At 40.2% G+C, this 144,179-nt stretch overlaps 1 protein-coding gene and 3 long non-coding RNA genes across 6 annotated transcripts in view; 3 read left to right on the top strand and 1 right to left on the bottom strand.

Moving 5' to 3' along the window:
- The window catches only part of LOC138100191 (uncharacterized), an 18,310-nt gene extending 13,698 nt beyond the window's left edge, over nucleotides 1-4,612 (top strand). For all 3 annotated transcript variants that reach the window (XR_011146797.1, XR_011146798.1, XR_011146799.1), the window contains one exon: nucleotides 871-4,612. This is a non-coding gene — a long non-coding RNA (uncharacterized lncRNA). The remainder of the gene's footprint in view (nucleotides 1-870) is intronic.
- Nucleotides 4,613-60,906: 56,294 nt separating this feature from the next.
- On the top strand, nucleotides 60,907-66,333 carry LOC138100188 (uncharacterized). The gene is made up of 3 exons (XR_011146796.1): nucleotides 60,907-61,041; nucleotides 66,082-66,161; nucleotides 66,249-66,333. It is a non-coding gene; the product is annotated as an uncharacterized lncRNA (long non-coding RNA).
- Nucleotides 66,334-75,881: 9,548 nt separating this feature from the next.
- Nucleotides 75,882-143,925, bottom strand: ANO6 (anoctamin 6). Its single transcript, XM_068997938.1, is given in 21 exon segments — nucleotides 75,882-77,258; nucleotides 77,260-77,391; nucleotides 78,350-78,455; nucleotides 78,903-79,102; nucleotides 83,139-83,344; nucleotides 84,153-84,283; nucleotides 84,921-85,018; nucleotides 85,578-85,747; nucleotides 86,630-86,855; nucleotides 88,320-88,397; nucleotides 89,826-89,971; nucleotides 93,300-93,360; nucleotides 94,573-94,678; nucleotides 95,990-96,124; nucleotides 96,557-96,672; nucleotides 98,538-98,651; nucleotides 98,973-99,251; nucleotides 100,914-100,979; nucleotides 108,878-109,006; nucleotides 117,613-117,689; nucleotides 143,763-143,925. Coding segments are annotated over 21 exon segments (2,733 nt in total). The 5' UTR covers nucleotides 143,845-143,925; the 3' UTR covers nucleotides 75,882-77,183.
- LOC138100202 (uncharacterized) lies at nucleotides 102,018-111,772 on the top strand. Its single transcript, XR_011146800.1, has 3 exons — nucleotides 102,018-102,411; nucleotides 102,800-102,860; nucleotides 111,625-111,772. It is a non-coding gene; the product is annotated as an uncharacterized lncRNA (long non-coding RNA).
- Nucleotides 143,926-144,179: the final 254 nt, after the last annotated feature.

Raw genomic sequence — 144,179 nt, 5'->3', positions numbered from 1 at the left:
GAGAAACACTATATAAAGCACTTGCTGTTACGATAGAATTTCTCTCGCTTTACTGCAGTTTCCGTCTAAACCATGCCCTAGTTCAGCATTTCATGTGAAAAAAAGAACCAGGTGCTTCAGAATTGCCAAGACTGAATTGGGAGGGCAGTATCACAGTTTTTCTTTAACTGTAGCCATTGGTGTCTTACATACAGTTAACATCCATTAAAGTTTTTCATTTCACTTAAGATCCTTTAAATCCTTTTTTATCTTTTCTCCAAATAGTTATTTGAAGTTTTATCTGTTTCAAATGGTATAAAAAAATCAGAAACAGCTAATTATTAAAAATGGAGATACTAAACATGACTCTTCAACTGACACCAAACTCAGTTTTCACACAGAATATTTTCCTGTTTCAAGAGAACTTTCCTGTAACCTAAAAACATAACTGCGTATTTGTGAAATCTTCAGTAACATTATAGGATTATTAATGTATAAAGTTGTGCGTGGAGGTGACTGAAAGAGCTTGACTTAAGAATGTAACTGCTTCTTGACAGAGACTCTGTTACCTTCAGGGGCTACAGTTCCCCATTACTCAAGCTCAGAGACTTTCCCCCTTTTTGTGTAGGATATGATTCAAGGAGCGCCCCACACACCTGTCTCTTAGGGACAGTGCCTTCTACAGTGAGTATCAGACAGGAAGTGTGTTGTTTTCTGTTTGTTAGACATTCAAGATGTGGATGTGCCTCTACAAGTTTTCTCCAAAGGCAACTTTTCACTCAGCATGACTTAATATGTCTGGGTCTTGTCGTCTCCTGTGCAAACCAGGAGCCTTAACTGCCTCAGACGGTCCCGTATTTCTGATAAATGTTCAATTTGTCATTATTTTAGAACAAGAAGAGTTCAGGAGCTTGAACAGCAGAATTACAGACTTGGAAAGTTATGAAGACATCATTAAATTCAGAATTCTATGGCCTCATTAAATAGCAGGAGCTGTGAACTGACAAAACTTTTCTTCATTACTGGGTCAATATGGGACCATTCTAAGAAGTCTTCCTCGAGGAAGCAGCTCTAATCTTCACTATGTCAAGACTTCTTGGACACATGACATTGTAAATGAAGCTCATTAGCAAGTGAAATATGGCAGCAGGGAGTCATATCCAGTACTGTTGCACCTGGTAAAAGCTGACACGAAGTGCCTGCAAACGTGCCAGCCTTGGCACTGGTGAGTCTTGGTGTGCTGTGTTTTCCTTGGACACTGGTGAGTGGACAGAACTCAACATGAGTAGGGCTGTTCTGCTCATCTCCAGAGCTAGCACCAGCAACTTGAGAATGTCCCCTTAGTCTCCTTGTCCACTCCTAGCCTCAGTAGAGGTGATGAAGTTAGCACCTGTCACAAGAGGCCTTGGCACCACGTTTCTGCCTCCTTATCACATTTATCATTGGGATACGTTACTGTCCCTTTGCATCAGAGCCACAGTATTCCTCAGCACTACAGCTGTGCTAAAGGAGCCCTCTCCCCAAGATGCCCTGTGGCAGGTGATAAGGATATTCACTTTTTGAAGGTGAAGTGAGGTTTCTGCTGTCAAAACAGTGAAAGTGCAACTCCTTGTTCTATGGAACACCAGGTTCCAAACATGTCAGCACTTGAGGCATGGATTAAGTGCAGAAAATTCAATGAAAATTTCTTGACATAGGTGATCGGTGAGGCAACTAGAGGAGATGCTCTGACTGAACTTACTACTCATGAACAATCTGTCTGAGAGTATAGAGGTTGAAGGCAGCTTTGGCTGCAACTCTGAGTTTGTACAGTTTAAAATCCTGAGATAAACAAGGGAAGTAATAAAATTGCCAGTTTTGACTGAAGGGCAAATTTCAACTTGTTTTGGAATCTGCTGGGCAGGATCACATGAGAGGCAGTCAGTTGCCCTGGCACAGCTAGTTGACCTTCAAGAACAGCCTTCTCAAAACACAGACTTGGTCCATTCCAAGTCAAGAAAGGTAAGCAAATGTGTGCAAGGCCAGTATGGATGAACAGGACACCCTAGACTGACTGCAAATACGAAATCTAGCCAATGAGTGTTCTGCCCATCAACTTCCTTGTGGTGACTGGCGAGGTCCATGATGGACAGAAGAAAGAGGCCAATGTCATACCCATCTTCAAGAAGACTGAGAAAGAAGATCCAGGGAACTACAAGATAAGCAGTCTAAATTCAGTCTCCTGGAAACTATTTCTGAGCTCATGAACTGCAAGAAGATGATTAAAAATAGGCAGCATGAATTTACCATGGGCAAATTCCCCTTGATGAACCTGACTGATCATTGTAAGGTAGACTGGTTCTATGGACAAGGGAAGAGTAGTGAATGTTGACTTCAGCAGAGCTTTTCCCAAGGTCTTTGATATAGTGAGATATAGACAGGATAAGCAGATTATAAGGTGGATGGAAAACTGGTTGAAATACCAGGCCAGACAGGTTGAGATTGGCAGTACAAAGTCCATCCCACAGCTCATTGCTAGTGGCAGTCCTCTTCAGGAACAGATTCTGGGGTAAAAGCAGTTCGGTGTCTTCACTGCTAATGATCTGATGTAGTGCGAGAGCTTGCACTATCAGCAGATTCATGGATGATACCAGCCTTCAGGGAAGGAGTTGGTATGCCAGAGGGCAGGGCTGTCACTTAGAGGGACTGAGAAAGGCTGGAGGAATGCATTGCCAGGAGTCTCATTAAGCTCAGCAAAGAGGTGAGAAGTCTTGCACATGCTGGAGGTGAACTGACTGAAGAGCAGGTTTGTAGAAAGGGACCTGTGGTACTGGTGGACACAATGAGCACGAGTTGGCAGTTGGGGCAAGCAAGGTCAGCCTCGTCCCAGATTATATTAGCAAGCTGTAAACAGCAGGTCTAGGAAATTAATTGTTCCCTCTCTCTGCCACTTGTGAGACGGCTTCTGTAGTACTGTTTTGCTGCCCAGCACAAGAGACTGACACATGATTTTGAATGCAGCAGTGTCACTAAGATTGCACAGGCTGGGGTACGTGTGTGTGAGCAGAGTGTGATAGGGTGAATACAGGAAAGAGATCCAAACTCTTCTTGGAGTTGTATGGTGACAGGGGAAGAGCTAATGGACACAAGTTGCAATGCAGGAAATTCTGCCTGTAAGGAAAAACATTCTCAATGTAATCAAATGCTGGAATGGACTTTCAGTCAATATTGTGGAATCTCAGTCCTTGAAGATACTCAAAACCTGACTGAGCAAGATGCTTTAGTTGGAGATGCTTTGAATGAGAAGTTGAACTAGCAGACCTCCAGACATCACTTTCAACCTGTCCATCAGAGGAGCAAAGACCAGTAAATGGCAATAATTTACCACTGCAGAGCTGCTCAAACCCTTATTGTCAGAGAGCTCTAGTACCAAAGATGAGGCACTTACACATTTCAACACTGAAAGATGGCAGCTGAGTTTTCATTTGAGAACTGCAAGTTTCAATGAAGAACCTTAAGGTTTTTGAATCTGGTTCTTAACAGTCAACTTAAAAAAGCATGGATCGGTTTTCAAAGAGTGCAGGCTTCTCTCCTTAAGACATGAAAGACCTAAGAGGATGATTGAACAGGATTGCTTTGAGGGACATTTTCTTTCCTGTTGTCCTAAGATGAGATTGGAGGTTGTTGGAAGTGGCAGATGTTTTGGAGTGGCCCTGTTGTTTTCAGGACTTTAAATTGTTGTTTTCCTTTGTGAGTTTCCGATCTGCTAATAGTTGATGCATACTTGTAGCTAGTACATTACTGCATTTGGCACCTTTTTGGAGTTAGATGATAGCTGTCTTCTGACTGGTACTAATTTCCATTTCCAAACATTCCACTTAACTTCAGCATTAGCAAAACTATATGAGAAGATGATGTTGCTGCACTCTGTTGTGCAGGGCTTGAAGTGTAGCTACGCATTACAAGAATAATTGTATGAAATGAAAAGCTAATATACATTAGTATTTTGTTTAAAAGTATGCACATTCTAAACATAGTACTTGGGAAAAAAGTCATTATCTCTTCATGACTGATCAAATTCTATACAGTTTATTAAAAATCTTTTTGTGTCACTAAAAATTAATAAACATGGTATGTACTTTAATGGAATATATGATTTTTTCTTCTTCTAGGGTAATCATTCACAGTTTTGTAGCAGCTTCCACAGGCATAGGTAACAGGACAAATACAAGCAAGTGGATAATCACAATCCTTATATTTAAGAAAAAAATCCTCCTTATTTTTCAATTCTGGTAACTTGAAAATATTTCTTGTATTTTGTTAATGTTAAATGTTAAATACAGCATTTCATCATTAGTTTGACAATGCCTCTCTCTCTATGATAAAACAGTTAGAATATAGACCTTCTTCCTTTCCTCAGTGGTTATGTTAACAAATCCACATGCTGGCTTATATTTTGTTAGAATTATGGGTAAGGAAAAATGGGATTTGCCAATTGGGGAAGGAAAAAATATTTATCAGATTTCAAGCCTTGGATTAAATTATGTCATGCTCTGTAAGAAAAATTATGTGGCTCTTTAGCTTTGTTTTAGAAGAGGTTCTGTGATCCAAAAACCATGCCATATTCAGTGCATATAATAAAAGTATCACTCACATGCTGATCACAAGAATATGGTTCTATAAAAAAAAGTTGTCACTTTTAAGTGTTTTTTCCAGTAGTTAACAAAATAATTTCTATTTGAATAGCTTTGAAATTTCAAGATCAGGATCTTTTTTACAAGCAATAGTTTAAAGCCTATGATATAATCTGAAAACTATCAAGCATATGATCTTCCTAATGTGCCAGGACTTTCATTGCATAAAAATGCTTTGTTGGTTCTTAGTGAATATTCATGAATGGTGTATATATGGTTGGTATGCATATGCACAGTATAAAACAACATTGTAAAAAATACAGCTTTATACTTACAAAAGATTTTAAAAATAAGTCATTCCATTCTACCTCTTTTTTTTTTTCCCCTAATTTTTAATTAATGCCTATTTAATGACTATCTGTATTATCTCAGTATAATTTCTGCTGTGGTGATGTCTCTGTAGAATCATCAATATTTCCTCTAAAATGAGAACTGGAAGACAGTCTGTATTAGCTACTAGTTTACTTGATCATGTCCTGGAATATCCCTAGCCTTCAGTCAAACTCATTGAATTTCTCTCCTGTTTTAGAGTGGGTAGAGGCAGCTGATAGGACTGGAGTCATGGTCAATGGGGATCTAGTCAAAACAGTCAATATTATCCATAAAGTGAGTCAACTCATTTTAAAGCAGGCATCTACTTTTCGTCAGATATATCACTCTCTAAACTTCATTGATGTAGGTATGTCAAGGTGGATGAGATGGATCCCTCACATTCCCTTGATATTTCTCTTCACTTGTTTGAGAGTGAATTAAAGCACTTATAAAGAAGTTTGCAGTGCAGTTTGCATTGCATTTGAAATTGGGACAACAACTCTCAGCCTTACTGAGTTAGCTGTAAGTTACCAGGTTGGCACTGCCAGCTGTGTATGGGGACTCTACTATGTATGAACTGGTCATGGTCAATACATGAGTCAGTGGTGCATTCAGCATTTAAATGCAGTAAGTTCCTTCGGTGTTCTTACTGAAAAATGGCTCTAATGAGAGCCATATTTACACTTTAGCAAGCTTGCTTTTTAAATAGCTCCAGAACTTTTAGATTAAGTTGGGTGACAGATTCTAAAAAATTTTTCAAGTGTTGTACCAAATCCATATCGGGTGCAAATTCTGACTGCATGTCATTATATAATGCATGCTAAGTTCTGTCTTGTGAATTTGTTTACTGGCATGTGAATGGAGGAACAACCTCATCTTCTTGTTCTGGACCTCCTACCAGTATGCCCCTTCTCAGGAATAGAGAGAAACTTGGAAAGATTAGGTTGAAGCTGCAAATACGCATTAGATGGAGAGAAGAAAGATAAGTCTGATGAATCAACATGTATGGGAAAGGGGAAAATGACCCTGAACTTCTAAGTCATGTTGTTTTCTCCAAATATTGTGCTGTTTTCTGTCTCTGTCCCTCATCTCAATTGGGTTGTTTGTCTAATGCCCAATTCCATGTCTTCCTTAGCACGTTGTTGGCAGGTAGGTGAAAATGACAAAAGAGTGGATGGCCCAAAGCAGTGGTGAGCAGTTGTAGGTCCTTCAGGCAACCACTATGTTTTCTCACAGATGCAGTGACCCTTGAAGGCTTTATCTTGCAGATGAAGATTAGAGAATAGGTTAGTAGAGGCATTAAGTGTAAGGAATTGATACCCTGTTTGTTTGGTTGGTTTTTTTAATCATCTCAAGTAGCATGAATTGGGAAGGTAACTACTCTTTTCTCTGTAGTTGTGTCAACAGGCAGGTCATGATAGGAATGCTTCCACCCCCACTTACTCTATGGCTGAAATGCTGGAGACAGGTTATTTCTTCCTCTGCTCTGCATCACACTGCATAATTCTGGATGCCCTTTGCCTGGAGGAAGTCACTGCCCAGCTCAAGGTTCACAGGCTTCCTTAGCAGTGTGGGAGGAGAAGTGGGAGTGGATTTCACAGAAACCTCTGATCAGGAAGCTGCCCAAGCAAGCTAGTGGGGAATGGCTGCATTCCAGGGTAGTTTCCTCCTTGCTGTGCCACTGGGGCACGCTGAGGAGCATATCCTGCTGGCCTGTGCCAACTGCTCTTGTCTTCAGCTGCCTTTTTCCAAGCACTTGATGGAGGGGCTGTGCTTCAGCCTGCAGGTGAGACAGGGAGGGAGCTTCCTGTAGTGGGAATCTCATTCAGGCTTAAGAGGTGAGCTAGCAGGTTTCAAGGGCTGTCTAGATATTAAGGCTAGGATTCCTTGCCTTATGGCAAAAGTTTAGGTTCATAGAAATGTGAGTAACTACCAACAAGTGCCTCACTGGAGGTGGTGAAGCTCTGCAGTACCTTTGAACCTTCCAAGAACTGGTGCCAAGTAACAAAAATGTCTGATATCTCTGCCTTGTTCCAAATTCACAGGTTAAAGCAGGTTTTACACTTGCAGGAATACTTTTTCACTGCATGAATTCAGTAGTCTGGTTTTGCACCTGTAAGGAGCTGGTGTGCTATGTGCCTTTTCCCTGGTCTTTAACCAATTGCAATTTGAAAAACGTTGTTTTACAATGTCCTTAACAGGGGCTTTATAGTAAGTAAACATTACGTCCTGTTTACATGGTCACATCCAGTAAAACCCAAATATTGAAATTTCTGCAAATTCATCCCACATTCTATTTAGTTACATTATATGTATTCAATGTATTTAAAGATTAAACAATGTTAAAACAATTTGTTGCTGTGGTTTAAGCAAAACTTTATGGGTTCTTTGTCCACAACCTTGTCTACTTTAGAAATTTGCCCCATTCCCAGGAAGAGATTTGAAAGCAAGAAAAAAATGGTAGGAAACGTGAGCTTGCGTCTTTACTGTCTGTCTGTAAATATCTTTATGGAATTAATTTTATGAAGACAGACGCTTGCTTACACCAAATAAATAATTTAATGGGTAGAACAGAACTGTTATATGCATAGAAAAAAAAGGCATGCAAAGTACGAGTGTTTCAAAAGTAAAGTCAAACTCAGATAGGAATGATGTGGAAATTTTAAATATTGTATTTAAAAGATGTATCCATCTTCAAATAGGATCTCAAACAAATTATTAGAGTCATTACTGAAAGAGAGTCTGTGGTGTTTGTGTAGATGCGAGACAAAGTAACCTAGCAGCTTTATCTGCCTTTAGAAACTTTATGTCCAGTCAAGACCTATTAAAAGGAAAGAATTCTCATAGTGAACAAGCTCTGTTTTGCTGTGCTGTATGTGGAGACAGCACACTTCTGCTAGCTGGATGTGATGGAATAGCTGATAAGTAAACTACTCTTCTCATGTGGCCAGTTTCAATGGTGATGAAATGCACATTTTCTAACAACAAATCAATCTTGGGGCTGAGATACCTTTTCTACCTTTTCCCACTGCTATATATTTGTCTGCCACAACCTCCCCAGTTTCTGCCAGTCTGCTCTAATACCTCTCCCTGTCCCTGTGTCTTGCTCCGATTCTCCTCAACTAACCAGTCCGAATTTAGATTATGAGGTTGTTCATCTGGGCTTCTGTTTAACATCTTTTTATTTGGTAAAACCTTGACCTAGGAGCTCAAGGCTCCAGTCATTTTGCCAATCGCTTCCAGTTCCTCCAGTAATATCCCAGTCCTTATCTCTGGTGTTACATAGCCAAGACAAGCTGATTTTTTCTCTCTCACTATCATATTTATCTCTTTCTGCCTGCTCCATTCTTCAGCCTGTTGTAGGAGCTTTGTCTCTGGTCGTGCTCTGATTGATTTGTCAGGTCAGTCACTGCTTGCTCTATAGAAAATCTTTTCATGAGATTTTACACCTCTCCCATTTGGTGTCCTGGCTCCCACCCTTCACTGATCACATTATGTACTGTATTTTAAGTGTCTTAGCTCTGGCAAAGAAAAAAGGGAGGCCATGTTAAGTACCTAATGTTGGATAGTTGATGGCAGGAATAACCTCCAAAGTTCCTCTATAATCACTAGGAAAGAAAGTAGAAGCCTTTGAAGAGGTGGATCATAATAGCAAGACAGCTTATTGAAATTAACAGTGTGTGTAATCCTTAATATCAAAGTTATCAGAGTAACTGTAAGCAAATATGGCAATTCCTCAGTAGGCTGAAGCAGCTTCTTAAGGCTGATGTACTGTTCAAATTTTATGGCATTGTTCCTGAAATACCCAGTATTCAATGTAACCTGAAATACCAAACACATTTACAAATAGTGATTATATAAAATGTTGCTACAGAAGTTTTTCAAATTAATGCAAATAGAAATACCACTATCCTCTTACTTATTTATGACCAAAATCCTAGAGTCACAATCATAACTCTTAGCAGTGGAATTGGTATCACCATTGGTGACACAAGTATTCATTCCTTAGTCCTCCAGGAATGAATAAATAGGCTGACCTTTTGTCTCATATAATGAATATCTTATGTAATCCTTGAGTGGCTCCACCTATATACAACAGAATTTATTACGAAAATTACTGTAAGAACAAAATAAATGACAGCATGTTGAATGTCGGGATCCTGCTCTCAAAAGCACGGATATTTTTCTCTTGGGAGAAGAGTAGAGCAATTAAATGAGAGGACAGAAAAGAAGAAAGAAAGGGAATAGATGTTCTGACATGCATGTCTCATTTAAAACTTTAACATGCTTTAATACAACAGGAGATCTAAAACCTATACACAAAGATAGGATGTAATAAGGCATTGTTTATATAGCTTACAACTGTTGCAAGGAAACAATGTAGTCTGAGAAGTAGGGCTTAGGAAATCATGCTGTTGTTCAGAATAGCTGGTGAGGTGGACTCACGGTAGGGGCTGTTTTGTCAGAGTCAACAGAACTAGTTGTAAAATCACAGCCTAATCCTCAATCAGCTATTAAAACCTGCACCACCTTTTTTTGGTCCAGTCGCCGTCACCTCCTGCTCCTTCTTCCCCATCTACTCCAGCTGTCATCCCAGAGTCAGTGGCCAGTGCTCATACCTGGGCAGCTTCCCTGTTTGTGTTTTCATGAATCTGGAAATACCTCTTACAGGCAGATAAACAGCGCTGAGGGAAAGACTTCATAGGAGTTTCACTCCTAGTGAACGCCACAAAGCTCATAGAAATAGTGTGATGCAAACAAACTTGAATAAGAGTTTGTGTTTTCTTAGATGTTTGGTCAGTCAGGCTTAAGACACAAATCCAAAAGGAAAACAAGTTTCCTTACATTGATTTTCACTGAACTGTGCTTTAATTAATCTAACTTTTGACTTTGCTTTCCAGCAGGACAATTTACTAGAATGAGAGCTTTGGTATCCTCGCTTGAGAGATGATTAGCTTCATTATTTAAATAATCAGATGAAATCTGGGACTAACAAATCTTAATTTCATACTGAATTATAATACCATGTCCAGTTTTAGACACCAGACTTGAAGAAAGAAGAGAATCAACTGGAAACAGTCCAAAGGAGAGTGACAAAAAAGACAGAAGTGTAGAAATTACAACCTAAAAGAAAAAAAAAAAGAATAAATTATGTTCGTTTAGTCTGACAGAAAATGTAGAACAAAGACACTATAATACAAGGGGTTGCTCCAAGGAGGAAAAGAACCATCTATTTCCTTTTCCTCTCTTTGATAGAACAAGAAGTAATAGGCTAAATTACAGCAGGGAAGATTTATTTTTAAAATTACAGAAAACTTTAATGGTGAGGATGGGGAATAGATTGCTTGGCAAGCCTTTGGAGTTTCCATCTCAACTGGAGATCTGTAAGATCAGAGTACTTGAATAACTGCTTCCTGAAGGCAAGAGGATATATGAGGTGTCATCTGGAGGTCCCTTCTAGTTCTTCTGTATATTTTATTCTTCTAGTAAAACTGTAGTTTAAACTATAGGATTCATGTACACTTCTTGCACTACCTTCTTTGTGTCTTCAAGCAGTGATAAAATCCTTCTGTAGAAAAGAGAGTAAACAATGCTATTACTTCAGTGATCTTGTAATGAGAAATGGAAATACATTTTGGAACAAAGGACTTTTTGATATACCTTCATTTAGATAATTGCACAGAAGTACTTGGAAAGTTGGCTGTAATAGGGAAAAAACAGATAATTTGATAAAATTCATTTGTTTAAAAAGATTTTTTCAGCACCTGTTACTGTTATACTGAATGATGTCACTGTAGATCACTCATGTGGGAACTTCAGAAATCAATTGAATGAAATTGTCCTAATTGCATTCAGAACTCTAAATATAGTTTTAGATTTTATTTTGTTATTCCTTCTATTTTAAAGATTTCATTTAACTGGAAATATTAGAAGTAGCACTTCAATTCTCAAAAATTGTATGTATCATGTGAAATCCATTAAAAATCTAAAAGGATAAAGTGTAGACATTTCAGAAATAACTTTAAAAGTCCTTATGACCACATTTGCAGTTGAGTCTTCCAGAATAAAATGGTTGGGCTGAGGCAGCTGACTGATGACTTGTAAATCACAATTCTCAAACAAATACTCCTGACACAAAGTTTAGAATCGATTTATTTGTTTAATTCTGGGCATTCTTTATTTTTCACAGTACATTATAACTTGAATGCAGTTTCTTTACATTGCCTGTAATATGACTGGGATATAGCACTTCTACTGCAGAATGTCACAGAAATTTGACTTTACTGTTCTGCTTCTTTCTCCAGCTGCTTAGACCTCAGCAGATCTTGGTCCTGAAGAAGGACACCATCAACCATCAGGGCTGAGCAACAAACTGTGCTTGGTGCCACTGAGCCATGCCCATCTAGGTCTTGGGTCCTGGCTCCTGGGAAGCACTGTCTGTCCTTCCTTGGGTTTTTCAGATGTAGCCCCTGGGAGACCACTGTCCCTCCAGGTTCCAGAGTCATGGACTGAATGTGGCTGGCTGGACTCTTCACCTCACCCAGGCTTATGTCAAACCTCGTTCCTCCCTTCAACTTTCCCATCGGATACAGGGGGAGCAGATATGCACCATTGATACTTTTATTTGTCATTGAAATAGCTATGTTTGGGTCTATTGATACCTAAATTTAGGTGACTTTGCAAGCTGCAGCTGTAGAAATTGATGCACTGAAAAGTTATAGGCACTTAATGAACAGGGAAATGAGACAAAATTTTGGAGGCTTCACTAGAGTGTAAGTGCTAGACTTGGATATCTATGCTCCTGCATATATATATGCCCTGTAGATTTCAGCATGGGGTAGAGGTATCTGAAGTTAGCTTTAAATAAAATTGGTCAGTTATTGGAAGGGATCTGGCCTCAGTAACAGGTCGCTGTCCACAGAAGTTAATGTCAAGATGCTCTGCCTTCTCAAAATCACGTAGCTTCTACTTTTTGGAGTCAATTGCTTAAAGCAAGATCAATAGGACCTTGCTACTGGTATTTTTCAAACTGTGACTCACAGCAAGTTCCTGGAACATGTTACAACATTGAGTGTTAGCAAGGCAAAAGCTCATTATCCATAAGAAAAGATAAACAGTGGCCCAGCCCATTGAAAACTGCACCATTCAGCAACTTGTTGACATACCTACATTTTCCATGGCTGTAGGTCTTGAGAATGTGTTCATATGAAAAACACATTAAAATGAAAATAAGTTTAATAAAAAAATCAAACTATCATTTTCTTAAATTGAGAGGCTTGAAAGGAAATAGATGGTTGCAAGAAGCAAAAATTTTCACAGGTTTTTGTTATATTTTTAAAAGCAGTACCTCTATTCTGGGCATTCATGTTCTCTAATGGAGTTCAGGCACATGTTCAAAGTGGTTTTACTGGTACGTGTCCTTACATTCAATAGACACAATAGATTTTAAACAGTTTCGTAGCAACAGATGGTTCATTATGACCATTAATCTAGATAAGTGAGTATCATTTTGGCTCATCCTTAATGGTCCATAGTGGTCTGTGGTTAAAAAATTCTTTGTCTTCATCTGAGTACCTTCCTGAGAGGTACCTTTTCAATTTTTGTTTTGGCTCTGTTTTTTTTTTCCCTAGACTTTGTCTTACAGAGCAGGTTCATGTGAATTCTTGCATTCAGGAAAAAAATTTGTAGCTGAGAGCTTTGTGATAAGAACATTTACCACAAAAAATATTTGTTTCTCTGAAATATAGTAGCTATAGTATATCCCATCAGGTAATCAGAACTTTTAAAAGTTGATTATATACCTTGACAGCAGCTAAACAGATATTCCTAAATAGAGAGATTTTAAAATGATTGTTGCTGTACCTGTTGGAATTTAGAAAGGCAGTTTCACTTTCTGGTTGTATTATTAGAGCCCTCTATGCCGCTGGGACATGTCATAGCTCTTCTGTGAGACAAAATACTATTAATACCATAGTAGAGGAGTAACTCACTGCAATACCTTATGATGGAGCTGACACAAAGCCTTGGGAAGAGTAGAACCCAAGCATTCTGGGAAGTGCAGAGCTGGGATGTGAGGATCAGTGCTGGGGTGCTGTGTTCCCCAGAGCCATGGAGGTCTTGGCACCAGACCAGTTGTGTTGGCAGAGGCTTCTGATGCAGGCATGGCGCTTGCTGTTGGATGAAGACTGCACATCTTGGAGGAAATGATACCACCTCTCAGAGTGGCTTAAGTTTGGAATAAGTAGCTCCCACCCCTCACTCTCAGAGAGCATTGTGTCAGCACGGTGTTTAATCTAGGGCTCATGATTTACTTACCCTGCATGTTTGCCTTCAGTGATGTAGCTGTGCAGGAAGACTTTTGCAGCACACACACTGGCTTATTTCCATCCCTGAGATTCAGCTAGGGTTTACTATATAGTAACATAAACCCGTGTTGTAAAAATAATGCTTTAATATACTCTGGCACCCTACATAATATTTCAGACTGATTCTATGGGGATGCATATTTGCGTGAACCTTAATGAGACTTACAAAAGTAAGTGACAAATTTTAGAGAAAATTGGGTTAAGTGACTTAATTCTCCATAATCAAGTTTTGAGTTTTGAGACTAGTAGCTCTTAGACTGGACATTTGCATTATCACCCATGTATTTGTATAGCACTGATTACTAGAAGTATGAAACAAATTTCAAAAGCCAGTATTTGCCTTTCCCAAAACTTTGGGTTGTATTTTGTTCTGTGTTGTGGTGGTATCTTTTACTCCTGCAAAGCCAGTGGTCCCTGTGCAGACTTCTGTAAGACACCTGTGATGAACTGTATCGTTGCAGTTCTTCTTCCTGATGATGGGGCAATACAATACTAAACTTAGTCCTGTTTAATGTGTGGGACAGGCAGAAGGATGTTTGATTCTCTATTAACTGCCTGATATGCAGTCTTCACAGAATAAAACATTAAAGGGCGGTTTTGGATTCAGACTTTTGGTCTGCTATTCCCCATGTCTGTGGTCACAATGCCTTCCCACCTCAGTGTTATTCAGAACTTCCTAAATATTACAAAGTTTGTGGATTTCAAATGGTCCTCCAATCTGGGTTTCTTTTCTACATAGTTCTGGGTAATTTGCATTAGACAGAACAGATCATTTATGGGTGGTGGAACTGGTGAGTCCTAGACCCTTTCAGGTAGTTCCAACCAGACTTTGAAGATCTTTCTTATCTCACAGACATTTTGCAGAACGACATAATGGTTGAGGTTGGAAAGGGCCTCTTGAGATCCTCTAGTCCAACCCTCCTTCTAGAGCGGGTTCACCTGGACCAGGTTGCACAGAATTGTGTCTAGGCAGGTTTTGAATATTTCATTGGAAGGAGACTCCTCAACCGCTCTGAGCAGTGTGTTCCATTGCTCTGTCACCCTCAAATAAAGACATTTTTACTCATATTCAGATAGAACTTACTGTGTTTCACTTGGTGCCTGTTGCCCCTTGTCCCATCATTGGGTACCACCGAACTGAGCCTGACCCCATCCTCTTGACATCTGCCCTGAATATAGTTATGTGCATTGATCAGATCCCCTCTCAGTTGTCTCTTCTTCAAGCAGGCCCAACTCTCTCAGCCTATCCTCATAAGAGGATAGCATTGCTCTTGAATAATGCTCCATTCCCCTTGTCATCTTTATAGCCGTCTGCTGGACCCTCTACAGTAGTTCCTTGTTTTCTTGATGTGACATCAAGAATCTTCTTGCACATAGTTTTATCTGCTTGTTTGGGGATGCACATGTGTGTGCGTGTCCGTGTGTGACTGAGGTTAATTCATTTTTTCTCATTTCTACTTGCTGGTCACCATCCATACCTGTTCATACCACACTCCAGGTTTTGATAGTGGCTACCATGTAGCTGAAAATGAGCTGGGCTTTTAAGAAGCTTGCCTGTACTGGACATTTTGTTGGCTGTTGCAGGATGATGAGGGATTGTCTTGGCCTAGCAAAAGGTATTTGTATTTGTTTGATGGAAAAAAACCAGTAAAACCTTCTAAAAGTTAACATGTTGGATTTATGTGACTACAGAGGATCACGAGAACGCTTTGGTCATAAAAGTAAGGAACTTTTAATGAGACATTTTTGAAGTTAGGCAGTTTGGACTACAGTTTTAATATCCTTAGTGAAGTCATCATGGTTTTAAAATAATTTACTAAGTTTATTGTGACCGTAACACATTACTAAAATAGAATTATGTAAAAATAAATGAATGAAATAAGATAATAAATGATGAAATAAGATATTCTAGAAGAGCTGTGGAATATAAGTATATAAGCAAAACAGTTTCACTTTTATAATGCTTAAGAAATAATTCTTCAGACTTTTTCCCAAGATGACACCTTTGCTTTCTGTGGATCAACTTGTCTTGTCAGTGTAAAGATGCTGTGTCTTTAAACTACTATTGATGTCATGGTTTAGGAATGTCATTCCCCAATTTAGTGTTCCCACTGAAACACTGCAAAACATGTGCCACTCACTCATTCCCCTGTCCCCCTCTCTCTCGCCTGTGGCAGGATGGAGAGAAGAATTGGAAGCACAAAAGGTAAACATCGTGGGTTGAGATAAGAACAATTTACTGGAAACAGCAATGAAATTAATAAAAAAACCTACAACGAACTGTAACAATAACCATATCAAACATGAGCACTCACCACACGGAATCCCAACACCCAACCACTCCCTCCACCCCACTGTGTTAGGAACCCAGAAGGGTCCCTTTCCCCCACACCTGGAAATTATATGAGGTGGTACAGAATAACCTCTGGGTCCTGCCCATGCCCCTCCTGGTTACTGCAACAACTAACCCTGTCCTTGCAAGAACCAGGACAAATGGGGATGAGAAACCTCTTGCAGTGCCCAACTTCCAGTCTACTTCTGGAGTTATTTTTAGTGAGCCAGCACACGTGACTACCAAATGTACCAAGTGTCCATTAAACTTCATACAATCTCAGTTGGATCTGGTGGTCAAAAGTCTTTGACATCTCTGTGACTTCCACTGTTGTTCTAGATTTGGTTGAAATTGTCCAAGAGGTTGAAAAATTACCAGGGAAATCGGAGTAATAGTTGAGTGAGTGGATAATGAGCTTGCATAAGCCTCATTTCCTTAGGATATAATACAACAAAATGAAAAATCTGCTGGATGGGAACATCTTCAATATTTAGCAGTAGAGATGTTTTGTTTCAATTGTTAATTTTACTGCTAGTTTGTGGAGAGACGTTAAGTTTGCTTAACAGAAAATACAGCTAATCAGTCTTCATCATGCTTAGCTTTTTCTTTGGAAAACACCTAAGAGTTAAACTGAAAACATTCTATCTCAAGTTATCTGTAGTTAGCATTTCTGATCAGAACATCCAGTTCTTTCTTCTCTCTTTCCTTTTAAAATTATGTTTTTATTTCAACCACTTTCTACCAGCAGGCAAAGCTGCTGTTACACTGTACCCAGCTGTGAAATCAATATGATTTTCATTACAAAGATAACAGAAACTCTCTTAGAAAGACTGTGAATTGCCAAAGGTCAAATAACAGTCAGTGGCACAGCTTAGAATTTAGATGCACTAATTAAAAAATCCTGTGGTATAAATATATTAATGAAATGCACCCTGAGAAATGTTTGCATTTAAGATGGCAACAATTTTAAGGTATTACATTGTTTCTTTAATTACTGTAGTTCATGTAAGTCACATCAAAATGTGATGGATTCTTTCTCTGGTTTATGATAATTTATTATAAAAATAGGTATTAGCTCTTGTTTCTTTTTTTAATTCACAAATATTTGAGCTTGATTAGATTAGAAAGTGTAGCAGGCACAGAAGTCAGAACATATCTAGTAAGATTTCTGTCACATTGAACTCTAAAAATTACACATACACCAAATGAATGGGTGCATCAGTTATTTCTGTGATATATGACTTAATTAGGAGCAAGAGGAAGTACACCATCAAACTGAAAGCAGCACTTGAGTATTTCAGCCAAAGCAGCCAGTTCTATTTAAATTAAAATCAGCATTTTAAAATAAATGTTATTACTCTTCCCAAGATCATCCTTGATCTCTTCTTTTAAACCTCAATTTTCCCAGCAGTTAAGTTACATTTGCCTTATTACAGATGAAAATATCAGGAAATAAATTCTTTTCCTACTTGTATTTTTTTGACATTCCTCTCTCACATCTCTCTATTTTTATTTTAATTCTGCCTTTTCCGTGCCATGTGCTAAAACAGTAAACTCAGATTGCCAGTTATTGTGGGTTTTAATAGAAAAAGTTCCTCACCTTATAGCTGAGGGGTTTTTGCGTTACTGTGCTCCCTCTGCTGGATAGTGCCTGTTAAGTTTTTGTTCCCTGAGCTGTACTAGTATCCATGTTCTATAAACAAGCCATCACACTGCTTTAAAGAAAGAGGTATAAAAAGTGGAAACGTGTCCTTTTGGTCTCAGATAACATGGCAGGTAACATCTGTAGGCTAGGAAAAATCCTGTTGTCTGGCAGCTTCGAAAAGCCTTCAGCAGACATTTGAGGAATAATAATTTACTATCTCTTGAGCAAAACCAGATGGACGCTAAATAACCTTCTTTCACTTGTATGACTTGTATGACTTGGTGGTGTTGGTTCTCATACTTTGGTAAGTACAACAGTATCCTCAGATATCTCTGCAGTGGTATTAGTGTCTCAGTCTTAGTGGCATGGTTCTCATAACTTGCTTCATCCTTTGTTGAATCTTACAGAGTCACTGCTGGGCCGGCGTGTGCGCAGTGGAGAAAGCAAACATGCTCTCATGCTGAATGCCAGCCCCACAGCAAGGTGGTGAGAATACAATCCTTTCCTGTCCCCACTGCAAAAAGGAGGAAGAGCAGTACTCCAGTTTTGTTTCTAGAAGTGATTTTGGTCTTTGTGGCCTTTTGACTTCACAGGGTGTTTTGGGCTTGTTATCCTGCTCACCTTTCTCCCACTGCTGTCAGACAGTGAACCTGGCTTTGTCTGTCCTTCCTTCCTTCCTGCTTTCCTTCCTTCCTGCCTTCCTGCCTGCCTGTCCCCCTCCCTTCCTTTCTTCCTTCCTTCCTAGCAGGATGTGGCTTGGGTGGGTACACCCAACATAACTGATTCAGTGTCACAGTTCTCTCTCAACTGATCCTGGAATCTCCTGACAATCCCCCCAGGGGCCATCCACGCTTCCCATGGGGCACTGCCCAGCTCAGGCAGCCCCTGTGTTCCCCAACCTCCTAGCACTTCTCTCTGTGGTGATTGACCCAGTTGGTCCTATGGAAAGGACATCTGGAAACTCAACATCCACTTCAGTTGCAGGTGACTTTCTCCAACTAAGCTGCTTCCTCCCAGATCTTGAGCCATGGTTTTTCCAAGGAAGCTGGATACCTTTGCAGTTTCCTTCAAATTTAATGTAATGTTATAAATGCCACTGCATATTAGTAACAACAAACTGGGAATATTTTTTTGAACTTGGCATGGCTGCCCTTACAGATTAGTCCACATCTCTCCCATATTTTAAAATAGGTCAGGCTGGTAGCCTATTCTTGAAAATAGATAGAAAATTGCCAGTTTCTAGGGGAAATAATTATTTTGTTTAATTTACCATTTATTTAATTTGCCATTATTATATAATGGTAACTTAAATTAAATATAGTTATTTACCATTAATATTTATTTAATTTAGCATTGTAATATAATGGTAATTACTTGACTCCTGGTTCAGCTAGGAGATATATTTTGGGAAAAGGCATTATGGATGAATTCTAGTTACAAATTTTTTTCTAAGGTCAGTTTTAAATTTCAATATCTGGAGATATAAATTAATGTTCAAGGTCTTTAAATCTCCAAAACAGTCCTATAGTGAAGTAATCAGCATAAATAACTTCTCTGATTCTCACTAATAAATAAAAACAACTTACATCTACATATACACATTATTTTACAAAATAAGGTGCTTTTTAAAACCACTTTTAAAAGAAAAAACTGGTTAGAAGAATAAATCTCCAGTTCCCAAAACCTTCAGTTCTTCCTGTTCAAGAAGAAAAGACAGACGCTTGGGACATTCTTCTTTTGCTAAAATAGTAAAAGCTTTTGCTGTTGAATAAATATTCTTCCTTAATTTAGCAAGGCCTAAATAAAATCAGCATTACCATTTGCAGGACAGCTTGTCCTAGGGTCAATTGATGACAGTTCTGCTGGTGCTGGTGCTGGTGCTGGGGCTGGGCTGAGGAGGCTGGGAAGGACTTCTGCAAAAGAGACCCTCTGTGTAGGAGCTTCCAGGATCAGGTTGGAAATCTTTGACCTCAAATGTCCATTGAATTGTGGCAACTAAAACACTTGACAGTTCTTGTCTGAGCAAGAGCACGCACCATATGCTTTGGGAACATTCCCAAGGAGAATATTATCCTCCTAGTGCCACAGCAAGCTCAATAATACTCCAGTTACCTGTTCAGTGGGACTAATCCAGCATCCCCTGAAGTCAGTGAGGAGAAGTTGTCTTTAGGATGCTTGAATAAAACCTTAGATTAAGTTTGCATAATTTAGCTCACACCACAGGAATTATTTTCCAAAGTTTTAAATGCTTGCTTATTTGCCAGTTTCTTTATTCCAACCTACTTGTTTTCCTCCATTTTATGAGGAGCAGTGGTGTGAACTGGAAAAAAGAATATGTTTTTAAGGACTTTGTGTACATTGCTGCTATTTTCCGAAGTTTTTCCAGAGAAGGACTAGAATAAACTTGCATTGGAATTTCATATGATACAAACTCAAATGCAAATATATATGTTGAACAGTTTTTCTCTCCAAATATGTGACCACTTCATGGGAAGAATTGTGGAAATTTCATAGTTGATGTGGATAAAGTGCCAGTTTAAGCTGTTATAGTTCTCACTCAAGTCCAGTCATTCTTTGTTGCTCTCTGGTCACACAATAAATTTAATAGAAAAATAATCTTTTCCAAAGTATGTTATTATATGTAAGAGAAGAAGAATTGGTATTTGCCAAAAAGAACCCCCCCTCAGGTCCCAATATTTTTCCAGACTATATTTCATCACATTGGAAAATTTTCTTTTCACTCCTGTGCATTTTAACAGGAGTTTTGATTTTTTTGGGGGGGAAAAAAGATAATTGGGTATGTGGGAAGTGAGAAAGAATGAATCTACAAGCTATACAGACAAAAGATAGTATTTCACGTAACTATATTTATGGTAGTGGGAGGGAAACTTAGATCAAACAAGAAGAAAAGACTGGAGAGGCTCTACTCCAGATTCCACTGATGTGGTAACATCTGCTATCACAGTATCCAGCTTTTTGAATTAAATATTGATAGAAATAAGTGAACAAAAGACTGAGTAAACTGAAATGTGTGTCTTGCCTTTGTAAAGTGCTTTTTTTTCAGCATCTGGAGCACCAGAATCAGCACCCTTTTATACAATTAATAGTACTAAATAAAGACATCAGCTGACAGGAAATAAGAAAGTTCCTATGGCAACTAAAAATAAGCACAGGAGGAAAAATGCATCAAATGCTGTCAGCAGACAGCATAAAAGGTGGCTACATGTTGATAATAGAATACAAGCAGAATTAAATCCTACTTGTAAGCATATACATTTTAATTGCTTTTACTGGTACTTTGTTTTGTTTTGTTTTGTTTTCCCCCGCATAGGACTGTGATACCTAGGTTACAGAGTCTATTTACCAATATCTCAGATTGGTTTGCTGGCATAGGATCCTGGTTTTAAAGCCTATGAAACACAGGGACAGAGCCCTGCATCTTCAGGAGAGCAGCTGTATCCCCTCAGATTTGTATGCTGCTTAAGAAAGCCTTTGGGTGCTTCAAGTCTTGTGCATCTCTGGCACTTTCTCTCCATGTTACTCTTTGGTTCCTGCATACAAAATGTTTGAGAAACATTTTGGGTAGAAGTAGAATGTCTGATAGAGCTGTACTTGTGGAAGAAATAGAGCTATACACGTCATGTAGACACTGCTTACATTTGCTTAAAGTTACACTGAGCTTGAGAAGCTGCAGATGATAAAATCCCTGGCGGAGGGGAAACCTGAGTGTGCAGCTGCAATGCTGAGGCTATGTGCAAGCTGATCCTTTCATCTCAGTGGGAGAACTGGTTTTAAGGACAGTTTAACTCTTGAAAATCCTGGGTTATTTGTTTTTCCTTCCTATCTGATCTTCCTACCTTCATCTCTCTCATAAAAACCGAAACCAAACCCCCTCCCACCCCTACCAGACGTGTGCATGGCAGAGAATGTTGCATCTCTTCCCCTTTGCTGTCAGAAGTTGATGTTGCCCTTGCAGACACATCCAGGCTCTGCTTTCTGATGCACAGATGTTGTTTTCATAGTAGAACTCTTCTGCTGAGCAGCACAGGACCCTGCCAGAGTGGCTCTGTTCACCACGGCTGAGGGGGGGAGACAAACCCACTATCAGTTTCTTGACTAGCTCAGGAAACTTGGTTTCTGAGACAGAATGTTCAGCCCTGCAGGTAGCAATGGGATTGTATTTCTTGCCTATTATTTCTATCCTGTTAAGTGATAAAAATGTGAGAGAATGCCAAAGCAAGACCAAAAGTAAGAACTGGGAGAAATGTGGTCAAACTGCCTTAATGCCAATAGAGGGTCTTATATTTACTCAGGACTTCTGTAATTTCTGGTTTTTTCTCTATGTCTCTTTTGATTGCTGGCTCAAATTTTGAATTCAGTACTCAAATTGTAAAAGGAATTCCATTGTTCCTAAGACAACTTTGTTTTCAATTTTAATATTATGCAACTCAGTGGACCTTCTGGGGCAAGCCCACTCCTCACCTATGGTGAGCAGCTATGTCATATAATTGCTTCCATAGAATCAATTTGGACATGTTGCTATATATATATATATTTATACATGCTTCCCAATCCTGTTGTTCCATGCTTATAGGTAGTATATTAGATGTAACCCATCATTATGTGACTCAGGCTGCAAGTCGACACATGTAACCACAGGCATGTGGAGTATGAACAGATACCAGGCACTGATACTATTATAGCTTACTCTGCAGTTTGGGTATGTACAGGCTGTTGTGAACAATACCCAGCCCTCTATGGACTATACTTGCACTGCCTGCAAGTCACCGCATGCACAACTCCAGAGAAATTTAGGAACAGATCATTAGGTAGTCCACAAACAAAACATCAGAAACTGGGTGATAGAGTCACTCAAAGGGAATCACTTTCTCAAACTGGCTGACAAGAACAAGTGTAAACACGTTGTGTTTTGCTATGTTGTAATTAGAGCAGCAAAGAAATTAGCTGTCTTCTGATTGAATAAAGGTGGATACTACATGTAAATACTCCAGCAAACAAAATGCTTCTGAAATTATCTGAACCACAATGTCACTGTAAAGGGAAATTGCACATTATATTAACAGAACAGAAATACAGGGGATGGCAGCTAAGTGTTGGCAATTACCTTTATATTCATAACAAACTCATTGTCATTCATGTCGTGTCTACCAGGGCAGAGCAGCCTGTGTCCACGGGAGCTGCAGGCCTTGTGATAGGAAACATTTGGTCTCTGAGGCACCCGTTCCTGGTAGCACTGTCAGGCAGGTACAGCCTGAAGCGGGAGGCAAGGCACAACCTGTTCTGTCCTTCCCTCCTGTCCATGAGTACTCTGTGCTCTTCCACAGCTAGAGGAACTTATTGGCCACTTCCTGGTGCTGCTACAGAGCTGGGTAATTGCAGTGATTACAGTGATCAGATTACAATGAAGTTTTTCCTACTGTGCTTGTGAAGTGCTGCAGGTCATCCCACCTTTTATTCATGGCAGATGGTAGATTTGCTGAGTGTATGAATGGGTACTGCAGGACTAATCCTCTTTCCTACCCCGCCTCAGCTAGGTTATATTCTTCACCTTGTGTGAACTAGCAGGGCAGTAAAACAGACAGCATGTCTACTTTGTGCAAGTCAGACCTGACATTTAGTTTATGCTCTCATGTTCAACAGCTCTCTGCTGAGTTGAAATAACAGCAACCGATGACGAGCAAAAAGAGCATCAGCAACCTCATAATTTTTGTTCCTTAGTTGAACAGATATTCTTGATTGAAGAAGCTAAAGACAAGTATTAAGAAAGAAATAGAAGAAACTAAACATATAGTCTGAATGTTTGCCCAGCTTTAAAGAATACATTGGGATGTTGGGTTTTGTTTTGTTTTTTTGGGTTTTTAAAATACATTTAAAAAGTAGAAAATGTCAATGTATCCCTTACAAAATTAGTTTAGTTGTAACACAGAATGAACTAAGGTATTGTACTTATACCTGTAAGACTTATGCTAAAGGCTGCTTCTAGTGGCTCAGAACACCATTGTTGAAATGCTGACTGCTCAAAATGCCAAAATTTATGGAGGTTTAGGTCTTAAAAATATCTACAAATCACAAAAACCAGTTTTCATTTGAAAAATGTGCTTTAAACAATTGAAGTGCTAAGAGAATTTCCAAAGTCTTATTTGTGGAAGAGCTAAATGAAATGTCTTTCCTCTCTGCTGTGACATTTTTCATCTTTTGTTCTAATAAAGTCCACCTCCACTGGACCTGGTGAACTTCTTGATAACATAAGTATTTGGCTTACCTACGCTGATGCAAAGATTTCTCTTCTAGCAACAGCAACAGCTCTTTTGGTAAGTTCAGTCAGATTAGTCTGTCCAGCACTGGCCACTGAGTAGACCCAGAAGATGAGAGGGAGCCTGCATTGATTATCACTATTTTAGCAAAGTCCACTGTTGAAACTGTGTGTCTGGTGTAGGACAGGGAAGGCAGAGGCACTCACACACACAGGGTCTGAAGTTCAGATAACTCCTGCTGACCAAGAATGTGAACAAACTCCTAAAAGAGAAACACTTTTCAGCTGGAAAGAAGTGAAAATGGGGGGAAAAAAGGAGAAAACGGGAATGCCTTTCTAATATTAATGTGCAGTGTAATGTAATTTTCTTTTATAGAGTGACTGGTGTTCTGAGAACTTCATAGTAACAGATCTCATTTAGTGGATCACTTGCAGATTATGAATGGCAGTTCTCTTTGTTTCATTGATGAAAATTTCTTTATATATTATAAAAATTGTTTATATAATAAAGTTACTTTAGTTGTTTGCAGATAGTATACTTGGAATAAAACATTTTATAGTGAATTTGTGAGCACTTGGAACAAAAACTTCTGAAATAAAATTGGACAATGTACATACAAGAAGTCAGTCTGTGTTGTTGCAGGAGATTGCTCAGAAAGTGAAGGAAATTCTGAAATTGGTGGGTCAAATGTTCTCTTGGCATAGTCATCCTATTCTGTTGGAATTAACTTTTCTTATTAAAAACAAATGTAAAATTTTGTATGAAACTGTTTTTCAGCTAATTTAGAGAAGGCTCTTTCATGTGCTTGTTCCTAAGGAATGCAAAGCACTTTTGACTACTACTGATATGAAAGTCAAAATTGTTTAGTACCTCACAGGACAGAGCTAAGAGTAATCAGGGGTGATTGCACATTCCTGGCACCTCAGGCATGAAGTAATGTCTTCTACATAGTGACCTGCTATACTCAGTAAATATAGCTGGCTCACAGGAAACTCATTGCATATGTTTAACCTGAGAATAATCAGAAATATTTTATTTTAATTGTAAATTAAAAATATGAATTCATTGCATCTTCAAAATTAAGAGTACTTTTCTTTTTTGAGTACATAGATTTTTTCCTTGCTCAACATGTTTCTGTTTCTTCAGCAAGTGTAATTTGGAAGAGGAGAATAATATGACTGATGCAATAAAATCAATCATGCTAGAAAATGTAATATTCAAAAAGATCTTTGAATATTCTGGAAAAAAATCTGAGCAATGACAAAATGTAGTGCAATGATTAGTACTCATTTGCCATATTGAAGGCAGAAATATGTGGTAGTTTAATTTTACTCATAATTATAAATGGCTCTTGAGTTCACTGGAAAGTCCAGCTCTACCACAGCTTTTGAGATAACCAGGTTATCTTGTACATGCAGCTTAAAACGCATGTGGCAGAAGGGCATGTGACCTGCATAAGTCACTGTCCCGTGCCCTGTGCAGCACATCCCATTTGCATTACACAGAAATATTTATCATTTTATGCTAATATATAGTAAGGAAATTTTTCAAAGAAGTATAGCAGGAGTGTTTGAAATCTTCTTATTGTAAGTCACTGGATTAATTTATTAAGCATGGGCTCTAAATCCCTGTTCCAAGTTCAGGCCCTTTAAGGGTAGGCACACAGGGGTGATGAGTGCCTGGAATCTCCTGGCTACAAAGGACACAGGACAGAGGGGAAGCTGCCAGAAACCTCCATTTTGTTAAAGGCTGTGATGACAAGAAGGATGAAAACCTTTGGGGCTTGTATCTGTAATCAGCTACTGATGGTTTGAGCTGAGGAACAGGGGCTCCAAGGGTACCAGCTTGCCCAGTGAGGAGCATGAACTGGTGGAAAGGAGCTAGGAAGCCCTTAGCCCCTTTTAGCAGTCTGGTCCCTCAGATGGCACAGGCTTCTTGGGCTACCCCTGCACTGCTAAACAAAATGAGACCAGAGAAGATGCTTGACCCTTTGACCACTGGGAATAGGTTGCCCATGTCCACCCTTAGCTCTACATCTCTTCCAGCTGCCCAGTGGCATTCCTATGACCCCAGCTCAGGGCTGCTGTCTGAAGTGATTCTGTTATCTTGCTGTGAGCTGAAGTTGCACCTTGGGTTCCCAGGGCCATGGCATGGTACAGGGAGGGTGGCCAGTCTTCTGGGACAATAGTGGGGGCCATGTCTGGTGGAGGTAGTGCTGGGGGATGCTGGAAACATTAAATAGTATGGGTGATCTCCAGCCTGAAACCTTGGCCCTCTTATTTACCAGGTAAGAGACTCTTAACCAAAGTCTTGGGTAAAGGTTTAGCCTGACTTTTTTTTCAGCTCTCACCTTGTGTTCATGGAAAACCTGCTGTTAAAGAGGACTGCTTTGTGAAATTGCATCAAAGATGGATTTTTACTCTTTGTCATTGGATTGTATTTCAGTGCTAAATCACATCAGCTCCAGAAAGATGTCAGGAAAAAGTGGAAAACATGTCACTGCTGTCATCCCAAGTTTTGTTAGCAGTTCTTTACATTAAAGCTCTGATTTCTGCGGGAATTTTGAGGTTGATCTTGTTCTTGTCTCTTCTAGGTTTCAGGAATGTATTGTTAGGTACTAAATCAGATCTTGGTTTTGCTTGTAGTATGTTTATGTATTGTAAAATCATCTGGTCTAAATGGTGCTCCTAAGGAAGCATATAAGCACTTCAAACGATAAGATTATAATTTTCATTGTAGCCATTTTGCATTTTGTTACTATTTGCATGTGTTAACATTATGGATTTTAAAAAATGTCAAAAGGACACAAAGTTTAAAAAATCAAGCAATAAAACATAATTCAGTTTCTTTCTGGCAGTAATCTGTGTAATTTTAACTAGCTTCCTTTGGGTTTATGCATTGTGATCAATCTTTAATTAAAAGAACACACACTATTTTTTTGTTCTTGTCAATGAACCTCTTCTACTGGGACTCTTAAAGTCAGACACCTGGCATGGAAACACGTTTCATATATATGGTCCATAAATGAACTCAGTATTTGGTTTTATCATTGTCTTCGTGGAGCATCCAATGCTGATTCATTTCACATTGTGCAAGACTGATGTAATGGAGAATTATTTGTTTCCTTACGACCATTTCTTTCATGTTCCTCATTAGTGTACTCAGCTGTTCCGCAAGCAGTAATGAACTTCTTGCCATACTCGTTTGCTGCAATGACGAGTATTATTAATCCCATTTTTCAGATAGTAAGCTGAAGCAGATGAATATGAATACTAACTTTAAGTGCAATTTTTGGACATGGAGTAAAAAAACAATAGACAACTATTCTTCAGACTTTACTAGCTCACAGTACAGCACTCCCCAATGTCAGATGTGGGTATGAGAACCCCACACTTCTGCAAGACCACCATAATCTTCTGCTTAAGCTGATGAACAGCCAAGGGCCTGACGGAATGGCTTTGTGAAATTAGCTAGATAAAAGGTCTAGAAAGGAGACCCATGCCTTTCCCTGACCAACCACAGGGGGTGGTCCCATTAATGCAACCATCTTGTGTAACCTCCACCTTAGTTTTTTGTCTGTCTTCTGGCACAGCACAGCTGGGAAAAGCAATGGTAGAGACTTAGAGTGTAGGCTTAGCCTGTTTTATCCTGGGGTCAGAAAGAAAATAGGCTTAGCATGGACAGAATCCTTGGAAATGCTATTTGTCAACTGCTACTAAGCATATGCAGTTAGATATTTTCTCAATTAATTATAACTTGGCTACATTTGAGCATTATACCCATCCATACATGTAGATGCACAACAAAAGACTTATCCATCACACAAAGACTATTCAATGCCAAATTTCACTTCCTTGCCTCAAGACATCATACTGCCAGAAATTATTGACAAAACTGTCGTAGTAATCACTGGTAAATAGCATGATTGGCAAATAAGATATTTTCTGCTGATTTTATTATTGAAAACAACTGGACAATTTATGCTAACTCTCTTTTGGAAATCAGACATGGAACATTTCAGCCCCAACAGTTAAATTCTGGAAGAGTTTTTAACGACTGAAATGAAGGGTTTCTAATGGGAAGAGTTTGGCAGCATTAACTACAAAGAGCCTTCACCGTTCAGTCTGCAGTTGCTTCTTCCAAATTGTGAGTTGCAAATCACCACCGCCCCTAATTCTTGCCGGAGTTACAGTCCCTGATAAGAGCACCCAGAAGTTTTAATTTATTTTACTTGGATCATGGGGGTAGAGAGGTTGAGTAACTCTAGTGTGTAGTATTTGTATGAATACCCCACTACTAAAAGCATATACAGAGGTATTTGAGGACAAATTAAGAAGCAGGAATTATTTGTATGTACAAGGTACACAATGCCTGTAATGAAATTTTTCTGTTTATTCATCTTTCTGGAATGAGTAGGAATAGTGTTATCTGTTATTTGCATAGCTGATAACTTCCAGCTCTAGAATCAGTGTAAGGTATTTACAGTTTTGGTTTGGTTTGATTTTAGTCATATGAATTTAATGTGAAAAAGATGCAGACTTATGTTAATATGAGTCCTGCCACAATTAAAAAAAAAAAAAACAAACCAGTGTGTACTTGTCAGGGCAAATAAATTATAAAGAGCATGTACAAAGGAGTATGTATGATTGTGGTACAAATGGTTTGGGTTTTTTTTTACTTTGCTCATAGAAATACAAAGTATAACAATGCCATAACTTTTTTACAAAGTTTATCATTCTGGTAGCATGGGCTTAAAAAGAAAGCCAAAGGGCCTCATCTTTGAAGTTTTTCTTTAGCTTCAGGTAAAGACAATGCTTTTTAGAATCCATGCAGGAACTATTTTAACAGTGTGGGATTAAAATGGACTTACTTTTACATCTTTGGGAATTGTCAGTCACTTACTACGTGTTTATTTCACAGTCACATTCCAATTACAACCTGTCCATAAAAGTTGGAAAATACAGCATGAAAGACATTATTATGTATTGAGGCATTCATCAGAATATTTGGTGTGTGTATTTGGGAGGGGGTGAGGAGGCACATCAGCAAGGAAGTGTTTTTCCTTAACACTTGCAAGACATGACCCAGTGAACTTCTTGTGGCTGGGAAGATTACGCCAGCACATTGCATAAAACAGATTTGCACTATGAGCACGGTCATCCCCCAAGTGCAGGTGTCAGGGGACAATAGAAAAGCTAGATTTTTGTGATTGATAATACAGGATTGATTGGATATGCCATAAGAGTTAACATCCTGAGTCATGGTTTACCAGTGTGGTGGTAAAATCATTGATATTTCAGAGTATTGATGTTTGAGAGTTCTGGCTAAGAAGTTTATCCTAAGTAAAAAGAACAGTCCTTTCAAATAGGAGCTTGCAGTCTGTTTGTTTCCCCTCCCCACTGCTAGCTGAATGTAATAGAGGGTATGCCTGATAATACAGGCTCCACGTCCTCGCCTTATTTACTGTGTGAGTCCTTCTTGGACCTATGGCGGCCAGCAAGCTACTGAAGTCTGTCCCTGTTGGAGATGGATACCTGAATTTGTTAACATCAAAATGACTGATTTTTCTCACCTCTTTTATTTTTTTTTTTTTAATTCCCTGACACAGCCTATATTAGAATGATTACAGGCTGCAATCACTTAGGAGAGCATAAGGGAGCAGTGAGTGCAATACTGTCCACATATTCTCTCCCTGTGATCACAGTTAATAAAGCTCCTGTCTGACCTGTTCCAAACTGTACTTGTGTTATTACACACTTGGATTATCCAGATCTCCCACTCCAACCTGTAGCCCCAAACTTTTATGGTAACAAGGGTTTCACTATAGAAAACAAGAAAGTCGCTTGTATATTAAAAAGAAAAATCTTCTTTGTTTTCCCCTTTTCTTCTTCAGTTGTAAGTCTTTTAGAGGTCTTTGCATGGTATTTCAGTAATCTTTATCTTCAAGAATTCAAGCAGCTCTTTTAGCCCAAAGGAACAACTTTTAAAGGTGCCTGTTTTTCTTAGTAAGACCACATCCACTCTGAACAGAAACATATTACTTGGAATTTATAATGTGACATTGTTTCTCTGAGTCATCATAATGAATCCGCATTAGTTTATTATCACTTAGACTCAGCCCCAACATGTTATATAAATGATGTTGGGTAGCTTTGTATCTGAATACTAACATCTACCACACCGCTTCTGTTATTCTGTTCTATGTTGCTTAAGGTAATAATTGCTGCTGCTGCTGGACTAGTGATGTTATCACTATACACCACCTATAACTGCACTACATCATTTACTCAGACAGTATGGAACTGGGTGCATTTCAGATTTGTGGATATTATCATTTATGATTAAAATATTTATAGTCTCGAGGTACAACCCATAAACCTCAGAGTTCATGTTCATTCTTACCAACACGAAAAAGCCATCCTTTTTTCTTTAAGTTGAAAGGTGTTGGTTTAAAATAAGAACACTTTTCTTTTAAAATGCTATTTATATTCGTGGCAATGACAGTCTGTTCTAAGGCCTAATTTTGCTCTTACTATTCTCAGATGTTAATGAATTCAAAAGTGCATTTTGCCTAATAATATGTATTCCATTGAATAAATCTTTGCATTGTATAAGTCTTTCAGAACAGAGGGTTTGTTTGCTGTGTTGTGGTTTGTTGTTTTTTTTTTAATTTTGGAGCTTTTTCAGTTTCTGCTGTACTGTTTGAAGCTTTCCTGAATTACTTCCAGTGGAATTTTTAGTTGTGAGTTGCAAACACAATATTTTCTTCATTCGTGTTATTTCATCTAAAGCTGATAGACTGAGTTAAAAAAGCAGAAAAAGGAGTTCTGTCTTCCAGTTTACAAACAAACTCCGAAATGGACAAGAGAAACATCAGTTGAATCTGAAAATTGAAGAATATATGGACATGTTTGTGACAATGTTCTTGTATGTATGGCTGCTTTTCAGAAGTGTCTCAGCATCTTAATGGCACTGATTTTGATGGGGAAAAAGCAGCTGGCCTACTGCAGTAATTCTGAAATCCCACAAAGTAATGAACTGCTTTATTAGGCAGCAGATACCTTTAGAAGTGAGGCCCATGATGACCAGAAGCAATATGTTACTTCACTAACTATGATTAAAATTTCCTTTTCATAATAATGCAGTTTTAAACACAAAACATAGTTTAAAAGCTTCGTTTTTGTGAAACAGCAATAAAGGGTCATTTATTTTACCTGTACAAGCAATTTTAACAGGCTCCTCTTGTGTATTGTTAAAATTTTAGTTCCATCTTTCATCTGAATACTGCTTATAAAAATCATAAAACTAAAATAATCACCAGGAAGTGTGTCCACTGCTATTATCTGGCATAAATATATATATATATATCTGTACAACTAACCATCTGAAAAAATGTACATGGGACAGATGAAAAAAATATGAACAGGTTAAAAGCACCAAGTTCAATATAACTATAACGAAAATTGAAAATGATCATGCCAATCGATGAAAATTAAGCTTTGTGGTCTGCTGTGACGGTGCCCATAATTAGAGCTGCTGTAGAATGCAGCCCAAGCAGGGTTGGAGCCCAGCTGTGCAGCCAGTGAGCCAGGACACTGCCAGTTGCATCCCCTTGGGCACAGGGAGCACAACCAGTCATGGGGAACGGTCTGGGTGGTCTGCAGTATACACAGGCCTGTTGAAAACCAGACCAATTTTCACTTTTTAGCTTCAAAAGAGTCTTCCTTTTTAGTAAATCAGAGTTATTTTTAATATTTTATACTTACTGACATCTTTTTGGGGGCACAGAAAGGTAAAAATCAAGAGACATTTACTATTTATACAAATAATCCATGCTTATTGCTCATAAGGAGCAATTTAAAATGATAAATCATTATTCTATAAATCAGAGATAGACAGACAACTTACTGGACTCCTTCCAACATACACTGAGACATGCACCAAAATATCAGAGTGTAATTACTTTCATTATGTATTCCAATTAATCTGAAAACAACTGAGTCTGTAAAGATCGCATCCTGCTAATTTTTACTCACATAAATCCCAATATTATTTATAGAATTGGTTGTCCTCTGTTTACTTGATTAAAATGTGGACTAATCAGGCGCTGCTTTTCCAGAAATAGTTCTTGACTATGATAATTTGTCATCTTCTGAAATTTTCTTTATTTAGCCAAAACATAAATGCATATTTTACTTCATGGCAATACTTTAAACTTATGTCTGCTTTGGAACCAATGACTTAACTGAAAAAACCTAAACAAAAAGACCATTTTTAATATGCATCTGAAGGTATGATCTCTTTTATGAACCCATGTTCTACTTTTGATATTCCAAAGATGTTTTGTTGTTTGACCATAGTGCTTTTCCAAAGCATAATCAATTTTTTAATTTTGAAAATTATTTTGATAATGAATTCATCTTCACCTTTGACATTGCTTCAGTAACTCAGAAATGGATATGTGGCAGTTGTGGGCATATAACTGTCTCTGACTGTGTATTGTCAATGCTTTAGACATTCTTCTTTGTATTTCAAAAGCAATGACTTTTCTGTCTTTATCATTTGTTTCAAAACCTGCTTCCTTCTTCCTTTAAAGTGGAGATTCATTTTTGCATATTTGGAGTTCTCCATAAAAGGAAAAGAAAGAGCATGAATCTTAAAATGTTGTAAGATATTAAAATGTTAGCTAAGAATATACTATTAATGTAGCATATTTTAATAAAAAAAACTTTAGCTCTCATAAAGGATTGGAAAGTTAAAGGAAGAAGCTTGATTGCACTTCCCTGGAAAGTATATTATGAGTGATGGAAGAGAAGTGTATAGCAAAACCTGAGCTCTGAGATGATCAGATCAGGCCAAGAACTCTTCTTCACCCTTGGGGCAGTTGGGTAGGTGCAGACTTGATGGAAGCTGGGTGCAGTGTGTGGGATCGTGAGAGCCCTGCTTTGGTAGGTGGGCTCTTCCTGGAAACGTGGTACCTGCACAGAGAAGTTCACTGAAGACAAAGATGTCTTGCCTTGGTGGGCAGTGTGCAGCAGGCTGTAGAGCTCTTCTGTGGAGGGAGGAAGGATATAGCTTTTTTTTTTTAGCCTACTCCTAATCCCCCAGCTTCCTGAACACTGAATTAATTAATTATGTCTGTAATCCTCTCCTCCTCTATTAGTTTATGTCTTCTCTTCTGACCTCATTCCTCCCTCTTGGCCCCTTCTTCACTGGCACCATACTTCATTCAGTGCTTAATTACTCCTCTGCACTTTGTGTTTTGTAGTTTGGAGCCCGTGTTCTGTGTTTTGTCGTATTCTGCTAATGCAAATAATCCCCTCCCTTTGAAGGTGTTTATATTCTCTGATCTTGTCTCCCCTGAGCCTTCTCTTTGGCAGACTATAGAAACTGAGTTTCTTCTGTCTAACCTAAGTCACTAGATACCTTTTAATGTTGTTTTCTCTGTATGTGTTTTCTGTAGTTTCATGGCACTTTCAAGCTGTGGGGAGCAGAGTAGACCCAAAATAAGATCCCTGTGCACTTACCTACAATAAAGCATGCCACAGCCTGTATTATATTTACAAAATAGCAGTGTACAATCACTCATCCCTCCTGAACTTTTACTGCAACTCTTCATGTGAAGGAAAGTATCAAGGAAAACGGGTATTCATTAACCTATCAACAATTGGTTGATTTAAAATCTGTGCCCAGTCTAAAATCTGTAAGTCTGTTATTCACCATGCAAGGCAGTACTGAGACTGGATTGCTGTTTAGAGACCTTTTGGCTGTGCTTTGTCTAAACTGCACTGACTGAATACATTGATTCTAATGAAGTTATTTGTGGTTTGCATTGATTGATTTAGAGTCTTTGTATTTCCTAAATATTTTCTTACAGATGTAAAGTTGATGGAGAGTCTTGTGATTCATTGCAGTGAGGATACATTGGAGAAGATAACAACCAGAAGTCATGAGGCTCCTTCATGTCCTGGATCCTTCTCAGCAAGAGACTTTGTAATAACTTACAGAATGACTTAATAGAAGAACCTATGGAAGTACAGCGATCAGAAAATGTGCACTGGTCTCTGATGTACAAAGGTACTGTCAGCAAGCACTAATGCCTCAGCTGGTTTTCCTCTGTTATCTTGTCTGCTATTTATTTTTGACCCTGATAGTTTAATCAGTGCCATGTGAACTGAATGCTTGTGTACCTGGAGCTCATGGAGAGCTACAACAGCAGGTTGCAAGGTGCTCATGGCAATGCCTGCCATTCAGCTCTGTACAAACTGGTTTTATTGGAAATCATTTGTTACAGATAGATATCTCAAATCATCAATCATTTTAAATCCCTCTTTTGTCTTGCCTCCACTAGTCATGACTCCAAAAGTTAAAGAATAAAACCTGTGCCAAAAAATACCTCACTTTTTTCTGCATGTCTCATTGTTTAGTAAGTATTTCTGGAAAAACAGAAGTAAACTTTGAACAATTCTTTTTCTAGAATACTTGTTTATCTCAGTACCTCCTCTTTTCACTTTAATATAATAAGTAATAATTGCACCCCTTGGGTACATCCTGGCTGACATCTAAACCACATCTAGAGCTGTTTTCATTTTACTATGAAAAACTGTTTGAAATGAGAGGCTACAGATGCTTTAATACCAGGACCACAAAATGAGCTATCAATAAACCTCTATCATTTAAAAAAGCTAAGTGGTGCTGAGATTTATTAAATGCCAAATATAATTTCACTGCTACTGAGTACCATAGCCCCATTCTGTTGCACTAAAAACAAAGGAGAAAATATAAAAATAATTAGCTTTATGCATTCGGAAATCTCATCGACCCCAACTCTGGTCTTGACTTGAGTACTTGGTAGTACTCAAAGGATCTACCCTGTGCCACAAAATTTCCCAAGAATTTGCTGGTACTAATAATGCTTAATGGCTTCGGTGGAACTAGAATTTCTCCCTAAGAAAGTTACTTTCTCCTGCTGTTATTGCAAAGTCCAAACCAAAGAACTTAATTAAAATTACGTTGTGCTTTCTAGCACAAATGATGATATGTTTTGCAGGCTTCTCCAGAAGAGGTAAGCAGCATGGATGGATCTTCCCTAGTCCTCACAGGAGAGACAACCTGGGAATCCCACAAGGTGCAGTAGGCATAGTACCATAAGTTGTGATTAATCATCTGACAAGGAATGCCAATTTCCAAATACACTGGAAAACACCATTTGGCTGTAACACAAGTCCTCAGGGGACAGGCAGGGAAAAAATGAAGGGAGCACAACAGTTAAATTCATATTTGCAAAACGATCCTCTTCCAAGCCTGGGTCTCATGTCACAAAGCAGTTCAGGATGTCCACAATTGCCCCACAAGCTTTGTGCAGGCTCTGCACAGGAATGTGTTCAGTGTGAAGATGATACTCTAAAATATAAGTACTAATAATTATTCTCAGTCTCTCTCTTCTAAAATTATAGGCATTTCTAACTGAACAGACTGGAAATAGTCTTTACATGCTGGTCTAAATAAATTCAGATTTACTATGGAAAAATATGAAGTAGCTTTTCCTTATGTACAAGACTCTATGGATTCCAAGACAAAGGTATTAAATTCCACATTCTGTTCCAAATTCCATTCTTTTAATTTCAACACATTCATTTATTAGAACATGTTGCAATCATCTTTCTTTCCTATCCTTCTCCTGGAGGAGGGGTCCAAAGAAGAAAGCCCATGCAACCAAAGTTTGTGGTTAAATGTATTTTTTTGTCATGACATTTATTAATGATTTTTCCACAATCCTTCACTTTGAAGATATTTTTTTCTTAAGATTTCTGACAAGGGGTTAATGCACAAGGTGGCTAGGCAGAGTTACTCCCTGGGATCTGGAAGCTGTAGACTGCATTTCCTGCTAGCGCTAAGCCTGGGGCCAGCACACTTCCAGTCAACTGGGCACTGCCTGGCACCACCCTGCAGTCCGAGCTCAGGGTGTCCACAGACAGAAAGCACCTCTGCTTTTTGTGCTTTTGAAGTTTTCTCTTTTTTTGCTACAAGGTCCAAAACAATTACATTAAAAAAAAAAAAAAAGATCCAAAAACACAATTAAAATTTTACATATTTTATATATTAAACATTAGGTTTTGGTAAACTGAATTACCAGGAAATTTGTGGATTCTTGCAACTCATTTCTTATGCAAGAAGATAGAAACTTGCATGTATCTGACATCAGCCTTTAACAGGTTGCTTGGTGCAACAGGAAAACTTTGAAGGTGTCTCTAGTCACAAATCTCAAGAATGCAAAAGATAATGCCAACGATCTGCATCTGTGATGCAACAGTCCACAGTTTGCTAAATAATGATATGTTATAGAAGCTAATCCAATGCATACAACTCTAAGAGCATGAAAGGAAAGAAGCAAAACAGGTATGGTATGAAATGTGTGCTGGGCAGTCTTCTGAGGAGTGGGAAAAATGTGAAAAGAAAATACAATTTTGTATTCTGTGCATTCCAGTTCTTAAAAGCCATCTGAGCAAAACATCTACTATTAGCTGCCCTGTAAAGAAGAATGGGAAATGGGCAGCTGAAATATGTGAAAGGAAGAATAGTCTAAAAGCTAATTGCCCTTATTTCAATATAATTCAAAAATATAAAATTGCCTGAGCAAAATGACAGAAGTGATTTATTCCTAGCCTGTGAATAACCTAAGGCTTACTTGTTTCCCTGTTCTAGAAAAGCTTGCATAGGAAAGTTGAAACAGGAAGCTCATGTATGCGTTTCTTTCCAGGGTGAGGTTTGCCATTCAAGGATGGTACATAGCTCTCAAGCCTGAGCAGGGACAGGTTGTATATGGAGATGCACCCTTCCCTTGCATAGGCCTCAGATCCCTCACCACAGCTGAGAGAGAACTCAGCACCCCCTTTTTATAGTAGGGAGAGCTACTGCTCTCCTCAAAAGCATCCTGGAGAGGGTCTTTGTACCAGAATATGTGTTGTACTGTCTCCCCCACAGGAGGGGTGCTTGGGGTGACTGAGAAGCCGAAGATTCATGCTGCCACAGCTTCACTCAGCACTGGTCCATCAGCCTGAATTGCTGGATCTCTGCTTTGTCTCACAAAAGCAGAGGACAGCATCTCCTGCCTTAGCAGGAGACCCCAGTAGCAGGAAACACAGCTGTAACTGGAAGTAGCAATTAAACTCAATACTGGCAGTGAGGCATAGCAGGACTTCAAGTTTAATAACTCAAAAGTTAGGACAGTAATCATCACTCATACAAAAGCACACATCAAAATGTATTTCTTTGAAAATTTAAAGCAATTAATCTAAAATCACCAGGATAGAAAAAAAAATGAAATCTGTAGAACTGAGTGAAAGGCAGTATTGTCACTACTATCATAGTATCATAGGCTCATAGCATAATCCAGGATGAAAAGCACCTCAGAAGGTCACTAGGCCAGCTTCCTGCTCAAAGCAGGCTCAGCTCTGAGCCCAGACCAGGTTGCTCAGGGATACACCCATTTGGGTCCTGAAAACTTCCCGAGATGCCAACTGTACAGCCTCTCTAGGCAGCCTCTTCCACAGCCTGATGGGGAAAAAGTGTTCCCTTTCAACTAACCTGAAGGTCACTTATTTCAAATTATGCCTCTTGTCTCTTGGTCTCCTGCCATGTACCACTATGAAGAACCCAGATCTGTCTTCTTGCTAACCTTCCCATAGGTGCTGGGGGGCTGCACCTGCGTCCTCCCATAGCTTCCTCTCTTCCAGGCTGACCAAGCTGGTTCCCTCACTCTCTCTTCAAAGGGCAAATACTCCAGCCCCCACCCAGACTAGGGGCCTCTGCTGAACTCACCCCAGTTTGCCCAAGTTGTTCTTGGTTCAGTATCTAGATAATCCCTTCCCTCAAACTACTGACTAGTGCAATCCAGGAGAGTTCCCAGTCACCTTCTCCTTCATGTGCCAGAAGTGCACTCCAAGAGGACTCACTGAATGATTTCCTGAGGAAAGAACGGTAGGCTGAGCTGTCTGCAGTTCCCTGGGTTGATTTTTGTGCCCTTTTGAAGATGAATGAAACACTTACTTTATGTCAGAGGAAGAGAGTAGAGGGAACAAAGTAGAAGAATTTTAAGCTCTGGCTTACAGGTTTTCATCTTAGAGATTTTCAGCAAGGTCAGAAAGAATCAGAAAGAACCCTGAAACATCCATGTATTGTCTTTTGGAATGTGAGAATGACAAAGTAGGTCAAATTATGACTCTGCTACACAATTCTAAATCTAATAGTGATCAGTGTAGGATGCCTAGTTTGGGTATTAGAAAGAATATAAATGAAGGGTTCTCTTGTGTGGAACACCAGCTGGTGCCCCAGGACACCATCTCATCTTCAGCAGTCAGTTTGGACTGGTGAGGTTCTCAAATGCACCTAAACCCCTCTTCTAAACAGTCCTGGTAATCCCATCTTTTACGAACTCATTAAATTCCTTTATAGCTCGTTATAACTTTGGTAGCAATAAATTACACAATTAAATTCTCTGTTATGTTGGGAAAATGCTTCCTTTTGTTTGACTTAAACATACGGCTGAGGCTGTCCCATAGCTCTTGTGTAACAGGAAACAATGGGAAACAATGAACGATTCCACATTCACCTTCTTTCCACTGTATGCAGTTGCTTAGATCCCATCAAAGCTGCTCTTGAGCATTTTCTTTCCTGATGAACTTCCTCTGGGATACATTTCATACGTCCATCTGTCTTTCATCCCCTTTCCATGTGTCTCTCCCACAAACACCAGTTTGAGAACTGTTTACAAAACAGTCCACAGATCTCCTGGCAAACTCTTAAGCAAAACACAGTCTCTAGCCAAAGTCTGTGTTTTGGAAACTTTTTCTTTAGTCAGAATAGTTTAATTTTTATTTGATTATCTCCATTTGCTAAACGTGGTTAGCTAGCATTTTACAACAGCTATATTCCATCAGCTGGAAAGACAGGAGGGACTCTGGTGCTGTAGTTGAAAATGGGAGTGAAACATGTCAGGAATGGCCTTCACCAAGGTCTTTCAAGTGTTTTGTATTCAGAGGGCTCCCCACATCCCGTGTCAAGGTGACTGCCCTCTGGAGGCCATCGCTGCCACTCAGGAATTCAGGTGGGAGGCTTTGGAGGAGGACTTGGAGATTGTGAGGGAGAGGCAGGACAAGGATGTTGGGGTGTGAGTGCCTGTACACAGTGCCTGCTGGCATCTGCCCTCTAGGCTGTGGTCATCCTGCCAGAGCAGTGCCTGCTCACAGTCCTGGCTGCCTCATATTCTCAGGAACTGGGATTGTGCTTTTCACACCACCACCTTTCCCTCTGCTTGGGGCTGGGTACAGCACCTTTGCCATGCCAGCCCCAGGTGCCAACTCTTCCTCTGTATCAGTGCTCCAGCAGAGCACAAGACAGTCCTAAAATATTACCCTTGGTGCAGTCAGTATTTTGGCTGTAGTGACCTTAGGGCCAATAATGATATAAATCAGTGCTGGAAAATAATTTCTTGCTGTGAAGATGGAGTTTCAGCACACAGAGGTGATGAAGCAGCATGTCCTGGAACACCTGCACCCACAATTCCGGCACTGCTCCATGAGGCTTTACTATCCATCATGTGGCAGAGAACCTCCTTTCCATTGTTTTTATCATATGGAGCTGCAAAGGTGCATTTTATTATTTTATTAGCAAGCTAAATCCACCAATAATTTTAATTCTGTTGGGAGGACTTACTTTGGGGGTAACTTTTCTGGTCATTCAGTTCAGAGCTGCATGTGTCGTCCCTACAAAGCAAACTCTTTTCCCTCTCTCTCATCCTTTCTCCTGCAAGCAAAAAACCCACCAACTAGAGACATTATTCTCTGAGAAAGGAAAATGTCTTGTTTTTTCCTTACATTGACCAATAATGGTGATCAAATATAAAAGAAGGAAATAATAACAAGGTAAAGCTATTGATTCTGTCCTGGGTGACATTTGGTTTTAGTCTAGGCTTTGGAAAACCTACAGAATTTTCCTCAAGTTTATAATATTTTATGTGTATCTAACTTATTTCTCAGGTTTGAGTTTGAGCAGAAGTGTGGGCCTTCAAGACATGTATTTGTAGTTTATGAATGGACAGAGCTAATGGGGAACTTCCTCGGATACAGCCTCTAAATTTTCCATTCAAGGAGTCATACGCTTTTTAACCTTTTTTTATGATGTAGTTTAGTAAAGTAAAGTTGTGGCTGTTCAACCTGGAGAAGAGAAGTTTGTGTGGAGACCACATACCAACCTTCCGGTATCTGAAGGGGGTTTGCAGGGAAGCTGGAGAGGAACACTTCATCAGGAACTGTAGTGACAGGACAAGGAGTAATGGGTACAAATTGAAAGAGAGTAGGTTTAGATCAGATGTTAGGAAGAAATTCTTTAATGTGAGGGTGGTGAGACCTCCCAGGTTACCCAGAGAAGGTGTGGATGCCCCATCCCTGGATGTGTTCAAGGACAGGTTGGATGGGGCTTTGAACAATCTGGTTTAGTAGGAAGTGCCTGTGCCCAAGGCAGCGGAGTTGGAACAAGATAATCATTGAGGTCCCTTCCAACTCAAACCGTTCTAAGATTCTATGATTCTATATCAACACTCCAACACTTATGTTTTCTCTTCCACAAATAAAGCCTTTCGTTTTCTAGCAGCTCCATTGCTGTGACAAGCCACACAGATGGATAGTGTCAGGATCTAGAAAGTAGATACTTTTCTATTTTCCCATCACAGAAAAAGGAGCAGGCTGAAGGTACTTAACAAAGTTGATGTACATTTTCTTTGGCGGTAGTGTCAATACTTCGAAGATCTTTCACTTTCCTTTGATTCAGCCATTTAGTACAATTGTATTCATTTTCTTTAACACCATTATGTGCTAGAGCTTTTCCTCTTGTCTTATGCAGACTTCTCTTCTAATGGCTACAAGCCTTAACTGTTTATAGTTAAACAGAGAAGGCCATTACGGATTAGTTTTGCCAGTGCAGATAACATACAGAAGATAAGAGCATTTACATATGGCTTACTCCAGCACAACCTCTTACAGACTATACTGAAAATACGCAGACAGGCAATCTGCATAAGGTTTCTGTGAGTGCTCTGGACGATATTTCTGACTAAGTCCTCAGCTAATTTAAGCTGGCATGCATGTGTAGACCACAGTTTTAAATTTTTTCAGTTATGTGCAGCAAACATGTTTATCTCAAATTTAAACAAAGTAAAGATGGCCAAACATCACAAGCTCTATTAACCAAGAACCCATTTATTCCTACTTGAGTGATAGAAACTTTAAAGCTGGTTAAAACTGTAATGCAGCCAGATGCTTTTCACTGGGCAAACACAAAAACCTGGTTTGGAAAGGCTTCCAGTACATATTCAGTCTCTTTGATATTCTGCAGAAAAATTAATACAGTAGAGGAAAGTTCCACAAGTTTTGAGAAAAAAAAATCCATATTAATTCCAGAGAACTCATATGGGGGGAAAAAAAAAGGTAGAATTTGATTTAAAATAATTTTTCATGTGACCCATAAAATTAAAAAACTTATCAGTGAAAGAAACTGACAAATGTTTAAAATGTGCATTCTGTAGGCAGTCTTTCAGATTGTGGTACTTTATTTCAAAATGTATCAGTCTGGAGTTACAATTCCTATGTACTGTTACTCTTTAATGTAATTCTAACTATTTTATGATGAACACTAATAGGAATACCATAGGTATTTTGAAAAATGTTCTCTATAGATGTCTGTATTCCATTGGGTGTATTATACACCAGGTTAAATTCAGTTAAATCCTATTTCAGAACTCTACAGGTAATCTTATTTTTATTTATGCTTAAAAATTATTGATGGTTTCTGTTTTCAAAATTTTTCAAGAGATAAATTTATAAACCTTAGTTCATATACATCTTCACCTCTAATATTAAGGTTATAATTGATTAAATAGAAATAAATAATGTACACATTTCTTTAATGTACTGTCTAATTGCACTTACTTTATACTATCTAAATTACCCATGTTATTTTTTTTCTCTGAGATATACATATAATTTATTTTCCACTTTAGCTTTATTTAGCAAGTAACTGTTACAGGTTTTATTTAATCACACCTCTGTTTGAGTGTATTTTCCTCTCAAAACTACACTTACACACTTTTTCGTGTGTAGCTGTAGATGGACCTGTACTGCTGGATGAATCCAAAAAGTTGTGGTGTTCTTCATCAACGATCTTTGTGGGCATACTTTATTTTTAAAGGACATGTAGAAAATGTGGTTATAATATAACAGGAAACAGTCAGTTTAGGATTTAAACTTTGTTAGACCTTGAAAAGAGTGTGAGGAAACTGCAGCACTTAATCAAAGTGCTTGAAGATCCTATTTCCTAAAGTGTAAGAAGAAAAGAAATCAATATTTTATTAAATAAGCTGTTAACCACAAAGGTTTACATCATCCAGCATGAGTTTCTGAATAAGAGAAAGGTAAAAACAGCAGACTTTGTGCTCTATGTTCCCATGGAGGGCCTGGACAGATTCCTGCCTCTGTACTGAACATTTCAGTGTCCTCTGTGGCATGGTGGGAACGGGAGGAAGCAGAGCCCCTACAGCCAGTGCCACCGACATTGCTGTCCCGCTGCCATGGTCCCTCTGCCCCATCCTCCTGCCCCTGCCCAGCTTCTGCGCTCTCTCCTGCTCTGGGAGCAAGTACTAGAGGGTCCATAAAGAAAACTGAGCTTGTGCCTCTTTCCAGAAAGGATTACCTCTGCATTTCTCCAGTCTCTGCAAAGGCTGTAGTTTAAACATTGTGTTTAACCCCACATTAGTACAGGTCTGTTGAATACTGAGTTGGCTCTATTATTTTCTTTCAAGCAGGACAGAATATAATCTGATGCATTTCTAGGTGATTGCAGTATCTGGAAGTACATCTCCTGCATGGAGCTGTTGTATACCCATTCTGAAGTACATGGAAGAAGATTTCTGCTTCTTTTTAGTTCTTGTTCTGACATTTTTCATTGTCTTACTGTGTTTGGAAGGTCTCCAACATGGAAACTGCTAATTCACAAATTTTTGTTGCGTGTTGTTAGATTTTTAGTTTTTGGCAGTTCTGAAGAATCAGTCTTCAACCAACAGCTTAGACATTTTCCCAAATGCCTATATTCAGACTGTTAAAACATTCTATATTTATATATAAATATATATTTTTATCACATATGCTATATATCAAACATCATTCAGTTTTGCAGGGTTTTTCTGAGGTCATTTGCTGTGGAAAGATCACAGTTCTGATCAATCTGTTAGATCTACAAGTCTTTTGGTGTTTTCTGCCCTTTGTCACAGTTTTCTGTTTCACTGTGCATTATTAGGACCCTTTCAAGCCTTGCCCCTTAAACGATGCCCCAGGCTCACTCCTTCTGCTAAAGGTAACTCTGGATGCTCAATCTCCAGCAAGGGAACATGCTTCCCTGGGATTCACACTCGACAGTCCAGCAAGTATGCTGTCTTTTTACTTTGACACCATGCTGTCAGAGGATTAAGAAACTATATTTATTTATCTTCCATTACACACAGGGATTCTCCAAGATCCACATATCTCTCAGCTCTCTGTTTGAATCCTTCACTGTGCACAGCCTTCTCGGCAGTCCTCCGCCTCTCCAGTTGCATATTGTATGGTGTACAATGACTCTCCTTTTAGCTTTCTGTTTTTTCTCTCATCTCTAGTTTCCCCTAAAGGTTGCTGTGAAACACCTCCCTTCTGATATTCCCACCCACACACCACCCCTCCTGGGAGCTAGCTGCAGTGCATTGCAGTGTTTCATGGCTTTCACTACTCTAGGTACCACATGATGCTCTTGTCCATGTGCCTGTGATGACAAGCCAGTTCTGACACTGATAGAATTGCAAGAGTGAATAACCAAGCAACTTCTCCACACCACTCCTCATTTTATTCCCCTTAAATGTCTTTTTGCACATAATGAGTTCTGCTGGTTTAATGTTTCCCCGTTTGGAAGATGTTCCCACCTTTGGATCATTCCCACTGTGTTTCTCCTACACCTGTACCATTTCTAAAATGACTTTTTAAATAACAGAACCTGAACTGTCACCAGGAAGTGTAATTTCACACCATGTACACAATGCCATCATTACATTTCTGGTTTGACTTTTATTCCTTTCTTACATACTGACACAGTCTATCGGCTGGCTCTCTGCAGTCACTTGGCAGAGCACAGGGGAGCAGAGAGACCAGTGCTGTCCAAATGTTTGTTCCCTGTGATCATGGTTAATAAAACTCCCATCTGACCTGTTCTGCACTGTATGTATGTTATGAAGCACTCAGTGTCCCCAGATATCTGGCACTTGACAAAGCTTAGTGTCTTTCTGACCACTGTTAACAGTGAACTGAGTTCTTCCCACAGACCCACCAGCAGTGACTCCTAGTTCCCTTTTTTGTATGGCAATAGCCAGTTTAAAATCCATTAAGTTATATATGCCTAGTTAAAATTTTTCCCCTCCATATTCATTATTTTACATTTATTGACAATGAATTTTTGTCTGTTATTTTACAGCCTGCATATTCAGAGCCTGTTTAGCCATCAGACTAAATGTAGATAAATATCATCTGAGCCAGGTACCATGTGATCCCATTATGGGGAGCAGAGAGAAAGAAACATCTCCAGGGCCATGATTCCTCCAAGTCTAATGTATATGTCCCAAACAGACCAGGGGAATCAAGCCTGTTTCTCTCCACTGAGTACAAAATGAGCCTCAGGTGGTTCTTTGTTTCTCTAACAGCTATGCTGTGGTTAGGTAAAATAAATGCCACCTGTGTCAGATTGTGAGCTGCCTCTGTCATACTGCAGACAGCCTTTGTTTATATTGCCTTGGACTATTTTGTATCATCTACAAACCCTGCTATGCTGCTATTCACTTTTCTCAGATGATTTTTGGGTGAATGGGGTGGGCACACAAATCCTTAGATGCTGGTGGGACTGCCCTGGAAACCTCCCTTTAAAAAAATACCAAGAAAACCCCCATGACCTTTTGTTCCTACCCTTTCTTTTATACTACAAGAGCTTTATCTAGTTAAGAACCTTTTGGGAGGGACCATCTCAAAACCTCTTTGGAAACACAAGCGTGCTGCATTAACAGCACCGCCACAATCCGTGCTCTCACTGTGTCCGAGGAGCTCAGTGGATTTATGACGTAAGATTTTCTCCCTACAGAAGTTCTAGGCTTTATCATAAGTTTCCTATGTCGGTGTTCCTACGTCAGAACTACACATCTATAGGTGTTTGGACCTTTTCTAATTTTCTTTTCCAAAACTGAGTTCACATCTACCTTTTAAGGGGAGCATTGAACACTGCACTTAGCAGTTCTTTTACAACTCTGGTGAAATACCTTAGGGTTCTGCAGATTCATTACCACCTATTTTATTGTTCTGTCCTAAATATTCCTTTACTACATTTGAACTGCTCCTATTTGTTCTCACCAGGAAAGCCCATGCAGTGGGAATGTCCCTGACTTCTTCTTTGTGGTTAACAAGCCCACCTAGCTTTCCTCTTCCTGGACACTCAATGGGCACTATTGATTTCCTGGCAGTCTGACTGCCCACAGCATGTTTGAGAGAGATTTGACTATGTCTTTTGGTTCTTTTAGCAAATTGTCTTCAAAATGCCTTTCAGACCTGACTCCTTATGATTTTTCTTACCAGAACACCATCTTCACCTGCTTCCTCAAGATTTGTCTTTGATGTTATTCATATCCATAAAATATTTTTTGTTTTGTTTTGTAAAAAAACCAGTATTTTGATCATAGTGGATTAAATTAAATGAAGCTATGACCTACATTAAGTATATATCTGATTATTATGGTGAAGATGTAGTTTGCCTATTTCTGCTCACAGTCTGTGGTTTTGGTAACAAGAAAGAGAGTAATTTCCATTAGTCTGACATGGCCCAAGGTAGGCAGCAGAGGTATTTGTGCTCTGGTACCCTTCCTTTTCAGGGCGTTTTTAGAATACTCTCTGCTTCATTAAAAAAAAGAAGAAACACCTTCCATTTTTAAATTAATTGAGTTAATACTAGTTTCACGAGAGAGGAGATTCCTCAGAGGAAGGTCAATAACATAATTAGCAAAACATAATTAAGACGGTGGTGCTGAAGAACAAGAACCAAGTTGCTGGCCAGATGCTTCCCTTAGTACGCCTGGTAGGTTGGGTCTGTCCTTTGGCTAGGCATGTGAAAAAGACAGAATTTAGTGAGAAAAAAAAGCTCTTGGGTCTGAATATCTGGCACTTGAAGGTCAGCACATACTATGATTTGGTTTTCTAAGCACTCAATTTTTTGCAACTTTGCATCCTGAGCAAGCACAAAAGGCACCATTTATGTTCTTTGTTTCAAAATTTAATTTTACATCACATATTAATTTGTAATATTCAGTGCTTTCAATTTGCCCTTTCATATATATTTGTAGATATGAGCCTGACTGAAGCCTGAAACAAGGCCATTAGTATAGCCTATTAATGCAGTCCATACTCTCAATTTTCTTATCTTAATGAATATTCTAATCTCTGGGACATTTTTATAGAAATAAAAACTACTTTTGAGTAATAGCCATATTTGAAAGTTTGAACTTTTGTTTGTGACTGTTCATAAAGAGAAAAATTAAGAATTATCCAATAAATTACTGGCAATGAATTATTGTTCTTGCTCTGTTGATAACCACGGGAACAGAAGAATTGCTATATTTCAGCAGACATCTAGTGTGATGAGTCTGTTACTATTTCTTGCACAGTGACCAATTCCCAAAGTTTCAAAGGCATATTATACAGTAACCCACACAAAGGAACAGTTTTTAATCTCTGGAAACTAGAGCCTGATTTACAGTCTCAAACATGGCAATAAAAGCCCTAAGAGTTTTAATACACCTTTCCTTAAAATGACTCCTGTGAAAACCTGAAAGGCCAAGACCTGGTTCCACCTGCACAATGTGGGTTTGGTTCTGTTTCTAGTTTTTAAAGAAGAGTTAATGGCATTTCATGTATTTACTTGACATCTTCAGAAAAAGGACATCTGTATTCATCTCTTTGACAGATCCTGGAAAGGCAGGAGTTTCCCCATGCAGTTTTATGGGGGCAAAGTAACCACAGCATTAACGAATGAAAGGGAATGAAATCTATCTTACCGCCTCATTTTTGTTTTTCAAATTGCAGGCTTTGTTCCATCAGAGCACAAGATGCAGCTATCTTCTCACTGCTGCTGACTGAATTAAGATTAACAATTATTTTTACATAGAGGAATGTCATTTTCCAATTGCCAAGTACCATTATCTTTCAGCAGATACATGTTTATTAACAAGTGGAAATCTCTGGATTTTTTTTATTGTTTGTGACCCTTTTTCTTCATATGATCCAATTCTCACCTGAGTATATAATTCCAGAAAGACTGTAAACTCGAATAATTTGGCCATGCAGAATGCATCTTTAGGTGTTTGAATGCTCTAAACATGTTTTCCTGAAGTTCATGGATTAACACATGGTTCCAGATTTTATTTAGTGACCTATGATTGTTTCTATAAATATATGTTTGGGCATGCCTTTAATTCTTTTGGAAACCCTTCTTAGGCATGGGTAACTGATAGATCATTACAAGTCATTGACTGTGGAGAAGGTTAATCAGACAAATCTCATGAACCTGAATCTGATTCTCTCCTTTGTTCTTGAAAGCCAGATAATTTACATTTTCACAGTGAGGTTAAGGAATGAGTTAATATATTATAAAATATGTCTGTATATTAAGTATGTATGCAGTTTATATGAGAGTTTATAGACTAAGGAATATATTGAGCAACAGCATTTTGTAGTGCTATTCAACCAGAAAAAAACTGCTAGTACACATAAATGAATAGAGGACTGTTCTTTTCCAGTGTACAGGTGCATAAAAGACCTTGATAGCTCTTCTTTTTTTTTTTTCTATTTCTGTGTTCCCATGTTATCTTTTTTTCATTCTGCCCATTTTTTTTCCATTGTTTTATGTTGATGTTTCATTTTCTTTTGGCTGCTTGCTTGCTTATATACACGACTTTCCATTCCCTTTGGTGGTGATCCCCATATTGCTCTGTCTTACCTCTTCCCAGTCTTGCACATTGCCCTAGTAATCTTATAGGTGGCACAATGTTGTCTCCAAGTAATGTGTTTACATTTTGAAAGATCTGAACATTGTGAGCTTTATTTCTCAGACTAATAGGTAAATCCCCATTTTTAAATCTTATTTGGCAAACATGCTATGCCAATATGCCATGATAAGTGGTATGTAGATAGCAGGCCAACTCATTCCTTATGTCATTCAAAAATTATATACTTTTTATATAATTTTGAATTATGAATGGCAGTGTGCTACACATATGCCTCCATCTATATGTGGGAGAGGGAACAAGACTAAATGAGTCCAGCATGTCCTCTTTCTTTGCAGTCACTGGACTTCCCCCTAAGATTCACTTTGTCAAGAAATCTGGAAGCAGTAGGATTTCCTAGCACATCCTACATACTTATAGGGATGTCAAACCATAATTAAAGACTTAAAATCTTTTTTCTGTTGCTAGCTGACCTTGACAGCATCATAAGTCTCTAGGCATCTACACTTCTGCCAGAAAAGTCCTTAATTTTTTGAATGATTTGTTGGGAACATGACCAACACCATCTTGTTGCTGAGAATAACTAGGTATTCTCATATATCCACTAAACATAATAATTTCTTCTGTTAGATAAATGTTTTGATTTCTTCTCCAACCAATGTTTTATATCAAATAACTGAATAATCTTGAGAGCAGAAACTGTAATGATGTAGTCTTCCATGCCTACTCCTAGTGACCAGATTGGAGAGGCATCTTCTGGCTTGCTAGCTCAACAGACATGCAGTCATTTAATTAAAACTGGAAAAATTAACCTGGAGAAACTGGAGAGTGACATCCAGGTATATGCTGGTGGCCACAACAAGATTTAGATTAAAACTGCCTTGGCAGAGGTGAATGGGAAAGGCTCCCACAGACCTGGGTGGGTGTCCTCATTGGTCCTAGAAAGCAAGGAAACTGAGAAGGTTGCATCAGCAGCTTCCTGGGGCTAAGGGAGAAAAGGTTTTCCTGCTCAGCTCAGTGCCAGCTAGATAAGAGAGTTCCTTATTCCTTCAGATGGCTTTCCTAGATCCTGTTCAGAGACATGTGGGTGTCCCCACATATACAACAGGGAGCCTAGGGATATAACCCAGGGCTGGATATTTCTCTGTGGGACAAGATCTTGGATTCATCCCGTGTAACAGTCAGCCTGAATTATTGCTGGGAATTCTCCATTAACTTCAGAGGAGCTCTGCAAGATTTTTGTTTCTGGCTAAGGTTCCCAAAGTTAGCGGGATGAAGCCAGCTGAAAGTGTCAGAAGTTCAGAATTGAGACACTTGATACTGCAACTTCTAAAGCCTTTCATGGACTGATCTGGTGGGGAAATTTTGGTTAGGTAAATGCAGTGGTATTTTACAATTGACTTTAATAGCCCTGGAAGTAATTTAAAGAATTCTGTAAAATAGCTAATGCTGCTACTCTAGAAGTAGGTATTAACTGCCTTTGGTCTGATAATATTGAGGGATCAAAGCCATTCCTCCTAGGTCTTGCTGTAATGAAAGATGGGGTTTTAACCATTCTTTAAAAGCAGTGAATCGTTTCAATTCTTTCTCTCCTGAAAGCTCTTTCTATCAGATGTATTTTGATAGAGTTAGAATCATGTCCCTGTTTTCTTACTAAATGTTCCTATTTATATGTTAAAAAAGCTGGCAGGTTTGCAAGTACTGAAAAAAAACCTCAAGGGGACAGCATTTTTTAAATGGAATGGGATTCAAAGTGAGAATTCATGAATATGCCTTTGGCTGGCTATGACTGCAAATCTTACAGAGATCTGTGACACTCTTATTCAGCAGAGTCCAGCTGGGAACTGGCGTGTTGTGTCTGTGTAGCCCTTTGCTCTCTGCATCTGTAGAGAAGGTCAGTCTCGAGCCCTGTGCAGGGGGAGGACATAGGAGCTCTGGTGCAGTTTGGGGAGGGGCTGTGGTTACAGCTGGAGAGTAGGCTCTCTGCAAGGGGCCAGGAAACCTGGATCACTTGCAGGAAACTGGGCCACTGTCAGCCTTTTATTTGGTTCTTGATGAAGAAATTGTGGATTGGGGAAACCTTCCTAAGCTCAGTACTGACATACACATCACTAGAAATCAGTTCTGGCATTTGCTGGTTTCTTCTCTTTGAACACTGACTCTACAGTATAGAAATCACCACATTGCACTGTGCATCCTTAATACAGAAATCAATTATAGTCACTGCCAAGTCAAAAACATCTGCCTGAGGGAAGATCTTGCTGGTCCGGGCCATGAAGATGTTGCTGTGAGGTAAAGCATTGATGGTTATTCCAGCACTGTTCTGTTATGTGGCTCAGTTCACTTCTTCTGATTGTGCTTCCATCTGACTTTTTTTCTACATTCCCATAAACTGTTGGATGAAAAAGGCCTTAGGAGCTGAGAAGGTCTGGAAGAACTACTGCCGGCTGCCACAGATTAGATAAGCTGCTTCAAGGGCTATAGGGTGTTAGGAAAGATGGCACCAATCAAGATACTGGTCTAAATTTTTTTGCCTGATTGAAAGTCACTAAAGCCTAAAAACATACACAAAGATAACTCATTATTATACTTAATGGGCAGTTAGTTGTATTGCTTCAGGTTTCCTTTATGTTACAGAATGATTGGACAAAGCAGAGTCTTGCCATACCAACAGGCATCATCTAAAAGCCTGGAAATAGTTCTGTATCAAGAGAGATGGAGGAACCACAGCTGCTTGATTCAGAAAGCGAATAAAAAAAGTAAATATATGAATAGAGTCAATATGGAGTGGAAGATGCACAAAATAATAAATGTTATAGAAAAATCAAGGTCTCCTATTTATTCTCGAGCATAATGCCAAAACAAGGCAATTTGAAATGGAAGTGAAAAGCAGCATATCCTGAGTGGTATATTATTAATTTATGGTATTGATTGGTGCATCAAAATGAAGGATTTAGTAAAAATGAAAGCAAGGAAAAGTCTGTGTATGGATAATGAGAAGATCTAAAACCTGTTAGGCAGCACAGGATGACACAAGCCATGGAAACAAAAGGCTGGGCCTTAATTAATTGGCAGTATATTTCTTGTCCTTTCATTTTGGCAGTTATCTGAACAGGAGTTTGAGATGGCCAGATCACTTCTCTGGTCATTTGTTGCAATGCTGTACAGACAAGCTTAGGCATGATTTTGCTAAAATGCTCAGAAAGGCTTTTGTGTATCTGCATTTCCAGCTAAAATATGTTTAATGTGACTTCAATCACATGTGCTGTGGACAACTTGTTGTCAGCCATGGTTACTTTTCACAACCTAAGTGGTATTAAAGAACATGAATTTGGCAAGAAACAACTGAAGAGGAGTACACTCATTCCTAAGGTGACTCCACTGACCTTGCTAGAGCTGATCCAGAGTTCAGTCTAGCCTTGACCTGTTTTTCTGTAGTTCGCAAGTTGTGTGTCTGGAGAACTGCTTTTACTTCTGCTCTTCTATCCATCTTTGTTCAAGGTAATAACAAAAGAAATAAAAAGGGTTCAGGGAACAGTGACAAACATAATTGGAGCAGAAGAAAACTCTCATATGAAGGGAGATTAATAAGGTTGGAGTTGTTTCCCTTAGAGATGAGACAAATAAAAAGGAGACAAAATAAAAAGAAATCTGGAAGGACTCATCCACGTATGCCTTTAGAGGTCCACAACCATGGAATTTAATGAAGCTGCTGCTCCTGCCAGCTGGCTGTGCAGCTGGGCTCTCTGCCCTGTGCCTTTTGGGGTATAAAAGCTAAAAATCATTCATATAGGGGACAAGCAGATGTCGTCCCTGTTTCCCACCCAAGAAAATAGGGGCAGCCACAGAAAGTCTGAGAATATTCCAAGTCAAAGGAAAGGGAGATAACTTTTCCACATAATACATGAACACCCATGGAACCAGGCAATAAACAGTGTTTGAAGATATTATGGTTTGTTACAAGACTTTCATGGGTTGTAAGAGGTGCTGATGTGCAGCTGTGCAGCCTAGGGGATGCTGGATGCTCCGTGGGTGGGAATGGGGATACACAAAGACTGGCAGTGAGCATGCTTCCCAGGAAAGGGAAGGCTGAGGTGTCTGAGGCTTCAGCCACACTGTGAGTTAGCTGCCTGAGTCCAGTCATTATCCTGCATCATCTGAGCTGAGAGAGTCAGGCCAGCTTGTGAACATAGCCTGTGGTCAGTGTGGACAGCAGTATTCACAGAGGGTTGAAACTGGGTCAGAGAGAACACAGTTTCTCATGCACTTGCAGTAGACAGGCAGCAAAAACAAGTAATCAGTTACCATGGTTCGGTTGGTGTTTGGTAGCTCAGGGGGTGATGGTGAGATATCACAAGATCAAGTCCTAAAACCATACCACCTCGTGCCTCTGTATTTCATAGGCAAAAACCACTGTTACAGTCTCTGAGGACTCACCAAACAAGGTCCCTAAGCAGCTGATGATAGTGCTGTACTTTCTCAGTAAATTCAATTTCATGTCAGTGTACTTTATTTGATGACTATTTCTTTTTTTGCTGCAGGGCTTCAGCAGCAGTGTGGATGGAGACTGCCATGTCCTCACTTTTTACTAAGTGGTTCACTCACAGCACACCCGGGTTTGTAACCCAGCAAGCCCCAGAAATTGTAAAAATGCATCTTTCGTGCCTAGGGTGTGTACTCTGGTGGGTTCCTTACTGCCCAGCAAACACCTACAGACGTGGCTGTCATTTGGGAATGGGAAAGATGAAGGGAGTTGCTGGGACATCGCAGTGACCAAGCCCCAGAGATGACAGTGGATCCCTGCTCCCAAGCCTGGTGAGAGATCTGAGTCTCTGGGGCTTTTCTTTCTAACTTCCCTTTCTTCCTTAGAGAGTCTTTGAATTCCATTCTATTCTTCACTTAATATGAAGGGATTTACACTGATCACTCTTGTTAATAGCTGCTAATGGGAATTTTATTCTTGAATCTCCTGTGTTTGGAAGTGTCATCTACTTTTCAGAGCAAACTCAGATTTGTAAGCGTTCATGGGAAGAAAAAGTTACCGGACCAGCCTCTGCACTTCCTAGCTGATGTTACACAGCCTTCTCTGACTAGTTTTTAAAAGCTATTTTTAGCTTAATTATGTAGCATAGAGCCCTAGACACAAATCTTGGTGGTGCTTATCACTTCAAATACACTATCAATAGCCTCCTCCCAAAAAGAACGGATTGTAGGTGTGTAAGGAGCTCCCTTTTTTCCTCCTGCAGAGAGTCTTCACTTTTGATATCAAAAAGCTTGGCTGCAGTGAGTCCCCCAGCTGCTTCAGCCTGACTCCTGAGATGGCTGAGGCTGCAGGTGAGCTCCCTGTAAAAACTGGAGCACTCCTCAGGTTCAAAGTGAAGCAGCTGGAGCTGGATGGGATGCATTCCACAGATACTTTTACTTTTGGTTTTGTTGTTGTTGGTTTTATTTTTAATTCCCTTTGCTATATTATATTACTATATTTCTGTTCTGGTTTACTTCTCATTTTTTCTGACCCACTTAATGTCTTTTCACTTGAAATAGTTTGTACAGTTGTTAGAGAGGATTTGGGGAGAGAGAGCAGCTGTAATGCTAAAAAAGCTGGGAGGCTTTATCTTGTAGCCCTCTGTGACTGCCCCTCTGTGCTCTCAGAGGCCTTTGTACGTGGTGTCCTGGGTTGAGGTGTATTCTATTACCATCCTCATGAGCTGTTGAAATCAGGTGGGGCAGTGTTTTCCTTGCCTCCTCCCCCCAGACTATCTTTCTGTTAATGGCCCATCATTGTCCTGCTGCATGACTCAGAGATAACTCCCTCCGGACTATCTTCTGTTAACGAGCCTAATCAACACCTGGCCTCATGACTCATTACCTCATTGTGAGATGCTCCACCCAGAGGGAGGAACCAAGCATCCCATCATGGATATAACTGGGACTCTGAGCATCAAAGGGACAGGCTCCACTGGATTTCCAGAGGACAGGAGCTACACAGCCACCGCTGGACTTTCTGAGGAAGAGCAGACCCCTTCTACTACAGGATCACCACTTCAGAGGATTGCAGCCACCATTCCACCAGACTGCTACCACTACCCTGCCTAATAGGGATTCAGGTTGTATCTTGGCTCTGTCAGTGTTTTCTTTTACTTTCTTTTCCTTTTCTTTAATTTCCATTAAATTGTTATTCTGACTTGGTGCCTCTCACTGGTTTATTTTCAAACTAGTACATAATTTGGCGCCCAACGTGGGGCCTGCTCTGAGAGAAAGTCAGAATTACAATTTTGTATTCACCATGGTGCTCAGCTTGTCTGCATGGGTACTGTATCTTGCTCTCTATATCTTTCCTCACATGGGGAACTACCTGCCTGTAGTATTACTCCTGTTAAAACCAGGGAATGGTATGAGAATTGCTTTAATGGTTTATTATGTCTATAGCATAATAACCTGCGAGGCGATGAATGCCATTCGGAAAATATACTCCATTTTGTTTGGCTGTCCTAGTCTGGGCTCCTATTTCTGGGATCTCCTCAACAATCGCACCCAGCCCCTGGTGGGAGGAGTAGAGAGTGGTTTCTTCCAGCCTTTCAGGCCAGGCACAGCAGTTTTTGAAAATATTGAACTCCCTCTGGATGTCAAAGATAGCATAAACTTGCTGTCAGTTCTGCTTTGTCTTCTCTGTACAGCCTGCACCATGTACACCATGCTCAGAATCAGAGCTATGGCACAGCATCCTCAGGATGAGGGAGGGAAGAAGAGCAGAGCAACAAACACCATGTCTGCACAGACTGTCGCAGAGAAGAAAGAAACCAAATGCAAAACAACAGCGTCCATGTCTACGCAGACTGACACAAAGGAAAAAGGAACCAAACGCAAAGCAACAGTGTCCATCTCTACGCAGACTGACACAGAGGAGAAAGAAACCAAATGCAAAACGACAGCATCCATGTCTACACAGACTGACACAGAGGAGAAAGAAGCCAGACGCAAGACAACAGCGCCCATGTCTACGCAGACTGACACAGAGGAGAAAGGAACCAAAAGCACTGTCAGCATCCCCACGCAAACCATCACTGAACCAGAACAGCCCAAACCGATTGCAGTTGCCCCCGTGCAGAAGAAGAAATCAAAAAGCAAGTCAGTCCGCATAGTGACTGACGAGGATGCAGCAGGACCTTCGCACCCAGCAGAAGAGGCAGAGCCAGAGATCATCACTCGGTCACTATCCCTGGGTGAGCTGCGTGACCTGCGGAGGGAATTCACCCGCCAGACGAATGAGTCCATCCTGACCTGGCTGCTCCGCATCTGGGACGCTGCAGCCAATGACACTATTCTAGACGGAAGTGAGGCCAGGCAACTGGGATCTCTGTCCCGGGATGTGGTCATTGACCAGGGGATCGGGAGAACCCAAGAAACCCTCAGCCTCTGGCGGCGACTGCTTACAAGTGTCAGGGACAGGTACCTTTGTAAAGAAGACCTCCAGGTACACCAAGGAAAATGGAGCACAATGGAACAAGGTATCCGGTGCCTGAGGGAATTGGCTGTGCTGGAGATCATTTTCTCAGAAGATGAGAGATTTCCTAAGAGCCCAGATGGTGTCCAGTGCACATCACAGATGTGGTTGAGGTTCGCACGCCTTGGACCAGAGATATACTCCCGTTACCTGGCAACGCTGCAATGGAGGGAAGGCGAGGACAGGGTGGGCGTCTTGGTGAACAAGCTGAGGATTTACGAGGACACTGTCACAGCCCCATTTCGCACCCATGTCTCATCCGTGGAAACAAGTCTTTTGGCTGAGCAAGTCCGGAGCTTGGTTGAAGAAGGCCATCAGAAATTGAAAAAGGAGCTTAAGGAAGAGATTTATCACATCTCGCCAGAACCAACAAGAGTCTCTGCCATTAGGAGCCGGCGCCCCCCAACCAGGGAGAGAGGATACACGCCACGAGGTAATCTCTGGTTTTTCCTTCAGGAACATGGAGAAGACATGAGTAAGTGGCATGGAAAACCCACCTCCTCCTTAGCAGCCAGGGTACGTGAACTAAAAAGAGGGACAACTACCACAAGAAGCGCATCTAGAGTCAACATTGCTCCGGTCTCTCGCACACAGAACTCCAGACGGTACCAGAATGATAGTATGACTGATTCTCTTGAAGGGACCTCAGGAACATACTCACCGGAAGGGAGCAACATGCACCAGAACCAGGAATAGAGGGGCCCTGCCTCTAGCCAGGTAGAGGAAAGGGATAATCGGGTCTTTTGGACTGTGTGGGTCCGATGGCCTGGCACAGCTGACCCACAAAAATACACGGCTTTGGTTGACACAGGCGCTCAATGTACTCTGATGCCATCAAGGTATGTGGGAGCAGAACCCATTTCTATTTGTGGGGTGACAGGAGGATCCCAGCAGCTGACTGTACTGGAAGCTGAAGTGAGTTTAACTGGGAACGAGTGGCAGAAACACCCCATCGTGACTGGCCCGGAGGCCCCGTGCATTCTCGGCATAGACTATCTCAGAAATGGATATTTCAAGGACCCAAAAGGACATCGTTGGGCTTTTGGGATAGCTGCTGTGGAGACAGAAGATATCAGACAACTGAGTACATTGCCTGGCCTCTCAGATGACCCGTCTGCCGTGGGACTGCTAAGAGTTGAAGAACAACAGGTACCAATCGCCACAGCAACAGTACACCGTCGGCAATACCGCACCGACAGAGACTCTGTGGTTCCCGTCCATGAGATGATTCGTAAACTGGAGAGCCAAGGGGTGGTCAGCAAGGCCCATTCACCTTTCAACAGCCCTATATGGCCAGTGCGTAAGTCCAACGGGGAATGGAGACTGACAGTGGATTACCGTGGCCTGAATGAAGTCACACCACCATTGAGCGCTGCTGTGCCGGACATGTTGGAACTTCAGTACGAGCTGGAGTCCAAAGCAGCGAAGTGGTACTCCACTATTGACATTGCCAACGCCTTCTTCTCCATTCCTTTGGCAGCAGAATGCAGGCCCCAGTTTGCTTTCACTTGGAGGGGTGTGCAATACACCTGGAACCGACTGCCCCAGGGGTGGAAGCACAGTCCCACCATTTGCCATGGACTGATCCAAACTGCACTGGAAAAGGGTGAGGCCCCAGAACATCTGCAATACATCGACGACATCATCGTGTGGGGAAACACAGCAAAGGAAGTATTTGAGAAAGGAGAGAAAATCATCCAGATTCTCCTGGAAGCTGGCTTTGCCATCAAAAGGAGCAAAGTCAAGGGACCTGCCCAAGAGATCCAGTTCCTGGGAGTAAAGTGGCAAGATGGACGACGTCAGATTCCCACCGAGGTCGTCAACAAGATCACTGCGATGTCTCCACCGACCAGTAAGAAGGAAACACAAGCTTTCCTAGGCGCCATAGGTTTTTGGAGAATGCACATTCCTGAGTACAGCCAGATTGTGAGCCCTCTCTACCTGGTTACCCGCAAGAAGAACGATTTCCACTGGGGCCCTGAACAGCAGCAAGCCTTCGCCCAGATCAAACAGGAAATCGCTCATGCGGTAGCCCTTGGCCCAGTCAGGACAGGACCAGAGGTGAAGAATGTGCTCTACTCTGCAGCCGGGAGCCATGGTCTGTCCTGGAGCCTCTGGCAGAAGGTGCCTGGTGAGACTCGTGGCCGACCACTGGGATTCTGGAGCCGAAGCTACAGAGGATCTGAAGCTAACTACACTCCCACAGAGAAGGAAATCTTGGCCGCCTATGAAGGAGTCCAAGCTGCCTCAGAGGTAATCGGCACAGAGGCACAACTCCTCCTGGCACCCCGACTACCAGTGCTGGGGTGGATGTTCAAGGGAAAGGTTCCTGCCACGCATCACGCCACCGACACCACATGGAGCAAATGGATTGCTCTCATCACACAGCGTGCCCGTATTGGAAACCCGAATCGCCCTGGGATTCTGGAAATTATAACAAACTGGCCTGAAGGTGAGACTTTTGGATTATCTTCTGAAGAAGAGGAAGAGCAAGTGACTCGTGCTGAGGAAGCCCCACCATATAATGAGCTACCGGAGACTGAAAGACGTTATGCCCTCTTCACTGATGGTTCCTGCCGAATTGTAGGCACTAACAGGAAGTGGAAAGCTGCAGTATGGAGCCCCACACGGCAAGTTGCACAAGCTACCGAGGGACAAGGTGGATCGAGTCAGGTTGCAGAGCTTAAAGCCGTCCAGCTGGCTTTGGATATTGCTGAACGAGAGAAGTGGCCGAGGCTTTATCTCTACACCGACTCGTGGATGGTAGCTAATGCTCTGTGGGGATGGCTGGTTCGCTGGAGAAAAGCCAACTGGCAGCGCAGAGGGAAACCCATCTGGGCCGCTGAGATTTGGCAGGACATCGCCGCCCGAGTAGAGAAGCTGACCGTGAAGGTTCGACACGTGGATGCGCACGTACCCAAGAGTCGGGCTAATGAAGAACATCGCAACAACGAGCAGGTGGACCGAGCTGCCAAGGTGAAAGTATCACAGGTGGATCTGGACTGGCAGCACAAGGGAGAATTATTCCTAGCTCGTTGGGCCCATGATGCCTCTGGTCATCAGGGGAGAGATGCAACATACCAATGGGCCCGTGACCGAGGGGTGGACCTTACCATGGACAGCATCTCACAGGTCATCCACAGTTGTGAGACCTGTGCTGCAATCAAACAGGCCAAGCGGGTGAAGCCTCTGTGGTACGGTGGACGATGGTCAAAGTACAGGTATGGGGAAGCCTGGCAAGTTGATTACATCACCCTTCCCCAAACTCGCCAAGGCAAGCGCTACGTGTTGACCATGGTTGAAGCAACCACTGGATGGCTGGAGACCTACCCTGTGCCTCATGCTACAGCCCGGAACACCATCTTGGGCCTGGAAAAGCAAGTCCTGTGGAGACATGGCACCCCGGACAGGATCGAGTCAGACAACGGGACTCATTTTAAGAACAGCCTCATCAACACCTGGGCCAGAGAACACGGTATCGAATGGATATATCACATTCCTTATCATGCACCAGCTGCCGGAAAAGTTGAACGCTGCAATGGACTACTTAAAACCACCCTAAAGGCACTTGGTGGGGGAACCTTCAAAAATTGGGAAGCGAACTTAGCGAAGGCTACCTGGATGGTCAATACCCGAGGGTCCATCAATCGAGCTGGTCCTGCCGAGTCTGAACCCTTGCACACAGTGGATGGAGATAGAGTCCCTGTGGTACACCTGAGAGGTATTTTAGGAAAGACTGTTTGGATTAATCCCACCTCAGGCAAAGGCAAACCCATCCGTGGGATTGTCTTTGCTCAAGGACCTGGTTGCACTTGGTGGGTAATGCAAAAAGATGGGGAAACCCGTTGTGTACCACAGGGAGACCTAATCTTAGGTGAGAACGGTGTGTAGGGTTTCATTGTGTATATATATATATATATATATATATGTATGTGTGTTTAGAGTTTAAGAAGGTATTGATTTGGGATGATGTAGATGGTAATAGAATAAGGGGTGGATAATGTCCTGGGTTGAGGTGTATTCTATTACCATCCTCATGAGCTGTTGAAATCAGGTGGGGCAGTGTTTTCCTTGCCTCCTCCCCCCAGACTATCTTTCTGTTAATGGCCCATCATTGTCCTGCTGCATGACTCAGAGATAACTCCCTCCGGACTATCTTCTGTTAACGAGCCTAATCAACACCTGGCCTCATGACTCATTACCTCATTGTGAGATGCTCCACCCAGAGGGAGGAACCAAGCATCCCATCATGGATATAACTGGGACTCTGAGCATCAAAGGGACAGGCTCCACTGGATTTCCAGAGGACAGGAGCTACACAGCCACCGCTGGACTTTCTGAGGAAGAGCAGACCCCTTCTACTACAGGATCACCACTTCAGAGGATTGCAGCCACCATTCCACCAGACTGCTACCACTACCCTGCCTAATAGGGATTCAGGTTGTATCTTGGCTCTGTCAGTGTTTTCTTTTACTTTCTTTTCCTTTTCTTTAATTTCCATTAAATTGTTATTCTGACTTGGTGCCTCTCACTGGTTTATTTTCAAACTAGTACACGTGGTAACGTTTCTTAGGGGAGTTTATCTAAGGAATTTAGGTTGTCATACAGATCTCAGTTTATGGGTGTGGTTGGGTGGATTTGGGATGCTTATGTGAAATTGAGTATATATATGTGGGTAAAAATAATAGTAGAATAAAATAATATGTAATGTAATTGCCTTTCTAATGCCCAGGCAAAAATAACAGGATGAGCTTTCTCATAACAAAAAGCGCACAGGATGAGCTTTCTCATGACTAGGTGTAGGAATGCTTACTTATGCCCCAAATATCACATTGCCATTTGCTTTTCTTTTTCTTTTTAAATGCATGTGAAAATCAGTTGCTAAGTGAACTGCAAAAATAATAGTGTTGTGCAACAACTGCAATATTTTTTCAGGTGAACTTTGAAATTTAGTATTTGTGTATATAGTTAAGAACATATAAGTTTTTCCATCCCAGCCTCTATCTCACATCTGTTGAGCTGATGTCTTGTATATTTGCTCTTTTCTAGAGTAAAAGTCACTTTCTTTTTGACTGAGCAAAATTTTCTTAAGGGATCTTAAGTAGGAAAATGGTAGGAAATATGGCATAATCATCTTTGTTTCTTGTGAGATTTTCCCAGTTTGAGAGGTTCCTAAGCCACTCTTCAGAATATGGATGCAAAGGTTAAATGATAAAGATATCTGGCAAATTTTTTTTATAATGCATTCAGAAGACTCCCCTCACGTACCCCCACAACCACCAGCAAAACCTGGCCTGCTGTCCTTAGCTCTGCATAACTTGGGAACACGTTGATGGATGACAGCACGTTTTCCTCTGATGTAGAGACATTTCTGAACCTTACTGAAGCTGCCTTTTACTTCAGCTCAGGGCAGAAAGGATTGAGAGCTGCAGGGGCAACTAAATTCACTAAAAAGGAAGCACCTAAAGTCAGAAGTGCAATAAGTAAATGAGTACAGAAAAAATAATTCAGTTGCTGCCTTGCTCCTGTTCACCCTTTCTTTTGAAAGCGTAGTGAAACTCCACGCTGCCCTTTCAGATGAAGAACAGAGCGGTCTGTGACTTATGGGCTTTGCTTTACGCAAGGAGGGATTGTTCTCCTAATCCATCAGACAGGTGAACTGCATTGCATTTAGCCAGTAAAAGGTGGATATAGGAGGAAATAGCCCATTAAATTACCATTACCTAGTCCTAGAGGGATATTCCTGAAGAAACATCACAAAGGTGTGAAAGAGCAGCCACGCCTCTCATCAGCTCCTAGTTTTTTGAGATTGGAAAACAGACAGCAGTGGTGCCCGTCTCTGGGTGAGTCATGCGGCTTAGAGCAAGGACTTTGAAAATCTTCTTATCCTTAGAGAGAGACACGTGTGTTACACCTGCTGTGTGTTACGTGCAGGTTGTTTATCAGATGCTGTAGAGGACTTTTCCACAACCGAACCCTCAAAATGCCTCTTGATAGGCAGGGTCGGACCCAAGGGCGGAGGAGAGGCAGCCTGCAGCAAGTCCATCTCCCCTCAGCCATCCCTTTCCTAGACCTGGAAGTAAAGTGGAGTTACCCACTTTCTACTCCTGCTTTTGGTTTTGAGGTGTTTCCAACCGCACCACAGGCTGGGTGAGGCGGTGGGGCTGGTGCACAGCTCAGTGAAGGCTTCAGGTGAGGTGTTGTGTGGGAGCCAGGCTGGCAGCACGGGGACACCTTCCTACCCCACAGATTTTTGGTCCGGGGGTCACCCTGGCCCTCAGACCTGCTCAGCCTCACCTGGGTCCCCTCAGGGACCCCTTAGCTCATTACGCTAGCAGAAGATGAATAAAGCAGTTGCATTGCCTTCTTTTCTATCTGTAGGAAAAAAAACCCAAAAAACTTAACTTGGACTCTGGTTTGGGGACTGGTTTTACAATGAAGAAAATGGGTTTTGCTATAAATCCAGTCTTTACAAAGCAATACAAAATCAGTACTTCATTTCATGCAATACCTGTACATCACATCTCATTATCTTATTTGTGAGCTAAACTATCAGTCACAAGTGTAAGCTAGAGATCAGAAAATATTGCACACATTTGTAAATGATGTAAATATCCAGTTTGCTTGGTGTTTTTTTTAATTGCAAGATTCTTTGTGAATTGTGCTTTTTCCTAATTTAAAATCCTGAAAATTTGTTCAGCTAGATTTGGTATGTTCCTAAGATCCAGATCCAAAAGCACTCAGATGTCTTAACTGAAAATTCCTCTTAACACTTAAGTTGACAATTGTGGATCTTTAAAAACACCTAGCATCTATGCAGCTTTTTTTACTAATCAATTGAAAAGTGATGGAATTTTACCACCCTTCTGCAAGTACACATAGAAGGCACTGCTCAGGTTTTCATCAAGCCTCCCAGCTTGATAAAACAGACACCTTGACAGATACAGACCACTGAAAATCAGCCTAAAAGTGAAATGAAAACAATCATAAAATCGACTTTTTTGACAACTAAAATTTTCAGTCTTAGCCAGGATCAGCTTTTGGATTGCAAATGGTCTCAACATGTATATCAATGTCACTAAGTGGAAAGGGTCACATAAAAACTGGATTTTTTTATTTCCATCAAATTGCATGACAAAACTAGGAAAAGTTAGGTCTCAAGTATTATCCTCTCTGTGTTATGGAATTAGATGGGTTTTAGCAGCAATATTTCAGTCTTAGGTCTTTATAGAATTATGCTAATTTTCACACTGTGAGATCTACAGATTAATATGAATTTTTTTTTCTCATTGACACACTTTCTAAGAAGTTAATACTTTTGTTTGGGTTTGTTTTTGTTTCTTAAACTGATTATTCTAAATTGAAGCTGTTAAGGAAAAATATTCCTTTTCTTTTGAACACACACAAATCCTTACAGAAAGGTTCTTGGCTAAACTGTGGTGTTTCTGGTCCAAGCTAGGAGGAAGAGGGTGGAGGAGGAGGAGGGAATAGAGGAGCGGTGGGAACATTTCTCTTCTTCCTTTCACCATGGGGGAGTGACCCGTGCCCCTCCCAGGATTCTGAGAGCTTTGACTCAAGTCAGGCTTCCCTGGTTTTAAACTTGGCAGGAGTGTGCCCAGATGCTGGATGGTAGCTGGGATAAGAATTAGCTGGGAAGGACTCACTGAGTTACTTCTAATGAAATAATTTTGTACTGTCATTATAGATAATTACACATTGGCATAGGACCTCAGTCTGCTTTCCCGAAACCCCTGGTGAAAGAGCTTTACTCCAGCCTTTTTCAGGCTTTTAAATATGTTTGTGGAAAACTTCCCAAGGTCTTGTATTTTCCTTTGGTTGAAAAACATGTAAGTTTGGACACTTATAAACTATCTGGGGAAGGAAAATATTTCCTATTCAGGTCTTGTAACAAAACAAAAAGAAAAGGAAAATTTTCTATTTTACTTAATTATAAAGGTTGCTAAGAGATAGATACTTCATTCCTTAAAATTGCTTTTTCATGGAACAGTACAAATGTTAGCAGACAAAGCAAGCTAGTCTTGCTGTATTGTAAGGTGCTGCAGAGAACAGTCCAATAAATAGATTGAAAAGAAAAAAATGCTGGGAAATGCTTGCTATGAAATTAATTAAGTATTTAAAAAGGAGGAGCTGATTTCTGTAAAAGCAAGAGGATTTCTGTGAAACCAAGAGTGCTTTTTAATCTTTCATAGTGGTTTAGAGATTCAGTCCTCAAGTGAAGAAGTCCTAGAGGGCAGCTCTAATGTGTTGGTAACCAAAAAACATGGACCAGTGAATAAGAAGGCAGTATCTGCTTTATAAATACGCAGAGACAGGTTCACCTCTATAATGTATTCATCATGAAGCAGTAAAAGCACTTTGGCCCCATGTCTTGAGGAACATTAAAGTGTTACTGTTACTGCAGTGCATTGCCTGTCCTGCTTAGTGTTACTGCACACTCAGTATGTCTTTTGGGCTTGTAATTGTGGTATATTGCAGGCTATTTCTTTATATTTAAATAATCATGGGCCTAATTTTCAGAGTGTCAATATGTCTGGCTGAAATGGAATGAATGGGACCAAACTCCTTTATACTAGCTAAGGAGCTGGTCCTGTGTGCTTAAAAATAGCCTAATGAGGGAAGGACCGATCTACCTAGTGAGAGGTTTTGTGACCTACTTCTGCAGCTCTCCTGCTCTTTTGGGAAAGCTCTGCTGGGCTTCTGGTTCTTCATCTCCTTGGTCTCCCCCAAATCACTCACAAAAGCAAATTCCACGAGAGAGAGAGAGAGAGAGAGAGAGAGAGAGAGAGAGAGAGAGAGAGAGAGAGAGAGCTGCTTCTGCATATATTAATAATACACAGCTCTATAAATGATTAATAAAAGATACCACTGACTTTGAATTATGGTGTAGTAATTCACGCTTAGCTGTTTAGATGGCTCTCAGCCTTCATCCTGGCGGTGCACGAGGCACCCGGGATGAATGATTATCCTGTCCTGCAGACTTGTTTCTAGTTGCTTAAATTGAGCACTGCACATATCGGACAGGCTCATGCAGCTGACTGCAGCCCACCAGAGAGACTTGCCCACCACATGGATGGTCAAAATCAGATTGATTAATTTTTAAAATTGCTTAAAGATGTATCTGTGGGAATGGTGTCAGCCATAGACTGTGAGGGCTTCATCCTTTGACATGCTGGAACCTAGAGCTGGTCCAAAGAAGTGTCTAAACTTGTGATCATATTTAATTTAATCACATGTGCAGACATTCTGGTGAATCCTATGGAGTGCCTAGTACAGAGCTAAGGCCTGCTGCTCCTCTGGTGATGGATATGTTCATGTTCTCATTCTCCAGCTGTTTACTCTGTGGGAAGTCACTGCATTCTCTGCTGTGCCTCTCCAAGTTCTCCATGATGATTATATTTGTGTGAGATCTATCGCTAAAAAGGGAATATTAATTTTTAAAAAGCTTTGCGAAAATGAGATTGTATTTAAAACAAACAAACAAACCCCAAACTGAGAAGCTGGGGGTTAACTGAGAAGCTGGGAGCTGAATAAAAGAAATTGACCATGGGAGACAGAGAACAGGAGCAGAAATACAGCCCTGTCTGGTCACCTGTAGGCAACTCAGCCAATTCTCGTTTACCTCCACTGGTTCACCACATCCCAATGTCAATCAAAACGGATCAGAAAGATCACACCTGAAAAGTGCCAATTTTCCTCTGATAATTACAAAGGGATCCTGAGGTGGCTTGCTTAAGCATAGATGTCTATGCTCCAGAGACCTAAAACTTGGGGAGGCGAGGCTTACGTTTTAAATCCCTGTATTCCCCATTCTCTGTAGCATTGTTAGGCTGCCACTACACAGAAGAGTGAACGGCCACAGTCATCACTAACAACCTGTTCATCAAAAAATATTCGGTGTTAAAATGCTGCAGTGGAGAAGTGACTCTGCTGATGTGGAGCTTGGAGGGGTGTAAAAGCCCCACAGAAACCTTGTCCCTGACTATGGCCTGCAAAGGGGAGGTAGAAAATCTGGTTGGGTTATCCTAGATAGAAGGATGTCATGGTTTAGCCATGACACCAAAGTTATTTAGTTCCACAAGTGAGGCCTCCCTCCTCTTCAGGGGAAAAAATGGGGCCTCAGAAGGAGTTTGGTGCCTTTGTGCTGGTTTCTGAGTGAAACAAACCTTTCAGAGGAAACAATGCTAATAGAGTCATCGCATTGGCACATGAGCCCTGCTAGAGAGAAAGCCTGTTAATCCCCTCTATAGTCTCTCTATTTATACCCTTAGGCTGCACCTAAACTGGCCAAGTACAAGAACAAAAGCTGACTAGAAAAATCACTCCTGTGATTGTTGCTCTCATGAGCTACTATCCCCTTTATTAAGGAGCAGGCTCAGAACAACCTCTCTTAAGGACAATGTTCTGTGAAGAAATGTGATTATCGTGCTGATTTAGGTGAAACTTGGCCCTGTGGCTCGCCTCTCCCTCTGGCCTCCCTGCCCATGCTCTTTACTGTGCTTTTAAGTGGTGGTGCCATCAGCCAAGCTAGAGGAATGCCCCTACCCCAGCCCTGCCCTTTGCTTCTTCGGGAGATCAGTATCTACCTACAAGTTAAGTTTGTCTTCCCAGACATTGGTTTAAGACATTTGGTTATATAAGTTTCACAGTAAAAAGAAAAAAAATCTTGGACTATGCATTTGTGTGTCATCTTAGAGGTGGGATCTTCTAGAGAAGGGCAAGGTCTGGGACTGTTCACCAGATTGCTGGTGTCCTTTCTGGTGTTTCTTTACTTATGATCATTTAAAAATTAATGTATGTAATATTTCATTTGTTTCTTTAGTATATCTAAATCTCATTAATAATTGGGATTATCTTCTCTGCAGTTTTTATTTGAGACTAAAAATCCACACCAGTCTCCTGTTTCACCATGACCAAATGGAGATGTACCTTCTTGACCTGGAAGGTAATATAGCCCAGGTTCTTTTGTGTCAGTCAAATTAAAAGAGGAAAAAGATGTCTCTTCTGATCTTTCTGCAAAATGCATTTCCAGAGGCTTTTGGAGAAGCTCATCCTTCATTGAAGTGCACTTGACTGAGAAGATACTGTGAAAATGTAGAGTGCAAACAACTCCTCCAGTGGTTTTGTTGGAGAAAAAGGAGCAGGAGGGATTCATCACCCTTGGCGATACCAAGTCTTCCTTGGAAAACTGTCTGCATCAAGAATAGTTGTGTTGCACCTAATGTTCCTGCAATTAAAATTGTTAAAAAGGTCAGGTTAGGCTTATTGGTAAGAATTTTACAAATTGTGACTAAATGTAACTTTTCCATTCATGTATTACCAGTATGATTAAGGATAATTCATTCATTAGATAACATGGACTTAAGGGGCCTATGAACTGAATAATGGAGATTCTTGAGGAAAAGTAGTATCTTTTTCAGACTATGTGTTTACAGTTTTCTAACACTTCCAGTGCTGGGCAATCAAAAAATTTATCTACAGTATACCCTGACTTTTCAAGTCACAATCCCATGTAAGGCCAGACAACAGGAATAAATGAAATCAGTGCAAAGAGCCACACATTAATTTGTGGGAATTTTTTTTACTCTATGCAGTATTTGTGAAATGAAATTTAGTTACTCTAAGAATGGTTTAATTATAGATAGGCCAGATGAGACTGTTGGTATTTAAACACAGAGAATGTTTATATTTAAAGAGATGAGATGAAACTCCTGTCACACTGGAAAGATAAAGCAAAAAAAGGATGATAAGATAGAGTGGTATTTAGGCTTATGTCTGAGGCTGACTGGAGCCAGATGTTGGACTTAGATGTGGTGGTGGCTGGATTCTTATGAGCTTTCTGCTGCTGAGAGAACACACCAGAGTGGGGCAGAGGAGATCTGCTCTGATGCTGCTGTGACCATAAGCTACGAAGCACAAGTATAGTCAGTCCTCCTTCTTTGGAAGACCAAGTGAAAACCAGAAGCAACAAGAGAAAGCAAAGATTTGGGAATTTTTGCACATGTGTGACTCATTATGGGATATCTAAGTGGGAAAACTGGGCATTTCTAATTTTTGCAAAAGGCAGACAAATAAGAGGATGTTTATTAGGTCATATGCACAAATCAGGCAATTCTGAAGCTGGAGGGGGGAAAACCTTTCCGCTTCAGAATTGACGTTTGGGCACACTTATGTCTTATTCGTGGGTGAGGAAGAGGGAATTTGGAGACCCTCTTGGGCACCATGCTGAATATAATCTCTTTGGGCTTGGCTATCTGAGCCCACAGATCATTTCTTGCACATTTAATCAGGAATAATCTAGGAAGGTGTTGCACAAAGCTGCTAACACCCAAGTAGGACCTACGGTAGCAAATATGAGAGAAGAACCACTGGGAATGTCCTGACTCACTATTGTAAGAATTTCTTTCTCTATTAATATATCTATTTAAATATTTTGAAAGTTTCTATTTTCCTGAGAATTTAATTGAAGAGGGATATCTGAAAAAGGGAAGTGGTATTCCTGAGCCAGATGTTTGCCAACATTATTAGTGGCTTTTGGAGAAGCCAGTCATGCCAACAAGCTTTGCTCTGTCACAGGTCCTTCAGCATTCTCCTGACCAAGTGTCTTAGTGGATGTTCAGCTTCCTCAGGGGACTTGAATTTTGTCCCCTTCTACTTTCCTTCTGGCCTTGCTGATGCCTTTTGAAGATGCATATTCACAAGTTAAGACATCACATCTGCTCTAGCACAAATGGGGTTTAATATTAATAGTTTTTTACTCAACACTGTAAGTTGTATTTAATCTAAGATCTGTTAAATTTAATACTGATAAATTGAGCACTTTCTTAATGTATGTTCACATTCTGTCTTAGTCTATTATATATGTCCTGTACAGATGGGATGCATTGCATTTATAAACACAAAAATAAAGACAAGAATAATAAAAGCATTTGCAAACCAAGTTACTATTCTGTGAAGCAATGGAACTTTGAGAGGTGCAGTTCATTCCATGGGCTCAGTTGATCTAATACATCATAAACCCTGACAGGGCAGGTCTGATCCCCCAGCTTCAGACTGTATTCCTTCAACACTTGCTCTGGTTCTGGTGGTGTTTGGATCTGTAATGAGCCAGGCTGACTGACTCACTTATCCAGAATAAAATTGAATAGATAAAAATGGGGCAATTTTTTCTCAGGTTAATGAATTGAATCACCTTTACAAAGGGCCTGAGGAGTGCTGTGCATAGTGAAGGTTGATGGAGAGGGAGAATGATGACTTCTGGGTAGTAGAGATCTGTTAGACCCACTCAGCTGCCTCTTCCACCTCCCCAGCCAGGACACCTGCACATGGGTCTACAAGACTTTAAAGCACTCCAAGTGGGTCTTGCTGTTCTACCCTGCTGTGCCGTGACATGGTGCCCTGCTCTTTCTGTGCACCAGCAGTTGTGTCCACCGGCCCTGTGATGAGCTGGTAGAAGAATATTCAGTATTTGTATGATTTTAGTTAGGTCTTTCCCAGTTTTGCATCTTGAGCTGGTCCTTCAGGATGTCAAATAAACACAAGTTGTAGTTGAAAAATATGCAGGAAAGCTTGGGGACACAGGATGTGATTGAGCTCTGTCAGGGGTGGCTTAGATTACTTGAAGCTGTAGGCTTCAGTACTACAAAAACCTGTTTTCTGCATTTTTGTTTCCCCTTTGCTTGGGTGAATTTGAGAGGCACAGTTACATTTTCTGTCTGACTGATTTTTCATTTGTACAAAGCCATATGTATACAATGGACCTAACTCTGATATCTGGGTTGCAAAACGCTCTTTGTACCCTCAAGATACTGAGAGGAAGCTACAAGAAGGTGAATCTATCTAAAGAAAAAAGGTACATTAATAATTTTAATAAGATCATACACAGATATGACAACCAAAACCCAAATCACCAGCTCACATTTGCTTATCAAAAATATCTGCATCTTGTAATATCTGCAGATTGTAAATGGATGGACCTGTATTTCTAGGCTGATCCATATGTCAAGTACAGTGTTGAGAAAACGTTCCAGCACTGTTCCCATATGTACCATAGATCATATTTAACTGCTTGCTACTTTGGGCATACTTCTTGTAGTAAGGTCTCTGTACTTGACTGAGTTTTTGGTGCAGGTGGTACCTTGGTGGACTCTGCACACCTTCTGTGTGCCTGGGACTGCTAAAGGCCATTGGAGGACTAGAGCAGAAATTGTCTTTGATTTAGTAGTAAAACCTGTTCTCATTACTTGGTCTCAGGTCCTGAGGACAGCCCAAATCCTCCAGCACTGGAGCTTTCAATAAGACATTGTTTGTTCTGCTGCACTGCCAATAAGATGTCATTACTTTAGCTGCAAGATAAGAAAGGATTTGTTAATGGCTCCTCTTGGGGGATGGTGACATTTTTTCCCCCTACAGATCACTGGGGAAAAAATACGGGAGCAGGCTGACAAGGAAAGAAAATCAGTTTGGCTCTTTTTGAATTTTTTTTTATTTATGCTTTTCAGTAAAACTTTAAGTTATGAAAAGCCCAAATGTAGCCTTTTTCTTTTATTTGTAGTCATGTGCAAAACCAGTGATACAATGTTCAATGTTCATATGCGTATACCTTTTTAACAGATAAAAAGAAGTACTTTGGCGTCTTTTAAAAAGAAAGCTGCTGTGAGCAGCAATAGGTCTATAACCTATCACTAATCCAGAGGTACAGTACTCCAGGAGAGGCAGATCAGTTTTTGCCTTTCCCAGGTCTAAGTAAGTAGTTACTAATTAACAGCAGATACCGCAAGAAGCTTTCAGTCCTTGCTTTGGCATAGCTGTCAGCATGGTAACCCGGGGACTGTGTGGCTGGGGATGCTGCCCTTACCGTGAGACCTCTGCCTTTAGCCAAAACCTCCTGCAAATACCCCTGTCTGGTGTCACCTCTGTCTTAAGCTGCACAGCTGGCTCCTGCAGGTTGCTGTCATGAAACTCCCTCATTGTCCTGGGGCTTTCAGAGTCCAGGTGACATTTTGGCAATCTCTGAAAGAACAATGCCATATTCTTTGCAAAACCACATTTAGGATAATTATTAAGGGCCTAATCCTGCGAGTTTTTAGCCATCTATATAATCTTCAATATAGTTAAAGATATGAGCACACAGACAGCATGTCTGAACTTGGACAATTCACTTGGCTTCAGGTGAAGCCTGAGCTCAAAGCACAATAGCTACACCTGAATAGGGATATTCAGAGGACACACAGCAGGTGCCAAGACCAGACCTGCTTGTTTGTAGTTATGCAAGGGATTCTTAAAGGCACAACCCTGCCCATTCATCTGTGTAACCAGCTTAGGCAGGCAGGCAAGTCCCTCTTTTTTTAACTCACTAAAATAACTATGGGATGAGGAGCCCATTTGGTTGTGTTTTGGTAGATTTCTTGGGCCAGAGGCTTCCCCGAAGCTGGGCTGCTTCTCCCACTGTCTCATCTCTACTTCCCACCCTGCGTGACCCTCTGTCAGGCTGCCCGTGTGGCCACAGGCTGTCTGTGTGGCCACAGCCATGCATGCCAGCACAGCCACCTGTGCCAGCACGGCCACCCGTGCCAGCACATCCATCCATGCGGCCACACTCCCCTGCCCAGTGGACAGCTGCACAAACACGGGGGTTGGCAAGAGGCAGCCCCAGGGTGGCAGGAGAAGGCAGAGCCCCTGCCTCCTTTTGCTGGCACTGCTGCCGAAATATTTTCACAGGACAAGTAATCTTAACCCCTGGCAGCCAGGGTACTCTGAGCTCTATAAAGCCCAAGAACACAACAAACCCCAAGCACCCTTGATCCTCAGTGGAGAGGATGGATGTTCAGAGCTGAATGCCAGGCTGGGGGTGTTGGTCACAGTTTCCACTGGCTTGTCTGGCTCCAGCAAGCGAAGATCCTGCAGTGCCCTTCCAGAAAGGCTTACAAGTTACTGCTCTCTCTGAGCAGCCAGACCGGTTTGGAACATGACTGCATGAATGAGCACAGTATGGCTGTAACAGGACACCAAGCGGGATCCCAGAGAATGGGGAGGTAAGGCGATAGCTGTAGTTGGCTGTGGCTCCCAGCACAGCTTATTTAGGCATTTTTGTGGTGCCCACACAAGTGGGGTTGGCATCGTAAGTTCTCAGAAGCTGAGAAATTGTGTGAGAGGCTTACATGGATACTACACAAATACCTAACATCCCCTGCCCCCATACCACTTTAAGGCTATCACAGTTGGCTGTAACTCCTCTTGTGTCACACAATTAAAGATATGAGTTTCTCTCTCCACCTTGTCCTCCCCCCAACTCTCTCTTCTTATGCTAGAGGTGGTTTTTTGGTGTCCTGGCCTGTGCATGTTGCACTGTGGAATGCAGTGGGATTTTCTCCTTGGTCTGTTGTGTACTTCTACTTCTTTTTCTTTCTCTTCAGCATTTAGGATATTACCATAGCCTACATATTTGTAGAGAATAGTATATCTTGAAACAATTGATACAATTGATTACTAACTGTAACTTTAATCTTAGCAATTAGCATTGCTTTTACAGGACGTAAAAGAGAATGCAGCAGAAAGCAATTGTAAAAGACTTTTTTTGAGGCACTTGCAGCTGGTAAATAAAAACCACTTTCTTCAACTTTCCTGAAAATAATGTTTTTACTATTATCAGGCTATTTAAACACATTATTTTCTTATGAGCAAAATACTGCTCCAATCTGTATTGAGGTTATTTATGACTAACTACATCCATATCTTTTCAGTGTTTTGCACACCTGCTACTGGTCCATGCTTGAGGTCCACAAAAATGCAAATAAAAATAAAACTTGCAGCCACTATCACTTGCTTCCCTTTATTGGAAAAGCAGCCTTATGTAATAGACTGGAAATGACAGGCTTGGCATACCAGAGAAAAATCTAGGCTTGGTGTGAGTTGCTCATACCTCTGCTGACATCTCTGGTGATGTGCAGGCAGAGCACACTAACAGAGTGGGGTGTTCCAGGTGAGGCAGAGCGCAGTGTGCTTTCATCTGGTATATATTGACTATCCAAAATAAGTGCACTTCATCTGCTCTGTGACAGAAGGAATTACATTCTAGCATCACCATAAGTAAAATGCTATGCTTTGACTATTTGTGTATTAAGTAGAAAAATAACTAAAGCCTGTTGTTTGAACAGTTTTAAATGTATCAGTCAATTAAAAACCACACAATCCTCATATGGATTTGGGCTATGATGATACTATATCTGTCTTGTAGGACAATAATCCTTATTATGCTTTAGAATAAAGTTTCTTCTGTTCTTGCTCTGATAAAGCCAAATCAAAGCAAGGGTGGCAGTGGCAGTGGGTACTGGCATCTGTGAGACACATAGCCCGTAGTCAGCAGAAAACAGGTTAGAAGTGGTAGTACTTCTGCTCTACAACTATCATAAAGTTGCTGAAAGCAGATCCTGGGAATCCCTATGTGAAATAAAACCAACACATCACAGTGCAAAGAAGGTCTCTATTTAAAATTACCCTCTAACCTTTCCGTTCTCTAAGCCTTAGAAAAGGATTTCCTCGAAGCAGAGAGCAAGAGCCAGAGCAGAAGCAGAAGAGAACAGATGGCTGGATGGCAGGGAGAGACAGAGTGGACTCCCTGGAGGTGGGAGCATCCCAGACTCGATCCAGATGAAGAAACTAATGATGACTCTGAAACATAACACAGGGTTTATCCTGACAGGAGTGAAAGGTTATAAAGACCTAAACTGTTTATTTGTATGAGAACATAATGGTTCATGTCATCGACTTGGTGTTGAAAGGAATGGCTTCCATCTAGAGGATGCAGAAAAACACAGGAGATAAATTTCAGCGCTAGTAACAGTTTAATGGAATAAGATTGAAAGAGAGGATGAATACGGAAATTAGACAGGGAGGACACCGTAATAATTTAAATGTAGCATTTGGCAGCAGCAGCATCATACAAGGAAAAGCAAAAAAACGCTAATCAACATCCGGTGTATTGTTATTTTAAAATAGATTTTATTTAATAACAATAAATATAAAGAAATCTTAATGTTCAGAAACTAATAGCAAACATTCTTAGAAAAAATACAAAAAATACGCTCTTACATTCTGAATTTTATTGATATACACAGAGTCTAAAACAGTGGTGATAGTCTGTAATTTATGGTACTTGTTAAGACAATGAAATGGTCACTGGTCCAAATTCACCCTGACTTCAACAGATCTGTACAAAATATGAGTCTGGCATACATATCAAGTGTAAAAAAAAGGTAAAATGGAGTCAGAGTTTGAACAAATGCTAATTTTCCCTTCAAGCAGATATTTAATTAAAGTGACCTAGCCTAAAAAAAAAAAAAAATTACAAATACTCGTATGTTGGCAACTGCCCCCCAGCATTTTGTTCTTATGCCTCCGCAGAGCTTCCTGCGTGCAAGCAGAGCACATTTCAGCAGTTGGAGGTAGAGGCTACAGAAATTACACAGCTTAAATCAAACTATTAAAATGCAATTATTAGGCACTGTCTGGGTTTCCCTCTTCTTTCTCTGATTCAGAGCTCTGCTGTGAATAACACTGTGCACATGGCAAACTGAACTGGATTCCTGATAGAATGAGATGTTACAGCTACATTAGCAAGGAGCATTTCAGAAGCAGGTCACTAGAGCAAAAAGTTAATGTTGGCTAGGTGATGCCCACGCAGAGCTCACCACTCTCTTCAGCCTAGCTCTGGTTTCAGCTCTGTGGACTAAGTGCCTGCCAGCGACCATGAGGGGCCTATCTAAGAGCTGCCTTCTGGGTCAGTCTAAACCAAAAAGAACTCAGTCCATGTGCACCCAGACCAGTCTGTGATGGGAAGCACCGCCCAGAAAATGGAGACAAGTGGAAGACCAGTTTCAAAAGCACATTTGTCATCTGAACAAAAAAAGGTTACATAGAAACACACTCAGGCTGATTAGGATTTTATTATGGGAGGAGCCCAAGCCATAGACACACAGGATTTGCTGATGTAGCAGGTTTTTAAATTGTTATTTTAAAGGCAGGAATATAAACTCTTTATGACACTGAGGGCTAACTCCCCCTTTAGGAAACGGTGCCAACTGATGTAGAAAGAAACAACTTGGAGAGTCCCCAGATATCAAACAAGGAGCAAAAGACCAGGCACTACTGAAAATCAGCCTTAAGCTTTGCCACTGCTCACAGTATGACAATCCCTTTGTTTGCTAGTTAGTCTCTTTAACTCTCAAAGAGCTTCCTCAAGACCAAATAATTACCTGAAATGGTACATTTTGTGCTGCATTTCCCCCCCTTTATCACAGGATGCCTCCTTACCTGCCTCAACACCTCTAACACCACACCTGGAAAGTTATTTAAGGCACACTGGTGCTGTCATCACTGATGAGGGAATAAAAATGGCATCTCTCATGTGAACACAACTGCAAATGAGAAAGGTCCAGTTGAAAGCTAAAATCAAAACTGCAGGCATGAAAGGAGCTGACTGTTCTTTCTAACCCAACTCATTTTGCACAGGTAAATCCTAAGTACTTCACTAAAATTGTTCCTTGGAACAGTTTTTTGGACAAAGCTTTGTTTTAACTGAAAGTTTGGTATATTCTGCAGTGACAGGACTAGAGGCAGTGGGCACAAACTGAAACACTTTTTCACTGTGAGGGTGACTGAGCACTGGCACAGGTGGCCCAGAGAGGTTGTGGAGTCTCCATCCCTGGAAATGTCAAAAGAAGAGAAGACCAGCCTGGCTGAACAGAGAGCTTTGCCTGGAACTCAGGAAAAAAAAGGAGAGTTGATGACCTTTGGAAGAAGGGGCAGGAAGACTAATGCTGCGAGGTTATGCAGGGAGAAAATTAAAAGGCCCAAAGCCCAGCTAGAACCTAATCTAGCTACTGCTGTAAAAGACAATAATAATGTTTCTGTAAACTTATCAGCAACAAAAGGAGGGCTAAGGAGACTCTCGATCCTTTTTTGGATGTGGTGGGAATCACAGAGACAAAGGAAAAGGCTGAGGTACTCAATGCCTTCTTTGCCTCAGTCTTTAGGAGTAAGAACAGGTGTTCTCTGAGTACCCAGCCCCCTGAGCTGGGAGACAGGGGCAGGGAGCAGAATGAAGCCCTCATAATCCAAGGAGAAATGGTCAGTGACCTGCTACACCACTTGGACACTCACAAGTCTCTGGGGCCGAATGGGTGCTGATCTGCTCATGGCTTGGGCGGACCTACTGTTGGCTGGATGAAAAACTGGCTGGCTGGGCCCAGAGAGTGGTATTTAAAAGACGTGTAGATGTGGCACACAGGGACATGGTCTAGTTGTGAACTTGGCAATGTTGCTTTAATGGCTGGACTTGATGATCTTAAAGGTCTTTTCCAATCGGAATGATTTTAGGGTTCTGTAGGATTTCCTTCAAAAGACAGGCTTGTGTTACACAGCACTCAGTATTTGGAAGTTTTGCTGCAAAATTCATAAGTTTAATTCCTTCTGATTATTGACTGGATAAAACATCTTCTAAATGCTATTTAGTTTCTGTAAATGGACTTCATATGTAAAAAGCTATATTAATAATACGCCTAAAAATTCTGCATATCTATTGCATTTAAGAGGAGTACAAAATTACAAACGTAAAGTAATCACCTGGTTTATAGAGTACAGGCGTACTTTTGCTTTTTTAAAAAGGTTTTTGTTTTCATGATTTATAAAAACTGGTCCATTAAAACTGTTAAAAGAGAAAGTAAGTTAATAATCTGGAATATCAGTGCTTCAGGCACAAAGTAGCCCTCCACATACATACCTAATTTGTAATTCCCTAATTCTCAGTTTGCAGCTGGAGCCAAAATAAGCAAGCAGATCTGCAGCCTGATTTGAAGATGACTGATGGCTGTAGCACATGCCTCCACACCTCTGCCATCCTTCACTGTTATTTAAAGCTTCATATCATGGTTAAGGCCTATTATATGGTTTATTCCAATCTCCAGTTTCAATAGATTCATAGTCTTGTCAGAATTCACTTTATCATGCAATGTTGTATCAAAATGTTCAGCTGCACATTTGTCCTATGTCAAAACTTCAGGGAAGAGCACATTCTGGTGTGAGAGAAATGCAAAAGACAGCCCTCCACAAATATTGATTTAGTATGTGAAAAGACTTTTAACACTTATTGCTTTTACAGGTAGGAGACCTTCAAGGCTATGAGCATTTAGCTCAGAATGGGCAAGTGAACTAATGAAAGTACATTGACTGGGAAAAGATAAAATGCCTGAGTTTTCTACTCACTTGGAGTGCTGTAAGGTCAGTTTGTATGCATTGATTTCAAAAGCAATTCTCCTGTTTACACAGAGATTGATGAACAGGATGGGCTTACAGTCCTGTTGCTTCTTGTGATCCATGATTATTTGAGATATCTTGTTATCCATTTAAGTCTCAGTATACATAGCTAATTCAGAGTAGCAAACAACTGTGCTTAGTATGTCAATTCCAATGGCTTAACAATGGGATTTTGAGTTGTATTTTCTTTCTTTTTCCTTCATGTTTTGGCTTTTCCTCTTCATTTTATAGCAAGGCTTTGCATTAGCAAGCAATCAAAACTCCTTCATTAGATGCGATGATATTCTTACAGCAAATCATTCTTGTTCTTAAGGTTTTATTCAAGTCACACTAGTTATCTAATAGCTGATGCCTAAAAAAAGTAGAAAGCAGACTTGGTGTTTGGAAATTAATCTGCATCTTCTTAAGAGGATAAGTAATTTTCACCTTCATCTTTTTTTTTTTTTTTTTTTAAATATGTCCTAAAAAACTGTTTTAAAAAATGGTAACTCTTATCTGAGTTGCAGTGGTTGTGTTTGTCCAAGGGAAACTGGTAAATGAGTATGTAAGAGTTGCCAGAAACAATGTTTAGTAAATCCAAAATGCTTGATAGCTATTGGTAATATCTGGACAGGTATTAGTTGGCTAAGTACTGTTATTCCATATGAAAAAGTACTTATTCATCTTTAGGTCGGAAAGTGCTGTCTGCTCCTTTGATAATTTTCTCGGCTATCTTACCCATGTTTTTTTTTCACACCTTTGAGATCATTCTCATGTAAGAGTTTCTGTGTGAGGTACTTCTCCCGTTTGACCTTGCTCTTGGTCTTTTGTGATACATCCGGAATTGCATATGAAATAATAAACTTCACAAAGTATATGACATGCTGGGAAAGGTGAAAATGAAACTATGTCAGTCAGGATGAACAGGACATAATTACAATTATAAATGAAGTGTCATTTTTTTGTCTTAAGACTCTGAGCTGATTCACTATCAGTATCTAACAGGGTAGAAAAGGATTTTAAAAAGACAATAAGATAGAATAATTATCCAATAAACGAGAGTTTCTGATTTTCCAATCCTGATTTGAGCAAGGACTTCTCTGCCTGCTTTGGGAAACCCTGGTACACTGTGCTTCCCTCCCACATGGAAACACGGGTTACAGTTTCCTGTAAGATTTTTTAGGTTTGTTCAAATGACTCTGGGGCAATTACTTTTCCCTGCTACAGGAATTCTGCTCTAACCAGTTGCATGTTTCTGATGACTTCAGTAGTCTCTGGATCAGGCCCTACGTACATTTTATAATTAAATAATACCCAATATTTCCCTCTCTTCATCTTGGACTGACTCCCATCTTTCATAAGCCCAGGCTGTAGCTGCAGAGGAAGGAGCAATTGCTTACTGATGATCATCTACAGACTCACCTCTTACAGTGACTGTCTTTATAGACTTCACTCTGCCACGTATTGTACATATATTATGTACATGTATTACGTATATGTATCATGTATATGCATTCAGGATGCTGTGCACAGACTTCTTCTAAGTACATGTATTCTATTTCTGTTGCTAGAAATAATTCTACAGTTCTTGAGAAAAGAAGCTGCAGATACATTGGAGCAATCCTCAGCTGCAGGTATGTGGGGCAATCCTCACCTGAGGTCATGATTTCAGGGAATTCTTTTTCTAATGTTGCTACTCTTAATTTACATCTCCCAAGTTCTTGCTCCTGCTAGCACACATCACCAGCTCTGATAGCTGTGCCTGGACTGAGTATCTCTGAAGGATTTTCTGCATGGAGGGAAGAGATTAAATAAGCAATGCTCAAACCCCCATACACTGACCTCCATGACAATGATGAAAGCCAGCTTGGCTGCAATGACATGCCAGTAGTATATGTTGTGCTCATACTGGTGCTGGTGACCAGGAGGGTAGCGGAGATCCCGGTATCTGGAAGCAAAGTAGGAAAGTCAGGAGCTGGTCCCCGGCATCTCTGCAGTACGGCACTGTGGCCAGAGGATGGAGCACGACATGGCCCTGCTTAATGTGTCCAGGAACAGTTAGCTTGGGGAACTACTGCGATGGGTAAAATCGTATCTGCAAAATAAGCCGTATTTGGCTGAAATGTCCTATTTTTGCCCCTTGATTAAGAACTACTTAAAAAACTTTAAGGTGTTTTATTTTATCAGATAGGAGAAAACCAAATTAAAATAAGAATTTTCTGAGTAGCACAAACTTATGGGTGAATACTTCCACTCCATTCTGCCATTCAAAATAAGCTGGCTCTTCCTGTGTTTTAATGTTTCTTACTGCATATTTTAACTGAATTAGATGACTTAGATACAAAACTCATTATTTTTGTAATTGGAAAATGACAAATGCTTATTTAACACTTGCCTGCATGTCGTGTGGGTCCCGAACCAAGGGGAAAATGGCTTGCTTGCATTCTTGAAGTCTGATATATTGAAGACAGAAAGTGTGCTGTTTATATACCCTTTCATAGTGTGATTGCTGTGGCTCCCATAAGGAGGGACTGAAAAGGACCAGTAATAAACCAGACGAGGAATCATGTCAGATGTAAAAGCAATGATCATAGCCTGCGTTTCAGAAAGAGAAGACAAAAAAGCAGAGCAGCATTAAAGAAATAAGCTTTGATATGCATTCCTTTGCCATATACTTATCATCTCAAAAGTTAGCGTGTGAGCTAAAAATAGAAAATACGTGCTTTTCCTGTCAGTGGTGGTTCATTCTGTAAATGAGCATGTAGTCTCTCATGGACACAAAACCATCCCTTTCTGGCATGTGCACTCTGTACAGTTTCTAAATTATGCTAGCTCTGCTGAATGCCTTAAAACAGTTATACTATAAACCACTTTTTTCATGTGCATGCAGAGGAGATCAGCAAATGTGCTTCTAATGAGTAGTTATGAGATCCTTAAAGAAATTCTGCCTGATGAAACTAATGGAAACAACAGAAGAGTTCTTCAGTAACAGAAAATTAAATTTCACCATGTTCCCCGATGTTTGAGTAAATGAATTAAATAAATTAGATATATAACTGATCCATCTCTGATCCTAGAAACATCCCACCCTTTCTGAGGTGCTAGCCAGCCCAAATTCATCTTGGTGCTTGTTGCCTCCTACTATAGCGTAGTACATGTGGAAACTGCTCTTGATGCCAAGATAATTTTTTTTAGTAGCAGCTGCATAGTGCTGTTTTACATGACGTGACCATTTGTTTTTATCTTGCTCCCAAGAGAGTCCCTGTCCTACTCAGTCTGCTAGTCACAAACTGGGTAGGAAATTTGATCTGTGGGTTTATTGTGGGAAGTCTTTTCTAAACTCATGAACTTCCCAAAACATCCTATTCTGGAAGAAAGGTTAACTATGTTTAATCTAATTTCCTCCTCTGCTACTGCAAGTTCAAAAGGTTCCCCTGTGAGGAAGACTTTCCATTGGCAAGATCTGCAGCTCAGTACTTAGCAAGAGGCTGCCCAGCCAACTCATGACAACAGGCGTCTCTGGTGCCCAGCACCTGGGAAGGAGTGACCAGCTGCACTCCAGGACTGAAAGACAAGTGTTTTGTCCAATGCCAGGATAAAAATACACGCTTGACAACATGGATGGGAAGAACCAGGGCAAAGACATGGAGGAGAAAGGCGTGAAGTAGGGATCGGATGGGATCAGGGGGAGGGAGATTTAGGCAGAGATGTATAAAAGAGGCAGAAAAAAACTACAGGAAAATCATGGGACAGTTAGGGGCAAAGTCAAGCAATAATGGGTAACAGAGGAGCATAAAAGCTAGTTAATATCTGTATTTTATTCTCCATCATGCCTGTCTGCAATTCACAAAGTCTGTATTTCCTTATTTTCATGCTATGGGACAAAAATTTTCTATTTTTGTGCACCATTCCCAGCCAGACAGTCCCAACCAGAGGAGGTATTTGTAACAGTTGTAGAAAAAGGGAAGGGGAGAGAGGAGAAAGGGTGAAAAAATAAGTGGATACCTCTTCTACAAAGTTCCTTGAAGAATGCTTTGGTGGCAGTGCTAGCTAAAACAACCTCCTGCCTCTGCCTCTAGCCATTGACTTGTGCTCTTCGCTGGCTTGGGCATTCCTGGCCCCATGCAGCAGATCAGATGACAATGCTCATCTGACTGGGAATCACCACTGGATGCTTTCCCTGGTCTGATTCATCATGTGTTTATAAAGTGCTAGTGCTGGCACAATGCAAGAGACAGCACTGAGGGGAAAAGACAGTGAAGGGAAAGAGCAAGGAGTTGAAAAGGGGACCAGACCCATCCTACCTCAAGTAGCACCACTGCCAAATGATGAATGCTATCCTACTGTCTTACCTTTTGAGTTGGCTTTCTTTGAAGGACCTGAGAAGCTAAACTGTAGTTAAGATAAAAGTTGCAGAAACAATAATTTTGAGACTGTGGTCCAAGATCTGTATTTAGTTCTCCAGAATATTGTTGCAAGTGAGTTCAGTTGAGAGAAACTTTGGCTGATGAGAAATGAAAGGAGGCATCCCACGTCTAAAATAAACTCATTGAAAAATTTCAAGGATAAGGTGTTTTTCTTGTACTGCACTTTGGCTTAAATCAAATGTAGTTGGCATGCACTTTTAAATACTGTTTTTAAGCATTACATGCCAGTGTGAAATGAAGTGAAAATTATGTGTTGTTTATATTTACATGCTGAGTGGGTGTTTTTGACTGACAAGAAGTATATATTACTGTGTCTTGCAGTTGCAGGGAGACGACCTCACAGCTAAATTACTCTGTTTTTAACTCTGAAGTAGAGTTAAAAGTAGAGTACAAGTAGAGTATTTATAGTCTGAATTACAAGCATAGAAAATTTTTGTTAAATAAATTTTCTTTCTGTTTGTTAGCTCATCTAGTCAGACCATAAATGAATTAATATCAACTTAACAGTAAGGCAAAAAAATTCCTTCTCCCTTTGGACCAAATGAGTTTGATGCTGCTTCTTTGTGTTAGAAAGATGCTGGAATATGGTATTTACACACCTTAATACTTGATCTTACTGAATCTTTTTTGCAAGACCCCAGGTCTCTCATCATCCTAAATCTGAACCCTGTCTCACTCCTCCCTCTCTCAGAATGATCTCCAGATGTGCTCTGGAGAGCTTCAAGGACAGAAATATGAGAGCTAATCCTACGGCATCCTCTCAAAGGAAAAACTTTTTTTCCCCTTGAATTATGGGCTGCATTTCAGAGTATTGCACTGGAGAACTACAAACAAACAGCACATTCTTTGCTTCCCAAGCTTTACTGCACACAGTTTTCCATTTATACCATAACTAATTAAAATCAGTCTTCAAATCAACAACAGATGCAATAGCAAGTCCAGTGCCTCACGGCAACTCCCAAAACTGGCAGCTTTGTGCAAAAGTTGCTTGCAAGTCACCAGGAGCTGTTACAAAGGTAACATGCATGAAGGAGAAGATGATACACTACTACCCAAGTATAATCAGCTGTAGTAAGTCATGTAGGGGAGAAGAAGCACTTTCTGTGTTCTACAGCAAAATCAAGGCAGGGTTGGTAAAGGAAAGACTGATGACTTGGATCAGTTCCTGGATGTCAAACAAGAAACGAAACATACTTAAAGGAAGAAAACGGCTTCTAGCATTTGCTCAAGCACATGGTTTTGTGGCCTACACTTCATTAGCAATAAATACCAATCTGTTTGAGGTCCACAACACATGCAGCAGGGCTGTTTGAATGTGACAGCCCCACGGAGGTGAGAGGCTGATGCCCTGTTTGCACAGCGACATCAGCTGCAGAAAGCAGGGCACGAACACATTCATAACAGAAGCCTGCACATGGCCGAGTCAAGGTAAGGTCACCTAAGCCACTTTAGCTCTGACCTGAATACCATGAGAACTGTGATAAGGTACAATATTTTAAAGTAATCTTAAGATATAGATATATACAACTTCTAATTTCATATTGGTATTACAAGATCCAGTTGGATTGACCAGGAAAAGCAGTTATCTTATCCAATAGCATAACATATTTGGATCTCCCTGATAACAGAAGAAAACAGCAATCTTTTTCAAAAAGGTTATTCCCCATGGAGTGTTATTGTCCCTGTGGAAGAAACCAGTGGTCATAGCTCCTTTAAGAAAGGCCAGCAGTGAGAATTTTCTGTAAGTTAATACATACTAGCTACTGTTTAAGAACAAGTAATCAAATAATCCACAGTGATAAATACCAATGGCTTATTTTTCTTCCCACAATGCAGACTACAAATAAAATCTTGGTGAATTGATACAAAAAGTGGGAAAGGTCTGAATTTCATTGTTAGAAGTATATTCATCAGAATTTATTCTTAAATATTTTAAAGAAACTTTCTTAAAATTCAGCTTCTTTATTGTGTACATAAAAATTTTAAGAACAACTGAAGAACAGATTAGTGTCCAAATTCTCAGAGAATTCATTCTGATCTGCAATTTTGAGCACACGTATTTTTAAGTACACAAGAAAGAAGCTGAATTTCTGCTTTAAGAAGATGTGCCTTAAGGATCATTTAAGTTGCATTGCCACACACAGCATTCCTGGCACCTGCAGGGAAGGCATTTTATCTTTTGCAGTTGTTGGCACCGTACTTACATTGGTGACCACGGCCAGAATGGCTATGCCCTGCAGGATGGGTTGCCAGGCACCGATGTCTTGTGCCTTCTGTGGAACCATGCGCCTGAACTGGGTCGTCAGCTTCCACGCATCCAACCGGATTTCCAACAGGTTGTTAATAAGAGCCAGAAGAGGAGCCAGGGGGAAGGATGCCACAAACAGAGTCACAAAGCCAAACTGTATAACTGTGGGAGGGAGAGGTTACGTACACCGATGAGGCTTTTGCTTACTGGAGATAAGCAAGTGTAGGCATGTATAGTTTATATACTCCAAATTCAGGTGGGAGAAACAAGAAAGAGTAGCTGGGATTCTAGTGAATCTTCTGCATGAGAAAATAGTAGCACAACAGTACTGGAAAAACCTGCTAGGTGAAGGGGACAGAAAATTATTACAAGTTACAATACACCAAGGGAACTATTCTGGGTATTCAAATATCCATTTCTTTCTGATGTCTTTATCATGAAGACCTGGAAATCTCATAACTATCTGTCTCCATACTGAACTGGAAGGCCCAAACCAACAATCATCTTATTGGTGTCTGGGTACTGCCTTAAGTACACTTGGCAGTGCCATCACAAACTGGATGGTGGCAACAAACCAGCCATGGTCTGCCAGCTCCCAGTTAGTTACCAGCAACAAGTCCTGGTGACTGCAGACACCTCCAGAAGAGCAGTCTGACACAGGGCCCAGCTTTGCAACACCAGAACATGACAGTGGTTTGCCTTCTGAATTCATTTCTCACAGGATTAGGCAAGGAAGCAGCAGCACTCCTCCTTGTACAACCACATACTGTTTCCTAGTTATAAACTTGATTAAGGCTTGGCTGCTTAATAAAAGCTTGTAAAACCATCTGTAATGGCTCATCAAAACTTGACTCAGAAAACATTAATGTCTCCTCTGCCCACCTTATTAAGCATAGCTTGTATGAAGATTTTCTTTAGAATATGTCTGTATCCAGCAGTGGTAGTGAATCCAGACTAAACTGTTACTTACCCATTTCAAGATACTCATAAAATAGTCCAAGTTTTCCTATGGGCTGGAGGTGGTAGTCATGTTCCCAACGTGGAACAACTTTTTCTGATCTAGCAGCTGCAGAGTATCTTCCAATTAAATTCTTGACCAAGCTATCAGGCAGGGAGAAAAAGAGCACTAACATTGGTAAAAGAACCTAAAAAGTTCAGTAAATGAAAAAAAAAAAATTGACATTTCTGCCATAACAGCTTTAAACAATGGATTTAGTTATTTCTGAATTACTCAAAACTTTCTTCCTTCCTTTTGTTGCCTTATCCTAAAAGTGGTTATTTACAAACCATAAATGAGAGTGTAAAGGGGCTATATATCAGAATCATAGTGATTTATACTTACTAAATGAGTTAAATCAGTAACTTTTACATGATTTTTAAAAGCCCAATGTATAACAACAAATCATTCCAATCAATATTAAGCAAATCTTCAGTTTAATATTCTCAGAGCTTCTATTACCTCAGTTTTAAATATTCAACCTGAAACACATCGAGTTTGACTTGCAGAGGAAGGAAAAATTTCTGATTAGAATTAAAATCAGTTAAAACAACAGAGACAGGAGCCCAGACTACCAGACCAAAATATCCAAACTGTCTAAAAAGGACCCTGGGGACAAGTCTTATTCTTTCAGAATACAATATGCACTTACCAAACTCAATGACCAAGTGCCTGAAGGCATCAAGCAAACCAGTATTTTTCAAATATGGAAGAGCAGATTACTTAATAGTTTGAACTTACGGAAGAAGCACTTCTTGAATGTTGTTCCAGATAGCTTTCCCTCCTACTATGATAGCAAGCTGGGTTGTGAGCTCAAGGAGACATCCACCTGGATCACACTGAAGGTTGGGAGAGAAAGGAAAATTTTTTGAAGTTGGGTAACTTTTCCGGCATGAATGAAGAGTTTAAAATAATGCATTCCAGGTTTATTATAATAATATTATCAATAACTGAAAGCAATCCAAGAAGACTGTCTAGGGAAACCTTTCCAGTAAGGTATACAAAAGCCAATTCCAGGCCATATATATTCACATTTGGTAAGTTGACAGAACAGCAGTGGAAGAGTGAAGTACCAGATGAAGCCATGCAGCTCTGTGCTATCACCAGGTGAGGGTCATCCAGCAGAATAGGAATGTGTCTACTGATATTCTTTCCTTCCTGTGTGCCCATTCACAGATTGTAGGACCACAGAAAAATACACTTTTCTGGGTATGTGTAACACATTTCTAAGCCCGACCGGTCTTGTGCCATGTTCTTTTATGCTAGAGGTTAGTGAGGAGGCAATTAGCTTGGGGGGCAGTCACTTTTAAAACCCTAAATACGTACAACTATGTTTTGCTTTATACACTCCTAACTGCAGCAGATTACCTGGACTAATTATACATTATGCATTCTTACCTCTTCATTGCGATACTTTCCTAGCCAATAGACTGGACTTCCAGGGTGACCTACAAATTTACCCTTAAAGAAGGCTATGTAGAAGCATGAAGAATAGTAGTTAACAAACTGGAACAAGAACATCTTTGTGGTCAGACTGTTTTCATAATCGGTCTGTGTCCTTGGAAGTTCTGCAATGAAAGAAAAGTAAATGAATTTAAAGAACCCCAACCCAACCCAATCTACAAGTAACCTACAAGCTGTTCTAGAGCCACGGCTGCAAAGTATCTGTATGCCCCATATTCCTTAACATGACTGAGAGCATTATCATTTAGATTGTACGTAATCCCCATGTACACTGTAACCATTACATCATTCTAAAACTGTATGGATTGTAAAAAGGAAAGAAGTTGTTCACTGACAATAAAGAAAGAGAAGAAGCAAAAATTCTGATAACTTGGGAAAAAAAGAACCCAAATCCAGCAGACTCAGGAAAGATGCAAATGCAACACTTTGAACTGATGAAACAGTACTAAATGAAAACACCACACTACTTCATGCATTTAAAGTAAAATAGCTACTTTAATGTTGATGGCCTGGATATAGAGAACAATATTATTTGTGACTGTTTAACTGTTTAACAACATCAGAGTAGTATGTAGCTTTGGAATAGTGACCTTAGTTCCCTTATTTACAAGAAAATAGCTATTTTCCCCATAAACAAAAGCTAGAGTAATTGAATGTGTTATGACTTACTGATCTGTTTTCATAAAGCTTAGTTGTTGTAGTAATTTTATTTGCTTTCTCTGTTTTACAAGCACAAAACTGTAAACAATTGATCTTTCATGCTGCCCAGGTAAGGACTTTTCAGGCAAAGAGCTGAATATCACATTTCTCTGATATTGAGAAAATCTGTATTGGAAAATTTCTAGGTGGTATTGTGTGATTTGGTGGGAAAATTCTGAAAGATGTGGTACAGGTGTTCCTTTATTGTAATACCTACTATACATATAAATGCCAATTTTTTAGCTATTTTACCGCACGTTTCTATCTGAGGTGCAGAAGCAGCATACCGAAGTCAGTGATCAGGATTGCCACTTTTTCATAGATGATGTTGAGAATCATAATGACAACAAAGCTGATGAGCGAAGCGGTTACTGACGTGGCCGTCTGTGGAGTCAGGTACTTGCGGATCGCCTCCGTTCCGCTGATGTGCTGTGACAATGTTGCAGAGAACACCAGGAAAACTGAGAGCCTGTAGACAATGATTCCAACAACTGAAGCAATAATCAAAAGGATCTGCCAAGGGAATGCAAGAAAGATGTTTATGTTCAATCACTGGCTTTAGGGAAAAAGTGAGTTCAATACACTTTTTATGATAGGTAAAAGGAAAGCAACTTTGTGCCTGTCATTCCATTGCAAGAGGATGATCAAATAAGATACAAGGCAATAAATAGAGAATCCATAAAAGAAGCCTTTTTTTCATGTAGCATAGTAAATCTGCAGGAAAGAAAAGAGATGGTCTGTTTTATGACTAATAACAAGGTTTGTACTGATGTGAACCAATATAATGAGATGTGTAATGAAATCTTACACCTTGAGGCATGTGATGAGAGAAAATTCTTCATATTGGACAACTGGCAGGATGGCAGATGTACTATCAAGTCTACATTGATTATGGAGGGAGCTGCACCTTCTCTTCCACATGATACTGTTACAGACTACAGATCCCTCAAAGGAATAGAAAAATTTTCAGCCCAAGTCATGTAGTCTGCAGGAGTTACAGTAATGATCCATGCATCCTGTCTTGCTTGCCATCTCCTCTTTCTGCTTCTCTTCCTGCTTTTATTTCTTGCTAGTTCTCTAGCTATTATTTAGTTAAGGTCTACAGGCTGTGTATCTTTTTACCACTATCTCAGCAAACTGCCATGAACTACCTCCCCTGACCCTGCACACAATAACTGTGCAGTAACACAAGTGACAAACCCAGAACAAATCTCTTCCCTCCAATATGAAGTCCAGTCTATTTAAATCCAGCTGCAAGTCAGTATTCTTTCCTTTGTGTTTCAAATGTGTCAATGCTGAGGCTCTCCTGGGCTGCCAGACACCACTCTATCTCCTATCTGCATCCTATCACCTAGAATGAGGTCTTTTCCAGCTACTATTTGTGCTACGGATAAGGAGGACATGCAGCATGCTAAAATACAGAGCTTTTCAAGGCAATCTCTCTGGGCCTGCTCATTGCGTCATGGTTGACTGGACTGCTTTCAAGGTTTAGTTTTAATTAAAGTAGCAGCTCTAGAAGATTAAAGAGCACCCAGCTTTGCTCTGTTAAGTGAAACACAAAACTTGAAAGAGGTCATGGACTGTGAGACTCAATATGGAAGAACACAGCCGGAACAAATCAGACAGAAACTAGCAGGGAGGACAGCATATAAACCAAAGTCTTCCCCTTATTGTCCCCCTAAAAGCAAAGACATTTGTCCTAAAATAATGAGGGAAAAACCAATGGACCACCTTCACAAGCATAACTCAGAAGCCACAACCACAGGATATTTTGGTACTGTGTGCTAATAAGTGTTGGGTGACTACAGCTACCTTCTCCATGTGTGTCTGTACCTTTTGGGCTTGATTTATGCATGAGATGGAAATCCAGCTGAACCAGTTCCATTGTCATTTCTTGTTCAGTTCAGGAGGATCATTTTTTAGACACTTACTAGAAAAGTGAATTTATGAGGGGAAAGAACAAGAGAAGAACTTTACCCAGAAGAAGATGGCACTTGTACAGAAAGTCATCCGTACGCACTTCCCCCATGCAGTGTACGGCACATGTTCTTCTTGCTGTAAAAGATTAAGAAACAGATCAAGGATGCACCCAATCTTCTTTCATATTTTTTGTGCACTCCAATTAAGCTGTTTATGATATTGAGGGCAGAAAAAAAGGAAAAAAGTACCTTGTTTTGTTTCCTGGAAACTCAACATTTATTCATGATTTCAGAAGTCTAGCCAGATTACAGGTGTCTTTTTTTTTTGCTGCCCCTTTGAAGATAAAAATTCCTTCCATAGAGGTGGAGGGTCCTCAGCTCTTATTGACTTCAGCCACGACAGGGTGCATAGTCCTTTTAAGTGGACCCATCCTTCTTGGCTGATCATTGCATCCGAGGTCATTATCTTTCAAACGTCCATGGCTAAATTTAGCAGGCATTAAAATTTTGGTCCTCGACTTCTGAGGAACAATGGGATGTGTTCCCCAAAGAAAATGCCTACCTCAGTGTGGTGCTGTTAAAATTCATTGAGTCTTAAAAGAATTTCTGAGGTTCAAAATAAAATATTTTAGCATATTTCTCACTCTTTGAACTGTCTTAAAGGAACTTTCTAGCTATGACTTTATATGTTCAAGGTGGCATAAGTTTATAAGCTTTTAAACAGGATGAGTTTTTGATAGTACAAGATATAAAAAGAAGATCTATATAGGATAGTTTCAACTATGGCAGTTAATTTTGAAACTTTTCAAGTGCCCTCTAATAAACATTAGTAAAACGTGGATGGAATGTGAAAGCAGTGCAGATGATTAGATAAAAGACAGAGTAATATATTGACAGAGAATAATAAAAAGTGAAACTGAACTTGAGTAAGCCACTGAAGCTAAAGCTACTCAAATGTATAATAAACAGAAATCTAAACTAAATCCCCAGAAATATGAATCCTATTTCATTGAAATGAGGTTTATCCTTGTCTCTGCAAGTTTGTTGTTATTAATCATAATTGCATCCATATGCACTTAGCAACAATAGCTATTTATACAATTTCAAGCAGAAACATCTTTGGTTAAAAAGACATTCGTGGCATCATATATAATCATGTAATGTTTCCCTCTATTCGCCTTTCACCTGATGCATTCCTAGGCAAAGACAGCAAATGCTCTGTGATCTTGGCCTCTGGAAGCAACATTTAATAATTTCTCAGGGGATTTAATAAAGTAGCCTTTGTCATCTAAGCTGGGAACAATGCCTACTTCTGTTTATTTAAGACATAGGAACCTCAGCAGCTCAAGGCCCTCAAACAGGCAACTACTTTAAAGTGCTTGCAGTTAGGTAAAAATTCCCTCTCCTTGCATGTGTACTTTATAAATTCACTGTTTTCAGGGCAGTTTATCAACTTGAGGCACTGCTGATTTATAAAGCTCCAGCCCAGATTCACAATTTTGATAGTGTCTGCTCACAGCAGTCTGTAGCAGTAACCATCACCAGTTATCAAAATATTCCTTACCTGTGTGATTTCATTCATCACTGTGTGAGTGCAACGAGCTTCGTATTCTGGGCGAACTTGCTCTTCTTGCTCTAAGTACTCAACTGTGTCCCATTCATATTCCAGTTCAGCCTGCCGTCGCTTCCAAAACTCCAAAAAAAAGGTAACTATTTGAACGATAGACAAAATGAGCAATACCACATGAGTATTGGATATTGCTTGACCCCTCTTGGCTATAACAGATGGCTCAGTATTCCATACAGCTTTTCACAGGCGTGGAATAAAGCCTTTAGTGGCCAATGCAATGGTGAAAACAACTGGACCTACTCCTTTATGCAATTATGCCTTTGGATATATATGTACTTTAATATGAGAAACCTGAGGTAAATTATGTTGTAACCACATGCTAAAGAATGTATATAATTTATCTATATATTTGCTTTCTGCCTAAGGCCAAGAAATGAGCACTTTGGATTTCATATTACAGACCGTTTTGAAAAAGTTTATCATGGGATGCTTAAGAAACTAAGCTGTTTGGATAGGTGAAGATAAAATACTGGAAAGTGCAGGACTTCTAGAAAAACAAAACTTAGTATGCCAAAAATTGTCACAAGGAAGAACTCATGCTCATTCACGCTGCTGCTTTGTGTAGACAAGTTATCAATTTGCAGAATTCAAAAACAATGATTGTTCAGGTAAAGCTGCTTAAATACAGCTGTCTTTCCTCCTCTGCTAGCACAAACCTGAAGAAACTGCAGCCCTTTTTGTATGGCATGAAGCTTAGAAACTCCCTGGGCTGGGCCAGCTATTTCCCTGGACTGTGCTCCTACAGCTGGAAGCACTGAAGGATCAGGTACACAGATGCCTAAGTGGTAATGGTGAAACGTGAATCCAGCCAAACTCATTACCTTGTCCCAAGATATTATGCAGGCAGATCTGGCAGCAGAGGCAATGACAAACCCAGATGGGAAGGTTGGGAGGAGCTCAGGATGCTGGGTGTCAGTACCATGCTCCATGGCACACCTGGATGCTTCATTATTGAAGGCAGTGTAGTCTCAGATTAAATAAGTGGGGTGGCTCTGCAGCACTGTTTCCAGGAGGAGTAGTATGCAGTCACTGTACTCTCATTGCTCCCATTGTCTGGGAGCAATTAACCCTAAAATTGTGGGTTTTTTTACTAGTTTGGCCCCTCATTCTGAATGATGAAACCTCAACGGCATGCAGTTACAAGCTCAAACATTAAAGGTTATGTCGAAAATCAGGTGTGGTTGAAAAATCCCAAACTGAAACATTTAAAACCCAGGAAACTCCATGGGCTGGGCTGTGAGATGTCCTTGGCATCTGCACACAGGCAAAACCCCAGAAACCCCTGCTCCCCTGGTTATTCAGGGACTCTTTCACAAGCACTTGTCCACTCCCTCATGCTTAGCAGCAGCAAGCCCATTGCAAGCAGCAGACCAGAGGGTCTCATCTGCTTTCTCCTGCAGAGCAAGGACGTTAGCCTTCAATAAACCTCTAATTGCTGCCCAACCCAAATCACAGGAGGCTACAGGCTATACTGATTTGTTCCAGCTGCAAATTCAGCTACTTCTGGAGAGCTCAGAAGTGCAGGGGCTGCTTCTGTGATGATAGCCTCACGTGCTAACTGTGACAGAAGGGCACATAACACAGGTACATCTCTCCCAGCCCGCTATTAGCCAAGTTGTGTCTTTCAGAGCAGGAAAGGCTCTTCTGCTGGATTTGCCATTTTCCTTTTATTTTGAAGCAAGATTGTTTCAACAAGTGGAAACAAATGACATTTCAGAATCAGAGGTCAAAGCAGTCATTTCACCTTACATTGAGTGGTGTCCCCTTTTGTGTGTCTCCCAACATTACCCTTCAGGATGGCCCAGGTATTCTGCCTCTGAAGCTGTGTCACCAAGGCCTGAAAAGAAGTGCCTCCATGGGAGAGCATTTCTTGGTTTCACTGATCTTGCTCAGGAAGGGGACCCAGGGATGGCATCAAGTGAAGTGGAAACTGCCTCTTGTTCATAATCTTTGCCAATCTAGTTTTACCATCAAAGAGAGAATTGGCAGAGCATTAATGTATAAAAAGGGCTAACTCCTGAGGCCAAATTCCTTGGTGTTTCATAGTGCTTTAAGATTTTTGAAGGGAATACACACAAAAAAATAAGAACTTATTAGAAGTATATTGATGGTAATGATGCAATAATATATCTAAAAGTCTAATATTATTTTAATTGTTTTGGACCAGGAGGTCTAAAAAAGTAATAGAGCAAGATGAAAATTACAGATGAAATTACACCAGGACCATGGGTCGTTTGGATTCAGTACAATTTTGGTTGAATTTCTGTAATATAATTCACCTCTTTATATAGTGGACTTACAACAAGAATACTAATAGACCTTGCAGCCATCTCTATAACCATGAAACTTAACTTTTCAATTATTGCTCCTGGAACCATTCTTCAAAACAGGAAGAACAATTTTAATCAAAAACCAAATTGCCAATAAATTAACTCTTGAGATGATAGGAGAAGATTACATTAGTATCAAACTTCTAATAAGTTTTAATTTAGTGAATCCCCTGCTGATATTTTGATGCTAGCATATGTTCTGAGAGAAAACTTCTTCTTGAAATGATACATTTCATCTTACATTTCTTTAAAGCAAGAGCTATTTTGAAGCACTTAAGGTTGTCATAGGGAAATAAAAATACAATGTGTTTTACAAAGAAAGCAAATTTTGCATTCTTGTCAGCCTATACATGAATTCAAAATATTACATGAGTCACATTCTCTATAGCACCCTGTATACAGACCTAACATGGAACTTACTTTTGTAATTACTGGATAAGACACTGCAATAAAAGCCAGCTAACAAAGCTGCTAATATGAGTAAAATAAACTGTTTCTAGGAAAATAAACCTTGCCTAATCCCTTGAATACAACACCAAGTGTTTTCACCTGTTGGAAACATCCTGGTTTCATATACATTTTCTCTGCTAAAAGATTAATCTAGTGCTTGCAACTATTAAACTTTTTACAATCAGCTTCTTAAAGACTGGAGGAAAAAATTCCTGAGAAACATAACAAATTACCATTTTTCAATTGCCTTGTGCAGTTACACAGCTGTTAATAGCACAAGCATCTCCAAAAGTCTTTGGGAAAAAACCCCAGCTCCTCTGACAGATATTCTTAAGCATGCGGCTGGCTCTTGCTGGATGAACACGTGGCAGCCTCAACCACTTCCCTCAGACTTTTCTTCAAGTCATTGAAACAGAACAGATACTGAAGACTCACTTTTAAGTCTACAATTGTTTGTTTTCTTATAATAAGTTCCCATGAATGTGCTTGTTTTCTATGGAACTACTTGCCAGTGAATGTCTAAGTGCTAGAAAATGGAGTCAGTGCAAATTTATCCATGTTTTCTTGGCTGATGCTGGAGGCTTGGCCAAAATTAGATAACAAACCACAGTTGTTGAAATCTACTTACCCCATATTCCCATAAATACTGCAAACACCAGTGTTCCAAAGCTATCAAATATACAGAGTTTCTGGAAAAGTGGAAAAGAAAAAAAGTCTTAAAATATAACCGACCATTTTTATTCTTCTGCACTGACCCAGAACAGAAGCTGCTTACTGAAAATGTCGATTTTCAGTTATGTTGTTTCATAAACAACTCTTGTGGATAGTGTCTCCTCAATTTCTGTCCATGCACACCACCCTCCAGTAAATCAAGGAAATTAAATGCAAAGTTCAGAATTAAGAATAAAAGCCATATATGCAGTATGAGGGGTAGTAAAATGGTTGCTATCAAATATCCTTCCATCTATTGCATACAAAGAGGAAAAACAGTGGTTCTGGTCTGGGAACTCTGTACAGAATTATGGGTCTTTAGTAAAGCCACTAAAATGCCATGGACACATCTGGTTCTCATAAGCACGATAACAAGTTAGTTAGTAAAACCACACTGATGAAATACCTCTGTGGTCACTATTTACCCATTTTTTTCCCATCATAGCCTTTTCCCTGCATTCTTATTTCTTTTACCCTTTAAGTGTGCTGATGCAACACATTAAAGCTGGGCAAAATGTTTTTGATGAATAGCTGAAAAATCACAGTTTTTGGACTGAATCTATGGAGAGGAATGACAAAAGGCTGACATTATCTTAGTGAGACAAGGTAATGGAGAAAGAAGGTGAGGTTCCTTTTGACAGGAAGAAAGAGCAGACAACAGGACATGGCTGTGTCACAGCTTCTGTCACAGTCAACACCAGCCTCTCCTTGTACCCATCTTCTCCTTGGAAAGATGGATCAAATTCAAGGCACAGATCCAGACAACTTCTTTGAATAGGGAGGAGGCACAAATTAGAAATGTCAAAACAAGCTTTAAATGTTTCCTTAGCAAAATTGACTCAGAGCTACTGAACCAAGGCTTTAACTGAATCTTTCCTTCCCTCAGAAGGAAGAAGTACCCTCAAATGAAACAAATTTTCAATTAAAATAACATTTTATTCTCATATCAAATATCAGCAGCTATGTGAAGTAAAAAAATTTAAATTTTTCATCTTAGATCAATTTGGAGCAATTAATAATGTTGTTTTTACTTTTCAAAGTTGAGTCACTGTATCAAAAGGAACAACTATTTGCACATCTTTAGCAGTTCTGCAGGACATGAATGGAGGACCAACAGTGTTTTATATGTAGTACTAGAGAAAGTGCAACTAAAGTTCAAAAGCATGTCTACAGGCTGTAAATGTAGTTACCTTGGATGATTCACAAGTGATGGTGAGGTTCCAGTAGGTGCATACTTTATCACACTGAGGGCACATTATGATATTACCTCCTATGTTGGGATCACATACTTCTTGGCTGAAAACAAAACTAGTCAGTCACTCACCAACACTAAATTCTTCAGTCCTTTTTCATGCATGAGGACAGTGCAATAATCTCAGGGAATTAAGGAATAATTTACCAGTGATATGCACTCAAGAATTCCACCCCCACCCCTCACCCGGGCAATACATCCCCATTTCCATTCATAGTCCTCATCTCAAAAATGGATGACACACGAGGAAAATAATTTCCATCTCTTGTACATGGTGGTAATTCTCAGAACTGCCCACACCAAAAACATAAAACAGCTCTTAAAAGATCTCACAGTCTTCAGCAGGAAACCCACAGTTGCATGCTCACACATGCTATCGTAGCAAGTCTGAAGGAGAAGGAAGAGCAACACTGCCTAGCAGAACAAGGAATAGCTGCAAAGCCCAAAGGGCTACCCAGTCCCTGTGGTCTTCTAAACAGGATCAGATTGGAAATTGTGCAGAGGGGAGCTGCCACCATGATTCATGGGATGGCAGATCTGTCTCCTATGAGGTGGCAAAGGAGCTGCCATCTCATACCTACTAACCCAGCACGGTGGAGGCTGCAAGGTAAGGTTGTTACTTACTATGTGTACACCACGGGGTAAACTCCAGGGAGGGAGCTGAGCTGTTTAGCTAAATTATAATACTGGCAAAAAGCTAAATGGGTATAAATTGGGCACAGGAGTGGAGCTGTGGAATAGCCCTTCAGCATGGATTATGAACACCCTTCCAGGAGGGGGTATACACCTGGATGGCCTGTAGGTCATTTGACACAATGTCAGCATTTTTTTTCCAAGAGTCATTTTGCCATGATTGAATTTTGTTGTGTTCTGATGAAAGAATCTGTGTCATGGCTATGCCTTGCCTTCCAACGGATCCTACACAGCTGAAGGCCCCTGTGCTGTTGCTCTTCCTACATTCTCCCAAATTAGAGGAAAGAAATTACCAAGGTCTTTGGGTATCTAGTTTAAGGATTACCACAGTGAAAATTACGTTTTATGGCCATTTGTATTGACTTCTGATTGTCACTCTTTTCTTTGTGTTTCTACACTAAGTATGGTGAACCTTGTGCAAAATAAAAACAAAATTATGAAATAGCAAACTCCTGGATGTCTATCACTGTAATGGTCCACGGATATCCGTTATTTATTTCATATTTTATGCCTTTGCCTTCAAATCCACCATGGCAGTTGTTCTCAGGGCCTTTAATTTTGCCTCCTTCATTAAGCAGTGTCTTGCAAACCCTGTGCTATCCCCCTCTGTACAGGACTGTTCAAAATTGCATGTGATATTCAAGCCAGGCCTGATCAGGTACCTCCAAGTGCAGTTGTCCTTTGTCAGGCATCCATACAGAAAACAGCCAACTCCTACAACTGCAGCCACAGTCAGCATATTGGTGTAAAAGCCCAGCCAAGCAAAGTAAATGCCAATTTTCTCTCCATAGTATTTCCTGTGGAGGAGAAAAGTTGTGTTTTTTTGTTTTTGTTTTTTTTTTTTTTTTCTGAAATGCAAGTAAATTTGCATTTCTGTTTCACATGGCTCTTCATTTCATACATTTTATGCCAACCCATATTGTAATAGTCCTCTGGTTTCAACTTTGGGATTGCAGTAGTATTGCATGCTTTTGTAAAAGGATAGAAATGGGGGAAAAACGGAAAAAGAGAAGAGGTCATGCCCTGCAAAGAAAAATTGTAAGTGGTTGCCTTTTTATAAATCAGCTTATCATGAAACCAATCTCAAATTATGCTCCTGTGCATGAGCTGATCTGGGTATATGTATCTTCCCACAGAAGTGAGCTGTGTCTCTCTGACATCCCCACAACCAGACCTATTATGTAGATTTCTCATTCTCCCTGCATTAGTCCAGTGCCACTCACACCAACCTGATGAAATCCAGGGGTTGCAGTTTGAAAATGTTTTTCGGATGAGCCCATTCTCTGTAGAGGAGATATCGTTCACTTGGGCAGTTGGGATCAGTTGATGGGTGCCTAAAACTTGACTGCAAAACAGAAAGAGCACGAGAAGATACCACTAATCTAACCAGTGCAGCTCATCTCTCATCTCTGCAGATGATCTCTACACCATGAAGCTAAAGTCACCAGTAGCCTTTTGGACCAGTCTTACTGCAAACAAGTAATGCCAAGAAAAGGAGCAGGAAGGCAGCTCTGAGAGCACACCAGGATTCAAGATAGAAGATTGTCAGAAAGGCACTGAATGCTAAAGGAAACGCTGTACATATGTGAGCTGAAAATAACAGAGACTCATCATGAACTTAATCTAAGCACATGTCAGAGTCTTGGCACTTAGGAATAGAAAATAAAAAAAGGATTCATTCTAATTAGAGAACAGGACTGAATTCAAATGGATTTTTAGTAGCTTTAACATGCTACACATGCTCTGCTTCAAAATAATACTGTGCTAGAATACAGGCTGGAAAGTCTGAGGGAAAAATCCAGGGTCTCTAGTTTCTGTTTTAAATTTAAAAGAGAGTTCACATGGAGATAATATTTGTATTTCTTAGTAGGCTATTAAAAAAGCTATTTCAATAAAACCTATTTTATTTGAGACATTTTTCTATTCTACATCTGTAATGCAACAAGACAAGTGATGTTTGTAGAAATCTATCTGCTACTTTTCATTTTCAGCATAGCTGTGATGTATAATTTCAATTGTATAAAAAGACTGTCATTAATTACTAGTCATACTGAGTCCAAATTCCCCATGCCATGACAGAAATAGCCTGCAAGGCAGGTTTTAAATCTTTAAAAGGAAACCTTAAAAATGGGTAGTCACAAATTATATGAATTCTATCCTGTAAAGCTTTGATTACTTACAAGAAACATGGTTTGTCTTGATTCTGCCTTAAAAATTTCTTTGAAAACCTTGGAGGCCTCCTAAATATTTTAAGCCAAGTCCATGCAGCTGAAGCAGTTATCATTCCTGACCTCCCATGTTCTCAATGTCTCCTCAACAGAACACACCTTGGACACAGAATGGTGGCTCTGAGGGGGTCAAATTGTGATGTGGTAATGCAACAGACAGAATACAGAAAATCAGCCCTCGGTCTTTGCTCACTGTATTGCATTCACAGTCTCACATGGAGCTTCTTCTTTGTCAAATATTCTGAAATCTGATTTTTTATCTTTGATTTTCTTTTTTGTTTTTTCTTTTATACTGTTGCTAGCCTTGGTATACAAAACAATTTTCAGTATAACTTTCTTCTTCAAATGATATAATTTAAAAAGCTTCAGAAGTGTAGTCGCAAAAGCTGGATTTGTTATTATTGCAAGGTGGAATTCAAACCAGTGAAGCTTTTCTCTGCAAGACTCTGACATCACCTGTGAGGCATTGGACTGGCTGGGCAGAGTCTTCCTGTAGAAACCTGAGTCTCATGCATGTATTTTGCAATGTTTGGGAACTGAGGGAGTGTTTTTCACTGTGCAAGACTTTCACACATCCAAAAATGAGATTTGTAGTCTACATCTTTATCAACAATGTTGATAGGAATTTTAATATTGGAAAATTGCATACTAATGAAACATTGATTTACAACTGATAATGCAGCGTGTCATGGCAGTCCTCTCAGTCCAGGGACTTTACTGAAATACATCTCACAGAGAATACAACTTTAAGAACTCTCAAGTGAAATATGTTGTTTTCCATTTATAGAAATGCATTTTTAACCAACAGTGCCTTGGAAGAAAAATCTCTTTAGCCAAAGCACGTCCTATTCTTCTATGTGGATATAATACCAGTCCAGGAATAAGGCAATGAATAGTGTTTGCATCCTTTGATATAAACCCCTCTAGATATAGTTCAGACCTCCATTTCAAAGTGTATTTTAGCTACAAGCACTGGACTTACATCATGAAGGGGAAATGCTGCTTTGTAGATTCCAGTGTCCAGCAATTTGTTAATGCCAAACTTTTTCACATTATTTTTTGTTGCATATTCCACACGGGACAGGATAAAATGAACCTGAAATTTAAAAAATATTTTTGTGTCTCTTGCAACCTGAAAGTAATGATATACAATCAAGCTATGAAAGAGTAAGCAGTGTAGACAAAATTAATTGCACAGGGTATACAAACCATTCAAATCCCTCCTTTAAATTCAGGTGGAAGAGAAATAGGACAAATGTAAGGAAAGTTTTCCTTCTGGATTGCCCAGGCTATTTAATAAATTACACAGGACAATTGCATCCTCAACATTTTTAATTTCTTAGGATGTTTTAGTGAAGGTAATTACACTGATTTGATAAAAGGGATAGTAAATGCTAGAAATACTCCATGGACTTACAATTCGGCTTCTAGTTGCAGGATTGAAAAATGCGTCTTTGTCTTGGATATAGAAGTTGGACAAAAGTTCCTTTTGAAAAGGGGCAGTGAAAAACTCTTGTTCAGGTTTGATGATATTTTCATCCACCCTGAAGAGTCTGCTGAACCAGTTGAAAGCTGACTCTCGGGTTTTCAGGTCATTGTGCTGCAGAGGCAATTTGATGTGCATAACCTCGGCATACGTGCACAGCACTTCCCAAGGTGCATGCACTTTCACAAAAATAAGTTTCTCATCCAAAACCTGAGATGAAAGAATATTGAAAATAAGTATGTAAGCAAAGAACTTTTCATCATAACAATTCTTGAAATATCTAGAATTTTCTTTCTCTTTACAGTTCATAGATGACCTACTCAAGGTCGCATTCATTGTCCATCCCAGCAAACATTTCACTGGCTTCTGTAAAAGTGCTGACATGAGGAAACACTCAGGCAGATGAAGGCATTTAAAGGCATATAAAAAAAAGACAGTTAAATGTTCCCTTAATGCTTAATGTTTACATCTCTGCAAAGTATTTTACAAAGCAATTTAAGTGTAACACTTTCCCCATACGGGGGTCATTAGGACTCTTAGTACTTGTAGCTTGGTAGGGGCAGGCATAGCTCTACAGCTGCCAGTGACTTCCCAGTAGCTCAGTTACAACCCCAGGATGATGGGAGCAGGCTAGACACCCATGGGTGCTCCTGGGCAACAAGAATTCCAAGCTTCCTAGAGAGAATGGAGAGAGGGAAAGGGAAATTAGATGAAACTGCTGAAAAAAGACAGCATGGGGCATATTTGCTCCCAGCAGAATGCACCAGTATGCAGTGGGAACCCTGACAGCCACTCCTGCCGTCTGTCTACACATGGCCTGTAGACCTACTGCTGCCCTGCAGTAGTGACTGTCAGCCACATGAAATTTCCTTATGTAGCTCATTGGCTCAGGAACACAGGTCAGGTATCTGATCGAACCTGGGGAAATACCCGGTTTCAAATGTTTTTCAGTCATAATCACAGCAGAACCACTGAAAACTGCAATATGCAAGAAAACTGCAATATGTAAGTATAGCACCAGGTCTGCAGCAGCCTTCCAGCTGGCAAGCGTTTACTTTCTTATGAATGTGAAGAACCAGTCTGCATTCTTGGACATGCAGCAGGAGCCCTCACTGCAGAAATCAAATAAATACTGTGATGCCATAGATTCTGAGTCTAATTTGGGAGGAAGGGGCAAAGTGACCAGTTCTGGAGCTCACTATAGAATACCAAACAACAACTAATTTAGACTGGAAGTGATTGTCCTGGAGAGGGAGACACAGATGGAGCACTGCAGCCCTGCAGGGTAGGAAAAAAGAAGGGATTCGGAGGGGTTCTAACCCTTCCTGCCAGAGACAGAAGCTCTGGCAGCCAATGTGCATTACCACAGTGCTCTTGAACTGCCTGCAGGCGACATCGCAGCCCAAAATATACAAAGCACAATAGTTAGAACCACTTGCACAGTGCCAGGCCTTGCGAGAAGCAGGGTCACATGCAGGAGCCCTGCACTGCTCTTCTGGCAGGGGCATTCTGCCCCAGACACACAGACTTCCCACCTGCACTACACAGCCAGAGTAGGGGAAGTACCTCTCTGCAAGGTACAGACAGTAATTTTTATCTTCCAAGCTCTGAGCAAACATGACCTATGTAATCTCCCAGCTTCACAGTGTAATCTTCCAGCTTCCCATCTTTTATTTTGCAGAGGAAGAAACAGACATAAAGTTTAAAAAGATTTTGCATGAGATCACAAAGACACCACTAACAGAAGAAAGGTGGGCCTTTTTTTCTTGAGGGGAGAGAAGTCTTACAGTGAATTCATCTATCCAGTTCTCTTACTCCCACAGGGGCAGCTCTGCTCTCAGAACAGCCGTTCACACAGAGAATAGCACTCACCGACCTCGTTGCTTCTAGTTGCAAGCCATTGTTTATCAGGTTTGATTCATATACTTGTCTCTTCCTCTGTTAAAAGATATTGAACACTGTAAAACATCTGTTCCAAATTTCACAAATATGTATGCATAGAAAAATGGACTTGCTTCCCAAAGCCATCATTATGTTGTTATCTCTATAGCCCACTTGATAGCTACTGTGGTGATACGTACAGTCCTACCTACTAATTAATCCTGATCAGTTTTTTTATCTGACATGCAATATTGCTCTCAAATGCAATTGTGGAGAACTTATCCTCTTAGTTCCTGGTACTTTACAGAGGTAAAAGTGAGAGTCAGGCTTTGAAAATTTGGAAATCTATCCCTGAAACTGTGATCTCTTTCACCTTTAGTCACTAAGTGAACTACATTAATCTTCCTTTAGAAAGTCTTCATCTCAAGTGCTTTCCATCCAGCAACCTGTAACTTTATGCTTCTTTCACAGTAATCACATGAGTTCACGCAGTGGTTCAAACTGTACAGTCCCTCTATATTTTGGTCCATGGATTACATCCCCAAAGGAAGACAATGAGAGCTGTAGCACTTGTAGAGTCAGTGGTGCTGTTCCAGGAGCATTCAATGTCCCCAGCAGGACACAAGTTTTCCTCAGTAAAGATCAGATTTGTGGATCATTCTAATTACATTTCATAGTTACCAGCACTTGGCAGCTAGTGAGTTACAAAAAACTTGAAATGTCTTTCCAATCTTGAATCTGCTTCTCCATATAGACAATTTCCTCCCAAGAAACACAGAAATATCCTCTTTACCCTCAAATACAAAACATATAACTCCATAAGGGATTTATAAGAACTCTTGAAACTTCATGTGAAGCAATCAAATTTAAAAGCTATCTGCACGAACTGGATAGTTCCTCAGTGATCTATTTGTTTATGTGAGACAAGGGTAGCCAGCTCTCCCTGGCCTACAGACTGCATGTCAAAATATCAGCACAGGTAATGGGGGGCACCTGTAGGCAGCTGGGGCTGGGGGCTCGTCTGTGAGGAGTTTGCTGGAAGAAGATGTCTTTAATGCACTGGGGACTGAGAGCTTTATTCCTGTACCAGGTTAGGCTAGGCCTGCAGCGAGGTTCTCGCAGTGACTTGGGCATACTACTTTCATACTCCCAGATTACTTTCATGCCACTGGCCAATTTCTTGCTGTTTATATGTGCTTAAAGGATTTGGTATCTCCCTCTGCAGGAACTTAAAGAAAAATGACCCAGTGTTTTTTGTCATGTGGTTCTCTATAGCCATTCTAGCTGCCTTAAGGTCTGTGCACAGGATCCAGACCTGTTGCTGCAGTGAAGGACCAGAGTCAATGAATGACCCTCTAGATGAAGTCTTAGGAACTTTGAAAGGTATGTAGAAAGTGGTCTTCAGGGCTAGAATCAAGGCCCACCCAATCTAGGGGCAAAAGGTGCTTCAGCAAAAAAGTGAAAATCTTCAGAAGTTCCACAGGAACAGGTCAGTTGTATACCGAAATAAGTTTCATCCAGTTCTTCAACATTTAAAGATAGTTTTAAGTCCCCAAAAAGGAAAAAGCTGTTTTTCTAAAACTCTAGAAAGTCTTGAAATTATTCATTATAAAACTGAATAACAATATGAACAGCCTACCCCATTTATAGTTTGTTAGTTCTCAGCTGCAGCAGCTGCATGTGACAATGATCTCAGTGGACTAATTTAATATTTTGTTAAGAAGTATTTTTCTTATCTGTTTTGGGTTTTCTGCCTTTTTATTCTGGTGAATATCACCTTCTACTCAAGCTAGGCACAAGAAGAGCCAAATATTTCACACTGGTTTTTTCTCTCATCAATACTTATCACCTTTCTCCTTATTCCTTGCTTTTCTCAGGATAAAACCACAAACTCAAACTTTGATAGCACTCTTCATGGAGGGATCTCTCCACATCTCAGTAAGTTCACTTGGCTGTTATAGACAGTAAAATGCTCTTTATAATTTTTCATTGTGTATAAATGTGTGTGTAATATAGACATTTATAACGTATACATCTAATTATCTTTGTTGTACTGAAAGCTCTAACTTAAAATCACAAATGTGAATGAGTGTTTTCCTTGCAGTAATATATTTCCTTGCATTTTCAATATTTCATAGGTAATAGTGCTCTCCAGTCTCCTTTAAAGCTAAAGGTTTTCAGTCACAGTGGCTTCTAAGTAAACTATGTAATGATTTCCTCTACAATTTTTGTTTTATCAAAACTCAACCCTTTTACCAGTTCATTAGTATATGTAGAACACAACACACAGGAGTTTGTCACTCTAGTAGTAACTCTTCTGCCATTTCATCCCACCTCTTTGCTTCTTCCACATTCACATGGTTCTTTCTGAAGTGAATAATACTCAATCATGAAAATATTTCAACCTGAGTTCTGCTTTTTTTCAGAAAATAAAACAGGCAGGGGGCTAAATACCTGTTCTTTCTAAATAGAAATCTTTTTGCATCACAAAAATAGATGCAGAGCAATTCTCATTTGTAGAAGTCTAAGCTATTTTTAAAAAATCTTGTAATCAGATTCCTTCAATAATTTATTATGGCAAGGAGTTCCCAAAATTAATTTTGCCCTCAAAATCTTAGAGGAATGTTGACAATATGAAGGTTTCTAATAATGCATGAATTCAAGTAGCAGGAAACAAAGCCTCTGGGAGGCTTTGCTAATTAGGGGCTTTGCTATTTTATAGAAATGATTGAATTATGTGTATAATGATCTATGGAGGAGCTAGACTTTTACCCAGGGGAGTCTGTAGTGGTTTTGCATTGACTGGGGAATACAGTATATAGATATAATGGTTTATTAGGCTGGAAGGTGGAGACCATCCAAAGTTTATTTTAGTATCTGGCATTTTGCTCAGCTGCCTGCAAGGGTAAGTTGAAATAATAAAGTAATCATAGTAATGCTGCTGATCTAAACCTAACATAGGTTTTGATGATTGAATAGCTGTTCAATAGACTAAGACACCACAGGATGCATAATCATATACAGTCTTAAGAAAATGAAAGCAGAATGTAAGTGAACGCCAAGTGTTACAGGCATGTGGAAGAGTCAGCTTTTGAGAGGTGCTTTTTCACCACGATGCTTTCAATTTCTGGTGATTGTCTTGCCAAGTGGAGGAGATTAACAAGATTGTGTGTCTGGAAATTGGTAGCAGACCAGTAGCACTTTTTCCCCTGTGTTTTGTAAATGGTAGGGAAGACGTGCTTTGATTACAGTGGCAGAAGAATGTCAACTCATACCTGTGCTAAGTTTCTTTTGTGCAAAGGGAAAAGTTCCCTACAACAATATCCATGTGGCTTCAGGGGAAAAATCCTAATAAGGAAAGAGAGCTTGAATAGCCTCCTCTGCCTTACCTGACAGTCAACAGACAAATCACAGCCAATAAGAGAAAGAGCATGGGGCCCAAAGCCTCCCCTATGGAAATCAGCTGAAGGGAGTGAAGAGGATCATTGTATCAATACTAGCTGCCTCATAGTTTCTTTGATGATATTTGGAAGCTTTCTTCAAAGTCCCAGCTGTCAGCATCAGAAAATTAATTGATTGAGCAGCTCTGCTCTGTAAGCTTCTTTCCCTTATGTTTGAAGATAATCATAAAAATGTGAAGCAGAACATACTATAGAGAATAACCCCCAAAAATGCAAACCCAAAGAACTCCAAATACATATTTTCTGGTACACCCTTTGATTTCAAGCCAGCTTCATGGTTTTCTGAAACCTGATCTGTGACCACACAGAACTGGCAATACTGCAGTCTAGCCCTACCCTCAACAATGGCTTCTACTCACCCTGTTTGGAAAGACCCATTTCTGGTCCTACAAATGTTTGTAGTAACTGCAGAGTAACTCTCTCCTTCTATCTGTCTTCATATTCTTCTGTCATACTTCCTTCCAAAGAAGTAAAATTAAGGTTTGTGGTTGCCTCAGGAATAGAGGTTTTATTTCAGTGAATTTGTTCTTCAAAACCAAACCATCCAGCTGACATGAAGGCAGGTGGGGCTGCCCTCCTCCCAGTGCCAAAGGTCCCTTCCATAGTTGTTATCAGACTTCCTGAGTATGTTGGCTGAGTACATCACAGGCATGCAGAACCTGTCATTCTCTACTGCCTCAAATCGCTGCAAAAAATGTCACAGAGGTACCCTTTTACCTGTAAACCCAAGTGCTGTTCTCTCACTGCAGCTATGATACATGCTAAGCAGTGAGATAAGTACAATTCGTGTTTGAAAAGTCACCCAAGCTTATTTTTGGTTGTGTTTTTTTTTTTTCTTTTTGTGGTTTTATTGTTGTTGGTTATCCAATTTAGACAAGTATAAAGGCAGGAACTATCCACTGTTGGCTTATGAGAACAAAACTCTCTAGCCCTATTGAAGTTCTCAGTAACACTGTACTTAAAAAACCCCAATGAGATGTGTGTAATATTCTCCATGAGTGATAGTTTTCATTCAATTTGGAAAAAAAAAAAGAATCTCTGTTTCTGAGAAGCACATACTCATTCATGGCTGGAAATGAAGGTTTTGCCCACATTCCAATTTAAATTACTGACAATCTTTCTGTTTATATCTGTTGGGGAGAAATAGATGGACTAAAATGACATTCTGCATTGATTTATTTTGAATTCACCTTTCTGGCCCTGATCCTTTGACTTTCAACAAGGACCCCAACAGATAAAACTGGCATTTTGGATCATTCCTGAAAAGATTGGTGATATTCAAATTCTATTCTGATGGTAAGCTATCCTGACAAATAGGGTACATAAATTGTAGATTTTAGAGACATCCTTTGAGCAAGAATTTCAATTGCTTGCAAGGTACAGTTTCAGGAATCTTCTCCTGGCAGTCTCATTTTTGGCTAGTGCTTGCAAAATTAATTGTATACCAACTTTAAAAGTTTGAAGTTTGAATTGAGTTGCATATATGAAACGTATCTCCTAACTTTTGAGTCTATAAATTACATTAGAAACCTCCATGAGGTTGTCATTTCATTCGTTTGACTTTGCCTCCCCTAAACCAGATTTCAGAAGCAGATGAAAATATGAGAAGCACTGTGGATCTCCAAGAGTTTCATAATCACACATTTTTATTCCTTCTATCAAATCACATTCATGTTTTTATTCATTTCCTGCGGTCCCCTGAGATATTTTCCCAAGAATATTCCTTATTACTATAAACTAGTGCTGGACCATTCAGTTACATTTATCCAATTCTTTGGAAAAAGAACAGAAAACCATTCAATTCCAATATAATGATAGTCCCAGGATCTGAGTCTTCTCTAGCTGCAGAAGAACAGGTGGATCTGTGCCCTGTTTCTCTGAATCCAGCAAATTGGATACCTAGGTTGTGGTCTGATTTGCAAATCCTTCTGTCTAAATTCAGTAAGCATCTGGGGACTCCTCCACGTTCAGTATCATACAAAACCACCTGCAGCCCACAAAACATTTCACTTCAGGAATCTACAGATGTCCACTAACATTTTGAATTCTGAAGTGACTTCCACGTCATGCACTTGGGTGGGGTGCTGCGTGTGTCAGACAGAATTTGTCCCAGTGACAAATCTCTAAATTTCACAGACCTGTAATGTTGCACACAACCAGTGGAACACTTGCTCCTGACCCCAGTGACATGAGGACGTCACCCTATGAGAACAGACTTCACTGAATCTCCTATTCTTTAGTAAGCTGGAGTTTCCAAATTCTGTGCACAATAACGCTCTGGATAATAGTTCTATAAAACTGTCAGGGAAGTCAAAGAAAGAGCAGCATGGGCAAGGAACCTATTCATGCTTAAAGCACCCTGAATTAAACAAGATACTACTTATAAAATTGGGCATTTTCAATTCATCATTGATCAGACAGTGATGTATGCAGTATTTAAAACTGATTGAAAGTGACAATACTCCTTCTTTTGGTTGCATTTCACCACAAGAATAGAAGTAATTTGCCTCAGAAAAAATTACAACCAAATAAACAACAGCATCAGTAAAGACGAGTTATCAAGTAGGTTTTATGCCAACACTGATGAAATCTGAGTGTATCTTGGGCTGCACCAACCCCACACTGTTTTTGGAACTGTGGTAGGCCAAAATGTTAATTTCCTTCCTGGAATTCTAAGAATGTAAAGCTGTACCATAAATGTCATCTTAATTTCAATCTCAGATATAAGGTACATGTATACAGTCCCCCTGTTGCTTCAGCTTCTACTTATCCATGGAAATACTGGTTTTGGCTTCCTTCTGACTAATCCATATCACCCCAGTCTCGTGTGTCACTCTCCTGGCCACACTTCTGTCCATACAGGCTTTGCTGGCCACTTTGCTGTCAGGCTGTACAGCTGGCTCTTGTTCAGCTTGCTGTCCATGCAGACCTCCAGGGCCTCTTCCACAGAACTGTTCCCCAGCTGCTCAGTCTTCCCCTTATCTGGTCATCTGTCTAATATATTCTTGTCCTCGCATTTGTTATCTATAGGTAGATTGCTTCCTCTTCCTCAGCACACCACAGAGTCAACGTGGCTGCAGATCTTTGTGGGACTAAGACCTTAGAAAGGAAAGTTTTTCGCAAGCACCTACCCACAATCTCCTGGTCTAACTATTCATGGTTTCATTCTGGCTAATGTCTTAACATTAATGCTGCACTCAAAATACTACCCCATTGCTCACATTTAATTTCCATCACTACTTAGAAAAGATGCTCATTATATTTTTAATATATTTGGGCAATGGCCAAGTATTAAAAACATAAATGTAAAATGCTAATTGATAAAAACAATTCTTTCCAAAGGGGCAGCTTTTTAATCTAATTACCTCTTTCAATTAGTTTTTATTGCTGATCCTGTGATCATGTGTAATACAACATCCACCCACGGCAGGACTCCCTCAAACCCTGCTAACAACATTCCTTATGGCTGTCCTGTTAATGCCAACAACAACACTGTGTAATGATTATCAACCAACTTAGCTACAGGCTCTTTTACTCCTACTCTTCTATTTCCTAACTGCAAATTAATATTTGTATATGACCTTCTCTCAGGGATATCTTTCTCCCTGCCTGTCTCTACCAGAGGCTGCTGCTAGAACATGGATTGTTGCTAAATCAGAGAAGGATGTGGGTGGGTGGGGGAGTGCAGATGCCAAGGGAACGACAACCTCCTGGACGCTTGTTTCTCAGACAGTTCAGTGGCATGGCTGAGCTTGTTTTCATGACCATGCATGCCATCATGAAGGTAGTCCTCCAATGGAACTGATGAAATGATTAAAAGATAATAGTTAAAAAAAGTCTATTATTGTGCTTCATTGCTTAGGAGCTACAGAGCTATGGATGCTAAGGAGCATAAAGAAGTCACTGGCTTGAGTCAAAAACTTTTTGCAAGGTCCCTAACAAGGGTGAAAGTGTTGAAGTGTCAAGGGAAAGGATTGTACAGGGAGAAATTCTGGTGGCAGATGTACAATTATTTCCCATAAACAACTTAGGATTCAGAAGTCAGAAGAATGTCAGCAGCTGTGTTCATAACTGTGATCTGGAGCAACTGGTCAGCTGCCGTCTTTGGGTTCCTCTGAATACTTTGATTTTATTACCAAAGTCCATTAGGGGCCTAACTGAATCACTGTAGGTAGAGAAAATCTGCCTGTGATGATCTTGGTGTCTAATTTTAACCTGACACTGGCATTTTCCTGCTCTCATCTTCTGAAGGGTGGCCTCCCAGGAAGATGCTCTGAGGTCACCAGGCACACTGACAGACATGATGTGCAGTGCTCTGCCCATTTAGACAGCAATCTTCTGGCTCGAGCCCTGTCCCCTGCTCAGTTTGATGGGCTTCAGTCTCCCAGCTCCCCAGAGTACGCTGAGGATGAGGCAAAGCAATTGCTGTTCTGCAAGAGGGCACTTTCCTTTCTGTCCTCAGCTCTAACACCCAATATATGAAAAATAACTTACCTTTTGCTTTTTACGATCACTCCTCTTATGAGTAATTTTTTTACTTTCATCTTCATACACCAAAACAAAGTCAATTCTTCGCTGCCCATCTTTGAAGAACAAGGAGTCCGGCTTGTCATCAAAATCCACCTGAAAAGCAGGTAGCATAGGTTAATATGAAGATCTTTACTCACTAGTTCCTTACTTACTTCCTGTTACACAGTATTTCAGTGAACATAGAAATTCGACATATATCGGTCTTGTGTAACAGGAAGCCCAAAATGACAAAGTTGCACAGAATAGAAAGAAGAAAAAAAAATTATCCAGAGGAATTTGTCAGGTCTCTGCATGACATCAAATCAACAGAACTTTGACCTAATTTTCTTCTTTAAAAATGGTACATTAGCTTTTCATAATGAGAGAAGCATTGGGATGCAGCACCAGTACCAAATATTGCAACTGTCTGGTAATTTCTCTGCCATCATGGACATATCATTAGATAGTTTGTCTGCAAGATTGTTGTTGCCTGATGGGAGTCTCAGAATTAGTACATTGCCATCTGTTCCCTTACCTGCAGAATTTTAAGCATCTCTGCAATCTCTGCAATTACTAAACAAAACAAAACAAAAAGCAGAAGTTTCATGCATGCTTATACCTCAACCCACCACCGCCAGGAGAACAAAGAACATGGTCAGACCAGAGATGAGATCTCCAAACAGACACATATTATGCAGATTTATTTCTCATTTTATCTGCAACATCTCAGCAAGCAAAAAACACACTGTTGTGTGCCACACATCCATCATGTTATAATAGATGCCAAAATCAAAAGTTTTAATATATCCATAAGCCATTATCCAGCCCCTGGAGGAAAGTAGGATAGATTGTCATATCCATTAATAACATCTTAATGTGTTATTTCATGCGTGAAATGATACAGACACATCGGTGACAGGGAAACTTGAACGCTTGAATAATGATTTTGCAATTTCTTAGAGTACTCAGAGGGCAATATCAAACATTAACAACCCCCTCCTTTCAGGTAATATACAGCTGTAATGTTATCAGAATCATGCTGGGTGATGAGCACCAGCCTCGCAGGTACTTGGCCAAATGGGTCCGTGCTGTTAATGGAGGCAGTGCTACTGAAATTGACAGATACCAAACCCCTGAAGTGGCACTCAGCATGGCATTAGGGACAATAAGATCTCCAAAGCTGGCAAGGCTCCTACACAGAACTGCAGAGGAGCTTTGGCCTCCAGCTGACTGGGCATGGAGGGTAGCCAAAACAGGATCAGGTCAAGGAAAATGAGACAGACTAATCTCTTGCATTTGATGTGGATGGATGTAGAAAAGATTCCCAGATGTCCCATCCCTGGAATTTCCCTGTCAGTTCGGACCAAATTTCATAAGACATGTCAGATCAGGTTTTGGAGCTCTGGGATGTCTGGTCCACAGAAAGGCCATGGAAATGTGGTTATGGTGTAAGAAACCCCTGAAGTGCAGACTGAAATGGTTATTCTTCAACTGTGAAGAACTGAGAAGAATGTCAGCCTTCAGTCAGGAGCACCCGAGTCCCAGGGAGCATACAGTGTTTTAGGAACCACGTGTCAGTTTTTCCAAAACAAACTTCCTCATGGTTTTTTTCCAAAACCTCTCCCTGTAGATTATTTTGTTACTGTGTATTGGCTGAACCAAAACAGGCAACCAAGATGTCTCCCCATAATTATGACAAAATTTCCATATTTTAAATAAACTCAGGGGAGTTTAAACTCACATTTTTTTTATGTTGCATATGCAAAGGCTAGGACCTGCTGCAAAGAGGTCCTGTTGACTTAGTTGCTTCAAAAGTTGGAGCAGATTCTTGAATAGAACAGTTTTCTTTGAATGCCACCTGCATGCCGGGGTTTGTGACCAACCTGACAGCAAGCAGCTGCTGACACACACACATACACATATATATATACTGACATATGGCCAGAAGACACACATTCTGTATGTTAGTTTCACAGCCTGGGCTACGATTTAGAGACTACCTAGGCAGCCACCAAATCAACATACAATTGCATACTGTGAACAAAGTTTTAGGAAAAAAAAATGCATTCGGTTTCCAGATGACATCACCTGACCACAATGACACTGAGTATCTCTATCAGCCAAAGCAAGTCACAGATGTGAACTTCTAAATCCATGAGAGATGAACTTGGCATAGCCCCATCAAGAAATCGGAATTGGCCCTGACAAGCTTTCCTCCTGCTGAGGACTAGTCATGGGTGTAAAACACAGCCCTGCTGCTATCATTTCCAGTCTCATTTAAAACATAACCACGATGATTTAATGTTGACAAGATTCCCTATTGGGAGGAAAACACCAACAACAGCCAACAGCCCCTGTTGGGAGACAGCTTGGGAGGTGCTGGAGCAGCAGCAGAAGGGAGGCGTGGAGAGTGGAGCCCAGCAGGCACAGAGCCTGGCCTGGGAGCTGCTGCTCTCCTCTGGGAGTCCAGCGGGCTCTGTCATGTCACGGGCTACAATGGCTTCATGTTGCAATGCTGGAAACACAGAGACCAAGTCTTGTGGTAATGAATACCAGGGGGAAGGGTTGCCCCTACATAAACCACAAGTTTTTTTTAATTGGGCTTTTTCCTCTTTGGAATCTTAGAAACATCATTATAATAACTTCTGCTTAAAAACACACTGTTTAGTTGTGAAAGTCAAGGACTTGAAAGCATAAAAGTAGTAATAGCTTTAACTTTTTTTTCCCTACAGCTTTTAGCACTTTTTCTGATATGACTTGTTCTCAGGATAGAGAAGAAAGACATGGGAAAGATCAAACATCAAATCAAGTTTTAATACAAGAAGATTTGATCATAAGTCGTGCTTGCATAATTTCACTGAATAATTTTCCTTTAAATGTAGTAGTTTTAAGCTTAAAAAAGCTGTGATAACTGGATTACCAATAATAATTTGTTATATTAAAAACTATATATATATTACAATATTTATAAAATATTCTGATGAATTTACTTACATATGTGTTGTCATTCACAGATGTGTATAACTGTTACTGTATACATGCACCCTTCTCTCTCTCACACACACACTATGCACATATAAATTGAATATAGCTGAAAGATTAATAAATATTGGACTGCATGAATCCAGATAGACAGAAGTTCATACCTATGCAGCTAACTTCTTACATGTAATCTCCACTGCTTTTAATCACAAGGGCGTTGTTCAGTTGACCTTTCCATTGACACTTTATATATCAATAAGATAATAAAGAATCAACTCATTAAGCCTGAATCCTTAAGAGATCAAGACCTACACAAATAGATTGTTATGTAGCATTAAATATTGCTCAATTAAAATTAAGAAGTAAAATGCAAAAGAGAAGGTAATAGCCAAGTTTCCAACAGCCACATTAACTAACGTGTGGTGTATTTTGTAATCCCTACTGGATAGCTGGTAATGAAAAATCATATATTATTCAACATAACTACCCAGGGAAAAACACGACTGGAAACCAAAAAGATGTGGTATACTTTGAAGTTAGCAATTCCTTTGAGACAAGGTTTGTTTTGTTTTGTTTTTTAATATGTAATATTATTTGACAGTTTTACAAATGTTACTATCATACCAATGCACACAGGCTTGCGTGCATAGACACATAAATTAATGGGGCTGAAATTTCAATACATAATTTTTTAAAGTATCAGTAGCAAATGATAACCCCAAATAATGAACAGGCCCATTGACACCTCTTTGTTTTGGAAGAAACGAACACAGGTCTATTTACTGCACTATCTAATTTTTTTAGCCTTGGCATAATCACATTTTTAAGTACTGATGAGGCAATCAGTTGTGCACTCTAATGCTTTAATAATACCCTAATGAACAGCAGGTTAATATTGATTAACACCATTAATAAATAAAAATTATAATATATATAGCTGTAAAATACTAATTATACTTAGCACACAATCTGCAGCCTTTCATAACTCTCCAAGTGCTGCACAACCAACTGCTTGCCTAGTAGTGGGAAACAGGGAACTATTAGTTGCTTTATTAACAGAAGGAATTTCAGGGAGAGAAGGACCAGGCCATGAATAAAGTTTTTTGCAATGCTGAGGTTACACTTACATGGGCTAGCCTAAAGGCAGCATGGCCACATCCATGTGGTGTACCTCTGTGTTTCAGTTCAGAACAGGTCAGATCAGGTGAGCACCAGAGGCTCTTCACTCCAGGGAACGAGACTGGAGGAGCCTGCGGTAACAGAAAGCCCAGAAATGTCTGTAATGCAGACACCACCTCCTCAGCACCAAATGCCTTTTCCATAGAAAAACTGCTCAGGCCTTCACTGCCAGCAGATGTACACATGGGCTGTGGAATCCTGAGGGAGCTGGGAAGTGCTGCACTTATGCAGTCACACTGAAGGTGCTGGTCATAAGCAGTCCTCTGCCATGCACTCCCCTTCCTTTACACACAGTATCTTCCTATTCCCTGAGTGTGTCCCCTTGTGGCCACTTCGGCAGAGGAATAAGGAGCTTCCTGCACTCTGGTAATCCAGCACAAGCCATCACCAGCCAACAGCAGTGGCTCTCCCAGGCCATGGGACACAGCAGCACTTGGAAAAGAGTCAAGTGGGACACAGAGATAAGCTTGCCCCAGCACACAAGGCTGAGGGAACTGGTTTGCCTTCAAATGCCCACATCATGGAGGGCCCCCTCAATCCCTTGATTCAGAGCTCCTCAATAGGGAGACTTCTGTGTGCCCCTCCACACGTATAACCAGGCTTGCTGGTGTCCAAAGGGAGCTGCTGTGTCTCACTCTTGAGAGCTGCTCCTGTAGTCATGGCTACATGTGATGTCTGCAGTAGATTAACAGAGAACACACAGGCAGAAAGCTCCTTCAACAACAGCAATGTTCCAGGGAGGAAAAATGGTTGCATTGCCAAGAAACCTGCCTCACTTTTCCAGGCTTCACTAGGCATGATATAGTTAAGCATTCAGTGCTGATAATGGTGGGAAGGGCAGCACTGAGACAAGCACAAAGAAAAATATGTGTGCAGGAATTGCAGCTATTTATTGTTTACTATACCCTGAACAAGAACAGTATTGTAAACTGGATTTTTAAAATAACAAGAGATTCTGCAGGAATGGTTTATCTAACTGGAAAGATAAAAGTGCTTTATTTTGCCTGCAAGAGCCTTTGGTGTGACTGTCAATAGCACCAAATGTAATCATTACTGGAGGGATAAACTTCTTGTCTGCAACCTCACATAATTTTCAGATCTGCTTCAAAATAGCTTCCTGCAGCATGCCAGGGAATAAATCAGTACTGGGAAAGAAGAGAGCAGAGCAGAGCTTGTGTAACATTGCCTCTGCTGATAGGCACCTGCAAAAAATCCTCCCACTGGGGCTGAGAGACAGGCACATGAGGGATTTGCAGGTTGCACTTCAGATGTGGGTTTTACAAAGGGGAAAATTTCAGAGTGCCTAATTAGGAGCACAGTTATTTCTCTCTACCTGCCTCAGGAAACTTTAAAACAAGGAAATAAAAAGAAAAAAAAAAAAAAAACAACTGTATTACCAGGGTATCAGGAAACATAATTATTTATAAAGGACTTTGAGATCATCTGAAGAAAATGTTACAGAAATAGCAAGTTCTTCTTACTCTCACAGCCATTTAAAAAGACTTTTTATTGCTTTAGGTTCTGAGCAACCAGTAGAGACAACTTTCTGACATTAAGACCAACACAAGCATTTATTTCTGGATGATATTTATATATATAATATATAAGATAGTACTGGAAGATGTAAGTTTATTTGCATATTGCATAATAATGTTGGTCTGTCTCCAGAGGGCCATAAAACTGTTGTGCCTTTAACATTTTCCTGTATTACTCATATTTGTTAATAACAACAGAGGACTATTTCAGTTCTCTTTTTAGCAATAATGCGAATATTAGCAAGCACTTAATCAGAAAAAGGGATTTTTTTTACTTTTCTCAACATGCAAAGGAATTTTAGCTATGTAACAAACTGAAATAAACTGAGACTAAAGACAAGTAGAAAAAATACGGGGTGTCATTACAGTCATGCATTTCTGTCAGCAGAAAGCAGCTGGTAACTGGCCAGGCATTGGGATGCCTTGTCCCCTGAGCTAAGTTTGGACCAGACACCCACTTGACTTCCTGTCTGAGTGTCAGGTCGCTGCTGGCTGCAGGAGGAATTCCAGTCACTCCTGATTAGAGAGAGACCAAATGGCCTCACTTTTAAAGAAAATGAAGAAAGTGCTCACTGAAAACCTGCTTTTCAGCAACTCCCATCTTTCTTGGGATGCAAGAGCTAGGAAATTCACTCTTTTAACTTCCCAGAGGCCTTCTTGCTGAAGAAATTTTATGTGAGGGGCAGCAGTAATAGAAAGTTTGAAGAAGTTAGCCTCCTCTCTGCAGATATTCGCTCTCAAAAAAAACTTATTGTTACATGCAAATTCAAATTATCTACCAATAAAGCAGATAAGCTGCAAAACGAAACATGAGCTGGAAAAAGCTTGAATTAATGCTGTCTGTGCAGTTTTGTCTTCCTTGTACAAGTTGTGTATGATACATGATTAAATTGCAGCATCACATGCCATATTTCTATGCTCTTTGTAGTTATGGAATACTCCTTATTATCTTCTTTATTTAATGTCTTTTTTTGTTTCCTTGGGGTTTTTTGTTTTGTTTTGTTTTTGCTTGTTTTTTTTTTTTCTTGTTACACCTCATCTAAATAGCTCAAAAGCTTAAAATAGGGATTTCCTTCTGACTATGCCTTTGGTATTCTCCTTATAGAATCTCGATGTTCTGCAAATCTTGTGAAATTTAATTTTAAAAGATCCCCCAGGAGAGAAAGTAATGGTATAACTCTGATTTTAATGGTGATCACATAAGGCATCTAAACATCTATGCCAAAACCTGTTCACTGTCTCCTAAATTTGGAGTTACAGCTTTATACACCAGGACAGTGGCATCTTTTCAGAGAGTTCAGCAATTGTCTCTATTCGAAGAGCAATAGAAGGTCCATATGTCACTCTCTTGAGCTAATGCAAACAGTGCCATGGATGTTCTCCTTTGGCACTCAGGGGAAAAAAAATCCTTGCTGTGACTTTACAAGTCTTGCACAGAAATCCTATAGCACGGGTTGTCCAATTATCTAGGACCAAACTCAGTTTTTCTAGTGGTAAGAGCCTTTCATTCCTTTGCAGCAATTTCCTGCCACATTTAAAGCTTGCTGAACTACCACAAACAATATCCTCACAGATTTTGGGCTTTTTGGAGATAATTGTCCTATTCATGTGCCAAATGAGGCAGGGATCTTGTGGTGAACTCAGCATATGATCCTGCAATTATAGAAAGCACCATAAGAAGAATAGGACTGCTTCTATTAGCCAATAATTTACTTAGTTTTGACTGCTCAGAACAACTTGCAAAATCAAATCAAATTTCCAGAACACTTCTGACTGCAATGCCTAATCTAAGTTTAGACAAAAAGACGCAGTACTTCCTTCTATTCAACCATTCCAGGTTAGGCTTCCTCTTCAGTTTCTGTTTCTAGATACAATTAGCCCTAATTCATTTAGCAGGCAGGTTCAGTAGATCTCAATTTTATCTTTCTGGCTCCTCCAACCCGCTGAAATATCTAGTGATCAACAAGAAGGACTTGACACAGAAGGAGCAGGGCAAAGATGCTGCCAAAACTGAGAAGAAACTACAATTGCTGGCAAACATGAGTGACCAAAAAAAAAAATTTATTCTGACCATCTATTTTCAGTAGAAATAAATTCTACCAAGACTACTCAGAGGAAACTGCTCTAACTACAAGGCATATGACAATCCAGCTATTTTGATGCTATTTCACTTCCCAGAAATACATAAAAATATTCAATGAACCACAAGGAGACTCCAAGAAGGGTTTCTATAACATCCAAGTCTGGGCACTCAGTTGGGAGATGGAAGCTCTTGGTTGCACCTCATGCTTCAAAAGTGTTTAAACAGCTTCAAATGAACACCCTGCTGCAAAACAGGGGCAGGGGAGGTGAGGGTGTCCACCTCCCACAAGAAAACTCATTTCCAGTTACTTTGGGTATTGGTTTCCTATGAGATCTGAGACAGGCGTCCTTGAGCTAGAGCCAGCAGCCCATTAGCTGCAGAAAATCTTAGGTGAGATGGGAACCTTGAACTTTGGACAAAGGGAACAGACACCTCTAGGTCTTTTTCCTTCTTGTCAGTTCAGTCTCTGGAGTAAGGAATTTCTTGGTGTCCAAGCTTTCTGTAAAAATGAATCCTGAACTCACACGTCAGTGTACTAATACTTGGGTGTATATGAATTTACAGGGTATGTGTGTTTATGTGTAGGGTGTGTTCAGAACTATTTATTCTTGTATACACACAGAGAAGTCCTATACATTTGTGAACAAAATTACATAGAGAGGGGAGGTCTATGTGTATGTATCAGTTTATAGTGAGTTTATATTGGTCACTTGTAACTGAGTCGAGTGCCTGTGACAACCTGTGCTTTCAGATCTGAGTCAATGACTTCAGGTACTTTTAGGGAAATGGGGATAACAGCAACTCAGATTTAATCACACAGATGAACTGCATGTGCTGCAAATGCAAAGGAATGCTAGTCTTCTGGAGCAGCTGCTGGGTTGTTGCATATCTACAAGAGAAAATTTTACAGGTAGTCACAGTTAAAGTAAACAGGTACCCACCCATTCAGGAGTATGAAGGCTTTGCTGCTCCGGCACAGTTCCGTAAGTGGGAATAATCACCTGGTTCAGTTCCAAGACTAAAATGAAACAAAAAAAATTAAAACAATTTAGCATTTTTTGGGGTATGGGTTTTTTATGGGGTTATTGTTTGTTGGTTTTTTTTTTTTAATTAATGCTTTGTGGAGAAGCCAATTTTTTGCATGTATTTAGTGTCTCAGAAATGAAACAACTGTGTCTCGCACTTCAGCTACAATCAGCAGGTGGAAAGAGAGTGAAACAGCAGGATGACAAGGTAATGCTAGGAGAGCATTCTGATGGTGATGCATCCCTACAGTGATGCAAACAGCATCCCTTTACTAGTATTTTTCTAGTTATTTAGTGTTTCAGAAACTCTATGGATGTTGAAGCAGAAGTTCATTTTTCAATGAATAAAGGTACCAGAACTGGCTCCAGCCACACAAATAATCCTGGCTTATGCTGGCTGTACTTGTCAGGCAAGAACAAACAACAGTAGCAAAGAATTCTTCACAAGGCTTGGAATGGGTGTCATACAGGCAGGGATACTGTAACATTCTCTCAATAACACATAACCTAAAAACACAACTACTACTTCAGTGTGTATTTATGCCTCAGCTACTCCTCACCCATTTCGATACCTGTTAAAAATGCATAACCTGTGAACTGAGTTGGTTTCCTGAAAATACAACATAAACTAAAAATGACCTTGTCAAATATGGTACTGCATGAAGCCATTATCAAGCACACTGGGAATACTGGCTACCAAATCAAGCACCAGACAACACATAAGTTCATCCTAATAAAGCTACTGGAAATAAGTTACAGAAGCTCTACAATTGCTGCAAGGTATTTGGTTTTGTTTCTCCACAACTATTTTTGTGTCTTAAGAAGAAGTCAGATAACATCCTGAGGCTGAAGATAACATCAAGTAGGTGAAGGGAGCAGGCTGCTTCCTGTCTATGCATGGCAGGCAGATGGATCCCATCTGTTATTTTTAGATCCTTAAAGCTGAGGCGTATCTTAGTTAAGTCTGTCCTGCACTGAGGAAGGGTCATGGATAACACAGGTACCTAAATGCCAGTGTTTCCTGAAAAGGATAGCCTCAACCTACCAAAAAATACTATAATACTAAAAGAACATCTCCAAACTCTAAAACAATCTAATCTATAGCACTTTTAGAATAGCTAAACACCCATTAGATACAAAGCCAGGATGAACACAACTGATATGCCGGGGTTTTTTTTTTGGTTTATTTTAGCTTTTTTTTTGTTTGGGTTTGGGTTTTTTTGGCTTAAAAACTTCATTACTAAATGGCCAAATTTTCAAGACATTTTAAGAAGCTTTTTTTTTCACTGATGATGCTCATTTATCCCAGCTGAAGATATGTCAAAACAGTTAGAAAAAGAGCACAACAAGATGACAAATCAATAGAACTCTCTCATGGCCTCTAAGCAGAAAACTCCAGTTTAAATACTCTTTCATATAGTTTGGTAGGGATTAGTTCCAGGTGGTGTTGTCAGTTTCCATATCTCTGCTCTGGTGATAGTATATGCTCCCGGGAGAAGAAGCAAGTCCATTAATCTTTTCTGAAATATTAGAGCCAAACCCCAAAGGTTTGAAATAAAAAAAGCTGAATAATCAAGATCTGTGAGCTCTCAAAACCATGAAGATCCTCAGAAACATTTCCCAGCATTTAAAAAAAGAGACAGAAAATGTGGACTAGTGCAGCATTCAAATGTCACATGGTGAGACAGTAACAGGAGGACTCAGAAAACACAAGCACCTCTCAGCAGCTACTGAAAAATTGCTGAACATGTGCATCATTGGGGTTTAATGGATTCAGCTTAGACTAGGATGAGAAGAGGAAATAGATATTCTCAATGGTAGTGTAATGGACATCTCACTACATTTCCTTCATTCTTTATTCTTTGTCTGGACACAAAGATACCCAGATATGAAGTATTTCTGAAAACCCAGAAGAAGGAATGTTTCTGCCCACATGTAACAGGCAGAGGGTATTAGAAATACAAGCATCTTGCTTTGAAATACAAACATTTACTCTGAAACTCTGTGTGCCATTACACAAAACATGCAGGTGTAGACACAGACATGAAGACTTTCAGCCACTGAACTGCAGAATCAGGAGTTGAAGTGGCCTTTTTGCTAAGTAACCACATCCCCATCATTGGTCCTGTCTAGAAAACCCTTCAGACAGAATTGAAGGTGGAAACATGGCATTCACAGGAAGAACTCCAGTTCTCCCAAATCCTGATGGATGTGGGGCTGGTCAGAAATATCCTTGTGAAATTTGTATGTGAGTACAATTTGCTTCTGCATCAGCACCTCTGGCCAGAATAATTTCCTCCTGATACAGTGAATATCATGGAAACTTTATAATTGTATCAATATTTAGCATCTTAACACATTTGTACTAGAAATAATGCTCAGTAGAGTCCCTGGGTCATTGTCCCTATGGAAAAACTTATGTAAAAGTGACCTGCCACTCTCACCTCTTACGAGACAATAGCCCAGAACTTGTCTCAAGTTAATTACAGATTAATGTTCATGTGAGTCCAAAAATACAAAGCCTTAACACTACCTGAATGTGTACTTCAATAAGATTTGTTATAACAGTGGTTTTCAAGGGCAGCTGTGCCAGTTTGTGCAGTTTTCATCTGGAAGAGACCATTCTAGTCTCTCAGAAATACAAAAACAGTACCTGCAAAAACTCAGCTTTGCCAGAAAAAGCTGCACCCACACGAAGTGCTCTTTATACCCCCCAAATCACTTAATTTATTTCTCCTACCTCCCTCCAGCATTATGGTAAAGTCAGTTTTAAGTATGGAGGACAAAAAAAAATTGCAGCACAAAAGTTTGGTGCTAGACACTACGAAAAACTTCCTAACAGCAAGAACAGTAGAAGAGAGTTCCTGGGAAGGCAGGCGAGGTCATGTGATGTCTTCAACATCCAAGATTATTTAGTACAGACGAATTAAGTATCCTGGAACAATTTAGGCCATGTTGAATCTGGCATCAGCTTTATGAGGCTGGCCTAGCTGAGCTTTTGAGGTCCTTCCCCAGACCCAGTTTCCTCTGAGTGTAAGTCTGGTCACAGTGTTCTCATAGTTATGCCTAAAGGCTACTGTGCTGAGATTTTACATTAACATAATAGTTCTGCTTACTTATATCTTCTTCAGAAATGTTATCACTCCTGTTAATATTTGAATCACAGTACATCAAGGCTAGATGTTTGTGTTCTCTCACCCAGCCAAGTAAAGCAAAGAAGGTGCAAAGGAACAAAGAAATCTACTTTGTGCCAGCATACTCTGATTTTAATTGACAGATACATCAAGTTCTGTCTTCAAGCAAGCCAGGCAACATATGCTTTTGTCAGAACATTTAACCTAATTTCTTTCTGTAGTTATAGTTCTGAGTGTCTGCTCAATTACACCAGTTGGTCTTTGATCTAGTCCTCTCAAAAGATGCTGTTGTAAAAATTTTAAGTACTGAAAATGTGCAAACTACTTTACAAGAACATCTTGGTGGTATTTGAGCTGCCAATATATCAGTGGTATTTCCTGCTGCCTGGAGATGGCTCTTCAATGCAGGACACTGAACTGAGCTGTCAGCACCTGACACCTTACCTCAAATATGCCTACACAGAAGTTCTAAGAAGTCTATGTTAATCCCACACTACTTCTTTATAACCTACGTACATCCCATTCTCTTAGCCAGGCCATGGGAGATGAATCCTGCTGTTTATTCTACCAGTGATTTGTTTTATGAATTTTGTCTATGGCTTTGCTTTCTCACAGGTAAGCCAGAATTTCTGACAGGATTGAATAAAGACCCAAAAAATTCCTTGATAGCCAACGCAAAATGTACAGTCTTTTCAATAGTTAATTGATATTGACAGTGAATGGTTTTGTAATTTCAGTGACTTCTCATTGAATAATTCAAATTTAAAGGTTTTAATGAACATAACTACTATCAATCTCTACCTATTGCTATAGGTGAGAGGCTATGGCCTACTGATAGACATGTAAGCTGCTCTTCCTTTGTAAGAAATCTAAAGAAGAATTTATAAAGAATTAAACCTTTCCTTGGGGTGTCTGAATAGGGAAATAATGGAAGCTGTCCAAAGCACACACAGTGGGGATGAAACAGGTTATTTTGAATCTGTAAATTAAAGAGGACTGAGAATGAAAAAAAAATTAGCATCCAGGAGTGAACAAAGATGCTGTCCAAAAAAAGCACTGATGACAAGGAAACCACAAAAATGTTGAATAAGCTGATGTTTGAAAGGACCACTGGGCTTGGCTCTGTAACAAGGACATTGTCAAACATGCCTGAAGATGCCAATCTTTTTTTGACGAAGAAATTTTATCTATTTGCTGTCTATTGATTTCCTCTCAAATGAAAATAGTCAGAGGTGAAAAAGAGCGACAGCACTCTTTGGCCTTGTAAATCACCTGCATTAACCCAAATTAATAGGCACCAACTTATCCAGAGAAGTCAAGAAGATTTTACAAGACTAAACTCATAGTACCTGGTATTTAACAAGCCTGTGAGACATTGCTAAGGACAAGATCTCAGCCCTGGCACTGAACATGGTATCTCATGAGCAACCAAGAATGCAAAGCCAGGAAGTGACATCTGGAATGCCCAGGCCTCGCTGCTTTGCTATGGAGATCACATCACCTCTCACTTTCCTCAAAGTGTTTTGTGAGAGTGCTGACTGTCTTTCACAGAACTTTTAAACAGTCTAAGCCCCAAATCCTCTTAAAGGGAGAAAAATAAGTTAAGAGAACACTGTGCTCTCCTAAGTACAAAATTGATGTGCTCAAGAACATCTGCTCAGCCCCTCAGTGGGACTTGCCTGCATCATGGAGTTCCTCCTCCCCAAAGAGGGAAGTTTACAGGATGGTTACAGAAAATGAGATCTTGCAAAGCCAGACCGCAGAGCTGGGGCACAGCAACTGGTCTGCAGTACCTGGCTGCACGCACAGTGCTGCCCACAGCAGTGCAGGAGGAAAGTAGGGGAGGAACGGGCAGCAGGCACTTACTGAAGGAGAACACTGAGGAGATGATGTTTCAAACCCCCATTCAAGCTTCACTCACAGCCCTGCCCTCACATAGCCATGCCTGAGGCAACAACATGCACTGCACATTGTGTGAACACTATGTACACAACAAGACACACTCAGGTTGTTTAGGCCTCAGATTGCAAAGAAAATTAGTATAACAAAATACCTCACTGACTGGAAAATATCAGGAAATATTTACATGCAATTTTTATCTGAATTGACACATTTCTTGATACGTTTGACAGCACTGTCACCACATTAGAAAAGGGAAAAGTGATTAGTAAAGTCTGTGTGTTCTAATGAAAATCAAATGAGACTCAAAGAACTGGATGGAGTGAGATTGTTCCCATCTGCGGGAATAAACAAGATCCAAAGACTGTGGTCTTTGTCCAGGTGCTAATTTTTCCTGACTAGTTGTGCTCTGGGCTATGGTCTTTTCTCCATGTACATATGAGAGCAGACATGATAAATACAAATTATCAATGGTTTCACCTCATTCCACCAAAATACTATTGGTTTCATTTAGTAGCATTCATTCTGTTAAGTTCTGTGATGAGAATGTGTTTAAATCAGTTTTATTTCATACCTGTAGGCCTCATTTGAAGAATACATGCTACTAAACCCGACATTCTTCACTTTCAGAAAAATTATGTATTAGAAGTGAAATTGAATTATTTTTATATCAAACTATGCTTTATAACTTATTATTTATAGTTAATGAGAGATCTACACAGCTGCCTTCCATATGAAAGTCTTGTTCTCTTCTTAGGGTCACCTGCAGTCTTACAGCATGTGAGAAAAATGGTGACAATTAGTAATGTTAAAATGTAGTAATGCCAAAACGGCTTTCCAGCTGTCAATAAATTACATACTTTGTGTGCTCACACAGTGTAGATCTGCAGGTATCATCAACCCAAAAACCTAATCTATGCCACATAATAAGAAAAACATTGATTTTCATTTCAGAGGCCCAAGGAAACCTAATAATGAAGCTGTAGATGCTGCTGGAGCACAAAGGAAATGAAATGGCTGTCTTGGAAGATGATTCTTTCTTGTTTGAAAGACTATTTCCATTAAGTTATCTTCTTTTACAGCTGTGCAAACAAAGGATGGGAACATGTGGAATGACTTTCAAAAATAAATGCACTTTCACGGCCAACCCTAAACAAGAAAACATTCAGTTGGGAATATAATAGAGGGCATTGCAAGTCTGAGTCAGGGTAGTTCACCAAAAATAATAAAGCAAATAGCAGGCAGTTATAAAAACAAGAAATTTGACTTTGTGGAAATGATTCTGCTGATAGCAATACCTAAATATTTAAGAGACACTGAATTGGAATGTTTGGGAGGCTCAGTAATTGTCAAAGGGTTCTTATGTGTTCAGAACTCAAAGTGGGCCAATTGCCCAAAACCTGTGGCAAAAATCCTAAAATATTTCAGTGAGACCTGGACTAGCCCCAACCTCAGTTTCAAAAACAAAACACTGGGCTAATGATGTTTTAGTCATAATTCTGTGATTTCAGAGTAATCTGCTGAAAAGCCAAAGTTGGCTCCTGTTTCTCACTGTTGTAGTCCATGCCAGAGCCAACCTGGCTTCATCTAGTATCCACATCCAACTCCAGCTGACTGTAAATCACTGCAGAAATTCAGTTGCTAATTAGAACATTCGAAATGCTTTTTCTCAAGCTAAACAGTTTACCCACCTTCAGCTGAAATGGCTGTCAGAAAGACAATTTTGGCTCTCATGTGTCAATAAGCAATTTCAAGACAAACAACTTTTGGTTTTAGAATATCTACCTGCTATAATTTTAAACAATATTTGGTATGCTTTTCACTTGTAAACTGATTGTGTGCATGGTAAACACATGGCTTGCTTTGTCAAAGTATAAAGCAATGGAATAAAGTGATTAAGTCAGCAGGCTTCAGACTGATAATCTTTTCAGGCATTAATCTCAGGTTGGAGTATGGGCTTGAATAATTTTCTCTTCTCCACACATGTCTTTTTATAATCTAGTAAGTAACTTAAATATATTAAAATGATGCAACAAACAAGCCTTCTTAAATTTTTCAATTAAGGGCTGCTTTGGCTTAATTATATATGGATTCAGGTAGAAAACTACTGTAGTGCTGACTGTCAAATGAGCCTACTTCATGATTGATTCTGTCCCACTCCTACAAACTGAGGCATACCTACACGCATATATATTTTATTTCTTTCATTTTTAACAATAATGAAAACATTGTCATTCCTGTTGTCAAAAATGCAAGTTCTTAGTTTCTAGAGTTAAGAAAAATAATGACCTCAGTCACATTAAGAACATAAGACATAAGGGATCAGCTGGGTCACCGAATCCAGCACCAGCTTACAGACAACTTAGATTTTTAGCTTTGTTAGAAAGTTCTGAGAGAAAAATTTCTTTACTTGGAATAATCTGTTTTAGTCTTCAAAAGGGATCAAGAAGAACAGGCTGCATTTTTTTCCTGTAACAGCAAATAAAATCCAGGTGGCAAAAGATGAGATACACTAATTTTAAGAACCTGAACGGCATTAGGACAGATTTGCAGAACATACTAAGTATATAAAGTTACAGATAAATTCTTGCTGATGTACTCAAAAGTGTCCAAGCAGATTGAGAGTTTTTATGCCAAATTATATTAAACAGCACATGGCCCTCAGTGACCAGAATGAATCAATCAATTTCATTAATCGATACATCAATTTCTTTAGTTAATGTTTCCCTTGCTTAATAAATTATTTGAAATGCAAAATGTTTCATAAATGACCTTTTTTTAAAGTATACAGCATGTTTAAGACAACTAATAAACATGTTTTCCTCTATGGTTTATTAACTCTACTTTCCAACAAGATGCATCTATATACAAGTTCAGAGTAAATAGGAATTATCTAGTAGATTAGAAAGAAATTGTTCAACAACAAATTAAAAATCAAAGTAAGTGTGCATTGAGCTATATACTTGTTGAAAGTAATGTGCATCTATGGAACTAAAGAAGACATGTAGGGCCCTAAAATAGGATTTGGGAGTAACCAAAACATTCAGTTCCAGAAGTGCAAACTGAAATAATGACTTTGCAACTGCTGGCTAACAGGCATTTCCTGCCTTGCTGTCAGACACTGTGGGTAATTCCCTTGGGGTTGCCAGGGTCCAGACTGGGTATAGCCCCTGTGGTGCCCTCAGAAATGTCATTATGCAGTAGAATACGGGGGGTTTAGTCTCTTAGCTGCTTTACCAATCAACAAGAAAAACTTCTTTCTCTTAGAAAACCTTGAAAATAAAAATTCAGGTTACTACATATTACAACCCGTAAATTAAATCAGTAATTGCAATTACTCCTCTTTGGTTAATACAGCTCTGACAGAAACTGGCTTTCAAGGTTCTTTTGAAAAACAGAAATTTATAGACAAATGTGGCCCCAGTAAGCAGATCAATAAGACTTCAAACTCAAACTCATGAACACTGAAATAGTCCTGGCTCAACACTGTTTGTCATTGCAGATCCTCATTTGAAAGACACAAAGCAAAGGACTGGATCCTGGTTTTTCTGTTTCAGAATTTTTTGCGAGTACAAAAAAGGTAAAAGGTGCACAGTAATACCACTTGATCTAGCACAAGAGACACCACCAGATTTTCAGGCAAAGGAAATAATTTTTCAGTATAAACCCTAAACTGTTATTCTTTTTCTTCAGGACGCTACCTTCTTTTGTATACAGGATGGGGCTGCAAGGATGATGACTCCAGGTTTGGCTAAGTAAAACTCGCCTGTCTAGAGTTGTAACTTATTTTTGCAAAAGACAGATAGCATATAGGTGGAGAGATTGAAAGGAAGAAAGATTATCTGTTTGTCAAAGAATTTGCATACAGCCTTGGAAAAGTGGCCAGTGTCCCAGCTTCAGGATCTAACACACATGGCACTGAGCAAGCTGCTCGAACAAGGTTTGGCCCAGCTTTTCCCAGCACAGTTTTCAAGCTAACTGCCCAGGGTGCTACTGCCAGGGAGCTCAGCACTTCTACAGCACAGCTGGGCATTTGTCACTAAGAGAGACGATTTATAAGAGCATGTAGTGACAAGACAAGGGGGAATGGCTTCACACTGAAAGGGAATATGTTTAGAATACATATTAGAAAAAATCCTCTACTGTGAAGGTGGTGAGGCACTGGAACAGGCTCCCCAGAGAAGCTGTGGATGTCCCATCCCTGGTTGCATTCGAGAGCAAGCTGGATGGAGCTCTGAGCAACCTGGTCCAGTGGAAGATGTCCCTGCCCATGGCGGAAGGGTTGGAACAAGATGATCTTTAAGGTTCCTTCGAACCCAAACTGTTCTGATTCTATGATGAAGTATGGTGTGGTATTTGTAATAGCAAAATTGGGAAATGCTCTTATTTCTGAAAAATGTGTCCCAAAGCTTTTGTCATTGGTGAGCATTTTTTAGACAACTTTGAAAGAAAAGCAGGGAGTTTATCAGCAATAAACCCAGAATGGGATTAAGACCTGACTGTACAAAAGTGGTTGAAAATGAATTATTTTCTTCTGGCCCTGCAGAAGATGCATTCTAGGGATGCCTGCCAGTGCAATCTAGATCTCCCTGTTCAGCATCCTGTGTTTGCACAACCCTTTCAGAAGCATTTTACCTTCCCCACATCTTAGTAATCACTTCAGCAGCCTGCATTCCTATGAAAAGGGCCTGGGTTCCTAAAAATGCATGTCTCCCTAAAAACAAGACTTAGGCAACATGACACTCACATCCCTGTTTGATATAGTGTTCAAATGTGGTAAAAACACCATAGAAACACAAGACAAAAGGAATGAAAATGTTCTATGCAATGCTTGGATAATTTGAATTAAACAAGATTTGGAGCCATGCTCTTAATGAGGAAGATAAAAAGAAATCTGGAATTCCTACCAGTTTACTGAATGAGACAGTGGACTTAGGAACAAAAAAAGAACAATGATTGTGTACATAAAAACTGAAACTTGCATTTAAACAAATGGCAGGAAAATGGAAGTTGCCTGGGCAATACTAATGCTGACACTGCCTAACTTCTAAGTGCTCTACTTCACAACCTTAATGTTAACATTTTTTAGTCATAATATATTATTAACTGCAACCAATTAGGGATTCTATGGCTCCTGCTGCTAACCAGTAAAATTTGCATTTAAATATGGAGAAAGATTACTGCTGGCTATACTGTATTATTTAATTATACAGTCAGTTTAGAAATGAAATTATATCTGAAGCATTTGAGTGATTCCCTTGAGCAGAAATGATGTAACAATTATTACTGCAATTGGCATGAGGAAACTTTGCTGAAAGTCTAGAATTTCACCTAATCAGGAAATTTGATTAGTGGTCCATATGTAGCAGCACTCTGTGCTGCTGCAGAGTAATCTCAAAATGCACTGCAAGAAAAGTAATCATAGTAACTGTGGACACTTTTTCTCATGGATCAAATTTATTAAGTTTTAAAGGTCAGTTCAGAATAACATAATTAGTGTAAATTCAGTACCATGATGGAAAAAACCACAACCAACCAGTGTGGTTGTTTTAGCTTATTACAATCACTGTGAATACAAATCCTGGCTTCTGCTGAAAATTCAACTCATGATGCCCAGCAACTATAGCTGGGCAAGGTCTGACAGCTTCATGCCAGACAGCCATGGCTTTGAAGACACAGAGGTTTCTAAATCACTTTCTGGGAAAAACGGGATTTAACAAGAAGGATGCGCGTGTGCACGCAGCTTTCTAGTAAGAGTAGTGTGGGCAGGCTGATAGAAAATAAGAATACACTTCCTCTGCCTGGCATTGAAAAGTCCACTCTTCAACTAAAGTTAAAAAATAAATACATGAGAAAATACCAACTCAACAAATTTATACACAAATACATTTGGAAAACATGAAGGCACTAAAAACAAACTCCAGAGAGAACACAAAAATCTTTCCCTGGACTTTGAGAACATGGAAGTGGAAGGATGTAAGATTGCAACACCCATTACAGTCCTCTAACAAGACTGTGGTGGTGGGAAAAAATAAAGTAGATTCCTCTGGAGAGAGAATGACATGCTGAAGGTTCTGGTCATTCAGTTACTGGTAAAGAGCCCCCACCTTTAAGTGACTGTGAATCAGTCATCAGCACAGATCAGGCACTGCACATTTACCAGACCAAGCCTTGAATTTAGGCAGGGCTCACAACGCTGTTAGCTTTCCAAGGTAATGCCGCCATCAAGCCATGCCTCTGGCTGCAATCAGCCTCTTGCTGGGATGAGTGGTCTGTCATCTGGCTTGTAAGCCCAGCTAGTGACTTGTCCTTTCTGTCAGATGGGGAGTGAAACGCACTACTGCCTTGTGGTCATTCAGCTGCAGGGCTTAGCACTGCTAAGTTCCTGGCTTTTGTCCCTGGGGAGAATGCCTGCTCCCAGTCCCCAACTTTATGTTACAGGGGAGTCAGTGGCCAACAGCTTGCCTTCTGTGCAGGTTCTTACTGTGCCTTTTCACCAGTGAGTGAACACTAAGCTTGTTCACTAGCTTTACACAAGGTCAGTGGTCCACCTAGCCCAGCCTCCTGGCCCTGAGAGAATCCAGTGGTGCCTTGGGTCAAAACCACCATTCAGTGTTCCGAAGTGTCAGATGTGGGCACAGAGGCAGGGAAGCTCCCACAATACAATCAGTCAGAAGCAGTATATATTTTTTTAGATCATCTTAAATGCTTTTGAGCCTGCAACTGCTTCTTATACTTCTTAGCTCTGGGATGAGTGAGGAGTAAGTTTTTAATCACCTCCTTTCCATGAGGTGGCACATTAGAAATATTCTCAGATATATTACACAGTACTACAAGCTCTGAGGCAGATGCCAAAGATATCTGAGAAAATGTGCAAACAGTCCTGCCCATGAGACAGAGAGAGCTTTTTGATTACTTGACGTGCAGGAATTTTAATAAAGTAGCAGGTATCTATCTTAAGATTTGTGTTTATAAGCAACCTATATAGAAGAATTATTCTCTGGGTAGAGTCATACTTCAGATTTCAGAATGGTCACCGATCACCATTGTGAACAGGTCTTTCAGAGTAGGAACAGCAGGGCAGCTTTAGACCCAGCAAAGTGAGCACATGACAGTCTGGCATAAAGTGTCATTTCTAGATTTCTCTAGAAATTGTTGCCCCTTCATAGAAGATTAGCCATCCCAGATTGAGTAAATTCTCTCTAAGAACTATCAGGAAAGAATACCCATGAATCTAAAAGTACAAGTCTCCTTTTGCTTGGCACAGGGAATAAAAATATGGGAAATTGGTATTTTGATAGTGTATCTCAGGAGGGAGCTAACAGAACTCAGGACTATACTCTAATGATGCTGATGAAAAATGACTAGCATTGAATCTTAGATACCATTCAGCTATAAGAAAACCAAGCAGCAAGAATAATAAGGAGGAAAAAGCCAAACCCTTGTTTGCCTGCTATCTCACCTATACCTCAGTGTAATTCCAAGAAATCTTTAAAGAAGCCCCCAGAAGAAGAAATGAAGGCTTTGTTCTGGAAAGCACAGAAAGACATTTTTCTTTGGTGTCTATAAAGAATCCTGCTAAACTGTTTTACAATGTTATGAACATACCAGATGGCAGTAACACAGGAACAACCACAGGGTTTGCTCATTTTGTACAACATTATAGATCTCCAGGAGAGTACAGCCAGTGCTGAGAGACCCAGTGATAGCCCTCTTCACAAATTCATTTTCACCGAGTTTCTAATCCATTTCTTCAAAACTGTGGAAGTGAGAAAATATAAAATAGCAGTTTTCCAATGAAATAAAACCAAAACCCAACCAGCAGCCTTTAGAGAGTTGTTATTCATTTAAGCTGAGATAAGAATGCTTACGCATCTCGTTATAACAGTAGGAAAAATGCAAGTGTGATGGGCTGTTAGGAGGTTTGTCATTATTCCTTGATAACAGTATGCTGAGATTTGTTCTGTTTTTGAAGAGGAGACCACAGTGGCTTTACTGCAGATTCCAGTGTTTGCGTCAAAGGTAAGAAAAATGACCTTTTGAAATGTGTGGATCCAGCTCCTAGAGTGTAAGACTAGAAGGTACCAGCAAGGTCATCCAGTCTGATCCCTGAATACACACTAGAGGATTTTACCTCCAGATTGTCATTTAGTTTAGTATCTGCAAACTGGAGCAATACAGAAACATGAAATCACTGAATGACTCCTCTATCCCTGCTTCCTCCAGCTTGGCACTTCTGCTGTGCAGTCTGGACCCGAAGAGCATCCTATGCCACTTGTGAGTGACATTTCTCTTCTGCATGAGCCAGATCTGTTCATATGGACTTAAACTTGGCACTCTGAACACCAAGAGAATGACTGGCCCTAAAGATGGCACAAGAAAAAGGCGAAAATAGTGACAGATATGGAAAAGAACTGGAAGACTCATCATGAAAGCAAACAGGATTTCTCTGATGTTTATTTTTGCATCCAAGGTGTTCCTAAGGAACATCCTGATGAGACAAATGGTTAATGGGTTTGTTCAGTGAACTGCACACAGTGAGAGATGCAGAAGCTCTTCTGACGGACACATTTGATCTTAGAGCACAGGATAAACATCTATCCCCAATGCATTTAATTAAACTCTCCTCCATTCATAGGAAACAAAAATAAAGACAAGGATACACCAAACCACAACTGATAAATGGAGTATTATTATTTATGCTTTCTTCATGAATAACTCTGGAAAATAAACAACTGAAAAAAAACGCCACACTGGAAAACACCTACTGAACAGCTACTACCCCCAGCCTCTGGGGACTAAGATTGCAACATTTACATACTTAAATAAATTAATGGATGCTGCTGGATCCACTTACTCAAAAGGATCATTCTCATGTTTGTGTTCTCATGTTTGGCTTGTAATCCTTCCCTACATGGACTGGAACATAGAAAGGAGCAGCAGTCTGCTACCTCAGAAGTTTACGCTGTTGTGTGAGAACCATAGGAGCAGGCTGCAGGTAATCCTGTAAAAATCAGTATTCCTACCACAGCCTGAGACAAGTATGTGAAATGGTGGCAATGTAATAGCTGTCAGAAGCTTGAGCCCAAACTGCATAAAATATCATTGGTTTTATGTTTTCTTTCCCTGAGTAATTTCAAGAGGAGTTAGTGAGATCTGATCTAAATAACCTCTGTTAAAACACAGTATTGCTGATATTTTAAGAAGTAGAAAGGATGAAACCAAGAAGTAGCACAAGCTGTTTGTTATTTTTGTATGAACACTCTCTCTCCCCTTCCTAGGTCTCACACATGCCCAGAACCTGGCCTGATAAACGTGCATATACTCTGAAGGCTGACTTGCTATAGGACTGTGACAGAATGCCTTGGAGGGGACTGTAGACTTTGGCCTCTGGTCGAAAGTCTGATAAGCTGCTTTTATACCACCGCCAGTGTTGAAGGTCCCTGAGGGCCTTCTTGAATCAGAAGGTGTTTTCTTCATTGCTTAAAATAATGTGATTTATTTTTGTTTGGTTGGTTTTTTTATCCCAGATCAACTAACACAAATCAGCTGTCCTTAGGCAGGAAATATAAAGAAGACAAGCCACTTCTGCTTTTGTCATGAGACAGATTTTCCAAGATCAACCTCAAGCATACTGTCAAAATTACTACTCCTTTACAGAGGGAATGAGCACACCCTGCCTTCCGTGTGTTTTACAGGAGGGCAGCCCATGCACAGCAGTTGCCCCAAGCTCCAAACACAGGTTTTTCAGCAGCCAAGCTGATCCCTTGGTGCTCCTCACCAATGCCAAGTCTCCAGGCAGCAGCTACGGAGCCTTTTCATTGGGAGCTGACATGATTAACCCAGTCGTAATTGCAGATTACGTAATTGCAGGGTGTTTGGTCAGACTTCAATGCCTATGGATCAATGAGCTATCTAATTAGAAATCTAGAGATATATTTATAAAATTCTACCCACTGCTATTAAATTTACATGTCTCAAAGGAGATACATTTGAATTTCTGTAATGAGATTCTCAGCATGTTTGCTTTAAAATATTTCCTATACTCAGCTGTTATACAGTGTGTTTACAGGAGGGTCCCAAAAAGATACTTTTAATTACTTTAAGAACAGTGAAAATATTAAGTTTAAAGTCAAAACCTAGAGGCATTTTTTAACTTGTGTGTACGTGCAAAGACTCCTGCCTGCAAACATTCTTGGTATTGGACCCAGAGTTTAGAAATAAACTGTACTTTTGTTTCCTAATCAGGAAATAATTTGTAGTTTTAGCAATTGAAGGACTCTTCAGATTTTACCGTGGTGACCAGGGACAGGACCCAAGGAAATGGCTTGAACCTGTATCCGGGGAGGATTAGGCTGGATATTATAAAAAGGTTCTTCACCCAGAGGGTGGCTGGGCACTGGAATAGCCTCCCCAGGGAAGTGGTCACAGCACCAAGCCTGGCAGAGTCCATTTCAACAATGCTGTCAGGCTCATGGTGTGATTCTTGGGGCTGTCCTGTGCAGGGCTAAGAGCTGGACTCAGTGATCCTTGTGGATCCCTTCCAAATCAGCTCGTTCTGTGACTCTGTGATAAAAGAACTTTGCTTTTCTTGCAAACTCCAATAAACTTACAAAAATATCTGGAGCTCTACTTGTCTGGACTGCATTGCCCTTGAAGCTTTTTGTCTCCTCACTTGGTCATTGGCAAGGAACAAGTCAAAAATATAATCCAGCATTGACTCTTCTATTCTTCAGGTTATTTTTTTAAAAATTTATTACATGTTTAAGTTTTACCAAATACTGTAGGAACTATTGCTGGGTTGTGTGTTAAGCACTAACACCAGTTTATATCAAATTGTGCTATAGTGCAAAATTCCTTCTTGTATTTTATAGACAGCAGAATAATTAAATGAATTTAATTATTTTTCCTAGAATAAATCAACATATACGGAGATGATGGAAGATTTAATAGAGATATTCCCTCCATTTGGGACTAATTCTGCTTTTTCTACATTATTTACAAAAATAATGCTATTCCCACTCTAGTCAAAGGGACTGCTCACAAGGGTAAAGTGTGCCTTGCTTGACCTCATCTTTGTTCATTAATGCCTATAAAAACTCCATTAGACTACTTACAGAAATATACACAGAAAAAGAACACCAATAATCTTACTAATATTGCACACAAACTAATAAAACTCTCTGGCACTGCTAGAGCCCTCTGGATTATCATCTCAGCCTTCTCATTATCTCTAACAGCAGTGCCAAACCTACGGCAGCGGAATTTTTTTTTTGCAAATAACTAATGGTATAAAGATAGTATTTTTTTTTCCTGCTGGATAAATTACCAATGAACACATTGTAATTTTTACTATATATTAAAAGTATGCATGAAAATGCCACAGGTGAATTATTTCAATTCATGGCACCCATAGCTATATTATGTTAGTCCCTTCTGTAGTTTATTTTCCTGATTAACTCAACTGAAAGTATCTTTATGCCACTGCTTAATGAATTCCTGACCAGATAGGCAAATAGAATCAGAGAATCACAGAATCATAGAATGGCCTGGGTTGGAAGGTACCTTAAAGATCATCTAGTTCCCAACCCCCCTGCCATGGACAGGGACATCTTCCACTAGACAGGTTGCTCAAAGTTCCATCCAGCCTCCCAGGGATGTGTCATCCACAGCCCCTCTGGTGAACTTGTTCCAGTGCCTCACCACCCTCACAGTAAACAATTGCTTCTTAACAGCTGCACTGGCCAGCCCTCCCTTTGTGAATACTGTCAAGAGTTCTTCGTCTTTCACTTTTAATTACTTTCTTTCTTAGTCTGTACACAGAACTCGACGTGTTTTGCCTTCACTTCCATTTCCTTACACTTTTCATTTCTTCAACACTTCTTATTTTATGAGAGCCTTCAGTGAAGACCCAGGTTTGTGCTACATTAGTCTCTCCACTGATTTAAGCTCAAGTCTGGTGCTTACCTCAGGCTTTCTCACATGACAGTAACAGACCACAGCTTCTTCACAGCCTGTTTGGTCATGGCTCTTAACTCCTCCACTGTGTTAGCACACCCTTGGATTACTAATACCAGTTCCCAGCATTTTTAGCAGGGTTGCTATACCACCAATATTTTATAATCACTTCTCCTACTTTCCAACCTGATCTGCAATCCAGATGACATTTTTTAGTTACTATTCCTCCCACAAAGGAAGGAAGGAATCCACGATATTTCACCCACTGAAAAGTCACTAATCTCATCCCCTTCTCTTGACAGAAGCCCATTACCATCACCACACCACACGAGGTGCAGGGCATCTCAGCACAAGCTCTTCTTGCTCCCACTCTTCCTAGACAGTGAAGATTCCTCATCTGACTGTAAATTCCCGAAATAGTAATGGTTGAGGGACAGGTCACAGGTCTCTGCTGCAACCGTGGAAAAAGAACTAAGATCTTTCAGTCTGAAGAGAAGGCTCTGGGGAAACATTGTGTCATTTTGGTACTAACTGGGGGCCTATAAGAAAGATGGGGACAGATTTTTTAGTAGCTCCTTTAGAGAGGGGTGATGGTTTTAGGCTAAAGACAGTAGACTCAGGCTACATAAAAGGAACAAGTTTTTTAAAGTGAGGTTGGTGACACACTGGAACAGGTTGCCCAGAGAGGTGGTTGATGCTCCATCTGTAGAAACATTAAAGGTCAGACTGGATGAGGCCCTGAGCAACCTGTTCTATTTGAAAATGGGGCTCATGACAGGGGGCTTGGACTAGATGAGCTTTAAATGTCTTTCCAACCTAAACCATTATGTGATTCTGTGATCTTCCTCCACCCATGCTAGAAGCCTACAGGACAGACACACACCATGGGCACTCAAGTTTTCCAGGTGTTTAGCCTGCTGCATCAGCTGGTCTCAAACAGCACTGAACACAAAAGAGGTAGTAGCTGTTTCCTGCAGCAGAACACTGCTGCGCAGCTCATTCTGATGACTGTACTGTAAGCAGTCTCCTATGCAAATATTTAATGTCCCATGATAAATCATATCTAAAAAATGCTGGAGAACCTGACTAACCAGATTAATGGGGCCAGAGGAAATCCATCTACAAAAAAATGAAAGGAAGGGAAACAGTAAAAGCAAAGCAAAATCTGCTGTTGTTCTTACAAAACTTTAATTTTCAGTTGTGTCTAAATAATATTGATGAATAGTGGTTTAGATGGAAATTATTTAATGTAAAAACTAAACTGAAGGACCTTTATACAATATTTTGAAACTAAGCTGCTGTTTCCACCACATGAGTCACAAAAACAATTAAAAGAATGTTTATGGTCCAGCAGACTTGTAACTACACTTCTTAAAGTTCAGTTTGCATTTTAATATATTTTATTAATTTTCCAATTTGAATCTGGCTCTCATTAAGGATGCTTCAGGAGCTCACTTCTCAAGTCCATGCAGGGAACTATCCCTATGTCTACTGCTGTTATCAAATGCTTGAGAATGGGGTAGGTAAGAAGAGAATAATTCCATTGAATCAAGCAAAAATAAATTTCAGATGTCTGTATACTCCCTTGGGATGCAATCAAGACACTTCTGTTACAAAGCCTTCAGAGACATGTAGGATGCCTGAGTAAATTGTGAGGGGTGGAAAAGACAAAAAATCTATGCTCAGATATTTGCATTCTTGGACTGACTACCAAACAGTCTATTTGGTGACAGTGTGTATGACTGCCAGCTTTCATTTACCACAGACACCAGCAATAAGAAGACAAAATGTACAGTGTCCTTCTCTGCAGCTTTGCATTCCTACCACACGGACACTGAGACTCCCCAGTGAAAGTTAAGGCCATAATGCCAAGAAGACTTAGGCTGCTGCTGTGAGGTGGTTGTGGGTGGGAATATTCTTTTGGTAGCCAAACCAATTTGTGCTGCCTCTCATGTTTGAGACATTACAGCCTCCAGTTTTCATTTCAACTTCCAGATCCATCAGACTTGAACCATAACACCAGATGGTAGCAGTGTCCAAGCGGTCTTTTCTCACAGCCAGTGCAGCAGATGAACACACTCTCTTCACAGGTAAGACTGTTCCACCTATACTCACACTCAGCCTGAGTTTGAATTGAAAACCTCTAAAAATTGCAAGTGATATTAGGCCCATCCCCTAGTGAATCATTCTTAAATTTCATATTAAAAATATACATCAAATATCAGTTTAATAAAATATATTCTGTACAGCAATATTTCAGACTGTTAGAAATAACCATGCCAAAGACATGAACTGTAGCTCTACTGACAGTCCACTAAAAACAATCTGACTTTTTCTATTCATCAGGATACAGAGCTCAGCACTTGCATAATATTTTTCTCCTCACCTTTGTTTCTTCCATATAAGAACAGCACACAAACCAACCCATGGCACCTACGTCAGTGCTGTCCTCCTTGATATTCACACTCTGTTAAGTGTATAATTTTGTTAAACACGTAACTACAGCAGTTCCATATGCTAAAGGCCTGAAGCACCTTTTGTAGAGGTTTTCTCATGTCAAGCACATGATATTTAATTTTATTATTTGTGCATTATGTAAAAAGCACAGCAATCAGTAACCCCTTTTCTTGGCTACCCCAGTTAATCCCAAACTTAAGCTAATGCTACTTTATTTGACTTTTTAAGGGGCTACCAGACTATTTAATTTATGCCATGTAAAACAAAAGCACACTTCTGTTTGTTTCTTTTTTTTTAATCACAGCAGAAACCACCCATTTTAGTATCGGATTCCGCTTGGGGTTTGCCACATGCCTAGTGGCAAACTAGACTTTAAGCGCACAGCATGCAACCCATCATTTCCTAGGAATTGGCAGGTATGAGGAAACACTAGGATGAGGTGATTTGAATGACAACAACTTTATTGAATGACATAAATGATGGTAACTTTATGGACAACACTAAGCTGGGAGGAGTGGCTGACACCCCAGAGTGCTGTGCAGCCCTGCAGAAGGATCTCGACAGGTTGGACAGATGGACAAAGAAGAACTGTCTGAAATTCAGCAAAGGCAAATGCAAGGTCCTGCACATGGGGAAGAATAACCCCTGTACCAGCAGAGGCTCAGGGCTGACCTGCTGGGAAGCAGCTCTGTGGAGAAGGACCTGGGGGTCCTGGTGGACAGCAAGCTGTCCATGAGCCAGCAGTGTGACCTTGTGTCCAAGGAGGCCAATGGTGCCCTGGAGTGCAATTAGTAAGAACATTGCCAAGAGGTCAAGGGAGGTGGTCCTGCCCCTCAGCCCTGGGGAGGCCACATCTGGACTGCTGTGCCCAGTTCTGGGCTCCTCAGCACAAGAGAGACGTGGAGCTCCTGGAGTGGGTCCCACAGAGGGTGACAAAGACGATCAGGGGAATGGATCGTCTCTCCTACAAAGACAGATTGAGGGACCTGGGCCTGCTCAGCCTCAAGAAAAGATGACTGAAAAAGAACCTCACCAATGTCTACGAGTATCTGAAGGGAAGGTGTCAGAAGGAGGGAGCCAGGCTCTTCTTGGTGGTTCCAAGCAATAGGACAGGAGGCAATGGGCAAAAACTGATGCACAGAAAGTTCCACTGAATATGAGGAAGAACTTCTTTACTATGAAGGTGACCATGCACTGAAATGTCCAGAGAGGTTGTGGATTCTCCCTCACTGGAGATATTCAAGAACTGTCTGGGTGCAGTCCTGTGCAACTTGTTCTAGGATGACACTACTTGAGCAGTGAGGTTGGATCAATGGCCAACTGTAGTCCCTTCCTATCTTACCCATTCTATGATTCTGAGAATTACCCAGGTATATAGTAACAGATCTTATTAATAATTCTTCTCTAATTACTCTTGAAAGGTCCTTTTGTGTGGAAACACAACATCTGTTACAGCATGTGTACATCTTCCCTTCCACATCTCTGGTCTCTTCAAAAATTCAAGCTCTCTATCTCCACTTTGATATACTGCATAAAGCACAAATCAACTGATATTAGGACAGCTTTTTGTGAGCTTTTGATTGCATTACTTTCAGTAACTGTAGCACTACAGACCCGTTAGAGTTCTATACCAAGTAACAAAACTCTGGCTTTTTCCTACATATCGATTTTAATGAGTTTTCTTTTTTACAAATGATAATGCTTGAAAAGTAATTTTGAAAAATCTTAAGTTATTGAGTATAAAAGTGTAGAGTATTTTTCCTCTTAAAGGAACTTCTGGCTTCTTTAAATAGGGTAAAAATTTCAGGGAGTGACTTGTGATAAATATCCACCATAAAATTTATTGCTTAATAACCAGGAAAAGAAACAAAACTATTACTATTAAAGTTGTGTAAATTGCACAAGCTGATATAGTGGCAGATAAGTCCTCCTACAGTTTGTAGACTTACCTGTAAAATTCACTCATATGTTCAGTACAGCTACATTCAAAATACAGGAACAAAGTATACTTTCACTTTGAAAGGAAGTTTCAAAACAGGAAGTTTTTCATGGAGAACTGGGAATTTAGGTATGGTAAAAACCTTTAAAAATAGATTAAAATCAGGTACATTTGTGAGGGTTGTAAGTTTCCCAAATTCCTGCCTGATACTCTGGTCTCCTCCAGAATTTATGAATTATGAATAGCAGCAAACTGGTAATTATATTTTAATTAAATATTTATATCCTTACCCTTTGGTTTTTAGGAGTTTTGCAGAAAAATCATTAAATTAGCATTAAAAAGTGAGTGGTACCAGCAGTGTACTTTCAAATGGAACCATACTTCATTGATGTCACTGTGTGGCTTGGATTGTGCACTCATCTGTGGCCAGGATTCTGCGAAAGTGGCAGAAATTCAGGAGGTAAAATTACAGAAGTATGAAGAGACGAAGAAATGTAGGTAAACCCTCAGTGTAACAGATATAGGAGAAAGGACATGAAGGCATGAGAAGTAGTTTAGATGTTGACCAGTGTAACAGACCAGTGTTTTCTGGACCTGTGCAAGTCCCAGCTCACCAGGAAGAGTCTCTCACTGCCCCAACAGTAACTCAGAATAAATGAGACCCTGCATCTGCATTCCTGCTTGCTCCTGCAGGAACGTGCATGCACGAGATGCACCTGCACGAGAATGGTGTCACAAACAGAACACAGGGAGCAGAAATTCTTGATTCTCAGTTCGTCAAACAGCTCATTGCCATCTTCAGGAGAGTGGGAAATCGCAACGTGCCCCAATCATTTTTAGGCTGATTGCAAGTCTGAGAAGCTAAAGAGAAGAAATCCAGGTGCAAAAAGAGAAGACTGGGGCAGTTTTACTCACTACTGTAGGTAGACTGAAAAGGAAGAAAGTGTCCTTTCAGAAACAGAACTACTTTTTTTTAAAAAATCTGCTTATAAAGACTTGCATGTCAAAAAATTATGAGATCTGGCCCCTGCACTTACTGCCCCTTTCCAGAAGTGGGGATTGTATTTCATAAATTGCAGGACAAAGCCACACTTCTCAAAAAAAGAATTCAACTGTTCAGGCTTTCCATTGCCATTAGAAGACTTTTGTAGAGAATTCCCCATTTCATAGCATCATGAAGGCAAACTGGAATAATTTGGAGGACACTGTTGGTATGGTATATTTTCATACTGGAGTACAGTATATGATATCAGTAATATTTGTAGGGTGATACAAGAAACATCAAGTTATTGAAGCTATTGAATAGGAAAAAATAAAAGCTCTAGGCAGGAAGCATGACTAAATGCAGTACATTCCATGAGGAAACAAGCAGAGAACAGAACAGTGAGCAAAAGTAAAGAGGTGAAGAATAGCTATGGCTAGTCTACACAATTTGGATTACAACATTACCCCTTAGGGCAGAGTTCCAGTTGTACAGTGGGCTGAACAACACTGGTTATTTTAGGCTGTGACTCCACAATTAATGTTGCTTGAATAAACCAGTACTGTTGTACATTTTATTGTAGATGCTAAAAATGTGTCCTGAACAACAGCATGAAAGTCTTTTCAGAAAGAAGAGCTGGAATTCTCCCTGAATCCTCCTCAGCATATCTACATTGTGTGAGAAGAGAAAGTTTGACATATGAACATCCTTTTCTTGGTCATCTATAAAGCATGGTCTGGTCATTATTGCAGCAGTGTCAAAGGTGGGAAGGTGTACACTCAAGGCTCAAAGAACAACTAGGATATACTAGGACATTTGAGTAAAACCAAGACCACAAAGAGTAAGCAAGTTGCTAACATACTCCTATGAAGACAAAAGTATTTCTTGTGGGATGTTTAGTCAGGATGGATGCCTCTGGATATTGTCTGTGTAAGTTAATTTTTCTGGAAAGCAAATATTCTGTAAATCCTCAAACACAAGCAAACCAATTTCAATATGGTGTGATGTTTGCACCAGGAAAAGAAAAACTTTAAGATTTATGGAAAAAAAAAGGATGCCACTGTTGTAACAATCCTCTTGAAAACAGCCTGATTCCAAATGAAAAAGTTGCCCATCTTGTCTAAGTATCAGAAAGAAAACATTTCAACTTATCAAGAAGTCTAACCTTAGGACAAGGCTTTCTTCCCCAAACACAATTCTGACCCGCACAATTCATTTCAAAGCTCTGTAGAACAGGCAAAGCAGCTCTGGTACCTCCCTGAGGACTGGGACTTTTGAGTACAGCTCTTTCTCTGGACGCCTGCCTAATAATGCTTCTGACAGGAGTGGTTTGCTAGTCATCAGCGTGGATAACCAAAACCAACTGTGTGCCAGAATGAGACAGATCCCTCCCTTTATGTGCCATGACTACAAGCTTCAATATTCCATAATAATGCTTTTCTGATGAGCTACAAACACTTTAGATTGATCCTGAATAGAACTGGAAAGAGTTCAGAAATCCTGCTTACTTCCTGAACCAGGGATTATGTCCTTGCAAAAAATGCAGATGCAAGTGGTACAATAAAACTGGAGGTAAATGGATGATTTACAAGTTTGTCAGACTTGTAAATTATACCTGTAATTATAGCTAATATAAAAACCTTAAGACAGTTACACATGCATTTTGCAAGAGTAGCAAATATGACAAAGCCAGGTGCTGCATAACAGGCTTTGCATAACAACTCATGAAATCATCAGCACACAATTTTTAGGCAATTTTGCCACATAGGATGAGTTGTTCCAAACTGCTGTATCCAGTATATGAAGCTCATGACTTGCTGGCTCTGAAAGCTGAACTATCCCCAAGTTGGAGAAAGAGTTATGAGTTGGAAACAATTCAGTTTTTCTCTGGGGTGAAGAATGGAAAAGACAGCTGTTGATTAATACACTGCAGTGCTGATCCACCCTTTAAATTCAGGGAGTGGAGTCAAACAATACCTTTGCCTCACTTCATATGGAAAATTGAATTTGTCTTTGGACTATTACTGTAAGTCAAGGGATACTCCCATCTGAAACAAAGGCTAATAATGTTGGAGGAAAGACATTCCCTGCTTTCCACAGACATGGGGCGAGGCTCAAACTTTATACACTTTTGGAGTGAGCTAACTGAATAAATGTGGCAGGCTGTATTTACCATTATTAAGGATTAGTATTTGGAGGCAATTAGAGTATTAGAGAAAGTTAATGTCACTAGAATTTTTTACAAATGCAGAAATTCAGACTCAACACTAAAAAATAATCAAAATTATGTGCTTTTCAGTTAACACATTCACAACCTGTTGAACAATAATGAGCAGAAACCCTTTTTATTTATAAAATTTATATATACAGATCCAGCTTCTATTTGCTTGTCTAACTGATTTTTGCCTGCATTACTTATTCGTTAGATTTATTTTAACAAGTTAACTAGAAAAAAAAGACTTTAGAATATCTTGGCTACTGCAGCTGAAAAACAGCTTCTGAACAGAAGCAAATCTGTGTCTCCTCAATGAAATGAACAGACCCCTTCAGTCTGAACCAGCTGAGAAACAACCCTTTTCGGGCTGTTTTCTGGAAATACTTTAATAGAATTCATTCCCACAGTAAATACAACGTCATTGTCCTAGGCTACTGGTGTTGGAACAAGACTAACATACACTTTGAATTTAAAACTCTTTGTCCATGTTACTGTCTGCTTTTCTGGCAGACACAACAGGCCTTCCCCCCCCCCCCCGGAAGATTACTATCTTTTTTTGCTTTGCCAATCTTCCCCTTACATTTTACTTTGTTTTGTTGGTTTGTTCATTCTGGTAGGAAGGGAGTCGTGTCACTGAAAGAGGGTAGGTTTAGATTAAATATTAGGAAAAAATTCTTTACTGTGAGGATGGTGAGGCACTGGAAGAGGCTGCCCAGAGAAGTTGTGGGTGCTTCATCCCTGGTTGTGTTTAAGGCCAGGTTGGATGGAGCTATGAGCAACCTGGTCTGCTCGAAGGTGTTCCTGCCCGTGCCATGTGTGCTGGAACTGGATGATCTTCAAGGTCCCTCCATCCCAAGCCGTTCTGTGATTACTCTCCTGTTCAGCTCGGCTGTCAAGCTAAGGCACGCCAGTCAGGCAGCAGAAGAGCAGGAGAGAAGGGATGCTGGGAGCGCCGGGGCGTGCGGAGGCGATCGCATGTTTGCATTTTCCTAAGGACCAAGGCAGCGGGGCACGGGTTGTGCCTGTGCTGGGAGATCACTGCGACACCGAAGGTCTCCAGCATCGCACTTACTGCAAAGTGCTGCTTCTGCCCCCTCTCACGCGTTTCCTTCCCGTCAGAGGGAAAGGAACAGGCAAAGTTTTCGGTGCTTCTCTCCCACTGAGCCTAGCCGATGCTACGGCAGCAGGACCGTCGCCACGGCGCTCCATGAGGCAGCCACACCTGGCACACACCCGCCAGCACGGACAGAGACATCCCGTATTTTCCATGGAAAAACCATCGGTAGTTTTAGCGGAAGGCGGTGAGCGGCGGTGCGGGCTCCCCGTCTGCCTGTCGCTCCCGGTCCCGGCCGGCCACAGCCCGGGCGCGGCACCGGCCCCACCAGGGGCTTCCCCTGGCTGCAGCCCCCGCCGAGCCACAGCCGCCCCGGGGGTGAGCCCGCTGTCCGGGGGGGACCCTCTCCGCGACAGCCACCTACTCACCGATCTCCCCATCATCATTATCATCATCTTCCTCCTCCTCCCCCTCCAGATCCAGCAGCACATCTTGGTTCTCCACATTCATCTTGCCGAAGTTGCGCTGCCCCGCGCCCGCTCCCCTGCCGCCGGGGAGCGAGCTCGCCCCGAGCCCCGCCAGCCCCGGGGGCGGAGCGGCGGCGGGGGGCGGGCGGCGGGCGGCCACCGACACCTTCCCGGCAGGAGGGGCCGCCCCCGCCCCGCCGGGCACGGCCCTGCCCCGCGCCCGCCCGGCACCGCGGGCAACGGGAGCGCCTTGCTCCTTAAAGCGCTGGGTCTTTGAAAAATGTGTCAAAATATGCGCCCAAGCATTGAAGGACTCACCATCGCTTAGCATTGCTGAAAATGTGAAGCCCACATACACAAAAAAGCTCCAAAGCAACA

Source organism: Aphelocoma coerulescens, chromosome 1A (genome assembly GCF_041296385.1).
Source record: "Aphelocoma coerulescens isolate FSJ_1873_10779 chromosome 1A, UR_Acoe_1.0, whole genome shotgun sequence".
In the NCBI taxonomy this organism is placed as follows: domain Eukaryota; kingdom Metazoa; phylum Chordata; class Aves; order Passeriformes; family Corvidae; genus Aphelocoma; species Aphelocoma coerulescens.
This window is presented reverse-complemented; position numbering and strand designations above follow the sequence as displayed.